At 45.3% G+C, this 144,179-nt stretch overlaps 1 protein-coding gene across 1 annotated transcript; it reads left to right on the forward strand.

The window, feature by feature from the left end:
- Positions 1 to 23,865: 23,865 nt before the first annotated feature.
- Positions 23,866 to 79,479, forward strand: LOC8034019. Its single transcript, XM_042293972.1, has 11 exons — positions 23,866 to 23,917; positions 34,121 to 34,159; positions 34,932 to 35,041; positions 35,506 to 35,577; positions 51,503 to 51,624; positions 55,751 to 55,782; positions 60,176 to 60,284; positions 67,891 to 68,028; positions 70,109 to 70,262; positions 73,729 to 73,854; positions 79,268 to 79,479. Exons 1-11 carry the CDS (start codon positions 23,872 to 23,874, stop codon positions 79,301 to 79,303), a joined length of 984 nt encoding a protein of 327 aa, XP_042149906.1. The 5' UTR covers positions 23,866 to 23,871; the 3' UTR covers positions 79,304 to 79,479.
- Positions 79,480 to 144,179: the final 64,700 nt, after the last annotated feature.

The following is a 144,179-nucleotide window of genomic DNA, read 5'->3' on the forward strand; positions in this document are numbered from 1 at the left end:
AGGTATAGTAGAAAGTACGCCTTTAGCAATGTCAACAGGCTGTATTCACGAGCATGAGTCGTCACAAACAAATATTGACTCCCAACGTTTCAAACATACTGGTGCTGATAATTATGACGAGGAAAGGGATGTTTACTTTGGATTGGGCAGGCTCAAACAGTCTTCATGCGAAAGCCTGGAGACGTTTAAGTTCTCAATTCTTCCTAAGTCGGACGCTCCCCCACATTTCTTCCAGTCATCTTTTTGTGGCCACTACTGTAGGCCTGTGAGAGCCGCTGGAGGTCGTCTGAATGCTCGTGACTTGGTTGGTTATTGTTTTGCACCCAAGCTTGGCTCATTGGTTGGGGGTCCTTCCTTGCAATAGTCAAGCCCAAAACCTCGGCCTAGAGCCATTGTTTTGTGTGCGAGGCAATGGTACTCTTGTACATTCCGGTACAATTGGCACGGCTGTTTCGTAGTAGTCTTCACACGCTTGGGACACACTCGTAGTCAATGTCGCATTTAACCTTTACGCTGTCTCAGCTATTTTCAGCAAACCGACGAAAATAGTTATTTTAGCTGAACTACTGCAAGAATTGTTATATTCCTCGTAATCTTTAAATACCGAACAAATACAGGTATATTGTTTACAGGTATGAACACAAGGAACATAGATATGTTTTCAAGAACATTCGGTTTTACAAAAATATTGATTTCCTATCCTCCACCGCTCCCGAGGATGCTAATAGCGCTGCAGTCCTCAGATGTATCCAAAGTAAATATGTTTTATTTTCTGAAATACTTCTTATTCCTCGTAAACTTTCCTTATTCATTTCAGTGTTAGCCTCTGTAAAAGTACCGCTTCTTTGACACCAACGTATTGCGGCCGGAACCTTTTTACAAATGCTGATGTTGACAGGAGCGTTGGTATAATAACTTTACAAGTTTATTTTATCAAGGAAGCTTAACACATTTATATGCCTTACATTATCATTAAAATGTTATAAATTTCTTTTGTATCAGGTATTTATAAAGAAAAGTAACCGTGCGAGCCCCTGTCATAGGCTGTTTCTTTGTATATTCTATCCAGCAGGAAATTTGGTCAGCAGTCAAAACTAACATCAGAATATTAAAGATTTTACCTAAAAAAAAAATATTCACCCTATTAACCCTAATGTTAACACACGCAAAAAAAAGTTTTTGTGCACCCGTTTGCACGAAGCAATCGCAACAAAAATTTGTCTATAAAATCTGAAAATAAAATCTGTGACAATAGGCCCTCATACTACCTCAAGTCAAAGAGACCTTTGACCCCATCAACATAGACGACGACTTGGACAAGGACGGCGATATGACGACGTGACGACGTGAGGGCGTTTTAAACGAAGAAGACATCTCGGATGTCAACGACGGCGCATCCGAGGCCGTCTTTCCGTACACTGACGACGACCACGGACGTCCGTCCATATATAATATAATAAGGGTGCAGGCGAGCTGGGGAATTTTAATTATGTTGAATGAACGCGAGACTAGGGCAGAAATGAACATACAAGTTGAAGGAACAAAAACGGACAGGGTGACCTAACGACGCCCGTCCATGGCCGTTGGACGACGTTAACTCTACGCCTGACGTCGCCGACGATGTCGGACGATGTCGAAAATGTCTCGGACGTTAAAGATGCCGACGTCGACGCGGACGATATCTTAGGTTGCTGAATCTGGTATCCTTGAAGTACAGACGAAAAATTTAAGAAAGCATAATCAGGCTGACCAAAACTGGGAAGCACCTAATGTATTTAGTTTACTCTGAAAAAGAGAGAGATAGTGAGACAGACAGAGAGAGAGAAGGGGTCAGTAAAAAAGGGACAGAAAGGTTAACCTAGGTCAACAATCCTGGTTCGCTACTCCGTTTGGGGGAGGGGGTTAGGAGGAGTGAAAGGGGCAAGCAAAGGATAGGAGAAGGAAACAAAACATTAAACACGTATAAAAAAAAACGGGCGCACGAAGTATAAAACACGTGACAAATGTAGTTGAGGCGCGTTCCCTTTAAGGAACCGAACATCGGACAAGGTTTGTGTAAAAACTAGGTATCGCTCAGAAATAGGAGTGCTAGTGAATCAATGACTGTCACAGGTAAAAAAGCATTGCTTTTTAAATTCGTTAGGTTGATAATTAGCTTTCTTGAATGATATTTTAATTTTTAAATGTAACGAGTAGTTTCAACAAGAAGGTTGCTGGACATAATCGAACACCACAAAATCATTCGACATCAGAGAGATTTGAAGCATGCACTTGGTTTTACTGATCCCCGAAAAAGTATCTAGCCCCGCCGGTTTGCCGTTTCTTATCGTCCTCATTTTCTCTCCACCAGCGTTGTGACTGTCTCAGAGCAGCCAATTTGGCACACCATTATGCTTCCCACGTGTCCTACGTCTAACTAAATTTGGATATGTTTTTGTATTTCCAACCATGCTCTGCAAATGTCTAATAGAACCGTATGCTTATCTTCATTATTCCAGAACTTCATTACGCAAGTCTAATTATCAACCTAGTCGTTTCAAACATTGCATGCCTCTCTCAATAGGCCCTTTGACAGTGATTAATCAGGTGGCAATATTATTTATTTGCGATGATTCGTTTCTGCACAAAACCTTCGCCGGTGTTTGGTGAAACACCCTACATCGACCCTTCTGGCAGCTATCTCCCAGGCGGAAGATGCCCAGTCAGCGATCTGCAAACGCAAGGACATGCACTGTGGACGATATCTCGCAGGGGTTGGGGAGGGGGGGGGGGGGGGGACTATCACGCATATCCAGATGAAGTTCCACAATCCGGTAAGGAAAGTCGGCAGCGCATGCATAGACGGCTTTTATTGCCATCGCGTATATATCCCGTTCCGCGAAAGCAGCAGACACGAGGCAGGCTTTGAAATAAGCTCCCTTAAGCTAAAACGATAAGTTTCAAAATTATGAGCGGAACATTGGGCCACGATGCATCGCTATCTAAAAGTTAATTTATGATCATAAATGTGTGCTAGGGACATAACGGCGGCTGTTAATTATTTTCCGCCACTTCCCTCTTCTACGGCTAACTATTGTTTAGTCAATGCTGATATTGCCGCGCGCAGGGTCACGGAAACCTAGAACTTTCTCGTTTATTCTTGCTCCGGACATAACTTGTATCGTTTATCCCTGCTTATTTTGTTCTAGAAAGTGCGTGTTCATTCTCGCCCCGAGCGCGCTACGCTTGAACCTTCTCCGCCGAATCTTCGAGATAGTGACTCCCTCTAGATAAGACGCCACTCGCAAACTTGTCGAGTCAGTTTCACCCCAGCGTTCAACTCTGCTGCTACGCCGACTTCGACGCCCGCGACGCTCTGTTATTATCTTTTGCACCCTTTTATTTTTGGCACAAGTTTGCCACATTAAACGTTTATTTAATCCTGTTTATTTCTTGTTTATTGGTCACCACCCGTGACATTTTGGTTGAGGCGCGGGGCGTAGCGCATGCCCATGCAGCGTTCCCCTCCCAGGGCCCGCAGTGCAAGCCCGATTCCGAGCCCGGTGAGAAGACCACCCGACGCGGAACCTGAAACTCGGACCAGTCGCCGCACCCAAGGTCTACACCCGGAATACGGACTTCAGCCACCCAGGACCAAGCAGCCAACGAAGCCGGCGATGGACGGCCAGCAGTCACAGACCCCGGCCGCTCCTGCCTTCATCTACCTGCCAGTCGCACCCCGGACTCCGACGCCATTCCACGGGGACACCCACGAAGACGTCGAGGACTGGCTTCAACAGTACGAGCGGGTGGCCCAGCACAACCGATGGACGGACGACCAGCGCCTGCAGAACCTTTATTTCGCGCTCGAAGGAACGGCCAGGCACTGGTTCGAGAATCGGGAGACATCATTGATCTCGTGGACCGCCTGCAAGAATGAGTTGAGGCGAACTTTCACTAACCAGTATCGACGGGAGAGGGCCGAGGACCTTCTTCGAATGAGAACCCAGGGCGCAAACGAGACCATCACCAAATTCGTCGAGGATGTCCTGCGCCTGTTAACTCGCGCCGACCCTCAAGCCACCGACGAAAAGAAGTTGAGGATCCTGATGCGAGGCGTACGAGATGACATCTTCGGAGGCCTCGTCCGCAACCCGCCGACCACCGTCGAAACGTTTGTAACAGAGGCGACCAACATTGAACGGGCCCTGCAAGCACGAGCCGCTCACTTCCATCGAGCTCCTGCCGTCGCTGCACCCACGCCGTCAAGCTGCGCCCTCAGCCCCAATATTCCGGGGATCCGAGAAATAGTCCGGGACATCGTGCGTGAAGAACTGAAGAAGCTGATACCTGTTGCCGAACGTCCAGCTTCACTCTCGATCGCCGAGATTGTTCGAGAAGAGGTCCAGCAAGCGCTCCAGCCAGACGTTCTCGCCGACGCCGCACCGGAACCACCAGCTGTGACCTATGCCGCCGTTGTTCGTCGTCCGCAGCCTCCTATTGCTCGACAGTACCCAGCTGCACCCCGACGAGAAGTCTCTTCGCCGCAGTACGCGCCGCGCCAAGAGCTGCATGGACTTAGAAAGACCGACGTGTGGCGCACGGATGACGGACGCCCGGTGTGCTTCCGCTGCGGGGAGGCTGACCACGTTTACCGGAGGTGCCCCTACCGCCAGCTCGGCCTGCGAGGATTCGCTCCAAACGACCGTCGACCTCGTTTTGGAGAACGACCAAGGGACATCGAGGAATACCTCCGTCGCCCTCCGTCACCAGCGCCCACCGCACCACGAGGTTCCCGTTCTCCATCCCCCTGACGTTCCGCGTCGCCTTTCCGTCGGTCGCGCCGTGACAGCCTGTCTCCCCTATCTCGTCGGGAAAACTAAGTGCGGCAACGCCTGGAGGTGCCGTTGCCGAAGACGACCCGAGTAAAGAGCCTCCAAGAACGCCGGAGCGCTCCCACTCTCCCGACGCCACGCATCGCTACGACGCCTCTGCAACGGTGTCCAACAACCTAAACGTCGTCATCGACGGCCACGACGCATCGGCACTCGTGGACACCGGAGCAGACTACTCAGTCTTGAGTGGGAGGCTCTCCCGCCGCCTTCGAAAAGTCATGACGCCGTGGGAAGGACCCCAAATACGAACCGCCGGAGGACATCTCATCACACCAGTCGGGAGATGCACTGCTCGCGTCGAGATCCACGGTGAAACGTGCCCTGTCAAGTTCGTCGTTCTGCAAGACTGTTCGAGGGACCTTATCCTCGGAATGGACTTTCTCTGCGAGTATGGCGCCGTCATCGACCTCGGAACAAACCAGCTGACGCTACGAAAACCTGCTCCACCAGCGGAGGAACCCCAAACGACATCACCCACGGTCCGAGTCCTCGCAAACCACGTAAACCTACCACCGCGGTCGAGTGTTTTCGTAGTTGTCGGGATCGATGAACCTTCCTGTGGCGAAATTCTTCTCGAGGGAAGCATCCAATTGCTCCTGGGAAGAGGCCTAGGCGTCGCAAGGGGAGTAGCTGAACTTCAGGATGGGCGGGCTGTGGCCCTCGTGACGAACTTCCGAAACGAAACGCAACACCTCACGAAAGGTGCAGCCGTGGGCTACGTCGAGGAACTCCGAAACCCCGCCGAAATCGCCGCCATTACTGACGCAGGACAGTACGTCTGCAGCGCAGCTCGACATCGACCCTAAGCTTCCGGACCCTAAACGACGTCAGCTGGTTAACCTCCTCGCCGAATACCGCGACTGCTTTTCGACGTCGTCGAAGGTGCGCCAGACCGCCGTTGCCAAGCACCGCATCGTTACCGAGGACGACGCGCGCCCTGTGCATCGATCGCCATACAGGGTCTCCGCTAAGGAAAGGGAGGTGATCCAGCAACAAGTTCAAGAGATGCTGAACGACGACATAATCCAACCTTCAAGCAGTCCATGGGCCTCTCCAGTAGTGCTGGTTAAGAAGAAGGACGGAACTCTTCGGTTCTGCGTGGACTACCGGCAGCTCAACATGGTTACGAAAAAAGACGTCTACCCACTCCCCCGCATCGACGACACTCTAGACCGGCTGCGCCACTCTCGATACTTTTCATCGATGGACCTGAAGAGCGGCTACTGGCAAATCGAGGTCGACGAGCGGGACCGAGAGAAGACAGCCTTCGTCACGCCGGATGGACTGTACGATTTCAAGGTGATGCCCTTCGGACTATGCACGGTGCCAGCAACACCGTACTGGCAGGGCTAAAGTGGCAGAGCTGTCTCGTCTACCTTGACGACGTCGTAGTCTTTTCAGCTGATTTCGACGAGCACTTGCGACGACTCCGCGCGGTTCTCCATGCCATACAGACCGCCGGTCTCACTCTCAAGCCGTCAAAGTACCGGTTCGCCTATGACGAACTGAAGTTCCTAGGCCACGTTTTTAGTAACGAAGGCGTCCGCCCAGACTCCGAGAAGACTCGCGCCGTCGCGGCATTTCCAGCGCCGAGAGACAAGAAGGCCGTGCGAAGATTCCTCGGACTGTGTGCCTACTATCGACGCTTCGTTCGGGATTTCGCAAGGATTTCCGCACCGCTCACAAACCTCACGAAGGACGCCGAGAAGTTCGAATGGGCCGAGGAACAGCAGCAGGCATTCGACGAGCTGAAGCGAAGACTCCAGACTCCTCCTGTTTTAAGACACTTTGATCAGGATGCGGAAACCAAGGTTCTCACGGACGCTAGTAATGCAGGACTTGGAGCTGTACTGGTTCAAGTGCAAGAAGGCGCCGAACGAGTCATCGCCTACGCAAGTCGGACGCTGTCCAAATCGGAGAGAAATTACTCCACGACTGAAAAGGAGTGTCTTGCGGTCGTCTGGGCAATCACGAAGTTCCGCCCGTACTTGTACGGGAGCCCGTTCCGTGTAGTCACGGACCACCACTCGCTCTGCTTGCTTGCTAACCTGAAGGACCCGTCAGGACGCCTCGCTCGATGGAGCCTCCGATTACAAGAGTTCAACATGACAGTGGTCTACAAGTCCGGCCGCAAGCACAGCGACGCCGACTGCTTGTTCAGAGCCCCCGTCGAAACCCCTTCCGGCTGCAGTGACGACAATGACGACGACAGCTTCCTAGGAGCAGTAAACGCCGCCGACATGGCACGACGTCAACGGAACGATCCTGAGCTGCGCGCATTAATCGAGCACCTGGAAGGGGGGGGGGGGGGTACCGTGCCACGTGTCTTCTCACGAGTACTGCCGACCTTCGCCATTCGACAAGGTGTACTCTACAAAGAGAACTTCGGCGACAACAGCACACCGTGGTTGCTAGTAATCCCGACCGACCTTCGGGAGGAGATCCTTCAAGCATGCCACGACGACCCGACGTCGGGACACCTCGGTTACAGCCGAACACTGGCCCGTATTCGTGAAAAGTATTACTGGCCAAAGCTCCCCAAAGCCGTCCACCTTTACACCCGATCGTGCCACGAGTGCCAGCGACGTAAGAAACCGCCAACGAAGCCGGCAGGTCTCCTGCAGCCGATTGCTCCTCCGACCGCACCGTTCCAGCAGATCGGAATGGACCTACTTGGCCCCTTTCCGCCGTCAACGTCGGGAAACCGCGTGAGATAATCGTCGCCACAGATTATCTCACGCGGTACGCCGAAACGAAAGCCCTCCCTTCAGGGACTGCTGTGGAAGTCGCCAAGTTTTTCATCGAGTCCATCGTCCTCCGGCAGGGCGCTCCCAAAGTTCTGATTACAGATCGCGGATCATCGTTCATGGCACAGCTGACCCAAGAAATCCTGCGTCTCAGCCACACCAGCCATCGTCGCACCACGACGTACCACCCGCAGACCAACGGGCTCACGGAAAGACTCAACAAGACCATCGCCGACATGATTTCCATGTACGTCGACGTGGAGCACAAGACATGGGACGAGGTGCTGCCGTACGTCACCTTTGCCTACAACACGGCCGTACAAGAGACCACCGGAGTGACACCCTTTCAACTGGTGCATGGGCGCAAGGTAACGACAATGCTGGACGCTATGTTGCCCCACGAACCGGCTGTCGACGTAAGCGACGACGCCCAGGTGGTTGCCCAAAGGGCAGAAGGATTTCGTCAGCTCGCCAGACTCCGTATTAAAGCCCAACAACGCGTCGACACTGGCCGCTACAACCTTCGCCGTCGGGACGTCCACTTCCAGCCGGGAGACAGGGTTTGGGTCTGGACTCCCATTCGTCGCCGTGGTCTCAGCGAGAAACTTCTCAAACGCTACTTCGGACCGTACAAACTCATCCGACGCCTCGGCGATCTGAACTACGAAGTTCTACCCGACGGAACGCGCCCATCTGCAAGACGCCCGCCACGACCCGAGGTGGTGCACGTCGTCCGGCTGAAGCCGTATTACGAACGATAGAACTTTCTACTCGCGACTCTGCTGTCGTTTTGTTTTGTTTTTCTTTTTGTTTTTCGTTTTGTGCTGCATCGGGACGATGCGCTTTTAAAGGGGGGGATATTGCCGCGCGCAGGGTCACGGAAACCTAGAACTTTCTCGTTTATTCTTGCTCCGGACATAACTTCTATCGTTTATCCCTGCTTATTTTGTTCTAAAAAGTGCGTGTTCATTCTCGCCCCGAGCACGCTACGCTCGAACCTTCTCCGCCGAATCTTCGAGATAGTGACTCACTCTAGATAAGACGCCGCTCGCAAACTTGTCGAGTCAGTTTCGCCCCAGCGTTCGACTCTGCTGCTACGCCGACTTCGACGCCCGCGATGCTCTGTTATTATCTTTTGTACCCTTTTATTTTTGGCACAAGTTCGCCACATTAAACGTTTATTTAATCCTGTTTATTTCTTGTTTATTGGTCACCACCCATGACAATATCGGTGGTGAGTTTGTATCACCCTTGCGGCGTTCAACTAGGAAAGGTTGACACGATAGCGGCTAATAAAATTGAGTGAATTAGAGAGTCTTAAATATTTGGGCATTCGGTGATAGGGTCCTGGCAAAATAAAGAGAATCCAGCATCTGTGTCTGTTTTTATCATGCACGATTTTCGTCATGGCATGTCCCTATGAGCCATGTAGAAAGAGTTTCAATTCGCGGCCACAGAACTAGGAGCTTTACTGTTTGTATTGATGTTTACGCTGACAATTGAGTTTTTTACACGACGAAAAGTATAAACGGCGAGTTTAATTAAAGATATCAACGGAACACGAAAATGAATACCTGTTGTAAATCAATTTCGTCATACGGACCATAACTAGTGGTTCAACTTCCACTTACATCAGTGCCTCCGCCATTTGACTTAGTAGCTGGTGGCCTCTGACGACAAGAAATAAAGCAGACTCCGAAATCGTGTCCTGACAACCATAAACAAAACGCTTAACCGTCCCACCGTCCAATCCCGCCGTTTCTCATCCAGCGCTATTCTGCATATGACAGTTTGACCACAAGATAAATATACGGAGAGCATGTCGTCTGCTTCTTGCGCAGCAGTTACGGTAACGGCAGAGTGATGCCGAGCTCTTATTGGCTGATAGAAAAAATAGGTGGGTAGACCTCAAAGCATCTAGCATTGAGATCTTCCCACTGTTTTTTCTTAGTCGGCCATTAAGAGCTCGGCGTCATTCTGACGCCACAGCAAATCCTGCGTAAGAAGCGGACGACTTGCTCTCCGCACAGGGCTGAAAGTTTTATTAGACAATTTGGGGTATTGTATTGAATAGAAAATTTTGCAATCCTTTTCGCGCGTCCATACTGGACACTGATTTGTGGGTGTCTCTTGGTGCATCAAGGAGTATGAGATCATGTAGAGTACTCAACTGGGCAACACTGCTGGTTGTGGTAAGGAAAAAAGGCGGGACATTACGCCTGTGTGGCGGCTACCGTAGCACCGTAAACCGAGCTGTTAAAAACATCTGGCATCCTTTGCCCACTACAGCGGAAACGCTCGCAGCATTGGGTTCAAGCAAGGTATTTTCCAAGTTCGACCTCGCTCAAGCTTATTGACAGCTTACACTAGACGACGAATCGGCCGACGTGGTAACAATCAACACGATAAAGGGGCTGTTTAAGGTCAGGCAGCTGCCGCTTGGAATTTCAGTGGCGTCGTGGGTATTTCAACGAGTCATCGACACGTTGTTGGCAGGTATTCCTCGCGCTAAAGCTTATCTTGATGATGTCCTGATTTTGGATGCATTGCGGAAGAGCACACGGAAAGACTACAGACCGTGCTGTCGCGTCTGCAAAACACACAGTTAAGAGTACAAAAGTACAAGTGCGAATTCAACCAGACGACCATTGAATTCTTGGGTCACAGGATTGATTCTGCAGGAATACATCCGAGCCGAAGCAAGACGGACGCTATCCAGCAACCGCCTGCACCCGCAAACACGAAAGAGCTCCAAGACATCTTATAGGGTTATTGCATTTCTACAACAGTTTCCTCAAGTGCAAGACTGAAGCAACGGAACTTCTGCATCGACTGGTGGACCTCAACCAGGAATGGAAGTGGACAGATAAACACCACTGAGCGTTTGAGATGCTGAAGAAGCTACTTAGCTCCGACGTTGTACTTGTTCCCCATGACCCAGAGCGTCCTTTGATTCTGTGCTGCGACGCACCTTCTTTAGGAGCGGGGGCAGTACTGACCTATATTGTAGTTGACGGAAAGGAGCAACCCATAGCGTTTGCTTCACGTACTCTCGGCGCAAGTGAACGTAACTACGCCCAGATTGGCAAAGAGGGTTTGGTGGTTGTCTTTGGCGTAAAAAGGTTTCACCAGTATCTCAATGGGCGAGAGTTCACGGTGATAACTGACCACAAGCCGCTACGGGGTCTGTTTAACACTGACAAGCGAGTGCCTGAAGTTCTGTCACCCAGAATGCTTCGCTGGATTTTGTTGGTTGCTTATGACTGCTGCATTCAGTACAGGCGAGGCCAAGACAGCGCCAACGCGGACGCATTCAGTCATCTGCCGGCTCCAGGAGACGAGGACGAGCCACAGCCACCTGGGAACGTGCTCCTGCTGGAAGCGGTTGAGTGCGCACCACTGCAAGCGACAGACATCACTGCGATGAAAAAGAGGGACAACGTCTTGTCCAAGGTAAAGAAAGGACTGGATCCCTAGTGGCTGGCCGTCGGCGCAACTGGACAGTACGTTAGCGCCTTACGGGGTGAGGCAGTCCGAGTTGTCGTTGCATCAAGACTGCATACTGTGGGGGAATCGCGTTGTCATTCCTAAAGCCAAGAGAGAAAGAATACTACAACTTCTTGGGAGAAGAGTGTGTTGGTTTGAGTCATATATGAAGAAAGAATAAAACAATTAAAACAGGGACAACACAACCACATCTTTTATTATGAAAGATGTGGTTGTGTTGTCCCTGTTTTAATTGTTTTGTTCTTTCTTCATCCATGACTGCAACTTCTGCATGGAACTCATCCGGAGATCTGTGCAATGAGTCTCAGCTAGAGGGCTTATATGGTGGCCAAAGATGGACCACGAGATTGAAGAGTTTGTGCTGTACTGGCAGTAATGTCACAGTAACCAGCAAAGCGACACGAGTGGTCCAGTCTATTTTGGATCAAGCCAAATAAACCGGGGAGCAGAATACACATTGATTTAGCTGTTCCAGATAAAGGAAAAGTATTCCTAATCGTTGTGGACCCGTAAAAGTAACTGGGCAGAGGTCGAAGTCATGTCATCCATGAAGGCGACCGCTGTGATCACAAGCTTAAGAAAGGTGTTTTCGGCACAAGGCGTACCAGATGTCATCGTTTCGGATGACGGCACAGCCTTCTCAATCGCAGAGTTACACTTTTTTTAAAGTATAACCGTGTTCGTGCTGTTTTCACTGCACCTTACCATCTTGCCAGTAATAAGATGGTAAGAGAGGTTAAAAAAGCATTGAAATGGACGGATGGTAAGAGAGGTTAAAAAAGCATTGAAAAAGCAACAGGAAGGCACAACACAGTTCAAGATTTCGCGGTTCCTGTTTAAACAGCACAACGCCACATTCTGTAACAGGGAAATCACCGGCAGAATTGATGATGGGGCGAAGGCTGAGGAAAGCTTTGGACAGACTTCATCCGGACCGTCAGCATGCGCCTGAGCTGCACCGACCGAAGAAAGAAAGGTACCGTGTCGGCGACGCTGTCAACACTAACAGCTTCTTTCCAAGCCCAAGGTGGAAGGCGGTCAGAGTGGTGGCAGTAAGAGGCCCGGTGTTGTACACTGTCCAGCTGGTCAATGGAGGGCGTCATCACAGACACCGAAGCCAGTTAAGGAGCGCCTGGACGAGGCCCGAAACAGACAGAGTCAGAAGTGTCGACTACCACGTCAAGCTTCCTTCTTCGTCAAGACGGCCACAGCAGCTGCAGACAAGCCCACAAGCAACTTTAGGGCCAAGTTCGGACCAAAACGACCAAGATCCCCGCGAAGATCAACACTCGATCGACGACCAGTTATACGTTATATCATCAGTCACAATGCAAACATCGTTTTTGTTTGAGTAACTAATCTTAGGAGAAAGGAATGTTGTATATTGACGCTGCATTTTCAGCTCCTACCGCCTATCAACCACGCAAGACGCAGTGGCGCGTATACGTGTTCGTCATATGATAAAAGGACAATCCGTCGCTAAACATTTGTTCATTTTCATCCTAGCATCCGACTGATACACGACAGGTTGTAATTTACGCACCAATACTAGAAAAATGCGTGCAAAACGACAGCGCTGTAGCTGCCTTCTGAGTAACGTAAGAAACTAAAACACACCAAGAATAAACATGGCGGCCGTGGGACCGCCGCCTTAAAAGGCCTGGTTCACGCTTACGGCGAATCCGCTGCCCCCGAAGCTTTATCGGCCGCGGCGATGAACACATGGCCGCGACCGCGTGTGTACATTGCCATGATAACTGCCTGATTACCGCAGTTGGCATATAGATGAAGTGGATTAAGCGTGGTTGTAAATAAAATTTCTTTCTCCTTTATCTCGCTGAAGGCGATTGTTCGAAAGATCTATACTCTGCGTTACTCTGCAAAGGCTCCTCAACTCTGCAGATTGGCGCTGCTGCTGGAATCGCCAGCATGCTTAGCGATGGTTGCCATGCCGTCATCTCTCAATGCATGATCCCACAGGCCCTTGCATTTTGACTTTTTAGCGTTCTGAAAGCTACCCTATAGCCTTGTCAGTGCGACACTGGAAAGCTTCGGTCCTCTTGCTGAGTTCTTCTATGTTTATAAAGCCCTTGTAAAACGCATGGGGGATCAGACTACCCTATTGGCTATTGTGCTCGCAAAACGAACTTTTACGAACGCAAGATTAATTAGTTATAGGACGTAACAAAGCGGAATGTTATTCCCTTGAGGATTATGTACTGAGTCACTCATAGAACACCGGCTAGCGACGGTATCCCTCGCCCCGTACTTCAGCACATCCTCACTAGACTCAGCTTGGGTACTCTGGTTTGGGTGTAATCGAGATATATGTGAAAGGTGCCACTAAATTCGATGCCTTTCTATGCTTGTGGCTCCTACACTTTCAACCTTGCAAATAGCGCCTTGGTCGGGATATGAGCGTTTAGTTCGAGCCCTCGTAGGTTAATTTAACGAGTCTATAACTCGAAGCACGCAAAAAAAATCGTGCAAGTCTTTTCCTATACTGTTCATGAAGTTTACAATACTATAATCTGCAATGGGCACTGTTCGGGTGTTACAAAATGATGATCACGCTTTTACTACTATATTTCCAACTTAGCACCCAATCAGAAACGAGGTTCGCGCATTTTTGTTGTGCCTGATCGGAAACTGAAGAACTATTCGCGACGAGAAAATGTTTCTTTTATGATTGAATGTCGGTGACAGGTGATCCAGCATTCGATCTCAGAAAGCTATAGCCACACGCAAACGGTGAAAGGGTGGGAGGCCGGAGAGATGCGCAGGAGAGGAGGTTTAGATAGCGGTCGCGCGCTTCGAGTTCTCCGTTTATCTTGCTCAAGGTTGATACGCCACGTCCTGTGAGAATCCGGAACTAAAATTGCGTGTCCGAGAAAGCTAGCCATAGACACCCCCCCTTTGGGAAACGCTGAAAGTGACCCATCCACTGTTTTCTTTTGGCTTTCTTTTTTGTTTCCTCTTTCTTTTTTCTTTTTTGCTGCCTCTTTTTGGCCTTGTTAGGGGATCAGCCTTAGCGTGTACTAAAGGGGGACGAGTGCTGCGTTTTCTAAGGGTCATTCTAACGGATTTTCTAAGAATCCCCCAATGAATTTTCCTGTAATTTTTAAACCCTTTTTTGTACTCTCTGCCTACCAGATCACATCGAATCCCTTGTATACGGTCATGCATATTATTTGAAAAAAAACAAAAAAAAAAAAACAACACATATCCATACCACTCATGAAAGGAACGGCAACCATATCCCTCGTGCAGGGTAGCGCATCCATTACTTTAACTACACACAGCTACTACGGAAACCCAAAGCGAAGAACAACCGGCGACGGCAGAGTGGCAATGGTGCACGCGCGCACAGTGGAGTCACAAAAGCGGGGCGGGAGGAGGGGGGGCAGGCTGCCCCGTGTGCGTGTTGACGTTCGCGCTTCGAATCAATGGGAGCGTCTTAGGCCCTCTCTCCTTCCTTCTCCCTCTCTCCCCATAGCTGGCAAACGGAAGGCGCCGCCTGGGTTTCGTAAAAACGAGCGTTCTAAGGCTGACGCATTAAAAACAAAGAAGCAGACGATCACTTGTAACACGCACAAAAATAAATTGTCAATCACCGAAAACTACCTAAAAGCGCTCTCTGTCTCAGTTTTTGAAGGCTAATAACTTTTTTGTTTATGCACAAGCATAGCATACCTGCAAAAATAAATATATTTTCTATAAAACATCTTAACTCTCGCTTAAATATTTTATTTATAGCGGCTGTTTCTTTAATTAGGTTTGTAGCGGTCTCGTGCACCGCTTGTCCCGACCCTTTCTAAGGTAAAGAAAAAGAGGTATGAGATCGGTGCCGCCACGGCACTGCGATTAGTGAGGCCGACATAAACGCCGTTTTAATATTTACGATCCTCAGCCTAGCCTGCGATCTCCTCAGCCCAGCACAGTCATGTTCGTCGTTACGATTGCGGCTCTTGTGTTGGTACAGGTGGTTCAAATGATCCCAAAGGTAACAAGTGCAGAAGGGGAGGTGAGCCGCCTACTCTGACTCACAATAAAAAGTCACAATACAGTAGCACTCTAGGTATTCAATTTCAATTTGATTGTATCACCATTGTACAAAAAAAATCAAGTCAATGAGGCCAGCTCGAGCATACACAACCGAATAATAGTGAGAACCGGCACACAATTAGTGCGTGAATAATGATAAAGAAAGATATATTCTTAACGTACCAGTGAGCACATTTCAACACTGTCATACCTCGAACCACTTTGGAGTTTAGAACTCCAATGTCCCCGCGTCGGAATAAGCTTATGAGATATGAGATCATTGTAACAAGTGGACGTAATTCACTGTTAATTTTTATGAGAATGAGTGGATGAAATTTTTATTGAAGGCTAAAGGCTCGCGTTCGGTCGTCTGCGTCCCTGGCCTTTCCATAAGTATACAATGATTACTGAAGCCGTGCAAAGCCTTGAGGCTTGCTTCAGACAAATACTTCACGGCGTATAGTCAATTTATAGAGGATACATTTTAAAGTTTAAGCCACCAATTAGACTACTGTTGAGGGCACAAAATCTCCGCATGACACTGATCCCATCGATCTGTACTTTGTCACCCTTTTACGTAAGTGGCCCAAGGTATTCCCACACTCGTCGGTGAACGAGCAAGTGCGTGGCCGAGAGTCATTTCACTTCTGGCTTTCAACGAGTGCGGACGTGGGATAGCAGGTTTCGCCGGAGCAGCGATAGCGGTCCAGTCGGGCCGCGGTGACAGGAATGACTCTGCGTCTTCGGAGGATCAGATAATTTTGCCGCCTTTGCCAACTGGACCAACGGTGCTCAACACCGTGTTTCTTCACGCCGATGTCCGGGGACGCCCGTACCGTGTGGAGGACTTCCGCGACACCCTGGGTCGTCTGACATTGCTCCCCGAGGGTCTTACCTTAGGGGCATACCAGATGAACTACGTCGGTGCTGTGACCTTCAGGTCACCCGAGGGTAAGCGGAAAGTCATCGCTGCTGGCGACCTCGTCTTCAAGGGACGGCTATACGACGTCGTGTACCCGGCGAACAGCGACGTCTGAGTCAAGATTCATTGGCTGCTTTATTACGTTCCCCACGACGAGGTGAACGTGGCACTTGCACCGTATGACCAGATGATTGACGCAGGAACTGAGAAGTGGCGGGTTGAAGGTGTCATGGGCTGCGGGTCAATGGCACGCACGGCTGTTATCCGGCTCAAGCCAGGGATAGGGTTGGAAGACCTGCCCCACCAGCTGCGTATAGCCGGAGGACCCACCCTCGTCGTGGCGCCGGGCAGACGCCCGCTTTGCTTGCGCTGTCAGCGGACCGGGCACATCCACCGGGACTGCCGTGTGCCCAAGTGCGCAACCTGCCATCGGTTCGGCCATGACGCGGATCACTGCAACAAGACCTACACAATGGCCACATGTTCGGGTGGACAGGACGCCAACGCCGAGCATGTCATGGATGAAGAGGACGCGAGTCGCCGGAAAGCACAGGCGCGGAGGTCGACCGGGCCGCGTCTGAGCACCCGCTGAAGGTGGTCACTGCTTCATCGGTCGACGCATCCACGTGAAACCTGGAAGAGGCGCGGTCCAATAAAGACAAGACGGTGACAGGAAATGAACCGCCGACGTTGACGAATGAAGGGCCTCAGTTAAACACTGCGGTTCCACCGGTTAACGAGGTTCACATGGTCGACGCCAGCGGGCTGGCTACGAAACGCCCGCATCCTGAAAACTCGGACTCTAAGCAAGTTGACGGCAGACCGACCTTGGCGGAGGCACCGGTAGAGTCGGCACCGCCTAAAAGGAAGCCGCTTCTACCCTCTCCAAAACCTGCGCCCGAACCCAGGGAACTGGAAAAACAGGCCGGCTGAAGCGTCCCCGGGCAAGCTCCTGGTGAGGATACGGCTCCCTAGCAAGTCACTGACGCGCGGGGACGTCTAGCCTTATCGACAATCTGAAAGTAGCGACGTTAAATGTCCGCGGGTTTGCCTCGCGTCGCAAACAGTACCAGGTTAGAAGGCAGCTAATCGATAAAGACATAGACGTCCTCGGAATTCAGGAGACAAAGGTTGAAAGCGATGAGGCAGCCGCTTCCCTGCTGGCCCCTTTTTTGTATTAGTTCGAGGTTTGCGTCTCTCGTGCCAACGGACTGTCTGGAGGATGTTTGTTGTTTTTAAAGAAGTCTTTAAACTCGCGCGAACTCTCCCTCACTGTTGATAGGGAGGGCAGATTTGTTATTTGTGATTGCAGCTTGAGCAATGTTGAATACAGAATAACAAGTTTGTACGCGCCAAACGAGTTTAATTCTAGGAAAATGTTTTTTGGAATGATTTATGCTTATCTAGACTGCCAAAAGAAAACCATTAAGATGGGAGATTTTAATTGCGTTTGTGACTTGAGAGATCGCTCTTCTAAAACACGACAACGTGATATTAGCTCGGGTATTTTAAATGAAATGGTTACCGAATTCACTTTATATGATGTTGCAAATTACCAAAGAAGTGACCTGGCGTTGCGGTACACGCATTTTCAAGGCACAAGTCATGCCCGTCTCGACAGAGCGTACGTGTCGATTGAACTTTTAACTGGTTTTGATGACTACAGTGTGTCACCCGTTTATTTTTCCGACCAAGTGTTGGTTTCTTTCTTTGTCGGGGGAAAACAGAAAAACACCGGCTTTCAATGGGGATTGTGGAAACTTAATAAAAGCCTGCTTAAGGATGACGTGTTTAATGAGTCTATGGATGCATTATTAGTTAGGATTCACAACGGTAGAGAGAGCTCCAGTACGAAGTTGAAATGGTTTAAACGGGAAATTAAGCTAACTGCCATAGGACGTGCTAGTACGCTCGCGTACTGGAAGAAAGCAGAAGAAAAGCTGCTGCTAGATGATCTACACCGCCTTTCTAAACTAGAACGTGAAAACCCTGGACAAATAACGGATCAGCTGAGTTATGTGAAACAAAAAATAGCTGAATTTGAAACAGAAAAATATAAAGGAGCACTCATAAGAGCTCGGGCGGAGAAATACACTCTGGGTGAGCAGCCAACCAAAGGGGCACTAAGCGCGGAAACCAAATATGAAAAAATTAAATATATCACAGCGATAGAATACGATAACGTGTCGACTAGACGCCCTGCAGTTATTGAAAAGTATTTCATCGAATATTTTAGCGGTCTGTTTCGGTGACGGGAGCATGGCAGTGACTCGCAGCTCAAAGGTTATCTGGCGGCGGTGCCCGTCAGTGATGAGATAAAGGAATGGCTGGAAGCTCCGATAAGTGTGGAAGAAATCGCTTGTGCAATCGATGACCTTCCGTCAAAAAAGTCTCCGCGGCCTGGCGGTCTGACGGCGGCTTTTTATAAAAAGTACAAAGACGTAATTTCAGGCCATCTTCATGCTGTAATGGTTGAGGCATGTGACACAAATACGATACCACCGTTTTTCTTAAACACACACAGTTCTCATGCCCAAACTGGGCGATGAACAAAAATTAAAACAATATAAAAAATTACAGGCCAATAGCACTTGGTAATGTTGATTACAAGGTTCCAATGAAAGTTTTAGCCCGGCGGTTGCAGAACGTTATTTTTAGGATTGTGGGTGAGTGGGTGTGGGAGTTTAAGACTTGTGGCATGAAAGGTCGTTCAATTCTGACAAATGTTCACATTGCGCGAAGTATATTAGAGGTATGTGACGATTAACTTGATAAAGTCGCCATGATTCAGATCGACCTAGAGAAGGCCTTTGATCGTGTACAGCACATAAAATATTGCATCACGTTAGAGTACACAAAATATTACATTTTGTTCGCTTGGCATATACAGGATGTACTACCCAACTCATAATTAACGGGAAGCTTACAACGCGTATTAGTGTACAGTCATCCGTCAGGCAAGGTTGCCCACTGTCCCCGTTGCTATTCAGTATATTTCTAAAGCCCTTTTGTGGAAACATAGCTAAGACTAGACTTATAAATGGAATTTTTCTCCAAGATATAGAAGTAAAACTTCTGACTTATGCCGATGATGTTGCTATATTTTTTTTTTTTCAAAGAGAAGTACAGAAGTATTGTCGAAGCGGTGCGTGAAGTAAAGTCCTATTGCGAGCTAATCGGCGCCGCCGTTGCTTGGCAGAAATGCTGTGGCCTCTGGCATGGGACATGGTCCGTGAAGCCCGAAGTCTTTGAAGATATGTGTTATGCCAACGCCAATTGATTATCTTGGTGTTCCACTGCAACATTATAAACGACCAAATCAATATTGGTCGACGGTAATTCAAGAGACGCGAGAGAAAGCGGGTAAATAGGGTGGGTGGGATATGTCAATTTTTACGCGTGCCACTGTCTGCAACATTTCTTTAATTGCAAAGTTTTGGTATGTGCTTCAAGTTTTGGCTTGCGCTAGAGTAAATGTACAAAAATTACACCGTGTTTTTGTTGTATTTATTTGGAGGTCTGGGTGGAAAAGAGGATGTCGCGATAATCTGTTTCGCTGCGTCAATAAAGGCGGGCTTTTCCTATCACATATGTTTGTTAAGCAAGTTGTATTGCGGTTTTTGTTTTTTAGAGAGCAAACTAATCCTTTTCTTCGTGCTGTCATTCAGACTCGACTTGCGGAGGAAATTTCTTCGTTCGTTGTTTCTATTTGTTACAAAAAGCAAAGGCGAATTGGTAGTTTTCTTCGGGAGGTGATTGACGCTTGCCGGTTTTTGACTGCACGGTTCTCTTTTGAATACTTCTCGGGTGTCACCCGGAAACGCCTTACGCGAGATATTATAAATGCTGTCTTTCCTGTACCTGTCTACCGTTCTATGTTTTATGCTGGTCCAGGGCAGGACCTGTTATCTAGAGCCAAGAAAATGGCAATCCCGCCTTCTGTTAAAACCTTCTTCTTTAAGTTACACACAAATACTCTCCCAGTAAAAACTTCGCTTCATGAGAGAAAACTGTTTGTCCCTTGGGGCATTGACTGTTTGCTGTGCAAAAAGCCCGAAACTACGGAACATGTATTTTTAGACTGCTGGGACGCCTTTCTTTTTTAGGATGTTCTCCAGAAAACTATTACAAAAGATTTTACTTTTACACCGCATGGTATCAGGTTCCTTCATGTTCACAAAGACTGCGAAATTCCGGTTGACCTTTTCATGCTTCTGGGCCTGCATGCAATATCGTGCAGTAGAATGGCTGTAAGGCATGCTGCTGTGAACGCGTGGCCCGTTCGATTGTGTTTTGCGGAATGGTGTTCGCCCGACTGGGTGCCAATTTTGGACGCTCTAGAGAACTTGAGAAAATTTTAACATTCATGCTCGAACCCTATGTGTTGTGCACAAGTTTTTAATATTGTAATTGTCATTGATTGCTGAGTTTGTGTTCATTGTTAAAATCGGCAATAAAAAAAATAGTGCGTGACCGAGAGGTTACCGCCCTTGACTGTCGCGCGGAGGGTGTTGGTTCGATTCCAGTCAGCGGACTGTCCTTTTATTTATTCTTGTAACTTGGCATTCTCGGAAGTTCGAGAACATTCTAGTCTGATCGAGATCCAAATTTTCTACGCGCCGAAAGTTCTACGCCGAATGTTCCAGAAACCCACGAGGGTACAGGTCCCCTCAAAGTAAAACGGAGCGCCGGAGCGGAGACCGAACTGCATCGCCGCGCTATCTAGCAGTGCCGGCTGGAACTGATAGGCTACATCTGCGCATGCGAACGTGCCTTCCGCTGGGGCCTCCGTTTTTTTCTTCCAACCCACACGTTATCGGTGGTTCGAGCGGCGCAACGATCTTCCTAAAATCGGCGCCTGATAACACAAAGGGCGGTGCTCATCGGCAACACTGGCCCTTTCCCACTTGCCCTCAGCGTTATCTCCGCTTGTGAGCCGAACACCTAGCGGTGTTTATCGGAACAGCGCTTGGCAGCTTGAGGCGCCGATAATGCGAGGATCAAACAAGAAAGACGGAGGCCCCAGCGGAAGGCACGTTAGAATGCGCAGGTGTAGCCTATCAGTTCCAGCCGGCGCTGCTAGATAGCGCGGCGACGCAGTTCGGTCACCGCCCCGGCGCTCCTTTTACTTTGAGGGGACCTGTATGTAAGGAACTCCGCATGGCGACCGGAGTCAGTTTCGCCTCAGCGTTCGACTCTGCTGTTACGCCGACTTCGACGGTCGCGACACTCTGCTGTTATCTTCTGTTTCCTTTTTATTTTTGGGCACAAGTTCGCTTCATTAAACCTTTCAGTATCCCCCAGTTATTATGTGTTTCCTCGCCTGTTCCTTCGTGACAGTATTTTTGACCTTCGATCGACCTGAATCAAATATATAGTGACTTGAGGTCTAACGACTCCATTTTAAAAAGACGGTCTTAAATTTTTGGTTTTGCAGTTGTCATTCAGTCGCCGCACCTGTCAGAGATTAAATGTTTTATTTTCAATCATTTAAATATGACGTAATCCCGTTATATAAAAATTACTTAATGGTATAACTTTTCCAGGCTATTTAAAACATAGAAGCAACTTAATAACACCGAATAACAAATGGTACCGCAAATTCAACTCAAGAAAGAAAGGTGATGTCTACTATTGACTAAGTCCCTAAGCACTTAGCCATTATCGCTATGTGGCCAGGCGTGGGCTTTTAGTTCAGTCAGGCGGGGAAACGTCATGCAGTTGTTTTTTGCTTTTTTCTAAGTTCGCGGCAGATTTGTTCTAATAGGGATTCCAAAGGACCATGCACTCACTCTAAGAGTGTGATGTCGTAAAACTCAAGAGACTGATAGTCATGTCAAATTGAAGTGGCCACCTAGTTTTGTTGTTATAGTTGTGGGAGCCGAGGGTGAAACACGAGGCAGAGGGCACGTCACAGGCGGTTGGCGGAGAAGTCACGAGCTGGCGCGCGACAGTGCGCGCTGAGCGAGGCTGGAGCTGGGCAAGAACGCCGGAGCCGGGCTGCCTGGCCTGGCCCATGGCGAACCCCGGAGCAATCAACCAGCGAGGTTCGAAGTCCGGACCGGTGGAAACGGCGAGCCCTGGCCCTTATGACCTGAGCTATGACGATCTCGGGGTGGTTCCGCAGCGAGACTCGGGCAGTGATAGCCCGGGACAGCAAGGCTACGCCGCGCTCTCGTGGGAAGGACGATCCGCAGGCCTGGGCGCGGACTCCGACTGTGAGCTCTGAACGACGGGCGACAACAACGGTCTGCGGGCCCGGACTGCCGGCTCTCGATGACGGGCAACCGGGAAGTACAGTAAACCTATTCGTTGTGTTTTCGTTGTGTTATGTCACTCCTTTGGTGACGAGCGGGGCGCATACCGATCGGGCGGAAGATTATTAGTAGAGGGAGCTCCGTAAAGAACCCCTACATAGTACAATATTTATCACCCGTTTCATTGTTGAAAAAACTCGATATATCACCACATTTGGTTGTCGAGCGCGAATGGCAACTGCGCTTCTAGCTAATGGCCTTACCACCGTGAAGTTGTTTTTGTGGAGAAAGCATAATGGAAAAGAATAAAAGGATAAAGAGGAAAAAAAAAAAAAAAACTACTCAGAGACACGTCGCATTGCGCCGTGACACTGTAATTTCTCACAATATTTATCAGAAAACGTTTGCCACTATACGCATTTAAGGAGTCCCCCCGAACGTCATACACGTGCCGAATCTTCCGCGAAGCCTGGCCACCAACGGATGCTGCCGTACAAAGGCACGCTATAAAAATGTCTTTACGTTCTTATCGGATCAGGCGGATTATGAAAATATAGACGAAAAAACAAACTTATTTCTATAAATATAGCTTGTTAACTGTATAGTTTTATATCTTATTGAACACGGCTGCCTTCATGGCCGTGGCCTACGCTTGAGCTAAATGATCCGTCTTAGGAACTAACATCGTTCATGCATTATGCGACACGGCTAGCATCAAAACGACATCGTCGTGTTTTTGTATCTTTCCTAGTGAGGGAGCGTCGAATGTCAACACTTACCCCCTATGTTTATGGTGAATATAGCCTGATTCCGCCACACTACTAGTTATCTTTAAACACCTTTCTGTTAGGGAAAGAAATATAAGTACCTTGTTCGCACTAACAGTGGCGCGCTCTATAAATCTATGAAATGATTGATTGTGTTGTTTTAAGTGACTACTAAATTTGTGAAAACAAAACGAGGGCAGGCTTTCCAGAAGCAACGTCCTATGGGGAATTCGCCAAGTAGATTTGGAGTGGTCAAGAAGCGCTTTTTTGTTTGTTTCTTTCTTGCACGTACAAGCACGCGCTACCATTTTCCCCTCTAAAAGGTCGAGCATGGAGCGCTTTTGGATATGGTGAAAGCAATTTTCCCGGCAAATGTATGGCGAAACTTACATTGCTTAGGTCACGTGGTGGTCGGGTCCCCTCTAAGGTTAGCGGGGAAACTCATAGTGCATGGGTCACGTTACGTCAACATCCGCTTTAAATGTAGCAAGCAAACTTAATTAATGTAAAGGTCGCGAAATAACGTTGGCCGTGATGTTAGAGCCCTAGGATTGGATTTACGTCGTTAAAAACAGGAAGTAAGTTAAAGGGCAGATTCAAGAGCGGACAATGAAGTGAAGTCGCGGAAGTTGATTCTTACTATAAGAGAACTTGAGTTCGTTCCTCTCCAATAGACAACGTCACTGCGACACTTGCCTTTAAAATAGCCACACAGCAGCAGAACACCTTGCCGGGTGTAACTTGATAACGAAAATGCATTCAAGCTACTCCACTGTTTTACGATTGCTACTTGTATCAAGTAAGTTACGGTTCTTCTTTTTTAGTGGTCTTGTGTTTTTTCGTCAACAAATTTTTTTTTTATATGTATACGAAAGTCACGTTAATTTTTTTTATTTCTTTGTACAACTGTAAGACTTTCAGTGGGGCTAAGGTGAATTAGCGCACAATTTAGTGGTGCCTTGGCCTCCAGGAAGGGAATCGATCAACTCTAGGCATTGCTTAACAGCTATTGTTGTAGGTTCAAAAAGGTGAACGATAATTCGGTGCTTGACAACTGTACTATGAATGTACTACTTCTTTTTTTCTTTTTTTGTAACGGACAAGACATTGGCGATAGTCCTTGAACAGCGCATTGTAGCTGAATTGGATCGGTCACACGTGACGCTGCTTTTGCACAGAGGCATTTTGCAGCTCGCAAATGCTACGCTTAAATGAGTTTAGCCGTACACACACACAAGAAAAAGAGCTAATTATGACGCTGAAGCATTACACGCGACAATATATTTGTAAGTTTTGACTGTGAACAAAACTTAAATCTAAGGAGCAACTGTTCACGGTTACGGCTCTTGTCATTTGAGAATTCTGTAAAGTAAAAAGTTGATTATAGACTTGAGGGTGTTGGTAATCTACATTGACTTAAAACAAAAGAAACACACAAGAGCTGTGTCGTCTGTTTCGTCCTCTTGTGTGTTTCTTTCGTTTTAAGTTAAAAAGTTGATTTGCTTTATTACGTAAACATTTGTGAAACTTGGTGAATATATAGTAGCCCATAAAAATTTCATGCCAGAAATACTCGTACCTTTCGGTTTTCTCGTCACCGCGTCCTTAAAGCCTCACGGAGAACCAGTAATCAAGTACCCTCGGTCTACCTTTTCGGCCCCAAAGATGGAGAAAGCTTCCCTCCTTTCTGTAGAAGCTTGTTCCACCAGGACATTCTACATAATAACGCAAAGCCGTAGTACTGAATTTCTAGGTCCCCTACCCTAGGCCTTAGGCTAGTGCGTGGAACAGATTGAACAAGAGCGCTGCGTCAGTTTTCGGCTGACGCTCTTGCTCGATCGGCCAAGACATGAGATCCGGTTAAATTCTGACGCAGCACTCGTCCCAAATTTCTACCCCTTGCCGGCTTTAGGTGGAGTTGGTTCCACATTCAATGTGTTTGGGTGTAGATAAATGGAGAATAAGAGAAATAAATAATTAACGTGCACTTGAGTAAGATTTTCATCAAGGGTGTAAACAAAGAGTGTTTTGATCGCACGATCCTCGTAATTTCATCAGGCCCTAGTAAGTATTTTATTCGGCAGCATACGTAACCAGTTAGCATAGATCGTGCGGTCTTACGAATGCTATTTACCCTCGCGTCTATGATGATGAAAAACCTTGTGCACATGAATGTATAGAGATGTCAGCGAGAGCTTCGAAGTAGAACTTTGTCTTTGACGCTCCATATAACAGACGCACGTAAGCATTCGAAATCCGTAAGCTAGAAGACAGAGAGGTATAGGACAACATTATCTTTAGAGAAGCACGCCATATAAAAAGGTTATTGTGAATATATCGTATTAAAAGGGCACTAAAGTGCGTTATGAGATCATAGTTTTATGGTCATATAGCTCAATAAACGAGCTCTAAGCATCCTAAAAGGAACCGAAATTATATTCATGGGGGCCCATTGGCATATTAAAAAAGTGATCAAAGATTGCTACACATGCTAATGTCGGATAACGACAGATGGCGCTACCTAACTGAAGACAAGGGGGTTTTATAGCCTCACTTTCTTTTCAGAGCGGAGTTAATATAGTTTTCAGATATAAATATTCTAAGCTTAAATGGTAAAACAAAATTGCTAGGTGGCGTAAGCTATCGCCCGATCCAAAGGGCTCAGCCGGATTTATCCATCCATCCATCCAAGTATGGTCGAACAATGGACGGCGCTTGTCAACCACTCTCAAGCAATGGGTTCCCACGCGGAAGAGCGGCCGACCAGTCCCGCTCGTCCACGTGGACACCCATCGCTCGCGAGTGGCTGACAAGCGCCGTCCGTCGTCGCGACCGTAATCATGAAGGTTCGTTCGCGTCATCTGTTGTTCTGTCCTAATGGTAAGTGTAGGGAGCTTTGATCATTGTTTTTAATATGCAAATTGGCCGTGCATGAATGTAATTTCCTTTTTTTTTTCAAGGATGCTTAGATCTTGTAGAATGAGTTATGACAAGAAGACAAGTTTCTAAAAAAGCACTTTATTGTCGCTTTAAAATTTTGAAAATTACAGCCGTCACTAACTTCCAAATACCAACGCGCGCATAGGTGTGCATGCACTGAATAATACGTTATCTGAATAGACAGCGGAAACCCAGGCAAGCCGGTGAACACTCCGCATTACCAAATTTTCGGTCTCAGAGTTACGTAAACTTTAGTGCTCTCAGGCTTTGCTTTAATTTTTAATGAAGCTGGTCTTTTGAACGGTATGATTATTCCACATTGTCGTGCCATTCTGATCCGCATTTTGAGCACAATTGCACGCACAGAAGTTACTGCATCCTCCCGCGAAAGGGTTTTTATTTTTATTTTATTGCACTTTATCCTGCGCTGTTGAATCGTCGCTTGAAGCCTGAAGGTAATTCCAGCGACGAAGCCAAGATACGAAAATGTATTTTCGGGCCTTTGCCAGAATCAAAAGTTGGGGCAGTTATGCGTGGAGGTTGGATCACAGGTCAGTGTCCTCAAACGACAGCAGGCATAAGCCAGTCACTTGACATTGCGCCTCACACTGGGCACCAGCTGTCGTTTGCGACGCACACGTGAAAACACGTCTCGGTCAAGGGTCCCGATTGAGGCCCCAAATGTGGAACTTGTTCAACCGTTTTGAAAACGGCCTTCGGCGAAGCTCCTAACCTGATAAGCTTTCTCCGATGCTAATGCCAGTTGACTGACACGTCAGAAAATGTTCGCCGTAAGGTTGGTAGGCCAGTGGAAGCTGCGTGCTGGCCGGGTAAATCAATCGTTCATCTTTCTACACACCGACATGAACCAACTGGCGCAGCTATCCAAGCTATGAACTCCGCTTGCCTTTCATCGCCTGACCATATACACTCTTAACACCTTTTTGATAAAGGAGACGTAGTGCTTAATTTTGGGAGTCACCGAAAGCTGGCACCACGGAACATAGATTGAACACGAGTGCTGCCTCAGCGTTCGGTTGGAACTCGTGTTCTGGGGTCCTAATCTACACGGCGGGACCAAGCGGGACCGGTACATTGCCGCCTGCTGCGATTGACCAGCGGTGAAGAGATTTTCATTACCAGCTTACGGCGATGTCCAAGTTCCTTGTCACCGAAACGGACACTGCGATGACAGCGATGTTCATGTCCGCTCGCCTTCTTCCGTCGACTCTTATATTTATTAAGAACCTAAGAAACACAGACAGTGGCCTATTGAAGCGCTATTAAAGCCGTAGATTTATGGGACCAACCAACCACCGGAGCCGCGTAAACACGAAATGTGTAGGTCGGTCAATCCACAACCGCCAAACAATCTTAAAAAAGTAAAAGAATACCGGCAATTGGTGCTCGATAATGAACCCGGTCAGCCAGCCTGGAAGCTGAGTGCTCTGCTGACTGAGCTACGGACCCAGCATGCAGGAACTGGAGGATCGCAAGCAGGAAGTGTGAGAAAGCGCGCGGAGCTTAGAGGGGTGGAAAGGGCAAGAAAGACAGGAGCAGAAACAGATGCCGTACAACGAGCGCGCGGAACGAGGAGGGGGGAAAATGGCAGGACAGCGCATTCTTTTCTCTTGGTGACCCAGAAAATTGTGAGCTAAGGTTTTGTATCCGGGTGGTGCTGAATGGAAGCGCGCGCAAAGTCACAAAGAGATGATTCCGTGTGACGTGGTCTCTTTCCATACAGAGTCCTGACCTACGTCCCACCCGCCTAGCGCCTACTAGACAGCTTTCAAGCCTGCGTGTCACGTGGCATGACATCACGTCCCGGAGGCCTACACGGGCGCTGATTGGATTCGAGTGCCGCGTTAGCCTTCGCGTGGGACTATGATAGGAAACGAGTCCCACGCGAACGCTGACGCGGCACTCGCATACAATCAGCACCCGTGCAGGCCTCCGGGACGTGACGTCATGCGACGTGACGCGCAGGCTTTGGAAACTGTCTAGGAGGTGTTGACCCGCCCAGGGCACTTGAAGACTTAGGGTCATCCTGCCCTAGGCACTTTCCAAACTAAGAGAGCCACACCCTATTAAGCTACCGCGTTTAAACGCTTTTGGCAGAATGACCAAACATGCAGACAGTCTTTATGTTCGAGCTGCTTGCTTCTTGATTTATTGCTCGACTCCCTAATAGGGAAATACCACAGTCCCATCGGCTGCGGAGAGATAACGACATGCTCGGAACTTACCAAGCGCTGCTTTTCGCGAACTTTCGATTACTATACACATTTCCAAGAAACACTCGACCCCAGGGGCAATAAACCGCTTTCGAACCTAGTCAATGGGTTTGAGGCTAGGCTCTCACCGGCGTACCTGCTAACCCTAACCGAGTGGACTGTGATTTCGATAGGCGCAGCCTGCGTAGGCGCAGTTTCGAACACTACTGGTGGCTGAATTCTCGTCTTTTCCCAATGTATTTTATGTTTCATGTAGTATGTATTTTCCCAAGGAAAGTGAGACGACACATTTAAAAAAAAAGGGAAAAAAAACTGTAAGCTATTTTTGTTGGGTACACGCGCGACAAAACGAATGCGGTCGACTGGAACGTTAGTTGTCTTTTTTTTTTCTAACGCTAACTTTTGACGGCGCCGAACGATTAGCCGCGTGTCAAACGACAAAGCGGTTAGCTTTCGAAAATAATTTATACAAGAAGATAGCTGAAAACTATACATTCTTCACGCTCACAAAAAACGTGTTTACCGATGGACCGGACACGGACCTACCAAGTTTTAACATTCGAGCAATACACTGTACGTACCACACGATGTAGCGTTATCTGAAAATAATTTGAGAAAGATCTCCAATATCAGTCACGGTCGACGACAATCACACCTTGAGGATCGGCCGGAATCGAAGATGACTTCGCTATGGGGCACGTTTTAGAGAGACTTTCCTTTTTTCACACCAGCACTAAGGCAAAGGAACGGGAGAGACTGGCTCCAACCCCGACAACTATTTTTGGCTATGACTATACGCTCCGTGCGGGAACTATAGCGGCCCTTTAAAAAACGCGCGTAGCGCCGCTAGCGGAGGAGCTGGCGTTCGACAGTGAGGCGCGGTCAGCAGCCTGCGGCGCCTTTTCGCATGCGAAGCTGTGGCGGCAAAAGCGCGCACGGACGAAACTTTTGCTTTTTGAGCCGACACGTTGAGGGTGACGTTCCACGAGTGCTGTGGCAGACCTAAGAAGGGCATCTAGCTGTTCTCCACTTCTTATATATTGAGTTTGAGCCGTTATTAGGGGTAATTTGTCTAGTTGCCACCTAAAAAGGGGTTGGAGCAATTTTCCGAAAAGCAAGACGGCCGCCACCATAAATGCTCTGAGTGGGAAATTTGTTTCGCTCGTCGCTGTAAACGGGACTGCTGAAACGGTGATATTTAGAGGCGAGAGAGATGTTCACTAAGTTTGTGCACGAAGTGTGCCAAGTTTCATTAAGACAGCAGGTGTGAAAGTTATGTATCTAGCGAATAAAGAAATAAAGAAATCCAATATGGGACCCAAAATGTTGTGCTCTAACCGGACTGTGCGAAGTGCAGATTTGGGCACACAGGTGCTTGGACTTGACAGTAACATGATACAGCACTTATTATACCAAAAAGAGGTGGCATAGAGAAACCAGGTGGAAATTTGGTTTGGGCGGCGTAACTCACTGGTAACCGGTTTTGACCATGAAAGGGCTGTCAAGAAAATACCACTCGACGTGGGAGGTGGAGACTTTACAGGTAGGAAGGGACTAGTGGATTCTACTCCCAATTAAAACAACGTTACGAAAAGTGGTTCTAAAGCCGAGAAAACAAAGTTGTCGGCCAACACACGGTTTGGCCGTCAAAGGCTTTTGCGGTCAGCTGTTGTGTAATAACCTGTTGCGCGAGGTGCTGATTTTCGGCACACAGGTACTTTGACATGACCGTAACTTGACACAGCACTTATTATACCAAAACGAGGTGGCATAGCGAAACCAAGTGGAAATTTAGTTTGGGCGGCGCAACTAAATGGGAACCAGTTTTGACCGTTAAAGGCTGTCAAGGTAATACCACTCATCGTGGGAGGTGCACACTTTACAGGTAGGACGAGACCAGTGGACGGTACTTCCAGTTCAAACAACTTTGTGATAGGTGGATCTAAAGCCGAGAAAACAAATTGTTGTCTACAGAACTCGGGGTGTCAGCGTTTCTACATCCAAAAGGAGGCTGATCAAAAAAGAAAGGACACCACATAAACTTCCTTACTCAATCGTTCATATTCATATTTGATTCATATTTGTCACTTTTTTTTTTTTTTATCGTTCGAAGTTTTCTTTGTGAAGTACAGATTGTGTGCCATACTTGTCCGGAAATATCATCGACACGTACGATGGGGACGAAACTTCTTTGAGGGCATTTTTCCAACGAAATTGGCACTGTATACCCGCGAGTGTGGGATGGTATTTCAGTTCGTCCCATCGGCGCTAACACATGTAAGCGTCACTGGTACGAAAACAAACGCAGAGCGCAAAGCGGCAGTGTAGAATGCCAGCCGTGCCGACACAGTGAAAGATAAGATCGGGAAACTAATTTCTCGCGTAGTAGGGCACGGGTCCATCTGTGTCGCTGTCCCACAAAACATCGGCGAGGTGAAAAACTGTGAAACTTTGTCCCCACGAGATACGACGCACAACTATTGAAGCACTTAACGACGCAGCACCGGTAGCACTTCATGCTGTGAACCCAGCGCAACCGCACCGCTCCGACTTCAATGCGTACCAACGTACGTGGCGTGGTTTCGGTTTCGTTTTCTCTGGGGTTCTCACTGCCTACCTTCGGCAACGGCCGCGCGGCGGCGCGCCAGTCGCGTCGCACGGAGTGTATAGAAGGACTCTACGCGGATTATCTCTGGGAGGGGGGAGAACAGTTGTCATTGCTCGCACAATCGCGTCGAGTGCCGTTCGACGTCCCTACCCTCCTTCGTTTCCTTTGAATGTCGAGCCGAGCAGGAACGCTTGAATGGCAGGCACTTACCAACCTTATTTCTCACAGTGGAAGATAATACAGCAAGGGTACGTACCATGCATCAGAAAAATTAAGTGGAAACTTTCAAGGGGGGGGGGGGGGGGGGGAGTCAGAAAACCTCGAATGAAAGACCACTAAACTTAGGTTGAGAATCGCGCTGAGTAGGTTTCCACAGTCCAAGAGAGTGGCAGAAAATTTCTGGCTGATAGGGGGCGCAAGAGTCGCACCAGCTGCCATCAGCATCAGCAACATGGCGGCGGCTTAGGAGCGTTCTTTTAAAGATTTTTTTGGAAAGGATAATAGGAGCCAGCAGCTGTGTTTGGAGATATTTGTTTGCCCTTTGGCCCTCTTGCTCCTCTTCTCCAGGGATTATTTTTGTCATTTTTGTCCAGCTGACATGCACCTTTGAAATTAATAGAATTATAATCATAACCTTAAAATGCAAGCCTTTCAATCTTGTTGGTGTTAGACTGGTGGCAGCTGATAAACCTGTTTGCTCTACTGACGTGTAACCCCTGAGTAGCTTAGTTGGTAGAGCGCTCCATTGGAAAAATGAAGAGGTCCCGGGTTCGATACCCGGACCAGGCGGATTTTTTTTTTTTTCGGTCGCGCACCAGTCGCTTTGCTGTGTTTGGATTTTTTTTTTCTCTTCGTTCCTCTTGTTACCCTTCTCCAGAGATTATTTTCGATATCTTAGCATATCTGGGTAGATGAGGAGGGCGCGCGCACAGCTTTAATCCGCGCTCAAAATGGGAGAGGGCACGCGTGCCCGCACCTTCGACTGCATAGCCAAGAAAAGTCGTCCCCGCGAGTATATAGACCTTTGCGAAAATCGCCTTCTGCGCGCTGCCATCTTTGTCTGCTGGGCTGTGGAACGCCTTCTGAGCATGCGCTGTAGCCCTGCTGTGCGGTATATCAGACGCTGCGCATGCGTCCGCAGCTCAGTGACTCAACATTTTTCGCCCCGGTGATAAGCGATGCAAAGGTCTATTGGCGACTCCAGCGAAATCGACGCCGCATAGCGGGAACGCTGAAAAGCTCAAGAGAAGAGGTCGTCTCGACTCTGTCGTTTGCTATCGCTGTTTGGTTCTCGTAGGCCGCATAGAAACAAATATCGTATCCAGTAATTATTTGTATGCTTCCTGCAAGCCATTCCTACGCACTGACTAGAAGAAGGATTCTAGCGCCGAAAAATCGCTTTGCTTTTATATATAACACCAATTTTGCGTTGCAGTGCAAGAACTTTATGGTGGTCCGCGTGTTGAACGACGAAAACGAGCTCCTTTCGTCCGCCATTTTGCCTGACCAGCGCGTCCCCTATAGTTCGCTGGAGTCGCGAATACTGGAAATTGTTTCCAGATACCATGTTCGCAACCAAAATAATATCTGACGTTAGAACCAGACATACACGTTACTGAAACAGATTCATTAAGTACCGTTACTGGTAACTCACTCAAAAAAGAATTAAGTAAGCCACTTATTAGTGCGATTCGAAACAAACGTATTAAATCATCTTGAGAGCCGCGCGTTATTTACTCATTACTCTGAATGCGTCGTTGTTATGATGCAGTATCAGCGCTTCCATTTTTTGTCGTCCTGAACAATTCCTTGATTTTTAATGGGTTAATCCGGGAATAAATTTGGCTGTACTGACACACGTTGTACACATCTTTCATTGTTTTTCGAGCGTTTTCTCCTCGTACAAATTACAGGCGCGAGCTGGAGTGTGAACTATGCGTCGTTTCAGTTTATGTCCAGACGCCGCCAACGCAACCAGATAACTGAACTAATCAAGCAGCGTCAAAAGCCGCAAGTCACTGGGCCTCTTCCGCTTATGATTGGTTTAGCGTCACAGAACACGTACAGAAGTTTAACAAACATTATGATAATTCGCTTTTGACGCTCTCTGATTGGTTCCCATCAGCTCGTAGCGCCGGATACGTCTGGACTTAAAGTGAAACGAAGTGTAGGTTGGGTACTTCTGTTCTACACGTCCCCCCCTCCAGAAGTAACTTCATACAGGTTCTCCTTACTTCATCCAAAATAACGGAAATACGTTACTGCTTCCTTTTCTTAGAAATTAACTAGGTGGCTACTTTGTTAAGGAATGAAGCAATTACCAACTTGGTGCAAGCAACGCGTTACTTGTAACACGCTACGCACCAGTCTGATTAAATCGTAGAAAAATATAAAGCTTGTCTGAGTCATTTTAAGGTGTTTGGCGAGGAGAGCGGCAGAACAACGCTGCGTGGGCAGCTTTCGAGTATCTGCATTTCTGTTGCGTGAACCGCCGGATCCATCTTTCAGTTTTCTAAGAAAAGTGCTGCTAAGTTTTCAGAAAAATAACTTGAAACTCTTTATTTTTGTAAAGTACCGGGTCTTTGAGAGAATATCAAAGCATGTATTGCTCGCCGTAAAAATAAACTACGCATCTGGTCCCAACTGCTAGCGCAACAATCGAGCCTAAAACTTCAGGCTTGGAACATATATGGCACAAGTGCTTGAAAACGGATGCAAAAATGTCAGAGGTTCTCATTGTTTGAATTAAAAGTTATCAGCCATTACTGGAAATTTCTATTGCGAACGTAATATTTTAAGGATACCCAAACATGCACAGGGATGAATGCGTTCGCTAGCAGAAACTGGTGCTATTTTCTGAATGAAAATTAAAAAACAAATCGGAGACAGTTTTATGAGATAACAGTAAGTTTTGACACTTTTGCATCTGATCCCAAATACTAGCGCTATATATGGACCAATATTAATGGTTTGGCGATGTCTAGTTTAATTTTGTGGCGAGAATAACACGGTTTACTTTTCTATCAAACTCGCGGTATTCCGTTGAATCTATCGCAAGCGGCCTTGAACACTAAATACAAATTTCGTGAAACTTTGGAGCGATGCAATGATGGTTATGTTTTTTGTTTAGAGCAAACACGGTACTCAGGAATAAAATGCTGTTCACTTATACTTACGTAATGGTTCTTAATTATGTTCTTCGCTTTCCCATATGTTGCAGCTCTTACTACTTTTGGAAATGGACTTTCATCGCGCAGACGTAAGTAGAGAAAGTTTGTACTATGGCTTATATTATATCATATGAGGGAATCGCATAGTTTTTTTTTTTGGTTTGGTACTTCCAGTACTGCGATAATATCCGTACAGCTATACTACTTTTATGATTCTGAATGCCAATAATTACTTATCAGAAGTAGGAAGATAATAGCAAATTGATTACGCTGTGTATTCTTGCTTGAATGCGATATTTATTTGAAAATGATATTCTTCATGCAGCGGTGCTTCTGCTTCTGCAGAGGAAATAATATACTTCACAATATCGTAACTAAGTACAAATAAATTAAAAACATACCAATTTAGTATAAACTTTTTTGGCAATGAAACTGATTGATTGTTTGTTTGAGTAAAAAACAAAACAGCATGTGACGAAGAAACACAATCAAGCCGTTCAGCATACCATAGCTGAATGCAAAAGCGTAATATCGGCTTTACTATAACTCTATACTTGTAAAATTTGAGGCTGAATTGCTTTAATAAAATCTTACCCCCCCAAACAAATTTCTGCCATGTTTATTTTACTTAAACAAGGCCATAACTACGGATCATAAAGGAGACAATACTTCCAATTCGGGACATGCCTAAAAATCTTGTGTAAATTGTTTCATTACTATGCACGTACGTTGAGAAGTTTCAAACAAACAATTGAGGCAAAGCAAAAGTAAAAGTTTGTGCTCTTGAGCGCCGACCATTAGAAAATGACTCGTTTCATGACAATGGCTTTTCTAATTTTTTTTTTGTCTGTTTCGTTGTAGCCAATGTAATGCAGATTGGTGTTCACTTCACCTACAACCACGAAGTTCAGACGAAGTTTAATAAAACAAACCGTGATCCAAATTATTATTTCACCGTTCTTCTTAATGCCGTAAGTAATATAGAACAACTCAACTCACTGACGTCACGTGACTGCGGTGGCACTGTTGTCGGTACTGCGCATAAGCAAACCTTCGGAATATGGTTTCTGCGCACGAGCAATGCCCAGACCTGGTGTGGGCAAAGCGGGCTTTGTTTGTAAACACTGTGTTGGTGTATAGATAACTTGCATTATTTACAGGAGAATATTCAAAAATTAGTCTAGTTACCGAAAAGATTTTCCCGAGAAAGTTAATATTTCGGGACACGTTTGTTTATGTGAGCTCAAGACTATACACGATAGGCCACTGATATCTAGTGAAATTCTGCATGAAGGGCTTGAAATCATTGGTGCTTAACAGCGCTTTCTGCATAAATTGCATGGTGCAATATTTATATTCTATAAGCTTTATTATAGGTTATTGTGTGTGTAACTCGACAGCACCTTGAATGTCTTACAAGGCTTTTGTATTTAAGGTGGAAACTCGATTGGCGACTCTTCCATACCCTTCAATTGAACTCACGTTGGTTGGGACCAACGCTATCAACGTAAGTTTGAAGTCAAGTTTGGTGTTCGTTAAAAAATAAACTTACAATAAGAACTGCATCTTTAATGAAGTACCTGATAAAATTATTAACAAAATATTTACGTAAGAAATAAAGACAAAAATGCTGGTTTCTTACCGGGACCTGCCATGGAATTGAGGCTTTACCGTGGCGTTACACATCTGTTACATACGGACACAAACAATCCTTCTACATCACTCAAAATTTTGAAACTATGCAGAGGTGTATATTGACACCTGACGTTACCTGCCGACAATAATGGCATTTTGACAAACCATCTTATGATTGGAGCTCAATTGTGAATAGCACATATAGCACGTTTGTTTGAAAACAAAGTCGGCGAAAGATTGACAATAATCAAACTTCTGCCCTTTTTGACTGAAACGTTTAAAAGCTTTGTGCAAGAAATGTTTTCAATGAAAACGTTTTGGCCCCGAAGGAATGAAGGAGTCATTGAAGAAAGCCTAGATTAAATATTTCGTGTTAAAAAAGAAAAGTGAAAAAACTAGAATACAGCAGGTGCTAAGGGTCAGTTTTATCTCACTGCTCAACTATGCACATACAACAACAGGAACCAATGGCGCACAATGACGAGAAAAGAGCTGGGAAACTCACAGAAGAGGCTATAACAACAGCGCCCTTTTTAATGTGGCTTCTTGCTGTATCCTTGTTCTTTTTCGCTGTCGCTTCCTAGTATGAATCACCTACTCACCCAAGCTAAAAATACCGAGGAAATACAATTGGAAACGTAAAGCGTTTGATACAAAGGCACTAAACATTTGCGGCAATACTTAGACCAGAACTGGCATACGCGTCATACGTAGAATACGTGTCTCAATTGTTATATCTCAGCGCAAGTGTCGATGTACCGACAGTGTTGCCAGATGGCGAAGCTCGGTACCAGATTTAGGAAATCTGGTGATATTGGGGAGCCCTCGGTTTCCTGTTCGTGTGCCACTACACCGGACAAAATTTGGCAAAATCTGGGGAAAATACCTTGTGACTTCTGTGGACTGAAATCACTACATTAAGTAGTGAGGGTTTTTGGCTCAAACCGGTCAGTGCCACGTATTAAAAAGGCAAAAGAAAAATCAGCCTACAGAAAAGCAGTCTGCCAGCAGACGGGCGCGTTCCGAGCGAACAGATGGCCGCAATATCTTGGTGTGTTTTCTTAAAATTAAGTACTTTCATATTTTACAAAACGAATCTTGTAAGACGTATTTTCGTGAATGTGTTATATGCCCTTTTTTTTATGGTGACATTGCTGCGTGCACAATCACATTCCTGCTCTGCTGGTCTTTTCTGCTTCACCGTACCCTCGCGCCGTTGGGCTGTGTGCATGCATACCTTAAACTGATGTGATTGATTCGTCATTATAAACTGAGTAATTTGAATTCGATTGTCTGATTCCTCCTAAACGTCTTTAACGTTAATTTTTATTGTCTGGTGAAATCTGGTGAAATTCCGAAGTGAGTCTAGTTCCGTGACCACTCTCCTATCTGGCAACGCTGTGTACCTGGTGATAGTTATGGGGAGAAAATTGGCTTAAAAAACCGGGAGGTATCATATTCTCGTAAAAATGAGCGTGCTGGTTAAGTTACGGTGTTAGAAAAGAATAACATAAAAAACGGGAACCGGACGACACGTGTCGTCCGGGTCTCGTCCTTTATGTTATTCTCCTCTAACACCAGGTCCAGGTCAGGTAAACTTTATTGAGCCTTTATCGTACAAGGGGGTCGGACGCTTTAGGGTCCGAGTCTGGTACAATATTTAAGCTTGGCCCGGGGGGAAGGGGGATAAAGGAGGATTGTTTAGAAATCTCTGCTGGAGTTGTTCTTTAAGATGCTCGAAGAGTTCTTCGGCCCTTTCTATAAGGAGAAGTTGTATTTGCTTGTCTTCTTCTATTTGTAATAAAAAGGTCCAGTGCGGGATCATCGTGGTTGCGTTTTCTACTATTACGGATTTTAAAATTTACGGAATGGCAAAGTTGGGGAACTCCCAGAACATGTGTTCGAGGGAGCCGGGCCGGGGTGTGTCTTCAGGGCCTGTACATCTTGTGCAGGTAATATTGAAGAGGTGTGGGTAGATCTTGAGATATCTCCGTGGAGTTGGTATGGCGAAAGCTTGTAATCTTCGCCAAGTGCGTGCTTGTTGGTGGTTGAGCTCCCTGTGTGCAGGTGAGAGTGTTCCTCTTTGGTCCTTGTAGGCTCTGTTGGCTCCACTGAAGGATGTGTTGATATCCCCTGAGAGAGGGGCAGCGTAGTTGTGTTCTCCGGAAACTTTCCATCCGGCTGCGACGTCGTCTCGGTTTGAGAGCGCTTGAGACGCCATCGAATGGGCTGCTTCTTTTCTAGAGAGATTCGAGTGCGCTGGGACCCATATAACCTTGAACTTGCTGTCCCCTGTTAGTCGTCTGAAGCTACTTAGAATTTTCCTAGCCGGGGTGCCTGACCTACCTCGCAGGTAGTTCACAATGGCAGTTCTTGAGTCTGTAGTTATGGTACTGTCTTTGGCGGTTTTGACTGCAGCTAGCATGGATAGTGATACCGCGGCTTCCTCCGCTTCGTCAATGTTGTCAGCTGCAACAGAGGCAACATGACTGTGTTCAAGGTTGAAAGCTGTGATCACATACCTCTTTGGTTGCCCAGGGTATGGGCTGGTGTCCGCATGATAGATGGTGGAGTCCCCGTTATGAATCTTATTGAGGGCTTGTGCTCGGGCTTCCCTTCTTCCGTTGTTGTGTCTTGGATCCATGTTTCTCGGAGGCGGTTTAATGATGATTCTTTTGCGCCATAACTTTGAGACGTCCCATTTGGGTGGTAGTACCTGTCCGTACTATAGCTTGACCATCTGGAGGGTTCTAAGCCCTGTAGGCGTTTGTGATAATCGATGATGTTGCGCCTTACTTTGAGCTTCACGGAGCTCCTGGAATAAATTATGCAGTCCCATCTGTTCTAGTCTGTCAGTAGACGTAGCCTGTGATAACCTTAAGGCTGTCTTGTACGTTTCTATGATTATTGCATCGATTCCTCTTATGGCAGTTTGGGAGACAGTCATGTATTGTGTCGCATATATAATTCTGCTTAAGACGTGCGCTTGTATTAGTCTGCAGGTATCCTTTTCTCCTAGACCATAATGTCTGTGAGACATTCTTTTGATAAGGCAAGCAACACTTCGCATCCTGCTTACGCAAAATGCGAAGTGTCTCCATGTTCCCTTCGTTTGCATGTAGCGTCATAACAATTATCTCAGTAGACTCCACCCTTGGTATGGGTTGCCCCTGTATTTGCACTTGAAAGTTTACCAGGGCTTTGCCCTTCTTGAGTGGACTCCTTGCAAGTAGTGCTGACTTCTCGGAGGCGCATTCTAGTCCCATACGTGCTGTTTCCTCCGCCACTATGTCTGTACCTTGTTGTAGTGCGTTTTCCATCCACGGCGGTGGGGCATTAGTCCATAGGGTTATATCGTCCGCATACATTGCCTGCTTGAGATATGAGACTTGCTCGAGTAGTTGAGATATGGGTATCCTAGCTTGGTGAAAGAGGAGAGGGGAAAGGACCGCTTCCTGTAGTGTGCCTCTTCCTTGATACATGGCAAAGGGGTCCGACACGTGATCTTCCAGCTTGATTTGTGCAGTTTTATCCACCAGAAAGGACTTCACGTAGTTGTATGCTTTTTCGCCTAGATTTAGACGTGACATCTGTTCTAGGATGACCAAATGTGCTACCCTCTCAAGAGCTTTGCGCAAGTCCATCGCTGCTACTGCTTGCCAGCGGGCTTCTCTGGAGTGATAGTCTTTGTGAAGTTGTAGAAAGATGTCCTGTGTCGATAGATGGCTTCGCAAACCATACAAGTGGTGTGGGAATGGTCCTTGCTGTTCCATGTGTTCCTGAAGGCGTCGCTTTATCACTCGTTCCACGAGTTTTCCACCACATGATGTCAAAGATATAGGCCTCAGGTTCGTGAGTGCCAGTTGTTTACCCGGTTTAGGAATAAAGGATACTATCAATTGCGTGCCTCCAACTAGGAGGGACCTCTCCCGTGTCCCATATCCCATTGAATTATTCTTTGTTGGCCGTGACAGATTCATCGTCCAGATTCCGAAGAGCTTTGTTGCTGACCTTGTCTACCCCGAATGCCGAGTTAGGCCTAAGGTTTTGCATTGCAGCTCTTACTTCACTTTCTTCAATTGGAAAGTCGATGTCTGGTTTGTCATCTCCTGAGTAGGGTCGGCTGTGTGCTTTATCTCCTACAATTCTTGATGTTTGGAGGTATGCCTCTTTGAGTGTTTCACAGATTGTGTCTTCGTCGTCGGGTATGTCCCTGAGTATCTTTGTTATGGCTTTACATTTTTTCGTTTTCTGGTTTTCTGGGTCTAGCAAATGCCGGTACAAAGCCCAAGGTCTTTTGCTATGAAGTTGACCCTTGAGTCCATCGCATGTTTGCTTCCAGTATTGTCCATTCAGGTATTTTGCATGTTCCATTATATCTCGAAATAGTCTCACCGCTCTTTTTTGCAGTTTCTTATAAATTTTGCCAGTATCTTTCCACCTTCGGTACAATGAGTAGTGTGCTTGAACCCTGTTTTGGAACCTGGTGTCTATTGTTCTCGCTTGCATTGGGTTGGGCGTGTCCCTCGTAGCTTCCCTTTGGTCTTCGGTAACTTGCTATTCCCACTGTTCTCTCGATGTTATGGGTTCCCTAGTAAAAAAAATCATTTGTATGAGAAATGTCTTGTGTCCAATAAACACATATGAATCATACAAGATATATAAGAACATATAATAATTATATGAGAACTATATAAGAATTATATAAGATATATTAGAACCCCATAAGAAACTTATAGGAAACTTCCCACTAGTTTCTTATATGGTGCTTGCATGTTCTCATATATCTTATATAGTTCTTATATGGTTCTTATATGTTCTTATATATCTTGTATGATTCATATGTGTTTATTGGACACAGAAATTTCTCATACAAATGAGAATTTTCAATAGGGTTCTCGACTTCTTTGCATTTCTCGAAAGGCGTCCCATTCCGTAACAGATCATGTTGGAGATTTTACTTGTTCTTCTATTTGAGGTCCCAACGTAATTTCCAGTATGCCTAAATTTTCTCCAGTGTTTCGCAGTTTGCCTCTGCGATGTTAGCCTTGAAGGCTCGCTCAGGGTTGGTATCTCTGTTTACACACTTACCCATCCTCGTTGGGTTCTTCGTCGTTTAGGGGTACCATGTCTTTTAACGTGACTTGCCTGTTTATTGCCTTGCCCTTCTTGGAGTCTGTCCTGTATCCCCAGGTTGTGCTGTAAGCGTTGAAGTCTCCTAAGAAGGTCGTTGGATTGCTAATGGCGATTTGCGCTACCTCCGTGAATACTTTCGAGTCTGTCCGTATAGTCCTTGGGTGGAGAGTATGTGTTGCACACGAAGAGGCTTTTATGTTTTTTTCCTTCTTGGTAGGAGTTCAACAAATATTGCACCGCTTTGTCCTTGTATTTGAATCTCGTGTTGCCTGACTGGTATGTTTCTTTAAAGGAAGAATAAATGGGTCTGCTGGTCGAGGGTGTCTTCTATCCGAATCTGATGCACCCTGGGATTGTACAGTTCTCGTTAGATTCTTGTATAGCTATGATTTCGGGTGGATGTTCAGGGGTGAGGAGGTGCATTACAGGGCGTTGATTTTGTATCCCAGTCCCCCACTGTTTCATTGCCATATATTGAGCACCATAGCGCTGTCCTTTTCCATTGGGGATGCCACTGCTGGTCTACTTGTTGGCGTGGGTGGACACGTCAGAAACTGTTTTACTCTCCTGATGCGTTCATCCGATTTCGCACCTTGTTCTTCCAGTCTTTGGATGCGCGCATCCATTTTCTGAAAACGTACACCCACTTGGTGCCTGAAGTCGGTCAGCTTTTCTGCCATATCCGATAAGGCCTTGAGCATTTTTTCTTTTGTCGTGGGTTCGATACGTCACATCTTGCGGCGTCTTTTTTCTTCCTCGGTGTCCGCTGCAGGTTCTGCTGTTTCTACTTGTTGGCTGCAGGTGGACCCTTCCACTACCATAGGCCTTTCATCCCTTTCGCCGTTGGTTCCTCCCTTGCTTGGGACTTAAACCACTTGCAGTGCTTGCGTGAAGTGTTGCTGCGATTCTGACAATTGTCGCTGTGATTCCACTAATTGTCGATGTGCTTTCGCTAATTGCAGCCGTGTTTCTTTCAGCTGCTTCTCGAGCGTCAAGACTCTTGCCATCAGTCTGGGGTCTGACGGAGCGGTCATGGCTTCCGGCTTCCTCAGCGCAGAGTGCATCTCTGTTTTGTTGGTTTTAGATTCTTTGTTTCTGTTCACTGGCGCGGCGTAGACTTCGGTATTTCCTTCTTTATCGTGCATGCTTGGTTCGTCATGTCGTCCAACTGGTGGGAAGGATTCCGACCGTGCCCGGTATCCTACACTTCATGATCTGTTTCTTACTTCGTTTCTTGGGCTTTGCTTCCGAACGTATCTATTTCTGCGTTCCTTGCTCCCTCTATAGTGGGATCCTTCACAGATCACGCATTTCGAGGTGCAGGAGTATTTTCAGAATTCCCCTTAGGCGACCTGCTCCAGTTCGTGCCCTTCTCTGCAGTTACGGCATAGCTTGCTCGGCCGTTTAGGGCATGCATCTGCCCTATGTTTGACATGGCGACATGCCATGCATGCTTGCTTTCTTTATTGTAGATGTAGGACTTCGTAATCATTGATCCTTACACAAAATAGTCTAGTGGTCTTTTGGTGACGAGAGTGAGGAGGATGGCTTGAGACCTCCCCATGCGCCTTGCGTTGACGATGCGTAGGTTAGGGTTGCCGATTCTGACCATCTTTATGATGTCCTGGTTGGTAGTCCTTGAATGCGCAGCCAGGATATTGGGCACCAGGAAGCGTGTTGTTCCTTCGAATTCCGCCATGTAGCAATAGACTTCAATCTGGGAGGCGTTCACTGTTATCTGTTGTAGGTTGGCGTAGGCTAAAGCTCTATTCGTGCTGTTCGTAAGTACTGTGACTGTATTGCTTATCTCGTTGACTCAAAATAAATCCGTGCCAGAAACTTCCTTCGGTGATTGCTTGGCTGCCGTGACCACCGCTGCGATGACTTCTTCCCTGGGTGTGCGCTGCAGATCGAGTGCTCGAGGACGAATAGTGATCTTTATTAGCCTTTCGGTGTCTTCAATAGCAGTCCTGAACTTCCTTGCCGCTCTTGTTCGTTATCTACTCCTGCTCCTACCTCTGCACGGCTTCATACCTCCGTTGGAGGTAGACTGCATTGGCTTCTCTGTCTCCCCATTGTTCGCGGATAGCTTAGTAGCTTTTTGCTCAGTGATATAGGGCAAGATATTCACTTGGGCGTAAATGTACTCTTCGCATCGCTTCGGCAGGCTCTCCCCGTCGATGTCCATTCCATCTATTGCCTCTTTAGGCCGAGGAATGTTGGGCCTGATGTAGGCTACACTCTTATGTTGTCGCTTCTTGGATTCAGAAATCTGGAGTCCTTGACGTTTAAATAGCTCCAAGTAACGTTCCGGCGTAATAATAGTGAAGAGAGTTCGACTCACATTCAATTAAACCGAGTGTGTGCCTTCCGCGGAAGCCAAAAGCGAGCGCGCGGCGAAAATACGTCCGCATTCCTCCAAGGTCGACAGGCTTTTTTTTTCTCCTCTAACACCGCAGGAATAATATGTTTGTCTCTTTAGACTTCGGCTAGGTGGTGCTAGCTATTACCCGTTGCAAGGGGTATAGCTATTAACATCTATCCATCCAACGACAATCGCTGATTTGGACGCGTGTTTTTCGATGGGCGTGCGAGATGCACTACTTTTTTGGCCCCAAATTTGCCATATGTGTCGTTTTTCATCAAGGTTTTTGTTTCCGTCTTTTCCTACATAGCCAACGTAATGTATGTTAACAATTATCACAATTTTGTAGAGTACAGTCATACTTATGATTGAAACGAGCCATAAGCCTCGCCATAAAATGTGCGTTTTGCTATTGGCTCTGTTGCGGAACATAATTTTCTCCTAGCTCCAAGTAACTTGCATTCTGTTGTGATGTTCCATGGCATCCCTGCTAATATATATTTTGTTCACATATATATTAGCCCTAAGGTGTAAACGCTTTATTTTTTAAGCATTAAAATTCAATACGAGGTTTTAGTTAGGCGCGGCGGCAACTATACATTGTGTTATATTGCGGCGAGCGCAGCTGACCAAGCAGGCAGCGCGCTCGTGGCTTAATGGTTATCGCGCTTGCCTTCCACGCAAGAAGTCAAAGTTCAGTGCCTGAAAGAATTGGGAACAGCACGCAAAAAAGACGAGGACAACGAGAGTAGAGCACAGGACAAGCGCCGAATATCAACTGATGTTTTACTAGAAACGGCTTAAACAAAAAAACACCACAACGCCAACCAACGCCGAAACAACCAAAGGCGTGTCGCTTACCAGGAATCTATAAAATCTTTATCTTTTTTGTGAAGATAAACCGAAGGCTGGCTGACGCAGTCCCCCGAGCCAACATTTTCGATTGCATGCGCCTCCAGCACCTCTCTTTGCACTTTTGTGCGCCCCCTGCCATTGAATATAGTATCTTTGAAGACAGGGTGACACAAGCAGTCTCTGCAGTGTACGTATAATTGACCTCCTGTCATTGACCGCAGGGAAAGGGCAGGTTCACGCATTCTCTCATTGACGCAGCGTCCCGATTGTCCTATATAAACTCGGTTTCCCTGCGGAAATAGACAGGAGGTCACTTATAGGTGCATTGCAGAGACTGCTTGTGTCACTCTGTTTTCAAAGATACCATAATCATTGGCAAGGGTGAACAAAAGCGCAGAGAGGTTTTGGAGGCGCATGCAATCGAAAAGGCTGGATCGGGCACTGCGTCAGCCAGCCTTCGGTTTATCTTCACAAAAGAGAGAGATATTTTATAGATGCCTGGTGAGCGACACGCCATGGGTTGTTTCGGCGTTGGTTTGCTTTGTGGTGTTTTCTTGTTTGAGTCGTTTTTAATAACTTCAGTTGATAGACTGCGCTTTCCTGTGCTGTACTCTCGTTGTCCTCGTCTTTTTTGTGCGCTGTTCCCAATTTCTTAAGTCACGAACCAACTTGCCTGCATCCTTACTTCAATGCCTTGCCGCGGGTACACATTTTAGTTGACTCTGTAATGTGCTGTTCTCGAGAATTCGAGAACCGCGTTGCTAATTCGAGGTCCCAATGTTCTACAAGCCGAATATTCTACGCCGATTGTTCCAGAAGCCCACGCGTTTCCATAAGAGGCTCCGCGTGGCGAGCCGCAGTTAGTCTCGCCTCAGCGTTCGATCCTGCTGTTACGCCGACTTCGACGACCGCAACGCTCTGTTGCTATCTTCTGTTTCCTTTTTGGTTCTGGGTACAAGCTCGCCCCATTAAACGTTTCAGTTTCCTCAGTCATTCTTTGTTTCGTCACCTCATCATTCGTGACATTTTCGGTGGAGGTGCGGGGTAACGCATGTCCCTGCAGCGTACCCCTCCGAGGGCCCCCAGTGCAAGTCCGACGCCAAGCCCACGAAGATCCAACGAAGGCACTATCGAGACCCGGTTAAGTCGACGCACCCAAGGCCAACAACCGGAATTCGGACTTTTGCCACCCACGACTGAGCAGCCAACGGGGCCGACGATGGACAACCAGTCGTCCCAGGCATCGCCCGCCGCCGGCGTCGTACACCTGCCCGTCGCATTCCGGAATCCGACGCCATTCCAAGGAGAGATTCACAGGGATATTGAGCATTTGCTACAACACTATGAACGTATGCCCGTCACAATGGATGGACAACTGGGCAGTGCATTCACAACCTCTACTTCTCGCTTGAAGGTACTCCGAGGCATTGGTTTGAAAACCATGAAGCCTCCTTCACTACGTGGGAGTCCTGTGTCACCGAACTGAAGAGGACGTTCATCAAACACCACAGTCGACAGCGAGCACAAGACCTTCAAACAAGGATGCAGGGCACCTATGAAAGCGTGAACAGCTTTGTAGAAGATGTCCTGCATCTAAGTGGCCAAGCTAATCCCGAGGCCACCGAGGAGAAGAAACTTCGCGTCCTCATGCGTGGCGCGAAGGGTGAAATTTTCGGAAGCCTCATTCGCAATTCCCCGACGACCGTCGACGCTTTTGTGAGTGAAGCCATCAACATCGAGCGCGCACTCACGGCCCGAGCAAGCCACCACCACCGACTCGCCGTCGTGTCTACTGCTCCAACCGTCGCAGCTTCCGGACTTGAATACCAGCAGTGTCGAAAGCATTCGAGAGATCGTCTGCAATATCGTCCGCGATGAGCTCCGCAAGATTCTACCTGCTGCAGATCGCCCATCCTCTCTCACTCGCCGAGGTCGTCCAAGAGGAGGTTCACCGATCCTTCCAGCCCGAGTCTTCCGCCACCGTAGCAGCAGAGGAGGAGCCCGCTATAAGCTACTCCGCATTGGTCCGACGGGCACCACCAGCCTCGCGTCCGTACATGGCGCCTCCCCGACGTGAACCTCCAGCGCTGCAGTACCGCCGACGCCAGGAAGATCGAGCGCACGTTCGCCCAGAACAAACTGCGGCAAAGAAGATCGACGTTTGGCGGGCGGCCGACAGGCGACCACTGTGCTATTACTGCGGTGAAGCTGACCACATCTACTGGATGTGCCCATACTGCATAATGGGCCTACGAGGGTTTGCGCCGAACGACCCTCGCCCAAGGTATGGCGAACGCCCTCGTGACATCGAGGAATACCTCCGTCGCCTTCCGCCACCAGCGCCGACAGCACCACAAAGTTCCCGTTCTGCATCCCCTCGGCGTTCCGCAACGCCTTTCCGTCGGTCGCGCCGCGACAGCCTGTCTCCCGTTTCCCGCCGGGAAGACTCAGCCCGGCAACTCCCGCAGGTGAAGTTGCCGTGGACGGACGACGTAAAGAGCCTCCAAGAACGAAGGAACGCTCCCACTCTCCCGACGCTAGGCATCAGAGCAACGCCCCTCCATCGGTGTCCAACAACCTAAACGTAATTATCAACGGCCACGACGTATCGGCGCTCGTGGACACCGGAGCAGACTGCTCAGTCTTGAGTGGGAGGTTCTCTCACCGCCTTCGGAAAGTAACGACGCCGTGGAAGGGATCTCAAATACGAACTGCGGAGGACGCCTGATTTTACCAGTCGGCAGATGCACTGCTCGCATGGAGATCCACGGTGAGACGTGCCCTGTGAATTTCGTCGTTCTGCAAGACTGTGCGAGAGACGTTTTCCTCGGAATGAACCTTCTCTGCGAGTATGGCGCCGTCATCGACCTCGGAGCAAACCAGTTGACGCTGCGAAAGCCGCTCCTGCCGCCGGTGGAGACCAACATGACGTCAACCGCGACCCGAGTTATCGCCGACCATATGAGCCTGCCGCCGCGGTCGAGTGTTTTCCTCGCCGTCATAACCGACGCAGCCATGCATGGTGAAGCTGCGCTGGAAGGCAGCGTTCTACTGCTCCTAGAAAAAGGAATTGGCGTCGCACGAGGCGTAACAGATCTCCTAGTAGGACGTACAACTGTTTTCGTGAAAAACTTCAGAGAGGAGTTGAAGCACCTAACGAAGGGTACCACCGTGGGCCACGTCGAGGAGCTTCAGGCGCCAGCTCTGGTCACCGCAATCTCTGGGGAAACCTCGTCGTCACAGCAGGCGACGTGCTTTGACGTCACAGCGAGCTGCGGCGTCAAAGCACGTCGCCGCCGCAGCTCGACATCGACCCCGAGCTCCCAGCTCCTTAGCGCCGGCGACTGGCTTATCTCCTCGCCCAATACAGTGACTGTTTAGCCACATCGTCGAAAGTTTCCCAAACACCAATGGCGAAACATCGCACTATTACCGACGACGATGCACTTCCTGTCCACCAGTCGCGGTATCGAGTCTCCTTAAAGGAAAGGACGGTGATTCAAGATCAAGTCCAGGAAATGCTCGACGATGACATCATTCAACCCTCAAGAAGTCCGTGGGCGTCCCCAGTCGTCCTTTTAAAGAACAAGGACGGAACCCAGGGATTCTGCGTGGACTATCGTCGAGTGAACGCTGTGACGAAGAAGTACGTCTATTTGCTTCCTTGCATCGACGTAAAGTCAGACCGACTGCGCCACTCCCGATATTTTTCGTCGATGGACCTGAAGAGTGGTTACTGGCAGATTAAAGTTGAGGAACGCGACCGCGAGAAAACTGCCTCCGTCACCCCCGACGGACTGTCCTAATTCAAAGTGATGACGTTCGGACTTCGTACAGTACCAGCCGACTTCCAGCGTGTCACAGACATTGTGTTGGCAGGTCTGAAATGGCAGAGCTGCCTCGTCTACCTTGGCGATGTCGTGGTATTTTCACGGAATTTTGACGAACACCTGAGACGACTTCGAGCCGTGCTTCAAGCCATCAAGACCGCCGGCCTCTCACTCTAGCCGGCAAAGTGTCAGTTCACCTATGGTGAACTAAAGTTCCTTGCCACGTCGTGAACAACAAATGTGCTCTCCCTGACGCGAGAAGACCCCCGCCGTAGCTGCATTTACGCCGCCGTCTGACAAGAAGGGCGTGAGAAGATTCCTTGGACTCTGTGCCTACTACAGGCGCTTTGTTGGGTCTTCGCCATGCTGTCTGCACCGCTGACGCACCTCACGAAGGACGCCGTGAAGTTTGAATGGACGGAAAAACACCAGGCGGTCATTCGATGAGCTCAAACGAAGACTCCAGACGCCCCCGATTCTTGACCGTTTCGACCAGTTCGCTGAAACAGAGATCCACACGGATGCCAGATACAACGAACGTGGCGCGGTACTAGTCCAAATGCAAGACGGGGCGGAGCGAGTCATCGCATACGCGAGTAGGACGCCTTCTAAGGCGGAGAGGAACTATTCAACTACCGAAAAGGAGTGCTTTGTGGTCGTCTGGGCAATAACAATGTTCTGCCCATATTTGTATGGAAGTCCTTTTCGCGTGGTCATGGACCATTACTCCCTCTGCTGGCTCGCAAATCTGAAGGATCCCTCCGGACGCCTCGCCCGGTGGAGCCTACGACTGCAGGAGTTTGACATGACCGTGGTGTACAAGTCCGGCCGGAAGCACAATGACGCCGACTGTCAAAGTGGGGCCCTTGACTGCCTAGCTGTCAAGGGCCCCAGTCGCGGCCGGTCCTGCCTGCATCGATGACGAGGACGATGAGTGTTTCCTCGGCGCTCTGGATGTCAGCGGCATGGCAGCACTTTAACGAGATGACACTGAACTGCAGGCGCTCATCGAGCATCTAGGGAGACAAGCGAGTGCGGTTCCCCGCGCTTTCCTACGAATCCTGCCTACCTTCTGCTGTGCAAAAAGACATTCGTTAACAACGACAGAGTATGGCTGTTGGTTATTCCTTACAGTCTCCTAGAAGAAATCTTCCAAGGATGTCATGACGACCCAATGGCTGGACACCTTGGCTTCAGCAGGGCGCTCGCCAGGATTCGAGAAAAGTACTACAGTCATGTCTCGTTAATATGAACCCCGTTAATATGGATACTCCACTATATGGACACCACTTTCGGGGTCTTGTTAATATGAAGAACTCAGATTATGGAAACCTTTTTTATGGAAACGGAGGTGTCCATTGTAACGAGACATCACTGTACTAGCCGAGGCTACTGAAGACCGTTCACCTCTACACTCAATCATGCCACGAGTGTCAGCGACACAAGAAACCGCCGACGAAGCCGCCAGGACTTTTGCATCCGATTTTTCCCCCGTCCTCGCCGTTCCAGCACATCGGAATGGATTTACTTGGCCCTTTCCAACCGTCAACGTCGGGAAACCGCTGGGTAATCTTCGCCTAAGATTATCTCATACGGTACGCCGAGACGAAAGCCCTTCCATCAAGTACGGCTGTTGTAGTCGCCAGGTTTTTCATCGAGACCATTGTCCCCCTGCACGGCGCCCCCGAAGTCCCTATTACAGCCTGTGGATCATCTTTCATGGCGCTGCTGACGCAAGAGATCCTTCGTCCCTTTGCAACCGGCCACCTTCGAACCACTGCGTACCATCCGCAGACAAATGTACTAACAGAACTGCTAAGCAAAACTATCACCAACATGATATGTATGTCGACAACGAGCACAAGACTTGGGACGATGTGTGACCCTACGTCACGTTTACTTACAACACGGCGGTGCAAGATACCACAGGAGTAACCCCGTTTCAGCTGGTGCATGGCAGAAAAATAACGACCATGCTCGACGCAATGGTACCCCATGAGCCAGCTGGCGATGGGATCCCCGAGGCCCAGGTCGTTGCTAAACGAGCCGAAGAAGTTCGCCAGCTCGCCCGACTCCGAATTCAAGACCAACAACGTGTCGACGCTACCCGGTACAGCCTTCGTCGGATCGAAGTTCGCTTGAAGCCCGGAGACAGTGTGTGGGTTTGAACCCCGATACGCCGCCGTGGCCTCAGCGAGAAACTCCTGAAACGGTATTTCGAACCCCACAAGGTACTTCGTCGACTTGGAGATCTGAACTACGTGGTGATGCCCAACGAAACAAGAACATCATCACGCCGCCCACCGAGCCCTGAAGTCGTCCACGTCGTGCACCTGAAGCCGTACTACGCTCAATAGGACTGCAGACTTTACGTGCTCCTGATGACTTTTTTGTTTGTCGTTCTTTTGATTTGCTTTGTTTTGTCTTGTGTGGCATCGGGTTGATGCACTTTTCAAAGGGGGGAGTAATGCCGCCAGCGCAGCTGACCGAGCAGGCAGCTCGCTCGTGACCTAACGGTTAGTGCACTTACCTTCGACGAAAAAAGTTAAGGTTGAAATCCTGGCCGCGGGTGCACATTTTTGTTGACTCTGTAATGTGTTGTTCTGGTAAATCCGAGAACCGTGTTGCTAATTCAAGGTCCGAATGTTCTACACGCCGAACCATCTACGCCGATTGTTCCAGAAGTCCTTGCGTGTACATAAGAAAGAGGCTCCGCGTGGCGAGCCGTAGTCAGTCTTGCCCCAGCGTTCGATCCCGCTGTTACGCCGACTTCGACGCCCGCGACATTCTGTTGTTATCTTCTGTTTCCTTTTAGGTTTTGGGCACAAGTTCGCCCCATTAAACGTTTCAGTTTCCTCAGTCATTCTTTGCTTCGTCACCTCATGATTCGCGACAACATTTCCCGGTGGATGTGTTTTGGTGTTTTCTCCGCGATGGCAATTAACGGCACGTTTGCGACGGAGAAAGACTATATAGTGAATATCAATTTAGATTTCCAGTTTTTATCTTCAATTTCATGTACAATTACGTTTGCTAGGCAAATAGATAAATATTTTGCAGTTCGTTAGCACAACACACGATGACTCTGTGTTGGCTTATTTTCAAAATTACATGTTTATAAAGCCATATTCGTTAGAAAATTAGAATGTTATAACTCTGGAAGCAAAGTGTTGTGTAAGAATAACTAAAAAAAAAAACTTACAGCTTAGAGGCTGTAACATAATGTTTTATCTTGGCTGCCGTAGGAAAGGTCAATTATAGGAATATGTTCGATAGACGTGTAAGAACATATGAAGGGGTATCAGAACGTACATAGCTTTACTCAAGACTTGTGTAATATTTATAAATTATGGTATGTTTACATGACAGACCGCACAGTTAAATATTATTTGTGCGATAGGAATTTTACTTGTGTTCCCATATTTTTATTGTAGATTTGAAAGCGCCTATTTCTCATCAAGTATGATCCAAAGTCGTTTTTGTTTTATCTTTGACAGAAAACAGTACAATTAGGAAAGCATATTCCAGAAGATATTCGTCCAAGTTAAAAACCTGCGCAATTTTACGGTAAAAGTTAAGGTCAATTAAAAAATTCACTACATGTGTTTCAGGAATCCAGCGCAATCGAAAGCATTCCCATGGATGAAGCAGACATTTACGACAGCTATAAGAAGTATTACACAAAAAAGAGACATCATCTGGGCTGTCCGGACGCCGCATTCTATGTCACAATGTAATTATGTTTTATTATATCATGTTCCTGTTCATGTTCGTTCATCAATTATTAATAAAACAATAATATTTCTTCTTTTTGTTTATGCTGCCATCTACATCTAAGCAAAGTTGACAATCATAAAAAGCTGCGCTTTCTTTTGAGCCCCATATTGTATTGGCAGGAATTAGACTCTTTATTCTTTTTGTGCTACCTCACTTGTCGCTAACCAGAGCTTACAGACAGATATCTGTACTGTAATTATAAAAATGGCCACCTACAATATCAACGTCTAGTTAACGATTGATGCACATCACATTATATCTCTGGCGATATTGTATTAAAGGGACCATGAAACGATTTTCAAATGGAATTTTGTCCACCGCACGTCGTAAGGGGTGTGAAAAGAAAACCAAAAAACAAACATAGAGAGTCAGAAAATCTTTTCGCTACCAGACTTTTAAAAGAAAAACGGGCTCTTTTCTAACTTTTATCCCTCGAAAGCTCTCTCCCTTTTCAATGCGATGCCTCCGCGGTTCCACTGCACGTAAGGCAAATCCATATCGCCTATTGGATCAGAGCCTACCTCACCAGCACCTCGATCATATAGCCGGCGAACGTTCCTTAATGCTTTTGTTAAATTATATTATAATCCACATGTTGTTGAATAATTAGCGACGTGACGGAAATTATCGAATTTTGTATTGCTCGGAGCAGGGATGGGCAAAATACACGCAAATATGTATCGAAATACAAATACAAGTTACTTCGTCAAAAATGTATTTAATTACAAATCTAATTACATTTCCAAAAAAGCATTTAAGTACAAGATACGAATGCAACCAAATGTATTTGGTTTCCTCCACATACTTTTCCAAATACATTCCTCAAAACTTGTGTCAGCGACTTCAGGGCACCTGCAACGGGTTTCTGGGTATCTCATTTTATTTTTGCATCGCACACTCGGGAGTTAGTTTGCGAGGCTGTAGTAACTTAATAAAATATAATCACAAAAAAATGTAATCAGCTTGGACGTAACAGGTGAAAAAAGTACAGAGCTTCAAGCAGCTTTTTTTGTCGATTACATTTTGGTATAGTCCAACAAAGAGCCGAGACGATCAAGACGCGCAGCACTAGCTAGTGAATTTTTTTATTGTTGCAACTCACACCAGTTAAGAAAATCTGGACGACCCGCGCATTTAGAATGTTCCAGGCAAAAATATGGATGGAAATCAGGCTGGAAAGCATCACAACTTGTCACGGGCACTTATTTACCCACTCTGCCTGTGAACGTCGATTTCGTCACTATTCTTGCCCTGGACTAGCACCGTAATCACAAAGTCACGAAACGCTTGTGCTTGATTGAGAAACACTGCATTCAATGCAGAACGTAGTTTTCTTCCTGCTCTAGACAGTGACAATAAATTTGAGGGATGTATTTTCCCCCACAAAATTGTATTTAATTACAATTGTATTTGAAATGCCCATGTTTTACTATATAAAGTCACACATCAGACACATTACCCAATTTTTAATTAAATACAAATGCAAAATACGCAAAGTATTTGAAATACATATTTCAAATACTTGTATTTGAAATACTGCCCATCCCTGGCTAGGAGCTATGTGCCATCTATCGTGTGGTAAACGAAGCAAGAGACAGCGCCTATGCATAGCGGCCTGTCTGCTGAAAAGCGTGCCGTAGGTGGCGATGATCGACGTAGTCGGCGTGGTAGAAGCTCATCGTTTCGCGCAGTGCGCTATCCTTGACTGAATTCTCGTCGCGTGTCGCAATGCTAACCGAACACGTCCTAGAAGAGAAGATTCGTCTACTCGTGTGGTGATGTTGTGGCGGCACCTTCAAGACAGCAGAATCGCTCGTGCCGTCGTCTTTGTTTACTTCGACTACACTAGTGCTATCTTAGCATTTGTCTGTTCGAACATCGCCCCGATTTATTATTCTGCGCATTCCATGCGTGTGATCAAGTTCAAGATATTACTGGTGCGTACTGTATTTAGGGACGTGTATGAAGGCTGCGAATTTTGACGCGTTTTCATCACCCGAGAAAAGTTTTGGTGTTAGCATTCTTTCAATAATTGCAACGTCTATGTGATCACGAAATCATATTTCTACGTTGCTGCTAAAATTACAATTTTTTTTTTGCAATCGCAGAAAAGGCGTGTGGCGATATTCGTTCGATCAGTAAGGTCGTGTTTTAAGGTCGTGTTTGTCCAAACGACGTACTGCATATTTTTCTTTTCTTTTTTCGTGCACTTTGCCCTGCGAGCCTATCCTGACAAAATAAAAGTTAATAAAACTTGAGCCCCTTGAAAACTATGTGTATTTTTTGCTACGCCAGTAAGTGACTGCGCGTCTCCTTCTTTTGAGAGATACCGCGGAAACTGCTGTCGTGCTGACGACCTGCTGCGCGTTGTACCAGTGTATGGGACCAGTCTCATGCTATCGCTGTAGCGCAACATATCGATTTAAATTTCGCTCAGCTGCGATATGTCCATGGCTATCGCGGTGATGAGAGGCGCCAATTCAGAAAATATGTCGGTGGCATTGGCACCATCAGAGCAGTAAAACTATGGTGCCTTGAACGCGTCTCCGATTGGTGTGTTTACCGCCTCCAAAAAAGTGGTCCGTCGATTTCCACCCGATGACGTCATAAAAGTATCATGCTGTCGCCGGTCGCGATCCTGGCAGCGTCCCAACAGCTGTGGTATATGCGGCAGGTGCCTGTTCCGCTGCATGTCGCTCTCCAGTGTGGCAGTCCACGGAAGCTTCCGCAGCCTAAAGTTGGGACGCCGTGACGACAGCGAAACTCGCGTTCGGTTGTGTTACTCGCAGCCTTCTCGTTAGCATTTTTACGACTAACCGCCAGGTTCGCGACATGCAACAGCAGGACACGTAGGCTTCTGTGACGTCATTTGTTGCCACTCCGGGACCCCTTGTGATGTATGGTCAGTACAGGACGCTAAACACACCAGTCGAAGACGCGTTCTGGGCACCGTAGTAAAACCCTGTGGTAAAACCTACCGGCACACTGCCGGCTCGCCGCTAACGCTCCTATTCTCCTGCTGCTGAGAGAACTTCCGCTTCCGGTCAGAGCGCACGTAACGACCGTCAAAATTACGCTGCGGCTTGTTTTGCGGTGAGTTGGAGAGAAAGAAAAACTCGATATTTAAATAATTTTTCGTGTAAAAGTTAATAAACCGAAACGAAAACAGTGAACATTAAAGGTTCAATGTAAAAGTTATTTGGCAACAGTAAAAAGGTCATTTCATGGTCCTAAGATGTACGCTTCTATTTCTTTTTACTCCTAAAACGGGTCGAAAGTGTTTTTGCCACACGCGAACCTAAGGCAGGGTGGCTGGGCTTGTGTAAACCACTGCTCGAAATGCGGTTTGTTTAATATGCACTGCAAAAGCCTTGTGGTGCTTTTTTAACTGGTATTGGCGTGATCTGTTGCTTGTTATTGTAATAACAAAAAAAAAAGTAATTTCATGGTCCCTTTAATTTTGAGCGTGCCTATGTTCTGTGTGTTGGTTTTCTCTTCCGCTCTCAGCCACTTCGCGGAATACGTGGCGAGGCGGCGGCCTAGAAATCCCCAGGTGGCTTGTTCGAATCCCGGCCGAGGTTTCCCAATCTGACTGAGGATTTTTGCGGAAAAGTAGAAGTACTTGTTGTTGAACTATTTGGTGATGAACATTTTGAACCATGGTTAACAACGCTAAAAAGACGAATACAAGAGAGAATACAAACACGGGAAACGTTAGCATGTGTCAGATATGATGCGTGGGTTTGGCACGTAGGACACCCAAATTTGGCTTTGATCTCTTTTGGCCAGAACAGCAGTGGAGAGAGGGGGAGGGGAAAGGGGGGGGGCGGATTTGTGTTGTCGGCATTTTACTTTTGTTTCTAGTTGGAAAATTGTTAATTAGGGCTGGGGGAATAGCGGTTCGAATGGAATAGCGCAGCGTCATTCCCAGCCTCAACATGGTAACCAGAGTCCCTATGTAGTCGGTTTCACCAGCACTGCGAAGTTTATGGATGAGGCAGAGTTCTTCGATTCGAATTGCTATTCGCCAACCCCTATAGTGTTCACTGCTAAATACGATTAACGTGCGTGTTTTATTTCAGGAATTATTTCATGGAAGATGTTGTGGACGAATGTACGTGGTTTGGTGAGATGTGGAAATGTTGATGATTTGGCACTAATGACACTGGAACAGGGAATGTGTCCTCGCGTAAACATTATTTGCACATCAAAAAAGTGAAAGCCGTTTACAACTCCCTGTAACGCCGAATCGGAGCGCAGCTCTTGAGGAGGAGGAGGGAAGGGTACTGAGGGGAGGGTAGACTCCTCCTCCTTTTCCTCCTTCTCCTCCTCCTCCCCTCATTCTTGAATATGCTCCGTGGGGGTCACCTGACCTCGGGGGGACGGGGTCACGTGACCTCGGGGGAGGGTCACGTGACTTGGGGAGTCACGTGACCTTGGGTGTCACGTGACCTTGGGGGTCAAGTGACCCTGAAAGAGGGGTCACGTGACCTTGGGGGGTCACGTGACCTCGCGGTTACGTCGACGGCGACGTCGACGCCGCTCAAGCCGGAAACAGGCGCCTAAAAGCTGCGCTCTAAAAGGAAAAGACCCACACCTCCTAGAAAACAATACCTACTATTTTACAAGCAACAATATATTTCATTCGGCTGCTTTGAATTAGACAGCGCATGTGCCTACAGAGCCAACTCTTCCACGAGTGGTATGGACACATCGCGTCCTACCGAACGCACACGCATCGCGCTGTCCTCACCGCCGCGCAGTCGCACGTGTCCGAAGGAGAAGACTGCCTATGGCGCACTGAGATACTAGGTTCACCAACATAGCAGTGACGGCTTCCTCCAGTGCCGCTGGAGTATTTACGACGATAAATGGCAGCAGTCACCGCTCCCAATCGATAAGGAAAACTCTAGGGCCCGTTTGCTCGAAGCCGGTTAACTTATTCGCGGTTAAAAGTTAACCGCCCTTCCCTGCTAGGTACGTACAGGTCCCGTCAAGTAAAACGGAGCGCCGGATCGGTGACCGAACTGCATCGCCGCGCTATCTAGCAGCGCCGGCTGGAACTGATAGGCTACATCTGCGCATGCGGACGTGCCTTCCGCTGGGGCCTCCGTTTTCTTCTTCCCACCCACGCGTAATCGGTGGTTCGAGCGGCGCAACGCTCTTCCTAAAATCGACGCCTGGTAGCACAAGGGGCGGTGCTCGTCGACAACACTCGCCCATCTCTCACACGTGCCTTCGGTGTTATCTCCCCGTGCGAGCCCGAGCCGAACACCTAGCGGTGTTTATCGGAACACTGTTTGGCAGCTCGAGACGGCATTAATGCGAGGATCAAAAAAGAAAGACGGAGGACACCGCGAACGGCACGCGCGCATGCGCAGGCGGCATCTATCAGTTGCAGCCGGCGCTGCTAGATAGCGCGGCGATGCAGTTCGGTCGCCGCTCCGGCGCTCCGTTTTACTTTGACGGCACCTGTACAAGTACCTAGCCAAGTTTGACGAGGGCTGTATGAGCGATAGCTCTGTGTTTTATTATGGAATGGTAGCTGGTGTCACCTACTGGTTTGTTGCGAATGTAAGTGTCTTCCGTGGAAAAAATTCCCGAAAAGGAGGGACCCAAAAACGCGCGCTACCGGGTTTTCGCGACGCTGCGCGGCATACATTTGAGCAGACGCATTTTTTGTGGCTCGTGGTACAGATATTGGGTAAGGTAAAACTATGTTCACCCTTCTTTGGAAAATTTCGAAATGCTTGGCTGTCTGGATTGGAGACAAGCCTCGTTGAAATTTCCTTCCAAGTTCGAAAGAGGACGACGAAGTTCAGTCCTATAGAAACGATAAGAAGTGAGCAGTGAAAGCCGGGCGGTACACCGGCAGCATGGTTGTCCAGCATGTAAGGACTGTAAATAACACCATCATAGATTGAAAAACCTGTGATTAGGCTCCAGTGAAAATATACCCATTTGTAAATTACTCAAGCATCGAGGAGAACGCTGGAAGTGTAATCAAACCCCTAGTAAAATATTTGGTGTAATTCTACGGTCCGCGCGCGCTGGCCTTCCCCTCATAAAAGAATCGAAGTAAATAATCATAACAAAGCTTTGACGAACGCGCGTGCAAGGCAAAATTTCTTTCCGGCTTTTTGCTTTAGAACAGTTACTACTGCAGACGTCAGCACGTGCAGCGCGTGTAACTACGCTCGTAGCATGCACAACCTCGGTGCTTGGGAAATTTAGCAAAAGTTCTATTGGGACGCTGTCTGCTTTTGTGTGCTATCAATACCCGGCCGATTGAGTCAAGGCAATCCACTCTCCAAAGACGTTGCCATGCCGACTATTATCGCGTTCATTTAGGCTTAGGAATGGCCAGAAGCGAAAGACTATCTAAAACATGTGGCGCTGTCATTGCTCGTGCTTTACGATTAAGTGAGGTAAGGCAAAGCGAAAGCCCCTTGCACCATTCATTGCTGACTAACGCGCCCGATATTGCAGCTACAACAACATATTAGTTCCAGAGCGAGCGGCGCTCACTCACCGAGGCGCCGGCATGTTTTCCCGCCGTCCTTTCTCTGGCGGTCACGTGACCTAAAATTGTCCCTCGTAGGGAAATGCGGTTAACTTCTAACCGCGGTCAGGGTTAACCAGCTTCGAGCAAACGGGCCCAGAGATTGCGGCATGTGCAGCGATTCCAACCACGCAAAGCCTGTTCACTCTAAAACAAAAAAGGGAATATTCCTCCACCCCTTGTCACATATTCGACACCCCAAGACTTCAGTTGGATGTACAGCGAACTGACGTGGTACTGACGCTACCAAATTTTACGAGCGGCTTGATAGCCGAGTTTTACAACTTATTAAAATAGCTGATAAAAGTGTGTCTGATTGCAAAAAAAGTTATCGGGGTTTTCTTGGCTCAACTGCGAAACCTCTTTGTTTTTTTGTTTTTTTTTTGTATACTTTTATGAGTACTTTAGCTGTTTAATGTGTTATATCGCACTGTCATCAACCTTCTCGCAAAAGTTGGAGCAGTCAGTTCGACGTCAGCGCGCTGCACGTCCAACTGAAATTTCGGGTGTCGGATATGTGAAAAGGTTGTAAGAGTATAACCACTTTTTTAGGGTATTCGCGCCAATGCCATTAGATATTTGCGGTGTAAATTATGTTCCCTAGTTAGTCATTTGACAGCGCTTACGTCACTTAAGTTTGTTGACTTATCTACTTGAAAATTCTTGGTCTACGCGCCAGAAGGCGGAGCGACGTCTCAATTTCAATAGGCATTATGGCGTCGCTCCACAACTAAGATCTCCAAAACATGCGACAAATCGGGGCTAAAACACAGACTTTCAAATCTCGCAGTGTAATAATTTTGACAACTTCTTTAAAGGAGCTGTGCAATGATTTTAACGTTGAAAGGTTTTGCATCCTATACTTTTGACATTGTTTATCTTGTCACAAAGGACAGAAAACACATCTCCTTCCTTCGAAATGTTGTGATTCCGCCGCGTAATCGCGAGGAAAAAATGAGAATATTCCCCGACCTGCAGCCACGAGCGGCGGCCATGAGAAACACGCGACGTGACGTCGATGGGGGTCTTGTAGAAAGATAGCAAGTTGTGCGAATACCTGCATGATAAAAGGTAACTTTTCTATAAATCTTGTCGTTCCAACATAAATATAAATGAGTCAAAAACCTGGTGCCAGCGACAAAAATTTTATTATACAGAGTTTTAGTGGCGCCATCTATCCTAGGTCCACAAAACCGTCAGCTCTATCTGCTACCGTGAACAGCCGCCAGAAGCCGGACGGGCATGGCAGGACCCGGATGAGACTCTCCTCCTTTCACCATATTTCGCGCTGCGCCAAACCGGCACGTGGTCACGCGGTCGCGAGCGAATGAGTTCTCGCTGCTCACGGATGGCTCTAGAGAGAGACCTTCACCGGAACCCCGCGCGACCCTCCTTGACGTCACAGCGCACGTGACTCGGAAGATGGTGAAGTAGTTGAGAGGTGCCGGAAACCTCAATCTTTGTCCATTTTTAAAAGAAAAACTAGGACATGCAAGCAAAAGCGATTTTTTGTTCTTTACTTCAGAAGGTCGAGACACCAACTCCCAAATTATATAAGAAAAGCACTGAAACTGTCGCACAGCTCCTTTAAAGTCCCTAGAAATATCTTTTCTTCAAGTTCAGTACCAACTAAAACTTTTGCCTCCAAGAACAAAAAAAAAAAAAGGTTTTTCTAATTTTTATATAACTTTAATAAGAAAGAAAACAGTCGTTCGACTTATTGAACATTTCTGCAAATCGGAAGTATAAAGAGACACGCATAGATGGCATATTCTCCAAAATGAATTCAAAATATAAATATTGCATCGTAGTGCCCTGCATTATATTAGTTGGAAAACAAATCAGATTGCCTTCGTGCGATTAATGCGTCATCGGTTTTAGACTAGAGCACAATGCTTCCGATCAGCCTGCTCGAACAAATATTAACCGTCTGATTTCATTCTAGCTACGACGGAGGTCGGAGGCCTGTGTGGGAACGCCAGCATGGGAATTTTCTACGATGACGGAGTTTCCTTTCTGGGAGTTCATGCACTGAGTCGTGAGCTGGCTTTCCTGTACGTTTTCTCTCGCAAAGTGGGCTGCATTGCATCCATCTTTTATTTGTTCTTGACGGCCCCTTACTCATTCAGTGTTTTGTTCGAGGCTTAAACAAATGGTTTCTAAGCTATAGCCATGGACATTTTAAGCACCTATGAAGTTGCGAGTCGGGAGCGTCTTATCATTACGGTACAAGTCGATAAAAAGCGCAGACGAACAAATTGTGACACAAAAAGCGTGAACTTAATGACTCCCACCCTGCACAATGGCCCGAGACCACCAAGGCACCTGATCACGCCTGTCGGGGGGTGCACTGCTAGCGTCAAAATGCAATCTTGACTGCGTTTTTTTAAGTTGTCGGTAACTGTAGACCTTTCATGCCTACATCGGTCCCCAGAAATGCAGTTCCCATATCCGAAATGCGAGACAAAAAAACAAAATATTACAATCTGGCACAATGGACATTTTGCTGAATTACCTGAGCATAAACAGGAATGCCGGGAATGTAGGTACACGCGCTGGGCGTGCTGGCGTCTTGAATTGAATTGGTTTTATATAGACACTAGGTCAAGGGTAACAGGACAAAAGGCAGATTATCTGTGCCTGACGTGGTCCTATCACCCGTTTACAATGCTCAGCAGGCGAAAACAAGAACAAGAAAAGAAACAGCAAGAAAACAAGAACTTCAGCTTTAACTGTTCGAAAACCAAAATCTAAAACAACTAGCACATCGCACACGCACCACCGACCCCTGATTTCGGTTATATACCTCGAATATTTTCTATAGGGAAGGCAAGCACGTGCAGCGCTACGTACCTACATTCCCAACATTCTCTTTGATGCTTGGGTAATTTAGCGAAAGGTAACATGAATGAGCAAAATTCGCAAATAAAACGTGAGTACTTTCCAATAAAGTGACGTTAGAAGAACGATGTTTTCCCGCGCATATTGAAACTGCTCCGATTCAAGGTAGCGACACTAACGTACAGAAAGGTTTATAGACATTTTCACTGTGTATGTACACCAGTCGTGTTGATCCCCCCCCCCCCCCCCCCCCCCCCCCGCCCCCCCCCCCCAAGAGACTTTGGGTCGCACCGTTTCGGCATGCTTTCCGAGCCTGGTGATGGAAAAAAAAACATTTTTGACGATGAAGTTCTACACAACTCATGAACTTTGGGATCTAGAAAAGTCCTTCTGCTGTGCTATGCGCCGAGAAACGGAGGGGAAAGGAGGAGACGAGAGCGCAAGGGGGACGTTAGAACGCCGAACTCTGGTTGATATCAACGAGATAACCCAGGAACTCTAAATGTTTTGTCTAAGGGGCCGCAATCTCAAAAGCGATATGCCGCAATCTCAAAAGCCCAAAAAAAAAAAAAAAGAGGAATTGTAATTTAAGATTAACAAAGTAAATAAATCTTGATATTTATTTAAACACATACATTAATGTTAGAGCATGTATTAAAAAGAAAAAAAAAAACCTAAGGTGGATGAATACGTATGCATCAAATTAAAATTTAATATTTAGGTAATGATGGCATTACACAACACGTATGACCAAGACAACTCGCCCGGCATAAATCAAAGAGCATGGGCACCTTGCCGCATTCGTGCAGTGCAAACGACTAATGAGAATTATAAAACTAACTCTACAACATCAAATAGTTGCGACAGAGGACACTAAGCGCAATGTACACGATAACGCAATGGAATTTTTACATAGACAGACATGAAGCAGGGGACTAAGAATGGAAATGCTAGTGATGACAATTTTGAATTAATTATATGGCGAGAAGACCCGTGTTACGATGCAGTTTCAATAGTTCTTTTTGGTATCTTCGTTTGCGCAATTGGAGCGTGTCGAAAGAAGGCGACGAAGGGTTTCCACGCCGAAGCGCCATTTTACCTCTTTTTACTCTTTTGCTAAATAATAGCGTGCAATCGATCCCTCCGCTACTGCAGTCAGGGTTCATCAACCTCGACCCCGGCGTGGCATCTGTAGACGGGGGCACATCGCCCCCACAACTCCAGACCGCAACCAACGGACGGACCCATTCAGTGGAGGTGTAGTCATTACAAATGCTATATATATTCTTATTTACATATTTACATTGAAAGTTAAATACGGGTCAGTCTGAGGGAACGAAGATCCATGGCTGGTTGCTGCATCTCGACCGGCGTTCTTTCGTGCCTGCGATGGTGTCGGGCTGCGCGTGTCTCGAGCCTTGCTCCTGCTTGGCTCGTTGCCAGATGCGCGCGCTTGTGCGCGGTACTCTGGCTTGTTCAATGTTGGTCTATAGGTCTATAGCGCAAACAGTGATTGAAGACGATTTTGGCGCGCTTTTTACTAGTCGTCTCTCCGGGAGACAAAAACGAACGGGTCACCAATTTGTATTCATTAAAATGTTATATACATTATTATTTACATATTTACATTGAATAATGATAATAATTGGGGTGTGGGGGTGCTTATACAGCGTGTAGTTGGTCAGCCATTAAATTTGCGACGAGTCACACGCTGTAGATGAGCAATTTAGCCAGTGCAGTACAACCGCTAGCCTGGGGTCTTTAACGTGCACCACGCAGTAGTGATACACGACCGCACGCCGGTACGATGCTCATGCAGATCGAAACGGGCAGGGGTGGGGCTCGAAACCAGGATCCCTGGGTTCTGCATGGCGAGCTTTCGCCCCACGTGCGTCGAGCTGGGTGTGCGCTTCAGCCCACTCGGCCACCGATCCCCCCATTTACATTGAAAGTTAAATTCGGGCCAGTCCGAGGGAACCAAGATCCAAGGTCGGTTGCTGCATCTCGACCGGCGTTCTTTCGTGCCTGCGATAGTGTAGGGCAGCTCGTGTCTCGAGTCTTGCTCCTGTTTGGCTCGTGGCCAGATGCGTGCGCTTGTGCGCGGTACTCTGGCTTGTTCAATGTTGGTCGCGACAGAGGCATTCTAAAGACTACCCGAACGACATGCTCTGCCGAACGGCGAGTGAACGAACGCGGACGAATCTTTGACGTTTGAAACGAAAATGTGCATCGACTCCCTGACCGCTGGGCAGCATTTTCCCAGCTTTATGGACACTGACAATCCGACTTCAACAGACGACGGAGGCTACACTACAAAACTATAAAAAAGCAAAAAAAAAAAGAAAAGAAACAACGACAAAAAAAACGTGTCGTCAAGCCAAGGGTGTGTTTTCGAACCGTACAATGTTATCCGTTGAGGCCCGACCTGGGACTCTGACTGCAATCTTCAAACCAGTAGATAAGATTAAACTGATTACCAAATTACACCAACTAAAACTGACAGAGCTACTTGAGTCAAAAGTACCCGCGTCCATTCTTTAAATCCGCCCGACCTACAAACTCAGCCTGATCTTTGCCGATGCAGAAATTCTGAAGGGCTTTCATCTCTTCTGTAAGTGACATCTCTGCTGGGAATCGCTGTCAAATCTATCATCCCCGTTCCCGAGCCCAACCGAGGTCATCAGAGTTCGCGCCAACATCGACACTTCCGAGGTACATGAAGAGTTAAAGATCGACACCGACACATCCATTGCATCTGTTCGTCGGTTTGGTACGTCTACCACAGTAGCCAAAACTATCTCTTCATTAAGACTTACTGGGTACGTTTTACTCGGTTTTGTACCCATTCATTGAAACGCCAATCTAATTCCATATTGATGAGCACCACATTTTGTTCAATGTGGTGCTCATCAGTGTCGCCCGGGCATTATGGAGCACGGTGCACATATCCATCAAGGACGGCGATATTTTTATTTGGGCGACCGGTGTCACACGTCAACATTTCGGGCAAGACTCCAGAGCGCTCCTAAGAATATTGATAAATATTTAACGGAACGTGGACTTTAGATATCAACTTTCAAGTAAGCTGCCATTCCATTTTCTCGCAAGTGCATGGACCGATACCCCATTACCATAATGGCGAAAAATGCCGGACGTCTGAAAGCATAAATTTCTTGGAGTAGCCCTGGACCGTTGCTTAACGTGGAACCCTCATGCATCACGACTGAAATGTAAGCCGATGTTCATAGTGCATTTCCTACGTTTCATTAGCGACCCACCGTGGGGCGAAACTGTAGGGTGCCTACAGTGACTGTTCGAGGAGTTCTTTTTTGATCTTCTCAGATAAAGCCTACCAGTTCTCAACAGTACCCACATCACCAATCTTAGAGTCCTCCAAAGCATAGAGGCACAAGAACTACGAGTATATCTGGGGTTACCCCGATCAGCTTCGACATCCGGAAAAATCACGGTTGCTCGCAGGCCCCCATTTGTAGCATGCATTGTACAAGAAACGTTTCGATTACTTTTAAGACACCTGACAAGACAGCCCAGACACCACTTGGCTACGTTTAATTTGTGTAGACCGACATAAAGTTTTTCTAAAGTCATAACTAAGTGCAATTCTTTTAGATGATTTCGTTCCTTTCTCAAAGAAGGATCTACCACCATGGTCTTTCTTGGCTCCACAAGTGGCACTGCACATCAAAGACGTATCTCGGAAGGCATCGACTCCATCCCCTGTCCTGAAATAAATTTACATTGAGGGTTATCAATAAAACTTATGGTTGGACAACGCAGGTGTATACCGACGCGTCCTCATCTAAGGGATTCTCTAAAGTTGGAATTGTGGTTCCTTCCCGCAGCCATTCCATCAGTCTCAAGCTCGGACGCGAAACGACATAAGCAGCTCATCCAAATTAACGGTCATACCAGAGGCTATACAATACATCATGTCCCAAAGACCACAACGCTGCACAATATTGGGTTACTCAAGGCCGGATCTACAAATATTATTCATTTATAAAGCACAGCGAGTATGAACTGCTGGCATACCAGATCTGTTGTATTTTCCACGGTTACGAAGCACACTAAAAGGGTCATCAAATACTTCACTGGATAGCAGGTCACTGTGGTGTCGCTGAAAATAAGGCATCAGATAGTGCCGCGAAATCAGCTAACCGTGCAGCAATACAATATACTCTAAACGACTTCATTTTCGCGAGGACCTAATTTTCGCAAATTTCGCGAATCACCTACATTTCGCGAAAAATAGGTCCCGCGAACAATTCGGGTAAAATGTATATACATTGAAGTCTATATTGAGATCACACCGCGTCGCGAAAATAAAAACCCGCGAAATTTTCCAAAACTTCAGCTTTTACCTCAATCTCGAAATATTGAGCCCGCGAAAAATAAGTCGTTTACAGTATACACATTACTCCCGCCGTGACACCAGCGCTCTGGTTTAAAACATGGAAAAGGCACTCTCACTGGAATACTGGACGAATGCGAGCTACCACCCCTCCAGGGTATACTGTCTGGACCCTCAACTTAAATTCCGCATTCCATCTAGACGTCCGAGACAACTGGGGACGGTTCTGTACCGCCTGCGCCTTGGCGTGGAATTCACTCCGAAGTTTGTTTGCCAAATCGGAGGGAGAGACTCCGCGGACTGCACCAATTGCGATGTCCGAAAGTATGATTGAACACACCTTATGTCAATGCCGTCAGTTCAACAAGGAACGTCAAGTGCTACGACAAAGTTTAATGGCGATGGAGGCGAGGCCTTTGAGCATGTTGAAAGTTTTAGCGGCCTGGGACACAGTGGACCAGTTCACATGGGCCACGAAGGCCTTAGTAACTTTCCTTACGAGCACGACTTTGTCGCATACTGTGTAAATGCTTGGAGATATGTGTGTGAACAGTGAACTACCATCATTGACCCCTTCATCCTTCCTTCTCCTCTCTATGCCTTCTCTTGCCCCTTCCCCTAACCCCCCGTACAGAGCAGCAAACTAGAACCTACATTCAGATTAACCTCTATGTTTTTTCTTCACAAACCTATCAATAAAAATTGGAGCACGTCGCGGCGACGTCTTTTTACTCGCACTTCCTTTTGAGCCGCTAGCAGCGAGCCTGCTGTATGCAAGCCGCAGGCCGGGCTCCAGTGGAAAGACCGCGGCCAGCAGCGGGCCGGTCGGAAAACTTCTGCGGACCAGATTTGACAAGCGGGCCGTAGTTTGGAGACCCCTCAGATAACCTGACCAGTAAACCCGAGAAACTGAGGTCGGTACACGGAATAACATGTGGCCCTGCATACGCGCGCGTGGGTTGTCGGATGGCGGATAGGCGGGCGTCGTTCGCACGGCGTGCCCCGATGCTAGGTGGTTGCTAAGAGGTGGTTAAGTGGTTGCTAGACGGGACATAACTCATGTGAGAGGAGTCAAGATGCAGCAAGAGGTCATTGAGGACAATAGATGGCCAAACTCTTCCCCTACCTGTGACTGTGCTCCCTCCGGACAGCGTACACCATCTGCCGGTGGCAGCTTTCACTACACGTGTATTGTCCGCAAAGCGGCGGCGTACATTGCCAAGAACACGATTCTACATATATATATATTCTTTTTAACAAGGTAGGCTCATTCTTTGATTTTATTCGCCGTAAACTTCCACGAGCTGCTTGCACCTCTGTAGTAAATCGCAGCGCGTTGCGTTCAGAAATCGAGTTTTACGGGCCGTCTAAAGTGCCTTGAAAGCGTTAGTTTACATCCTGTAATGTGTCCGTTTTGTATGCATTCCAGCCTTTCACTACGCTGTAATCTATGGCGAAACAAACTATAGTAATCAAAACCATATCTCAGTCATTGTTCTACGTGACAATATGGTTTTCTTTATAGTTTTATCTTTTCTCGCATATTACCGGATAACTTTCCAGCTAAACAGCGAAATTTTAGTGTCACGTGACACCACGGTGTCTCGCGACCATACCATGTCACGTGACAATACCATAGGTGACGTTATGATATCACCTAACATCGCAGTGTCACATCAGAACCATCTGCTATATTTGGCAAGACGTAAGACCTCAAAATTTAAACACGGCAATGTAACGGTGCGCGTCAGCGTGTGGAGGGTGCAGCGTCTTGTCTGTGGCCACAGTTCACTTAAAGGACACGACGATGAAGTGCCAAGTATTTGTAGTTTATTCACATTCTGCATGGAAGACATTTTCCCACCTCGTATATAATTCTTCATCACAATTATCCGTAACGAGCTCGCGTTCCTCATGCAAAAACTAACTTTCCAAACGCTCCTCCCTTATGTTCGGAATCAGTCACGAGCATCACTGGGCATCCGAAATGAACTTGACCACGAACCACAAATGTTTACTGCTTTAAAAAGAAGAGAAAAAAAAAAGAAGAAAAGGCTGGCAATATATTTCGCTTCGCCTCAAGCTCGAGCGCAGCCGATTTGTGCCAATGGGTCCAATCAAGCGGCTCTAAAATCGCAAGACCGCGACGTTTCTAATATTTCTGCTCATGTGCTATCATCGATGAGGCCGGCCAAAGGTATTGAAGGCGCTGTGACTTTAGGCTTTCAGGAGATCTGTTTGTTTATGCGTGGGCTCTCGCCCCTCACGGACTTATAAATGAAACGTTGTATAGACCGCCTTTTACCCTTAAAAGAGTTTGTTACTTTTTGCTAATAGTTCCATAATTCTTTAGTAACAGACGGAGAGCCACGCTTGGAAGCAGGCGCAAAAAAGGTCACTGCGGTATTCCACCAACCCTTCTTGCATCTCTTGACCCTTCCGCGCAGAATCGGGGCTACCAGAGATAACAGAAGCCACAAGGGATGCGCACTGAAGGACAATTATTTGACAGGCCCGTTTGACGACAAAACAAGGTTTTACCTTTCTCCGTGCGCTGAGACAGCTGTTGAAACATTTTTTCTCAGGTAAGTTATTCTTTACTTCTGTAGACCCGTGAACAACGAAAGCGGCGGTATAATTGTTATTTTTATATTAAAAGAAAGAAGAGGTCACTTTCCGTTAGTGTTTTTTTTTTTTATCAAGAGAAGTGAGTAGGAGATTTGAAATTTGAACATTGAACTTTATTTCAGCAAATTTGTGCCGAGGACACCGGGTCGAAAGCTCCGAATAGGAAGCACGACTGAGTCCGGTGTCATCTGCATGCAAGCTCATATAGAGTAGGTCGTACGATATGCAGTCTGCTGTAGTCACTGAGAGCTTAAAAAATGTAAGGCATGGCGAGCACTGCGCATCTTACTTTTGCCCAACAGTCAATAGTTTTGCGATAAGAACGCCGGAACACGAATCACAAAGCAAGAGGCGGAACCATAATGAGCCATGTCCGGCGTACCTTAAGCTGTGCATCACTACATCCATCTTGGACTGAAGATTGCGAAGGTCATTTGATGCTCGATTCTTATTTCAGGGCATACGTAAGTTCGGTAAAACGTTATTTAGTTGTTTTTTGTTTGTTTTGTTTATGACTGCGCATTGCTTGTTTTCTGGCTACATATACTAAATGGACTGAAATGAGGAAGAATCCAGTCTATGAGGAGCTTGACAAGGTTCGGGCCCTCAAGTTCGTAAAAAAATGCAAAAAATCCGAAAAAAACTGTAAAAATAAGAACAATAAAAACGAAGCAGCAATATGAGGGAAAGTTATTTAATATACAAAATTGTGACAACGGGTCACCTTCAATTACACTATTCACAGTTTATCCAAAAATGTATTAACAAAAAAAAAAATATCCGACGTACAAAAAGTTGAGAGGATGGGTAGATAAGTGTTGGAGCAAATATATTATCCTCGATTAACTTGTGTAGAAAAGGATGACGGTGATTTAGCATTTTGTACTACATAGGTGTCTTGGCTGTGAGTATTTTTTAAAATTTCCCTCGACATTGAAATAGACTGTCTGTGAAGGCCGGAAACAAATTCGCCTCTCCCGTGGACACTCTAATAAATAAATCAATATACCGGGTGTTTCCGCGAAGTCTTTCAAATATCTCTAAAAATGGGTGTTTGAGAAAAAAAAAATATTTTCAGGAACAAACTGCCGGCCACGCTGGACGTCGAGGATTGCAAACAACGCACTAATAAGCTAATTACTTAACTAAAATTTCCACGCTACCGTTTTAATTAGTCAAACAGCAACAAAAACTTTTTGTGTATTTTTGAAAACCTTTAAACCAACTCAATTTGAAAATATTTAGATATGTACAGCAATTGACGGCGTTTTTTTAGAAAAAAAAATCCTACATTTGGGCGCGTTTTTAGGTTTAGGTTTCTTATCGGAGCGCATCTTTGCGCGATCAGTCTTGTTCCCGCATGGCGCCAAGATGCGCCTCGCCTCCTTCTGTATGATGGAAGAAAGTATGGCGCACGTGCGTTGCGCGTCTCTGCCACCGGGGTCCAGAACTAATGGCGCAAAGCTGCGCTCCGACATGAAACCGAAACCTAGAAACACGTCTAAATTAAGCGTTTTTTTTTTTTTCGGATCGCCGTAAAATACTTTTTTGCTCTATAGTTTTATAAAATGAGGATTGCAAAGAGAAAAAGTATGCAGGCGAGCACTGCATTGTTAGGAAACATTATAATCGAAACATCGAGACAAGGAAAAATAAAATAGGGATGTCCCCTATTTTATTTTTCCTTGTCTCTAGGTTTAAATTATGATGGCTCTGAAATGAGTTGATTTTGTGGTTTTCGACGTTGCTCAACAGGATTCTGCATGAAACCCTATGTTTATCCTCAGGAAGTAAAGCGTTGATGGGTACATTTTCGCTCATTATTGAGCTGATTGGTATATTTTCCTCCACTTCGTGATATCCCCATAGCTGGCAGTGTGTTTCCGGAAAGAGTTTCGTTTTTCTAGACCACCCTATTCCTAGGGATTTTTGAAAGCCTTCGCTGAAACATCCGATATGAGATAACATTACCCAGGATAGAACAATGGCTTAGACGTTATTGACGATTTTATATTTCTGTGATGTACTTTATTTCAGCAAGTACAACCATAATTGCTGGAGCGATAAGCCAACACCAATAATACACAATAACTGGACACTCCCTAGCAAGTACCTTGAAGACTCTCTTACCAATGGGGAAGTCGATTTATGTAGTGCTCATCGATTTTATCTCGAGCTTAAATCGTGCAAGGTAAGTTTCAGTCGTATTCTTTTTTATTGTCAGATGCTACGACGCCCTTGCTATTTTAATTTCAAGTATGAGTGTTATGCGGGAAAATAATTTGGGTTGCATTTTTCGACAGATTTGGGGTAGAGTGTGCACGTTGACACTATTGTAGGCTAAGCTCTTGGTAAACTTTGATATTTGAATTTTCAGTCTTAAGGTGCACTTCTTTATTGGCATAAAAATTAACGCTTACAAAACCTTGGTTAGACTTGTGCTTGAAAATATCGCTCAGGTGGAGGATCCTTATTCAGCTGTACGCATGGAAAAATCAGAGAACGCAGAAATATACCTTGCAGTTCATAACACACGCAATAAAAACGATTATGTTACTCCACTGTCATGAGTTCCTATCAAGAAATTGTTATACAGCGAGGCTAAACCTTTTGTACACATTACCAAACAGCGATTTTAACCTTGGTCCTTCAAGGTATCTAACGACACGACAGCTCCGAGCTGTACGATGTTATGACATTAGGACGCTGTTTCCGTATATTTTCCGCACTGACACTTAATTCTCTTCCCGAAAGAATTGAAGAAAGAAATAATGTTTCTGAATTCCATGTCAACTAGTACTCAGTCTACTTAATCTTGAAAGCTCTGGAGGGTTGTCCGTGAAAAGTTGACGACGTGCAGCTCGTTGTATCATTGTTGTTCTTGCATATTCATATTACTACTACGTATTTGCCACATTTTATTTACTTATTTTTGTCTATCTTCTTGTGCAGTAAACTCTTCTAAACCCTACCTACACAGGAGCCGTTTAGACGTAAGAAAGCAATGACAAGATGTGTTATAGTGTGAATTTTGGTTCCGAAAAGAAGTTATCAGTACTATGCATTCATTAAGAAATTAAATAATTAACTACCAACAATTTCATAAGATAACATCGCGGCCTATGTGAATATATGACACGCCGGGGACCTCATTTAGTTATAAATACTTTACAAGAAATTGCCAATCAAATAGCGTAAACATAAGAAAAAAAAAACCAAGAAGGCTTTTGCGAAGTCCTGTACGCTCATCCTTGTCCCGTGTGCCAGTAAGCCAATGTCACGTGAGAAACATTATAATCCAAGTTGCACGGCCCTCTGAATCGGGGTGGGACATTTACTTCCAGCCTTCTTGTGGGTCTCAGAGTCATCAAGAAGAGCTTTGCTTTTTTAGCTTACAAACTTAAACATTGAGGCAAAGTAATCAGGGAGGGCTACTTTTTACCTTCTACAAGGTTTATTAACGCATCCTGAAATGCAAAAAGGTTCAATGTGAAGACAATGTATCTGTGTGCTTCGAAGAGTGTTAAAGGTTTCGAGAGTGACTTTTACTGAACCATTTAGCATATTACACCAAAACTTCAATGAAGTTTCACTTGCAGTTATTAAAATTTGAACGTAAACATTTCTGACGTAAATCTATCGGGTTAGAAAAATAGACTGACTGAAATTTGAAACTCTACCCAAAGTTTAATAAAGACAAAATTCCTCGACGTTTCGGGACCAGCTCGGTTCCTTGTTCACGGGTGACTGTGGGTTGGATGGAGGGGGAGGCCGCCTATGTAGGCTGATCGCGATTTCTGTGTCCGGGGTTTTCCACGAAGCGACGAATCCCTGGCACATAGACGCTTGGTACAGTGCCCGACGACCTGTTGATGTTACCTTTTGTTGTGTGGATGTACCAGGATGCTAGGTGCAAACGTTTATTACGGCAGTGTCGTTCCGTGCCCAAGATCTCGCTTTTGTCAAAGGACACGCTGTGACCCAGTCTGCGTGTTCAGCGAGAGCGCTAGCTTGAACGTCGTTCTTCTTCGCGTCGTATTTGTGGCGGCGGAAGCGTTCCGGGAAGTTCTCCATGTAGGCGGCAGGGCTATCCGCGCACGGGATACGATAGATGAGGCCTTGGGACTTCTCCTTTCCCGGTCTGTCCTTGGGGAGGTACTTTTCTATTCACTTCGTCAAAATTTTTATAAACTATAAATCTTGAAGTATTAACACACTGCCTTGGGCCGTGATTAACGTCGAGTTGGGTGCGACCTAGAAGACACTGACTTGATCGAACGACGTTTTAGCGAACGAAGCCCCACCCATGATGTTTCACCGAAAGGCACTTTAGCGAATGGCGATGTTCTTTTGAGCGAACGGTGGATTAGCGATGCCGCTCTAGCGTCACCAATTTATCGAATCGCTTCGGAACTCCGTTTAGGGAACATAGTGACCTGCTTTCTTTATCTCACACCAAAATCAATATCATTGCGGTTGAAGCGCCTCTACCAGTTTTACAAGGGAGGAGATAACTTGAAAGATGTGCGCAGTTTTTGTTGCTTGTATCTTCTCCTTGTGGCTCTCTTCTGCCATGAATACAATATCAAATACAATTAAAAATAAATTATAATTACAATCGTAAAGCCATGTAACATCGCGTATATAATACAGTTTCCACTCAATAAATCAGACTCAAATTTTGCAGTTATCAGGACTGAAAATGTTCGGAAAGAAAAAAGCTTATTTTTCTATGGACTAACGAAAAAATACATGGAAGTTCGAAGCTCTTTGCTCGTCGTCGCAAAGGTTAGGTGCATATGCGCTTGACTCATGCGTTTCTTCATGCGGCCGATTTCTTCTGGGCCCTTCGACGTCAGCACCGACTCTGAGGGCAAGAACGTCAACAAGCGAGTTTCGGCGGTTTCGGCGTGACATGGTAAACAGTGAAAGCCGTGAACCAATTGGAGCGTGAGGATAAGACATGTGAAGACTTAACTCCAATGTTGACATCGCGTTGACACCAACAAAGCATTTATCGAACTTGTTTTTGTGTGTATACTTAGTATAAAAAGCTTTACTTCTAGTACAGAATGAGAAATTTGGGGAAAATAAATAAAGAAAGTATCTTTGAAGTAACTGTACCTTCACCTAGGAACATTTTTAAGCGAGTTCCTAGGTAGGTTCCTATGTACCTTTTCATATAAGTAACTAACTCTATCTTAGGTAGATTTTTGAAGTAACTTTTACAACCCTGTCGCCCTACATAAGCAGCTTCCCCCTTCGCCCAACCCAAGTCACCCGTGACCAAGGGACCGAGGAGGTCCCAAAACGTCGGCGAATTGAGTTTTTATTAAACTTTGGTTAGTGTTTTGAACTTCTGTCAGTCAGTTATTAAAATGTTATTGTCGAATCAAACTTTTTTAGTACCTGGTTCAGTAACAAATTAAATCGACTTAAGTACTCTCCAATAATGTACATTTTCTTTTACGATCTGATCTTGTCATTTCAAATTCTGAAGCTTGAAGGAACGAAGAGCAAGAAGGCGTTTTTTTGTGGTACATTTTTATGCATTCCTAAAAACGACGCAGCCCCACTGCTTGCAAGTTAACTGTTACTTGCCACGCATCGAACATGAGCGCATAGCGTGCGATAATTCTTGCCATCTGTTTTTACAGAATTATAGTTCTCACCGAAAGTCCCACTCCTGTAGGGTATCCTGCTGCTATCAAGACTCTAAAGAATTGGTTGATACCATATTTGAACCGGACGGAAGAGCTTGTGGCTTTCTTCGTGGAAACAAGGCAGGTATATTCTTATCCGTTGCTTGACGCAATCGATTACGCTAAAGCTCGTTCTCCCGCTAGTTCCCACCAGTGTATTTCAACAGCCGACGCACACATCACTCTTTTCACATTCCGTCGCCTCTCACTTTTCGGTTTCCTTTCCTTCTTGCTCTCAGTTTGGAGAGGAGAGTGGCGAAGGAGAGCGCCAGAGAGCACGGAGCGGAGGGCTTTAATAGGGAGTTTTCGTAGATGGTTTACGCCGTCCCGCAACCGCTCTCCCCAACCCGCAACGATAACCGGAACTCTACAGTTAAGGCCATCGGCGCACAGGCGGAGTAGCAAATTCTTCGTTGCAGAGGGCTTAGCGGAGGGAGAAACACGGTCTACGAAAACTCCCTAATAAAAAACGCAGTGGTAAGGGGGTAGACTGTAGAGGAAGAAAAAAAATCGTGTCTTGCCGTATATATAAAAAGAAAACCGGAAAAATTTAGGAAAGGTTGTTTTTCAAGTTCTTTATACTAGAAGCTTGGACTGTCTCAGAGAGAGAAAAAATTTATTGGCGCTTTACGTCAAAAAGTGACTGAGGCTTTGTGATATGCTCGAGAGATTCCTCAGAAAGGGACCATCTATGATTGGGGAACCTACTCTTCGCGGTTCGCCAGCTGAAACGAAACCTTAGGAATATTTTCAGCGTCAGTGACTGGGACGAGAAGCAAGCGTGCACACGATATCTGAAACGATCTTTACTCATTTATTTTAGAACCACTCATTTTAAATGCTGCCTTGATGAACCCCCTTGAAACGTACCCAATAATCAAAATGACGAGCGGTTTTAAAATAAGAGAGTGGGCCGTGTCTTGGGAACTGCATTTTTGTTGAAACTTTCTCATACCACATCTTTTAAAACGCACTTTATATTTTATTACGAAGAATAGCGTTCTTTACAGGTGGTGACATTTCTTCTTACAAACGTCTGTCATGCTTTAGGCATCTTCATTGACTTTCGTGAAGGCTTCTATCTCCAACAACGGCTGAAATGTTCTGTTGTTTTTCAGGCAGCTAGGTCGCTTTCTAAATTTGAGTTTAGTAAAAAGCATGATCGTAAGATTAAAACGATGAACGTAGAAATGGCGCTAACGATGGTTTCTCTCTACATAAGGCTAGATTAAAAAAATATTCACTTAGGGTGCATAATAAACGAGGACACGCGAAGGCAGATAGTTTTGACTGAACGAGTTAAATAACACTTTACCCACTTCCAAACTAACACTGACGTATAGTGGGTGATAGGTTAAGCATCCAGGACAAGCTCCTCCCACCTATTTCAACTTTGGCGGAGCGAACGCTGGAGAGGAGGCGACCTCCTCTGAGGCGTTCCTCTGCTTAAGTGGACAGAGAGTGGAGAAGCTTCCCCTGAACTCTCAACCTGTCGCCGACTAACTTTCAACCACGAGCGTTTAAAATGACCCGTTAATCGAAAGCCGGTTTGACACAACGTTTTAGGCAAGAAGAACTGGAAAATCATTTTCGGGCCTTTTTAAAACGATGCCTCGTGTGTCGCCTGTTGACTGCTAGACACGATGTCTTCAAGTAGCCGACATGGAAAGCGACGGGAAAGAAAAAAAGACTTGCAAAATAGGAAACATTAAAGATGGAATTCATTGCCACAGGGATGGGGGGAACAGCGCGTAGAAAAAGTAAGAATGGAGAGGCTTTGTCACCGTCTTCTCTGCAGCAGCGGATGGGAACGATCAAATACACTGCAGCAGAGAACCAATCGAAGAAGCAGGTATCCCACTGTATGTGAACAATACCACCTATAATATAAGGCCTGCGCGTGACGTCATCGCTTGTGGATCTCCGACTCGTCCCAGGCGGCAGACGCGCCGGAGCTCGACGTCAGACGCAGTAAAGCGGCAGACGCTTTCGCCTTGGCGTCGCCGCGTGCTCGTGTTGTGCTGCAAGACGCCTCAAGACGCACTGGCAGTGATGCATGGGAAGGTCCGATGCGTGGATACACTTTTGACGTCGTTTAAGATTGAATTGCGCAGTCCTTGTCCTCTAGTTAATATGCAAAGCGCAAATTCGTCTGCTTTATTTGTCTTTCTTTTTTGTTAGGGGGGGGGGGGGGGTGGGTTCGTGGTGATATCAGAAGGCCAAGCTCCGATTGACTCTGATTGAAGGATAGTGGGTAGACCTATAGCCTCCTCTATACTCTGAAAGCCTGGCCATTCGACGACGGAGCCATTGAGTGCCCGGTTGCATATTTCAAGCGCGAGGGTCTAGTAGCACAGAACAGCAAAGAGCAATTTCTCGGGGAACCTGGACGTCAGCGCACAGCTTTTGCAGCGGCGAAGATCCGAAACACACTTGTTCGCTTGATAGAAGTTTGTTTCGGCGTCTCGCCGCAGCGGGACGCTAGTCACGTGGCTGTCCTCACACGACTAGCGTCTCGCCGCAGCGGGACGCTAGTCACGTGAAAGTTAAGGCCACAGAAAGAGATTGGTGGCTAGAGGGAATGCAGACAAAGACGGCTCTGGAAAGCTATAGATTAAACAAAAGAGTTATTGCCAAAGAAAGCATTTATGACAATTCTAGGGGAAGCTCATTGCTGTTTGAGGCAAGAACGGGTGTTCTGCGAACCAGAACATACAGAGTGAAGTACCAGGAAATTGATACAGTGTGCACTGCTTGTGGAGAGGAGGACGAGACGGCTGAGCACTTGATACTCTACTGTAAAGGGCTTCACCCTATGCCTACCGAAGACAACATAGATTTAATAAAGTCATTGGGTTTTAGAGACAGCGATGGGAGAGTGGATTTCAAGACTGTAGAGATTACCAAGCAAAGATTAAGTGAATGGTGGCAGAAATCGAGAGAAAACTAGGTATTTTCTTATCCACTGATGGCAAGGGGGTTTCATAGCCTCACTTTCTTTGCACTGCGGAGTGAATATAGATTTCACATTTAAATATTCTAAGCTTAAATGGTAAAACAAAATGGCTAGGTGGCGTAAGCTACCGCCCGATCCAAAGGGCTCAGCCGTATTCATCCATCCATCCATTCATCCATCCATCATCCATCCTAAAGCCCCTTGATGTGTTTGCGTTTGTCTTGCAAGTAGCGTGAAATGCGTCAGTGCGGGAGGACCATGTCTCAAGCGACCCTTGGAAGCAAATGGCGGCGTAGCAGAGAAATAAGCTGCGCTTGGAAGCGAATGGCGGTGGGGTACCCGCTCGTAGCCCGCGTCTTGAGCGTTTCCACAACAATGGTTGGAGGTACTTGTAAAAAACACCTTAATCAAGGGGCCCCTCATCCGCAGAGCCGTTTGTTGGGAGAGTTTAGCCATTCATTGGTTCGAATAGGCGAGAATCTGGTGGCACACCACAGACCGCGAAACAACCCCTAGTGGTGGTGGTGAGCTTTAAAAATGTGGCTCAACTACTTTAAGCCGTTTTAGCGACGCTCGAGTAAAAAGGTGTAACTCTTCGTGAATAAAAAGTTGGCGCGTTTGAGGTTTTTGTCAAATCCCTATTCAACGTTACAATAAACGAACGCGTGTTCCGAACCAGAGCAAACTGCGTAGTTGCGATCATTGCTAATGTAATGTAACGCATGTAATGTCTTTATTCTTCTCCGGAGAGCCGCGGTACCGCGGAAAGACAACAGCCCGTAAAATGGAGTCCCGCGGTGCCACGTCTAATGAACTTAATAATGCGATGAGTATACACATTGAAGATGATGACGAAATTGATTGTTGCTATTGCGGAGGATGTCAGTTCGATTGGAAGATGTCCACATTTCTTTGAGGCGGGTCAGCAGCGGGCCAAGGGGATCTGCAGTCTGCCGTTCGATCGGTGGACGGTTGCACAAAGGAGCCCCAGGAGCATGATGGTGCTGTCGCTCACTCGAGTCGAAGCATCAGGCTCCAAGGGGGTAGCCCAGTCAAAACAGAAAGCTGCCACCTCCGAGGTACCGAAGCCCAGGGATTAGATTGAGGTACCGCCGCGGACGCTCGGTGTGGCATCCTCTCAACGTCGTCGTCGCAACGAGCTTGAGTAAACTTAGAGCGGTAAACCAGCGGCCAAAAATGGCACCCCCCCGGTTGCCGCCATCTTGCCGGTTTGCCACATTAGTGATCACGTGACGTTAAGATGGCTGCGCCCAGAGGGGGGCTAGATCAGATTGGCCAGATTACGGTCAGCAGATGGCCACTCTGGGGCTGCGCTCCAATCTTACTCGAATGGGTCCGCTGTTCCGGCGGATAAAGTCACGTGACGAGACAGATACAGCAATGCTGGACGCGGGTAGGTTTTCGAACGCAACGGGTACGAGACATTCACCCAAAAGTCAGATAGAAGCTGCGTTCGATTTACCTGCACCTCCTGCACCGGTGTAGAAAAGTGTAGGGCGGTGTATTTCCGGTCGCATCTCAATACACACACCCGGATGTAGACTGCCCTACACTTTTCTGCTTTTCTGCACCGGTAAAGGAGGTGCAAGTAAATCGAACGCAACTTTATCTCACTCCTGGGTAAAGGTCGCATACCCGTTGCATTCGAAAACGTACCCGCGCCCAGCATTGCTGCATCTGTCTTGCCACGCGACTTGATCCGCCAGAAAAACTCGGATCCATTCGAGTACGAATGGAACGCAGCCCCAGAGTGCCCGTCTGCTGACCGTGATCTGGCCAATCTGATCTGGCCCACCTCTGGGCGCAGCCATCGTAAAATTACGTGATCACTAATGTGGCAAACGGGCAAGATGGCGGCAACCGCGGGGGTGCCATTTCCGCTGCGGGCAGTGGGTTCCGGTTTACCGCTCTAAGGTAAGACTCAAGCTCGTTGCGTCGTCGTCGTCGTCGTGCTGCTGCGAGATTGAACGCTTCTATTTCTCGCTGTAAATGTCATTACCAATATTGTGACGTCACGGCTTGCCGATTGGTCGACGCGTTGTCGCAGATTTAATTTACGCTCTAACTGCGGGAAGAACATTCGGCGCTGGCGGCGGCGTTTGCTCCGCCTATTGGACACACTCTCCCAATGTACGGCTCTGCTCACCCGTTGTTTGCCGCTCCACCTTTTCCATTTCGGCGGCCGCTTCTCGTGGCAATCTATCAGGCTTTGTCAGTATATAGGAGGCTATGGTAGAGCTTAAAGACAGCTGCCTTGAGATCTGCTTACTATATCCTTCAATCAAAACCAATCCGAGCTCCGCGTTAGGACGTCACCGCAATTCCCGCAAAAGAAGAAGACGAACTAGCGCTCCGCATAGATTCGAAGCGTCCAGCGCTGTCACCAAGCGCACCAGTTACAAGGTAACCTCTCGACCCGCAGTCAGTCAATAGGTAATGTGTGGTACAAGGAAGGAGAGATAAGTTTGAAATAAAAGAATATAAATGTGACCAAGTAATATGTGCCTCCTCTTTCAGATGTGTATTCACGGAGAATGCGTAACGTTCTCCTAGTCCTAGCCTGTGCTGAAGCGATCTTAATGAAAAAGAAAAGAAAAAGGAGACGACAAAAGCATTGATGACCTTAACGCAAACTGGGACTAACATAACTAGTGACTTCTGTACTTGAATTTTTTTGGCACTTGATATATACATTTATTATGTCTTGCATTAAAGGTTTCTAGATTAAATTTGCGTCGAAATGTTTGTGCGTTTACTTCAACTGAATGAACTTAAAACTAAATCCTTCATATCGTCTTGTGCTTGTGCAGGATATATTTACTGTGCAGAGTAAAAAAAGAAAAAGAAGAAGTTGGCAACGACTTTTTTAATGCGCAAAATAATAAATTGTCAATCACCAAGAACTCTCCCTGAAAGGGCTTGTTACCAGTTTCTGTGGACTAATTACTTTTTAGTTTGTACACAAGCGTAGCATTCATGCAAAAATAAAACATATTTTACATGAAATAATCTAATTCTCGCATATATATTTTATTTCTTGTAGCTGTGTCTTTAACGAAGTCCATAAAAAACGTCAGTTACACTTCTCGAGCTATGCGATTTGACTTCTCAGATATTTTATGCGCAATATCTGCAGGCTGGTTAAGTTACAGAAAGTTGAAACGTAAACATAAATGCAACCTATAAAAAAAATAATCCGTCCATGACAATAATAATTCCTGGGAAGGGGAACAAAAGGGACAAAGGACATAATGAAATCTCCAAACACAGCTAGGTGACTGGTGCGCGACGAGAAAAAATCCGCCTGGTTCTGATATCGAACCAGGCACCTCTCTATTGCCAGTGGAGCGCTGTACCAACTGAGCTAACCAGCGGTTCGACGTCAGTAGAGCAAACGGGTTTTATCAGCTGCCACCAGTCTAACACCGACAAGGGTGAACTGCCTGCATTTTAAGCTTATGATTAATATGCAATTAATGGAAAGGTGCAAGCGAGCTGGACAAGAATGACAAAAATAATCGCTGGAGAATGGGAACAGGCGGGACGAAGGACAAACACAAATCTCCAAACACAGCTAGGTGACTGGTGCGCGACCGAAAAAATCCGCCTGGTCCTGGAATCGAACCAGGGATCTCTCCGATTCTAGGGGAGCGCTCTACCAACTGAGCTAACCAGGGGTTAGACGTGAGTAGAGCAAACTGGTTTTATTAGCTGCCACCACCTATCTGTGTTTGGAGATTTATATTTGCCCTTTGTCGCCCTTGTTCCTCTTCTCCAGGGATTATTACTGTCACTCTTGTTCAGCTAACTTGCACATTTGCATTGATTGCATCATAATCATTACCTTAAAATGCAGGTCGTTCACCCTTTTTGCTGTTAGACATGGTGGCACCTGATGAAACCCATTTGCTCTACTGACGTCTAACCCCTAGTAGCTCAGTTGGTAGAGCGCTCAGCTAGAAATGGAGAGGTCCCTGGTTAGACTCCAATACCAGGCCGATTGTTTCGGTCGCGCACCAGTCACCTAGCTGTGTTTGGAGATTTATATTTGTCCTTTGCCCCCCTGTTCCCCTTCTCTAGGGATTATTATCGGCATTCTTGTCCAGCTCGCTTGCACCTTTTCATTAATTGCATTATAATCCGTCCATGTCGTTTGTGCTTTCTTAGTCCCTGTCACCTGCCCGCATATTAACACACGAAAATCTGCTCACTTTAGTCTGAACCGGATCGCAGAGACATTGCCGTTTCTTTAGTGCTATTAATAAAGTTTTGGTGTGAAATTTTACAGAAGTTAGTGGGACACTTTCCGGGTTTCGAGCCTTTGACCGCGCTGCATATCGACGAGGGTTATTGCCGGCACTCCGCCAAAAGATTTCACATTGACGTCACGCCGCTCGACTTGGCTCTGACGTCACGCCGCGCAACACGTCACCTGCTACCTGGCGTCAACTGACACCATGACGTGGCATTGTCATGTTAAGTCACCTTGCACTGTGACGACACGCGATATATTGTCGTCGGGTGGCACCGTGAATCACGTGATGTCATGACGGCACGAAATAACAAACATGAGACTGCTGATAACGGAAACAATAAAAACAAAGCGCTTTCGCTAATTATGGCAGAAAAGTTCTCGGGCGATAGAATGAATATAAAGCTAGGTAAGTGTTAAGCCAATGAAACCACGGACGTGAAATTACGTGGAGCAACGTGCTTGAAACTTGAGTGCTCTATTTTGGAGGCGTTCTCCAGTGACCACTAGGCGGTGTTAGTTTGGACGTAAACTTGCATTTTACGTTCAGGCAGGCACACCAACGACAGGGAACGGTTCATGCATACACGTGCAGTCTCGTCGTTCCCTTAATTTCGACCTTGGGCGCGCGATTTCGGAAGAGTTCTTCAATTACCACAAGGCAGTGCTCGTTTGTGTCCAATAAAATTGTTTAACGGGTTCATTGAGTGCTTTTTACATACTACACCACCATTGGCTTCAAAACGCTATGAAATATTTGTCTAGTGCGTTACTCCGTTTAATACAAAACGCGTATGTGGACACAACGGTGCGAGCTCGCACCTTTACCGTTCATTCAGTCCATCTGCTTTGAAATGACACCTTAGCGGCTCCGCCGTTACACCTAAGCTCTCGCAGCATTTCATTTTACGTTTAGCGTAAGTATTTACTAAGTTTGTTCTTATCGCCAGTCAATTTATTTAAAATATATGTTTACTCCAATGCTAACAATTTAATTTAAATAAAAAGCTTAGGTTTCTGGCGTCTGCCATGAAAAAGTTATCACGGAGACGCCAACTCTTCGAATCTTTTCCCTTTTCTTCTATAGTTACCGAAAAAATGAGAACGGCAGAGCGTCTCTTTCCAATGCCCGGCCTCCAGTGTGCGTTCTTTGCCTTACATGGTGCTTTTGCTGAGCGTGCATGTTCAAGGCCCAGGAGTTGTTAAACGCGTTATCGAAGGTAGGGAGCTCGCACTATAGAGGCAGAACAACAGCAGGACCTTCCGTCCGTTCTCACCCTGTTAGGAACTAAAGCCAGTGGCAAGATAAGAACGACCGAAAGGTCGTTCAGTTGTCCAACCTCTATAAGGCGAGCATCTCACTTTCGATAACACAACGGTCTTTCGTGTGCTTCGAATGTGCATGCCCCAGCAGCAAATCACGGCGAAAAGGAAAGGAGCATGGAATGGAAGCCGAGTCATTCCACGCCAAACGATCCAGACACTAAATCGGCCATCATGTATTTGGCTTAAAAAAATTGTAGGCACTAAGGGTGACGTGAAAGTGCCCTTCCCAATATATTTTTGCAGTAAAAAACTATATTTTGCTCTTTTGGCGACCCTTGATTACCACGAGCAACTGGCCTTAAGGGCTATATACAGCATTTTATTTCGTGACAGTTATTAATCTAGGTTGTAAAATAGCACTGCTTGTAGTAACTAAATAGGTTCCTCTAAGTACCCAAATAGTTACTTGCGTGTAATTTAAATTTTTGCTTGCAATTCTGTGGCACTGAAATCGCCTAAAATGCCGATGTTCACTTTTTTTCTTTTCAGGAAACGGCAAAACTATTAGGCATACATTTTATTTGCATTAATAGCACTTGGATTGAAATCAATTATAAAAATATTATCGGTATAATATTTGTTGCAATATTTCGAGGACGAAATCGCCGATCTTGAAAATAGCGCAAAAAGAGCAACTTTTACTTAACAATAACGGTGTGAGGTGGTCGGCATAAAACAATATTATCAACGGCAATATAAAATTTAGAACCGAGGCTTTAAATAAGAAATGTAAGAAAGAAGTGTCCTTCCTTAAACGCGAAAACTTAATTTTTGAAGTTCGGGCCAACCCAGCTCCTCTGCCTCTAGGCGGCCACTCAAGCCGATGAAGGGTAAAAAGTCTCGGCACACTTTCTCTCTATAACCTTCTCCAACGAGATCAATTTCAAAACGTGACGCAGTCCTGACGTTTACTGTTCTTGAAAGATATGTAAAACCGTCATTAACCTCGGTCAGTAAGGTTGGCTCGAAGTAACGGACTCCTCTAGACCCGCGGATAGGTAGAGCGACACTGAACCGGGATTATAACATCTCTCGTCGCACCTGAACATAACTTTCCGGAATCCAGAACGCTGGAATTCGTGTCAGGTTGTCGCATGCCCAGTTGAAGAGATTCAGTGGTGTTCAAATTTGTCCACTGAATGGTTTTTGTAGGCTTGACTTAGTAGCTCTCTATACAGTCCCCTCATTCCATCGCAGCCACTTTTTCCGTGCAAAGTAACAAGAACGTTCCACGTTGCACTGAGGTTGTAGTCTTCCATGTGATGATAGAGGTTTCCAAAGTTCTTTTTGTTTTTTTATTAAGATGCCGCACCGTCCGAGAAGTAATGAATCTGTTATACGTGAGGTAGTTGGGCTTTCAAGTCATCCAGGAACATTTCCTGGAAAGTTGACACCGTTGCAGTGGTATGATCCAGACAGTCAGATATAATCGCGCATGATATGACGTGGAGCTCGTCAGGACGATCTGGTGGACGATAATAGACGACGACGGGATGAACTGTAGATTGAATATTGCCCCAAACGATGTGATTGTATGGTGTCCTGACCAAGAAAGCTGTAGTTTGCAGCAAAATCTAGCAGCACTATTGCTTCTGTTGGCGTAAGACGCATTTTCATGTCGCGTAGATGATGTGCCTAAACCTTGCTCACAAAGTGGTGCGTCTTTACTTCTTTCAACATCTCTAGCAACCGCTCGGACAATTCTTCTGGTGTGAGAACCATTGTCTCGAGTTTGCACCCTGCTCCACTGACCCATTGACAGACGGTAACGTTGATCACTTAGTTGAAGGGCTTGCGGAGTTCGTAAGCAAGAATGCGACGTGTGTAATGCCCAGGCATTGCTTACACGTGCCAAGCACGCAGTCTTCATTGCTTAGGTCGCACACTGTCATCGTAAGCAAAGAATCAATTTTGTGTTCCAGACCCGATGAGTGAAAATGTAGCTTCAGGTTTTGCTGATAAAAACAAACGCAAACTGGGTGCGTTCCTGAACCTCCAGCAAGCAGACAATGCAGACAATGCTTGGCAGTGAACCTTGAAAATATGCATTTCACTCTGTTGTTGCTCTTCTTTCATTCTTCATATGCATCCTTCAGGTTCGACAAAAGCAATAGTTTCTGGCTCCCACGAACGACGTCTTTTCTGCCTGGAAGGTAGATGGAAGCAAGCTCGTCTTCGTAAAAATTTCTGACAGAGCTTTTAGTAGACTCGTCTAGTGGTCTGTTCAACCTTTGCGTTGAGCAACTCACTATGCCTTTTTCTTGTTTTTCACTAAAAAATACTGCGTGATCCGTTTTTGCAACCACGAGCTCCGGGCCAGGGTCAAAAGATAAATCTTTCTTGATCAGTCTTTTTCTTCGCCAAAACGCTTCTTGACATCTTCCATGAGCCGTCTGTAGTCGTCTCTCAGGAACTCATAACTGGGTGTTGGTCTAGATGTCGACGGGACGTGACGTCCGCAGTGTTGGTCAGGTTACTGACATTCCGGCCTTGACTGTACAGCGTCGTTTGCATATCCGTATTTGTTTGTCCGTACTTCTGCCCCATGGACAGAGGTATTTGCCCATTTTCAGCAGTTAACTGCTGAAATTGTGGAACTCAACGATGAGGGGAATGCTTCTTCCTGGTCGCTGATTTCAGAGGACGCTATCTATTCACTAAGCGTGTAAGTAGCCTGGTTGGGCCTTGCGTCCATTTGGAAGCAGCGAAGTTTGTACCCGAAGCACAGCATTTTTCCAGGAACTAGCTTCAATTGACGGCAGAGCTATTGCAAGCTCTAATGATATAACTGATGTCCCACGCCGGCTGCTGGTGTGTTGAAGGGAGGGGTCCATACAGAACTTGGAAGCCACAAGTGTGTTATACTTCCTCAGGTATGTCTAATATTGATGAGCGCATATTTTGTTGAGCGCGTCTTCATTTGCGCGGAGAACCAAAATGCGTTGTTCTCTTTTTGTCACAATTGAAACTAACAAGAAATTTACTGTTGACTTGCGTCGTTTTATGGCACCCTTTTGGCTCCAATGAACACGGCACAAGATGATCTTCTGAAAAAGGATGTATTGTTAGCTCAGTGCACTCAAAGAACCGAATTTCATCTGCGTTTCTGGAATTATTCGAACAAATACGATGCTAAAATCTCGCTCCTAGAAAGTTTAAAACCATAACTAGAAAAATATTATCTAAAGCCTACCTTGAGGCTCCCTGGCATGATCCGTGGAAGCCAGATTACCTGCGCTATTCGGTTCTATTGGGAAAAGTTTGTTCTTTTTCCACCCATAGCATGTGAACTCACGCAACTGTGCGTTGAGCAAACGATATCACAACCACTTTTTTAGTTTCTGCCGTCTGCTTTGCAAACCTGTTTAGTGAACCCGTCTGCTTTTCGCGCTTGCGTAAGGAACCCGTCTGCTTTGCGCGCTTGCGTAGCGAACCTGTCTGCTTTGTTGCCCCGCGGCGTCGCCGCTGCAATACGCCGCTGTTCCACGCCTGGAGACATGTACGCGAGAGTGCAGCGACTGAAGTTCAAAAATTAATTTTTTTTTTGCGTTTAAGAAATACCTTTTATTTTTTTCATACATTGTCTATTTGATGTCTGGGCTCTAAATTACGTATTACCGTTGACAACATATTTTTAGACCGACCATCTTACACCGTTATTCTTAAGTGAAAGTTGCTCTTTTTGCTCTATTAAAAGATTAGCGATTTTTTCCTCGAAACATAGCCAGAAAAGTAAACAGCAATATTTTTATAATAAACTTTCATCCAAGGGCTCTCAATACAAATAAATGTATTCTTGATCATTTTGCCGTTTCCCAAGAAACAAACCGGTGATTATCGGCATTTTTGTCGATTTTTAGTGGTACAGAATTGCAAGAAAAGGTTGAAATTACATGCAAGTAACTTTTTGGGAATTTAGTGGGACCTATTTAGTTACTTAAAACAGTATTATTCTACAAACCTAGTTTCAAAACTTCAAGAAAAAAAATGCCGTCTATAGCCCTTGAAGTTAGTTGTTCGTGGTAAAGAATGGGTCATCAAAAGAGCAAACCAATTTTTACTGCAAAAATATATTGAGAGTATATTGAGAATTACGTCGCTTTAAGTGAGCGAAAATGTTTCAAAACCAAACCCGCTTCCAGGAGCCTTTGGAAACCTGCCCACATCTCTTGCGTTATTTTTTCTTTTGTTAAGATAATTTTTTTTATTACTGTCGTCTTTTTTTCATATCAGCCACTCCTGGTCACGGGGTCCAGACAAATTGCCGCTCCCGTTGGGCGGAAGGGCGATTGTAGCACGATTGAATAGCCGTCGGCCCTAATTCAATTGAGCGTCTTCCTGTCTCAAGTGCTGCTTAAACTAATTGAGGTAGCGATGAGTAACGGCGTCTTTCGGTAATACAAAATACAGCTGCAGTACATTTTCCTTCTGTAAGCAAGACACACGCAAAAAAGGGGACAATATTTGTTGACTGATCTCATAACAGCTATAGTCCTTAAAACACCACTCTTACTAAGTGGGCTGAAGTTTTTCAACGTTGTGATAAGAACGAATACCAAGGCACAATGTGTGAGCGAACATAATTAAATTACAATTTTTCTTTTGAGGTTAGGTAACGTATTGATCCTGGGTTTCATTTTTTTTAATATTTCCAATTATATATGTTGATTTGGTTTTATGGTGATGCTTTTTGTTTCTTTTTTCCATTCTGCTCTTTTCTTCTTTTTTTTTGTGAATTGCTGTAGAGCCTTCCCTTCCCCCCCTTTCCCGGAATCTCTCTTTCACTTCCTCTCTCTCACACACACGGACATGCACATACACAGCCACGCGCGCGCACAAGCGCACGCGTTTGAATGTAAATATTATTACAGTTGGCGTTATTAGATTAGGTTAACGTTTCGTTGACGTCTTCATACGTCGGCCAGTTTCGCAGAAACATTTGTATACTGTCTAAGATGTTTGTGAGCTCACATCGTCTTAGGCACGTCTTTGTTACTCTGAGACGAGAAATTCATGACTGACCTATATTGTTTCGAAAGGAAACAGTTGAACATGCCGGTAAAAGAAAGAAATGAGGAAACAAGTTTAAAGGGGCACTGACAGCCCAAAGGTCGTATTTTTTTTATTGTCTAAAACGATGCAAATTGCAGTCATAGACGCGCAAAAAAAAAAAAAAAAAAACGCACCGCGAAAAAAAGTTTCCAGCGCGCGCGCGCGCCTTTTTATTTTTAGCGTTTGATACTCCCGCCTCTCGCCCCCTCGCTTCTTTTGATTCGTGACGTCAAGAATCATGAAATTTAGAAGCTTTGTAGGCGATATCTCTATAACATTTAATAACGGCAATTGTAAAACATGTTTTTTTAACGGAATTGCGCACGCACTACGGCCCTTCTTTTTGAAATACCAAAAATCGGAATCCGTTGTGGTGCCGTCTCCTGGATTTGTATCCTCCCACGGAAAACAGGCGACACCGCTCAAAACCAGTCCGCCGGCGCTCGGTCCTTTCCTCCTCGCTTTAGGTCGCGATGGCAACAGCTGGAATCGTGAAAGAAAGTGGACTTTCAGGACTCCGCAATATTTGACGTCAACGCACCGCGCGGATAGCGCGGGAACTTCGAATTCGGAATTTGAAAATTGTTTTTTTACTTCACAAATACTGAATTCCCAAATTTCGAATTTTGAGGGTAATGTCCCGGCATCGTTTTCAATTGTTTCGGATAATAAAAAAAAAAAATATGATTTAGATGTTTCCGTGCCGCTTTAATAAATATGACTTGATTTGCACGAAGACACGTGCGACAGGCCGATTTATAGCGAATACAAATAAGTAGAAACATCTACAGAGAGGAAAAAATGGGACCTGTCTATAGTTTTGTTTTTGGCACCTGCAGAATACTCTGCTCCTTCGTGTAATTTTCCAGACTTTACAATTATACAAACGTTAAACCGTGTAGTGTATGATTACTTGTGGTGCGTCATAGCCAAGGTATAAGATGTGTAAGCACATAAAATAAACAACAAAATAAATATATTTATCTTTATTTCCTCTCAAGCCCTTCTTTTTTCTCTCCAAAGGTATAAAGAGAGAAACATACAGTCAAGTAGGTTCTTTGTACCCTGAGTTGCACATGCAGAGTGCACCCTTACTGAAGATACTAGAACTCAACCCTACTAAATATTTAGTTTTAATTTACTTTCTTTTGTAACTGTTCTAAATTATTTTAAACAATTATTTTAAATGACTCTATTGATGTAACAAATATATACGCTTGCTATTCGTAAACTATAATTGTCTCCTGAAGCACCCCTGCCACGTACAGATGGAAACGGCTCAACCACTCTATAGAGTTCTTGATGTATTCGAGACAATATAACGTCATGTGCGGCGATTTCACCATTGCTGCCATCGATTGCTTGTTATAATCTATATTAAACTGTATTTAAGCGTTGAGCGAATCATAAGTACTCAAGATACACTAACCGCAAACATTTTACCCCCACACTGTGCGAATAAGCACGAAGTAAAACGCAGAAATTAAACAACCTGTTGTTTCCAGGCGTCTGGAGTTGGATTTTATAGATGAGGGCCCAATGCCCGCATCCATTAAAACAAGATCGAGGGGATTTTATGTATTATTATTATGGGACAACCTGAAAACGTAATTACGCGAAAAGAATATTACTTAGGGGATAGTCCGGGCATCCTCAGATTTCTCGATTATAATCGCAGAACCTTTTATCGTTGCAGTATATTTTGTCTTAATTAAAGCTTAATTTGTCAGAGCCGTGCACCTCGCGTTAGAGCCCATTAAGCGTACGTGTCGTTCATTATAGTTTGTTTCACTTTAACGTGTATGTTCATTTAAGAGCCTTCTATCAGCAAAAATACTTCCGGGTTTGAAAAAAAAAAAGAAGAGACCCGAACTGCATTTCTAGTTAGTTTAGTTTTTTGTTTAATTTGGCGATGCTTTCTTTCAAACGCCGTTTACGATGCAGATACGGGCACGGGTTCAGGGGGCGCAACGAATAAGCGGATGCCGATTTTTCTTTTTTTTCTTCTCAACTTGAAAATTTTACCGATATTTCTAGCGTGTTGGAATATACTCCTTCAAAGTACCAACTTAATGGGTAATATTCTATGTTTTCCAGTAGTCTGTCTGAGCGAAAGGGGGAATAATGTCTATGCAGTGTTGGTATTTCTTGAGTCGCACTGTGATGTGGCACCTACTCACCAAATATGTGTTTGCCATATTCAACATACTGAATACACCTATTAATAACATTAGGATTTTTACAAAACAAAACTAAGTTGAGTAACTGGTCTCCATGCCCACCGTTCAAATAAAAAGAAAAAAAAAGAAACATATTTATAATTACTTCTAGTTTGATATGGGTTTAATATAAAAGAAACGTAATATAATTGAGCAACAGGTGACACGGTAAGGTTAAAGCTTGTACGGGTGGCGCCTCAAGACGGAGGTTATACTCTTTGTTTCCGGGCGAATCGTAAACCTTAATATTGCCCCGTAAACGCCCTAAAACATATTTTTTGTTCTTGTTTTAAGGGTGGCAACCATTAAAAAATTCGGGAGCAATAGCGTATCCAAAAACGTTGCGCGCACGAAAGAAATATTGTCTCCACCGCGCACACGCCAAACCCAAACCACGTTCTGGGTTGTGGTACCCAAACTCACCCCAAAGCCTCTGCGTTGATCTCCCGAGGCGCGAGAAGTTCGCAGAGGGTCTAAAGACAAGAGGATCCGACTTTCAAAATATCCGCTCCCATGACCGCGGCCGTCGTGAGCGCGACGTCGGTAGCGTCCTTGCGACCACGTCGATTCTCTCTACAAGACATTGCAGTTCCGCGGGACTTCTCCCTATTTGTCTCGTTCGTGCCCCGCTTTCGCCTCCGTTGAAAATCCAGCACTACGGTCTCCATATCTGGGAGGTGCGGGCGTGCCCGACTTGGCTCCGTTTTTGTCCTCCCCATGCGGGTCGTGCGTTGCGTCGCGTGTGCGTCATTGGACGAAGGGTGTCGTGGTACGGAGTTGTCCCAGCGGATAGGAACCTGTCGCAGTTGGCTCCGGTCTAAGATAAAAGTTAAACGCTCACAAAGCCTCGCGAGCGAAAAACACCGACTGAAGAGGACTTCACTGACAGAAGCGGGGAAGCACCGAGGTTCAGCTTGATCGAAATAAATAGCGTCTGGGTTTCTAACGAGGCATGACTTATGTTGTTGAAACGATATCGGGTTGGTCTGTCTATGACCTTGCAGAGGCGTACTTGTCCTAGTCTGGCCCAACTATAGACACTTTACACACGCGCCAGATTGAGCGCGCCATAGCCGCCCTTCTCTTGTCTTACCGAAATCCCGAGCCACTGAAGCGGGCGTTGAGGGGTCTTCACAAGGGCCTATGCTGGGCACAAGAACACTGTAGCATCTAAAATGGCAATAACCTGTCCTGCTGTGGTAATGATGAAGTGAAGCGAACGGAATAAGAGGGAACAAAAACTGAAGGTCAGTTATGGCGGCGCCCATGCACAGCTGCTGTAAAGCGTCTATACACGCACAGGCCGTCACTGATTCAAAAGCTTCTTTGTCGCCGTGAAATTGCGAGGATAAAAAGGGGCTACTTTTTCAGTCTTGAGTTCGCAAAGCTTGATGATGTAGTTGGGGGATCAAAACCACCCACCTGACGACAGTCGAGGTGGGCTCGTGTATTGCACTCAAAAACTGCGTGAGAACTCGACTTCGGCTAGTAACAATCAATGCCTCGGCGGACACTGGGGTATAGTGGCTCGAGTCCAACCACTGCGGTAATGAGAATAGCCGAAGTATAACAATTTGTGGAGCTCAGCACGCGTTTTCTGCTTTGGAAACCCCAGCGTGTGGCTATGGATTAACGCTGGCATCATAGGATAAAGGCACCAGGCCACATGGCTGATTGTTTTGGCTCCGAGTTAAGGGGATGAACGATGCTCATAATTCTCGAATTTTATTGTTGACTGCCATTGCATAGAAAGAAAAACAGAGGCAATGTTTTTTTTTTGTTTTTTTTTTAGTTATGAACGTCACGGGGCTATTCTAAGTAGTATTTAGCGAAAGTAGAGAAATCATTTTATGGCTCCTTTAAGGAGAAAGAAAGGAGTATTTCATTTAAATGAAAATGTGCGGGCATTCGATGCTTAGTTACACGCTACGTAGCGAAGTTCCCGAACTTATTCGAATGTCGTAATCACCCCGCTAATTTTAGCGGGAAATTGAATTGGTATTGAGGTCACGTGACGTTGATTTTCCAGCTAAATGTAGCGGAGAAACTGAATTTGTTCATGAATGACGTGAGACAAAGTCATGTGGCGTCATTTACGCCGCTAAATTTAGCGGTGACACTGCATTGGAGTTAAGGTCGTGTGACGTTAATTTTCCTCTCTAAATATAGCGGGGAAACTTAGCCCGTTAAATTAAGCGGGGAAATTGACGTCACGTGATCTCAACACCAATCCAGTTCCTTCGCTAAATTTAGCGGAGAAAATGACGTTACATGAGTTCCTGTCACGTCACTTATAAACAAGTTCAGCGGGAGGAGGAGAGAAGGAGGAAAGAGGAGTAGGAGGGGAAGAAGGAGGAGGGAGGAGAAGATGAGGAGGAGGGCAACATACAGGGGAGGAAGAGGGGCAGACTCTCCCCTCCCTACCATCGCCTCCTCCTCCTCAAGAACTGCGCTCTAGTTTCGCATTTAAGAGATTCGTAAACGCCACATCTATTTTTAGACTCACCGTGTCGCTAGTGCCATCTAGCTTTAATTTGACCTTGAAACCATAAAACACGTCACGACAATTATTTAAACAAACACAGCCCTGTCAACACGTCCATATTTTAAGGCACCAGTAATAGTGCATTGGTACATGTGCTGACCTTGGTCTGGTTTGGAGCACGGATATTTAGAGCTCGCAACGTCGCCACAGGATGGCGCCACAAACTCAATGGCTGTGGAAACTGGCTAGGAAGTACCCGCTGCAAGCGCCGACAGATGTCGGCGGGGTGCGCATTCCAGGAGGCTAGGTGATAGGACGCGCAGCAACGGAGGTCGCACTGGATTGGCTTGTTATAAAAAGTGTCGCCCTGACGTACGAGACCTCTCCTGAAGTAATCCATTACAAGTAACGAATTACTTATAATCCATTACTTTTTCCAGTATTTTTGTAAATATTTTGTTATTTTTTTGTGGCAGCAATTTGTAATGTAATTTCGTTACAATTATTAGTAACGAATTACTTCAATTACCGGTTACTTTTTTTTAAATATGAACATAATACAGAAAGTGGAGCAGGCAATTCAGCAGCTCAGAACCTAGCAAGCTAAAAACAACAACAACAACAAAAATAATATCATGAAGAGAGGAATAACAGAAAATAAAACACGATTTTTTTGTCTGGGCGGCCACTAGAACCACTCGAAAAACGCGCCTGGCCTACTCAAATATGCGGAAAACAAAAATCAAGAAGACAACACCGAGAGGCTCTACCTCTTTCCATCGCCTTCCACCACCTCTTTTTCTTCTCCCGAGTATGAGAAATGAAAAGTAGTGTTGCACAACATTTTTTTTTAATCATCAATATTGCTTCTATTGTTTTCTAGATGCGTGTGCGGGAAAATTAAGGTGAAAGTAATTTGTAACGTAACAAGTAAAGTAATCCGTTACCCTTCGTTGAAAGTAATTTGTAACGGTAATCCTTTACATTTCGGGGTCGGTAATTTGTAATTGTAATCCATTACATTTTTCAAGTAACGGGCACAAGTCTTCGTAACAACTAGTATGCGCGCAGTGAGGGACGGCAGGTGTCCACTGGGGCGCATGTCAACTCCCCCCTGCCCGCCGTTCACGCCGCGTCGCGGCGACAGTCTACGGATAGCTGATTACAAAATTTTAGGGAGTTTTGGAAGAAGGCACGCAATTTAGCGCTTGCGTTAGCGCGCGCTACGCAAGAGAGTTTTAGAATAGCGCTTCTCCGCCGCGACGCAGAAACATCTCTCACTTGCAACGCCACTAAGATACAGTCCCAATTCTTATTGCGTACGCGCGCCATTTCCGAAACATTGCGTACGCTAAAATAGCACACGCAAAGCGCGAAACGTGGATAGCAGTGATGTGATTGCTGCGCCATTTGCTCCAAACTGCGCCAAAATGCCTACCCTGCTACATCCTGCTACATTTTACCAAAATGTGAGAAATTTGCGCCCACGTTGCGCCAAATGTAGTTTTGGCGCAACGTTGCACTTTAATAATACTGAAAATATTATAGCTCAGTCCTCGCTGCTCGGCCGGGCCGTTTCGATATGCTTATGCGAATTCTCAGACCTTTTGGCTATTGTCTGAAATAAAGTACTATTCGATCGCATTTCGTATGAATGACTGGCAGTACTCCGGAAGTTTCGCAATAATTCTCATATTCGTTGTCTGTTCTGCTGGAGGATTAGTTAGTCTAGTCGAGTGCGCTTCTCCGCGCGCACTGGTGTACTGCAGAAAAGCGAAAACCGCAAACATTGCGATTTTGCGTGTCTTGATTCGCCGCAGCGCACCACCGTGCTAAGGGGAAAGCATTCCTCCAGAGCGAGATGCGACACAATTCCTAAACACAACTTTGGCTCGTATGTATGATAGACGACGATATCCTGGCGGTCCCTTTTCCATATCGAGATTTAGCGAGGATACTCCGGTAGTGCAAGAACATTTATATGCGCTCTTTCGTATGTTTATTTATTTATTTATGCCGACTGATTTGTTTAGCTATCACTTTTATATAAATGTCATTAAGTTAGAACTAAGTTGACAGGAACAGTGTATGGAAGCTCGGGAACAACCTTAATGAGTTAGGCGAGATTGTTTTTAAGTTTTGTTCACATGCCGTTTTTGTTATGATGTTCTACACACACAAAAAAACAATGTAATTGACGGTCATAATGAAAGAGCAAGTGCTTTGTTTTTTGTCTGAATTTAAAATTGCCGTTTTGTTACAACCCTAAGAACTCGAAGGAACCATTAATTTATGGGCTCTATATTATTGTATTATTTCAGTGAGATTCGGTATTTAAAATAACCATTCACAGCAGTTTGTGCTGTCCTTCTTCACTCACCTTCTCACCCTGTCTGGTGCTTCTCCACGCAGCTAAACGCCAGTTTTGTGTTTGAGGGACTCACTCCAGGCTGCGCAATTGATGCGAACTAAGGGTTGCATAGAATGGAGAAGGCAACGTAGACATTACCTTTTAGTTGGACGCGCCGACACATTAATCTTCACGATGTTTGCGTTGGTATGAATAAGAATTATGCTCCAAAAGTTCTTTTTGCTGCTCCAAAATTGACTTTTGGTTGCTCCAAGAGCTGCTCCAAAATGACTCGGACCAACCACATCACTGGGATAGCGCTCGGCGCATGCGCAATGGCGACGACGCTATTCTCTACGTACGCGAAGCTTTAGCGTGCGCTATTCTAAAACACCCCATTAGGGAGTTTTCATAGACCGCGTTTCCCCCTCCGCTAAACCTTCCGCAAAGAAGAGGCCGCTACTGCGCCTGCGCGCCGATGGCCTTGGCAGTAGAGTTCCGGGTATTGTAGCGGGTTGGCGGAAAGCATTGAGGGACATCATAACGATCTTCGAAAACTCTCTATTAACCCGCCTTGGGCCAGCCTTGGGCCACCCGTACACGCCGCCTAAGGACGCCCGGCCGGCGGCCCAAATATGCGCCCTAACCCCGCTGCCCTCCACCGCACTTCGGTTGCAAGGTGTTGCGGATCACGCGGCCGGCGTGCGGGGGCGCGCAATGTGGACTAGAGCACTGCACGGGCCGGAATTTCTAGGCCCGGCCCGACCCGGCCCGGTAGAGACACGGCCCGGGCCCGGCCCGAGCCCGACAGAATTTTTAATTTCTAGGCCCGGCCCGACCCGACCCGGAAGAGACACGGCCCGGGCCCGGCCCGAGCCCGACATAATTGTTAATTTCTAGGCCCCGCCCGACCCGGCCCGATGGCTGTAGCCCGAAACAACCCATTCCCGTTTGAACCCGTCCTGTTTCGACCCGTTCCCGAAACGAGCTCCCCATTTGGACCCGTCCTGTTTCGACCCATTCTTTAAACACCCTTCACATATGAACCCGTCCCGTTTCGACCAGTTCCCTAAACGCCCTTCTCGTTTGAATTTGTCCTGTTTCGACCCATTCCCTAAACGCCCTTATTTGAACCAGTTTCCGAAACACCCTTTGCGTTTGAACGCGTCCCGTTTCAACCTATTTTTATAAGGCCCTGCACATCGCAACCTCTTCGCAAGAAGTCTCCATCGTTCTAAGCCTGGTCTGCGCACCTTTTCTGTTTAAGAATATGTTCTGAAGTAGCTTTACATGTCAACGCGTTCTTAAAATATACAGCCCTTTCAGGCAAGCTTAAGTTTAATATATTCCTACTTAACCACTTAAAACGTTTTTTTCAAGGTGGTTTTCAAAACGTGCAAGCGCGGAACGGACTATGTACACTGCGCGACACTGATACCGCGAACACGACGTTGGCTCTTTTTTCGAATTTTACTTCGAAATGGTGTTAGTAGGCACCAAAGTATACCACTTAGGTCTGTGGCCCAGATGAGCACTTCAAAAGACACTAATAGTTTTGAAAACAGCGTTTTGATTCTATGAGATAAACATAAAAACACGACGATCGCTGGTTCGCGCTAATATAGTGTCGCGCTCTGTGCAATAAGGGAGTGTTAGAATAACGTACTCAAGCACTTTGGGCAAGCTAAAATTAGCATCGCCATAGGTTTTACATCGCAACGCTATTTTTACGGTACCCAAAGCGCTTGCGTACGTTTTTCTAAATCTTCCTAATAGTGAACTAGATATTTTTGAAAGCGATGAATCAGACAGGTTTACAAGCATATGACTGGGACTTTATTTTGTTTACAATTTATAACACTGAAACCTCGCTCACACGGAAAAAGCTTGAAGGATTTCTAGCTTCAAGACGTCTTTTAGTTATTATTTTTAACGACGCTGTAGAGAATTTGCACTTCGCTTTTTTTTTTGTATTCAATGAACCTAAAAGATCAATGAGCAAACTTCTTGCTATCAACAACAATTTATGATTTACGGCACAAGATTGCCCAGGCACGGCCCGGGCCGGCCCGGGCCGGCGCGGCCCGAGAACTTTTTTGTTCAAGCACGAGCCCGGCCCGGGCCCGAGAAAATACGTGCTACCTGGCCCGAGCCCGGCCCGCGGGCCGGGCCGGGCTCGGGCTTTCGGGCTGGCCCGGGCCCGTGCAGTGCTCTAATGTGGACGCCCTCGGAAGCGCCTGCCACCGGCGGCTTTGGAGACCTGAGGACGCACACGGGCTGCGGTCCCGCCTCCCACGCCGTTCTTGACGCGCAGTCGTCTTGTCATGTCACCGGGCAGTAAGTGAACGGTGTCGGCGCCCCTGTATGCACAACATGTATACACAACAACGGAAATGGCTCTTTTGTTTTTCGCGTATCGCGCGCACGCCCTTGATGGAAATGCTACGTGACCTGATCTGCTTGCAATAGGGAGAAAATAAGTTTCGGGAATGTTCACCCCGCGGAAAAGTTCTGAGAGGCTGCGTTCACCATACTTTGTTATATATAACCGCTGCGCGAAATGCTACCGCATATTTTTGAGAATCAGCGTAGCGGCGGCCGCGATTTCGGCCCATTTCTTTTTCGGGTGGTTATCATTTGAGCCCTTTCTCGTTTCGACCTTCTGAATTGACCCTTCTCAAAACAACCATTCTCAAAACGATCTTCTCTCTTGGGCCTGTCGCATTTGGTCCTTTCCCGTTTCGTCTTTCGCATTCCAACCCTCCTCATTTGGGCCCGTTCTCATTTCGCCCATTTAACCTGGCCCTTTTCAAAACAGTCATTCTAAAAAATATCTCGCTTTGACCCCGTCGCACTTGACTCTTTCTATACCAAAATCGTTTTTTTTTTGTGGGGGGGGGGGGGGGGGGTAGTATTAATACATTGATATAATTTGTGTGTGTGTGTGTCACACTACAGGCATACTCTTTCTGCTAAGGAATTTAGCAGTGCGTCGAGGTCGTCGTGTAAACCTACTAGCTGACTATAGAACAGGCGAACTATTTATCGCAGCCCGATCGTTTTCCGAAATGTCACGTTGTTTGAGGTCTCTCGACTTGGGACAATGCCACCACTTCTATAATGCAGTGGTTCTCAAAAGGGGGTCTGCGAAGACATCCTAGGGGTCCGCGAAGCCCTGTCACATCAGTCAGGCACGGCAATATTAGTTGTCTTTCTTCACGTTGAGAAGAAACGTTCCGATTTTCGGAAGAGTACTCTCGTGTGCATGTCAATGAGATAAATCTACTTTACACTTGCAATTAGTTATATCTATCTAATAAATCATTATCATGATAACCTCTACTTTTTTATTCCCCTCACCCCGAACGGGGTCCTCCATCATCTCCGCCTTTCTACAAGGCGTCCGCGAAACATCAATGGTTGAGAACCACTGCTATTATGTATGCTATTTCTGTTCAAACAAAGTTTCCAAATTAAATGTTCATCGCTTTTTTTTTCTGGTTTGCTTAGAGGAAGCGAAGCGGGCGTCATTGTACGATTCTCAGTGCGTACCTCTACACATAATATATACCCGATGGTATGTTGGGGGCCCAAGCAAGGTAAGGCTCATCAACAAAGCTGCGAAGGCATAACGACGTTAGAAGCGTGCCGAACTAGTGCCACTCGGTCTTAGCGAGAACGGGAGAAATGAGAATGGATCAAGTTGCGAAAAACACGATTTGGACTTTATGAGAAGGTTCAAACGAGAAGGACTAAATGAGAATGGGTCGAAATGTGCAAGGTTCAAATGCGAATGGGACGTTTTGAGATACACCTTTTTTTTTCCTCAGTAGAACAAGAGAAAAAAACACCTTGTCGCTGTACTTTCGCTCAGTTTTCCTGAAGAGTAATCAAGCTAAGCATAATTAAAACTAAAAAAAAAATAAAAAAAAAACATATTACCGTTTTTGCTTTTCTGGGCAATGTTTATAGCAGCATTTTAGGAATGCGCGTGTATTATTTATGGTGTTTACAAGAAACAATCTTAAAATCGAAAAACAAACAAAAAACAAAAACAGGATAGTTCTAATATGTGACCACGTTATAAAAGAACTACGCTTCGAGGAAGAATGTATGGATGGCGTGAGATCAATGGCTCATGTAACGCTCGAGACTGTTTGCAGATGGGTGATACCATTAGGCCGCGTTCCGAAGAGTCGGGAGTTGCGTGTTTGGGACCCCTGCTATGTAGGTTTACTCTCAATTTAATAAGCGAGATATGGTCTTCGTAATAGAAAAAAAGAATGCTACCGCATTTTAATGTTGTCCGAAGCACCACACAAACACAACACCGCTTTTTTTACGATATAATATTTTGTACGTGGAAAAAAACTGTAACAGTATCTTGGTGGCGTTGGAAGCGTGAGATATACCTTGGTTTTGGGGTTGCGCGAGAGAAATGAGATATTTTCTAACTTTCTTGAGTAACGTGGGCTAAAGATAGTGCTACCGTTAGCGATGACGAGAGCCCGAAAATAGGTACTTCATTCTAAAACTATATTTTTTTTTACATATATATAAAACCATGTAATATTTTATTCGTGCAAAAAAAGAAAGAAAGGAATATTTATAACTCGTCTGTTCCCAGACCGCCGTTCGTTGGTAATGTGACTCTTCTGTGTCGCGATGCCGAAAATGGGTTGGCCGTGGAAGGGTATCTCATCACCTGTACGGATAGAAACGCAGACGGCTGTCGATTATTCGGCACTTACTTTGTTTGGGAACAAATTCAGTGGCGCCATCTATCCGGTGGCCCTCGCACACTTTGGTTCCGGGCGTATATTCATAATTTTTACGCGTCGTTCTTTCACCCCACGAAGAGTGAGTTATGTGTGAGAGCGGCATAAGCAACCATATAAAAAAAAAAAAAAAAAACGAAAACGAGAAAAAAGAAAACGCAGATTTAATTTTGGTAATACTGCGAAACCCGCCATCAAGTTGGGTACCTAGTGTTCGTAGCCTAATGGCGCCCGTTCGAAGGCTAATGATGCGAGATCATAATGGCGCCCCATTAAGGTCTTGCGCTTTAGATTGGTCCCTGATTGGTTTAGCCGGTGATTTAGTAAACGCTCAAAGACGACGAGCGCCATGGCGATGTATACTTTTTAGCGCTGCTTGTGTGACTCCACCGATCGTAGCGTCAGCTGCGGTCAGACTTAGTGGGAAACGGAGTATACGTAGGCAAACTCTACGGCATGTACACTAAACCGTTTCCATCCCACTTTCGGGCGGTTCGCTAAATTTGGTGCCCCAACGTATCGCGCTCAGATTTACTCTACAGAAGTGAGGCTTGGTGGTGCACGCGTGAAGTTAAAATATCGACGGACAAGCTTCCCTCGCTCAACAACAAAAAAAAATAAATAAAAAAGAAAAAAACTGTGTCAGGCTATCTGCCGCGGCATTCGCATACATACATTTAAATCTGACACCGACAGATGTCGGAAGCGTCGACCTCGCCGGCAGAGACGCGCGTCGCCATAGCGAAACATTTCCGAAGATTGTCTGGTAAGAGCGCTGCCGGCGCGCCCGACGCTTCCGACATCTGTCGGTGGCAGGTTGAACTATAGGCGAGCACGGTCATGACGTCGTCTGCGAATGCCGCAACAAAAATTCAAAACAAGATTTTTTTTTTTAAGGAGGTAAGCTCTTTTGTTAATATTTTAACTTTATGCGTTTACCACTTAGCTACTAAACGTCTGTAGTAATTCCCAGCGCGGCACGATGAGAAACCGAGTTTTGCGGACTGTCCAAAATTGAATCGAATCGCTAGTGTGTACATGCTTGATAGATATATGCAACGACGCTACGAGCTGATGGGACCAATCGAACAGCGTCAAAAGCGTACCTTCATGGCGTTTGTCATCTCAGTCCGTACGTGCTTTACGATCCCTCAACCAATCACCAACAGAAAAGGCATAGTGACTTGCACTTTCCACGCTGTTTGATTTCCCCTGTTACCTCGTAGCGTCGGCTGGGTCTGAACATAAGCTGAAGCGAAGCATGAAAACATTTCTCTACGAAAACTGGCTCCGGTCAAGCCACTGGATGAGGCGTGCGACGCCGGTGTTATGGTTGACTCGGCGTTACTAAAACATTCAGTCGGGAAACTCACCCTTGAAACCTGAACCGCTGGCGTCCACCGAGGCTGATCTCAATACGATAACAGCACCACCCTTTAGCGACGAGTCGAAACATTAAAGTTACTTTATATGGGTACTACTAGGGTCACTTTATGTTCCCAGAGTACGGAAACTCGAAGGTTCTAGGTGGCAAGATGGAGGCTCAATCTTTTGTTCTTTACTATTGTCACCATGTGCTTCTGGAAGGCGTTTTTTGCGTAAAAACAAACAGAAACGCTGTTGTTCAAGAACTTTTACTGGAAATTAGTACAAAACGACAGGAGCGAGAATGTTTGCATAAAAGTTATAGGGCCTTGCGGCACAAGTATTATTATTTTTATACAGCCCTGTCTTACCAGTGACTTCAGGTAGGGCGTTCCGGCCTGAGTTGCGTCCTAACGTAGGTGATTAATCGCGGCGCGTCCGCTTGGGAGACGGGGGTCGGCATCCCTGAAGCCCCTTTCAATATACGTTTCGGTGCCAAAGTGGCCGATCAGAGTGAGAATTAAAGAGTAAGAGCAGACGCTATCGGATTCGATACCTTGGCTACTGCGAGATGGCGCCTCCAGCACATGCGCTACTTGACATGAACGAATACTTACAGCCGTGCAGTTCCCGGAGTGGCCAGCGCGAGAGAAATGGCGACGTTGCGATCGCGTTTAGTTCGGTTTTCGAGTACTAATTGGAGTCACTTTTGTAATGCACGATCCTATAACAGTTTTCCGACTGAGTTCAGAGTGTTTTAGCAACGTTAAAATTGACCCGATGTAAAAAAAAAAAAAAGTTTTGATGCGCGGTGAGTTGGGCAGTCTATTTCGCAACCAAGACGTTGAACGAAAAAACTAACAAACAATATTTGCATGAAAAGATGTTTGCAAATCTGTTTGCGTTTCTTTCTCTTTTTAATTCGTCGTGGCGAACCGACCATGTGGGGAGAAAGGCCAGTAGAAACCCAATCGCAGACCTCTACACTCTGTTTGGCATTACGACGAACCGCGGCAGACGGTACGAGCCAATCCGAGCCAATCCAGCACTGTGAACGTATCACGTGACTGCGGGGCCCGCGCGTCGCTGCGTTATTCTTCGAAGATCACGTGACACTCACATGGGATTAGATTGGCTTAGATGGGTCGTAGTGTCCTCCGCTGCTCATAGTAACCTGAAATAAAACAAGGCGTACTTCGGATAACATAGGACGCTCTTGCGTTGAATTTGTTTTCCTCGTTGCTTTGGAAAAATAAAAAGCTGATGAGTTTTTTTTTTTTTTTTTTTTTTTTTTTTTATCCAGCCGTTGTTTATTTGAGGAAAAGGAAAAAAAGAAAATGGGATGACTAAGGGATATGTATTTGTTGTAAACGAGAGCACACCGCAAAAGCGCAGCGCACACGAATAAAGGGAAAATACTGATAAAAAGTAAACATTTTTTAACCTCCTACGAGGAAGGAAAAAGTCGAGCAGTATGAGCCTTCATAAGGAAAATCCGAGCGGAATGTGGACTTTAATTGGTGGGTGTTTCGAATCACCATGCTAAAAGGGATTCTTTTAAAGCGTAATCAAAAATTTAAAAGGACTTATGGTGGGCGTAATGCTTCCTCTTTTCGGGCGACTGAACCACGAAGTGGATACTTTAAAGGTATTTCATATATTTATTATAATATATTTAACCATTATTTTAATATCTAGTTTCGTTGTTCATATAAATTAAAGAAGATAGAATATTTGGGAATTATATGAAGGACAACCTCTTTCAATACGGGATAGTGCCAATTTTATCAAACGTAAAAAAAGTCATAATAATTTTTTTTCTGTCAAACACAGGGCACCCCTTTTCCACTCCCCCGTTCTCTGGTTCTTCAATAGTGAAAATAAAATTTTCGATTTAGTGATATTGTATTAGATTGGTGTCAAGTTTTTTTTTTTTAGTTTTGTTTGTCATAAACCGCTTTCGCAAGAAGCTTTTTTTATTTTATCGGATATTTTTAGTTGTGCTCAAATTTATACCGATATTTACAATCTGCATAAATTGCACCAAAAGGTTTTGTCGGGAACGAGTATATAATTTGTAGCGCTTACAATCACTCAGCTCGCATTTCCTTTTTAATATGGCACTTTAATGATTTATTAAGGGTTTGACTTTACTACCCAGAAAAAATCCTAAGTTCGACGGGATGAAATATATATAAAGAGCAAATAATGATGGTCGTGATTATTTAAATATATGTTCCATTTGTGGACTTGGCTATCTGCCCTAGATTGCTCCTGGGGAACGTTCGAGCCCTCATGAATTCTTATAACAAGTAATACTCTCTCGTCGAGATTCGAGCACAGGATGCAAAGACATACTCACTACGCTTCTCGGTGGAAGCTTGTCATGTCGTTTATCACCCGAGATTGTGGCGCAGAAACGAAAAATATTTTAGTCGAAAGGAAAGAGACAGAAGGGAACGGGAAGTTTAGGGTGAACGCATCATTAGTGAGCTTTTTGCAACAACAAGCATACGAACGAAAAGGCCAGAATTAAAACAGAGGGAAGGATGTGTATGTTGTGAATTTAAGCGTGGTGTGAGCTCTACCTTGGAAAGAGCAAAGGTTGCAGAGTGCTACAGCCCACTGGAGAAATGTAAAAAAAACAAAAACAACTATCTTAATTTATGAAAAATGCGGTGATGGCGCCAGTTGAGAGCCTTCATATCTCAGAAACGATGCAAAAAGAAATAGCTATAATATCGAGTTGTTATCCAGGCACTCATGTCATATATGCTCATAGTTGAAACAGTTGTGATTTGTATAGTCAATTTATAACTATATTTAAATGTTTATATCCACTGATGTCACTCCGAAGTCCTAGTGCTCATTTGGGGTTTGTATTTGTTTTTTGACGTCAATTATCAAAGTACACTTTGTACGTTGCCATTATTTGTCTGATCACCGTCTATAAAAAAAGAAAAAGTTTTAATTTCAAAATGAGCGAAATCAGGAAAACGAAACTAAGCCGAGTTCGATTGAAACCAAAAAGTTTATATATTTTTCTTATGTTTTTAATAGTTACCAAATCAGAATGGGTCAGTTTACGTGGAAGAAACGACTAAAAAAAGCCCATGTTAAGTCAGAAATGAGTCAAACTTTCAGTTGCTATTTTCAAAATGAGCCAAATCCTGTTTAGCAATAAACTAGCACCCAGGGGATGACGTGATCAAAACAACATAATAGCCTTCAGACGCTTTGGCGCCTGAGCTACGTGACTCATTCTAGAATTTTTGAGTTCACCAAACACGTCTTTATTATGAAAAGGAATGGACATGAAGAGACTGCTGAAAGTTCCGTGCCAAAAGAAAAATCGATACCATGCTGCTTCATGCAAGTACAACGAGGAAAACCGTACCGCTGCCGAGGTGTCAACACAAGAAGAGAGCTCTCAACTGCAGACTTGTGTCGGAAACATCTGTCAAGAGCCGCAGAGAAAATTTCAACGATCTTTTCAAATCCCAGCGACGATCGGTTATTTTGAAGTTCTACACACCAAGTGCCACTAAACGTCGATGGTGAACGGTCGACGCGGGCTTCCGTCGGAGTTTAGCGAAGACGTATAAGTTATGGCTCGAAAGTAGGAGGGTCGTTTCGGTTTGTCGGGACATGTTTTGTGCAATGCTTGCTGTTGGTCATAGCACGGTTACACGACTGCTGAAACACAGGCACGAGAAGAGTGAGGCAAAACTGGATACTCGCGATGGAGACCAATAGTGTAAAATCTACGGCCAAAAGCGTGCTGCCATTATGGGGATTATTAAGAAACTTGGAGCGCAGGAATCGTACTACTACAGGCAGAAGATGAAGAATCTGTATCTTCCAACGAAGCTTAAGAGCATTCGAAATGCCTGGCGAATCTACAACGCTGGAGCTATAACGTGCGCGTTAAGGACGGCTTCTTTAATCGCATCTTTCGCACTCAGTTCAATCTATCCTCCGGGACATCACATTCTGGTGTCTGCTCTTTATGCCGCAGAAATGCAAACTACATCAAGACCAAAGAAAGCCTTTCGCATCCCCAGAAATTTATGCTATCGTATGCTTGCGCCATCTAGCGGGTTATGACAGCTCTCGCCTAGAAGTCCATGTATTTAATATACGAATATGCCCACAAGACCAAAACGTGACGCTTTGAACAATTTGGCATGATACTACTCCGTTCTATCATATACCGCTATTCTTGTGCCAACATTTCAAAATGATGACCCCTTTAAAGGTGAAACGAAGTATACTCGATATTGCCGCGTGCACGACAGAGTTGGAAACGCATCCGGCTGTCACACAGAGGAATGAGGTTCGAATCCCGCTCGGTCCGGATCCTTATTTTTTCTAAGAAATCCCAAGCCGTTCTAGGCTTGTGATTTCTTAGGCACGTCCTGTACGAAATCAACCGCCACTAATAATAGTAAGTGTTTTATGCCCTATACTCATTCACAACGCAGTTATGTCTGAAGATACCTAACTATATCGCACTCAGGTCAACTATACGAACTATAGAAATACGTGCTATGACTTCTGCGAAATCGATTAGAAGGACGATCACGTGGCTTCGATGTTCTTCCTTAGACTCAACATCGCCTGGAAATGGTAACGGAGAATGGTAAAGATATCAGTATGTTGCAATCGCAAGGCATTCATTATCTCATCGTTTTTTTTATCGTTCAAGTTACTGTTTTTTGTTTGTTTTTTCACTCCGCAAACACTCCGTTTTGGCGGGAATTCGCACACGGCGTAAGTGTTAAAGTTTAATAATTAATATTAAATGGGTACAGGCAAGTGAATTTGAAGCGCTTGTCGCAAATTTGCGGCCCTGAAGAATCCACTGATAGTAAAGAAACAGCGCGTATACAAGTTGAAATACAAAGCATTGTACACACTCTTGCGAAAAAAAAGATAACGACATCAAAACGTTTTTTTTTTTACTGTCAGCAGAATCAAGCTGCGCCGAGAGTTCCTGACAGCAAGCAGGCTTATATAGCCGGCAACTCTATCAATACAACCTCTGCGCTGTAGAAACCCGGACGGACGACTCAGTGCCCAGGCATGCTGTCCATTGCAATACGTGCAGTGAATATGAGTGCCGAAGGAAGCAACCAAGTGTCGAGTGCGATGTACAACACCCTGCCAAAGGCCAACTACGAGGGAGTTGAAGAGGTCCCTTTGGTGGCCGACGTTTGTGGTGGGCGAAAAAATAACTCTATCTTGCTACGTATGCATCTATGGTGGCTACAAAAGGAGGCTTACCCATGGCCTAGAAGCTTTCTGTCGTGCTTCCGGTCATTGGTCACAGTTCTCTGCCACCTGACAGAGTATTTGACAGGATCGAGGAAGACATCCAAAGAAACAAAGAAAATACAATCCAGCTGCCTAAAAACAATAGTTTTTCAGCGCGCAGCTCTTAGGCGTTTTTTTCCCGCCTGAGCGTCGTCGGCGTCGTCGTCAGCGTCGCCGTCGGCGTAATCGCGCATCGAATTATGGGAAGTTTCCTCTAATGACGTCACATATAGCGTCACGTGTGACGTCACGAGTGACGTCACAAGGCTTACGAGGAAGGAAGAGGAGGAGATGTTTCCTCTCAATTTAGCAGAAAAAATTCTGCTAGATTTGGCAAAAAATTTCCCCACTAAATTAAATAAAAAATATTGACCGTTAAATTTAACGGGATAAACTTTCGTGCTAAATTGAGCGGAAAAATTTCCCGCTACGTTTAGCGGAAAAATTCCCCGTTAAATTTAGCGTTAAAACTTCCCCGCTAAATTTAGCGGAAAAATTTCCCCGGATAAATTGAGCGGAAACATTTCCCCGGCTAAATTTAGCGGAAAATTTTCCCCGGCTAAATTTAGCGGAAAAATTTCTCTGCTTCATTTAACGAATAAAAGTTAACCGCTAAATTTAGCGAAAAAATTTCCCTGCGAAATTTAGCGAAGAAATTTTCAGCTAGATTTCGCGTAGAAAGTTCCCCGCTGAATTTAGCGTAAAAAGTTCCCTGCGAAATTTAGCTGAAAAAATTCTTTGCTAAATTTAGCGGAAAAACTTTCCCGCTATATTTAGCGAAAAAAATTCCCCTCAAGAGCTCCGTTCTAATTGGGCGTTACAGAGAGTTGTAAACGTCTTTAATTTTTTTACAACAGAGCTCAATCCTAGATGTGGCGAAGCTCTAGGACGTTTAGGACTATATGCTGCACATGCTGCGAATGCTGCCAAGAAGAGACGCCCTCCGTTCATATTTAGTTGCCGTCCCTGCAATCGAGTAGAAGAGCGCGCTGGACGATAAAACTATATTTTTTTAATAATTTATTGCACTATATTCTTAAGCAATAGCTCTGTTCAAGTTACTTTTTTTATTCTGAAGCTCGCAGAGACAGCTCTCATTCAAATATTCCGATGAAAATAAGTCACTTGCTGTCTGTCATATCTCATTCAGCGCTGCGCACTGAATGAGAGCAGTCGCATGCTCACGCGCTCCCTTGCTGGCAACGTGCCCTACTCAAAGGACGTGTGCTCGGTGTGCTCTGAAGCGTTCATCGGCCGGATGCAATTCCTGCGATGTTCGGGGCCTTGCGGTACCCGCTTTCATTGTAAGTGCATCGATGTTTTGGGATATGACTATGATTACTTCATGCAGAGTGGTATCAGCACTTACAAGTGTAAATCCTGCGTGAGGCGCAATGGCTCCGATGAAGTTAGTGGTACCACGGAACAACGCCTTCCTGATGATTGCGACGTGGCATCGGTGAGTACCGTTGTTGGAATCTGTAGCGCATGTGGCTGTGTGAAATATTTGTTGGCGGAACTATACATGACAAGGTTGATTCCCTCGTCAAAAAAGTTGTCTCGGTCAAGGCGGAAAACGCGTCGCTGCTTTTGCATCTGCCAAAAAACACGAAAATGCTGCGTCGTTTTACTGCCCAAAACATTGAGCCACGGCCGACTACAATGCTGTCTGCGCAACCCGGTCCCGAGTCCGCAAGCTTTGCGGAGGTTCTTGGGAAGATTCAGCAGGCCGGTCCGCTGCATCAACCACTCTGGAGTTGTCCGGAAGCAGTTTTACTTCAGCCCATCTGCGTAGTACATCTGCTGTGGCTGCAGGCCCTCTGTACTGCCGTCCGCGGTGACCGTGCCGAAGGCGTCTACAGATGCCGATGGCTTCACGCTCATCTAACGGAAAAAGAGAGTCAAGCCACAATCAGGTTCCTGCGAAATCAGTAAGCTGTCGTCAACCCCCAGAGCACCAAGGTTCAAGTCGCTTTTTGTTTCACGTCTCAATCCTGACACTATTTTGTAGTGATGTTGGGGACGGGCTAACTGCAGTTTTGGAAGGAAAATCTTTTACATGCACCAAGTTAAAGACTAGACACGAAAGCTACTCTTCATTTTGAATTGCTGTGAACGAGGATGACTTCGACAAAGTGAAAACTTCAGACGTTTGCCCAATGGGCTCACTTTTTTGGCCATTTTTCGACGTTGCGCGGCACAATGATGATCGTGACACAGCTACGCCCGACTAGCTTGTCAAATGAACTGTTCAGTGTTTTATCAAAACGTCCGCGGCCTGCATACGAAGGCTAATACTTTTTTTAATAATGTTGTTCTAGGTGATTTTGTTAAGTGAAACTTGGTTAAATAGCTTACTTATAGCTTACTTATAGGTACTTTTTATTTTCCTCCTAATGTCAACGGATCTAAGTTTTCTGACAAATTAGGTATAATAATCCCCTAGCCAATTAGGCTAGGGGATAAACTGGATGTGGATTAGCATCGTATACTCATACTTGGTGATTTCAATATTCCTGAAATAAACTGGAATTCGGAACCTCCTGCACTGTCTGCTCATATACTGCCTCATTTAAAGCGAATGCCTTTTTTTAATTTCTTAAACTTATCGGATTTACCCAAATGAACGGTCTTCATAACTCAGCAGGACATGTGCTGGATCTGGCCTTGGCCAACTTTTCCATCGACAGCCGGATGTCTGTTTCCAATTCGCTTGTTTTACCGGATGTCTGGCACTTTTTCTTTCTGTTTCCTTTATGATTTCTGTGTTTAAAGTAAAGCAAAAAAACCGTGAGTAGGTTTCTTTATTAAGAGGCGAGTACTTTGGCCTTTATCCATTTAGATAAATGCAGATTGGGCTTCCATTTATAGCATGACCGATGCAATTGAAAGGTTCGTTCCCAAAAAGCGTCCTTACAAAAGTCGTTTTCCGCACTGGTACTCCAAGAAGCTTAGATCAGTTTTAAGAAAAAATTGCATTGTCATAGAAAATATAATGTCGAACATTCCGCTTCTCGGTACCTAACGTTTTCTGAGTCGCGTACGCTAGCTAAGACATTGCTGAAGCGCTATAAAATATTACACCGTGAGTCAGTAGAGCACAGCTTAAATCGTGGCCCAGTGCGTTTCTGGCGATATGTAAAGGATCGCACAACTACAACTTCGTCATCAATAAACATAGCTGACCCATCTGGTAATATGCTGTCTGGGCCCGAAGATCCATCAAATGCATTTTTTCAGTTTATTCTTGCGGCCAAACTGGACTGCATCTGCCAGGCGTCAGTGATAATGCTAGTGATCACCTGTCAATTTTATCTTTTGAAATTATTGATATAGAACTTGCTATCATGAAACTGAAGCCAATGTTATCAGTTGCGTATGACGGTATCCTGAGCTTTATTGTTAAAGGATGCTCCTCTATTTTTGCACCCGTCTTAACGCATATTTCTAACTTGTCGTTTCAGAGCCTTACTTGTCCTTCCCTATGGAAGAACTCTATTACTCTGCAAGTACATAAGAATGGCAGAACGGATGATGCAAAAAATTACAGACCTGTGTCGCTGCTATCTCCCTTCGCTAAGATCTATGAAATTGTTTTATTTGAGCGCATTTCAAACTTTTTTAAGCCTAAGATAAGCCCTTCTCAACATGGCGTTGTGCGTGGAAGGTCTGTTGAGACAAATATGGTGTCTTTTTTTAAATTTTGTTTCGCCTGCTATCTGTCAACGTGGGCAAGTAGACGTTATATATTTTGATCTTTCTAAGGCTTTTGATCTGGCAGACCATTCTCTCTTTACAAACAAACTAGAATCCTATGGTGTGAGTACCTCCTTGTGTTCCCTGTTTCAAGATTATTTCTTGAATAGACACAATTTTGTTCGTGTTCTTGGCCATCACTCCTGGCCTTATGCTTCTCCTACGAATATGCCGCAGGGCTCCATACTTGGGATGATATTTTTTTATGTTTTTTTATTAATGATTTAAGCTCAATCGTTCGCAATTCTGTCATCTTGCGATATGCAGATGATGTCAAGTTTAGGCAGATCATATCCTTGGAAGGCTGTGAAAGACGTACAGAGGATGTTAGGCGTTCTGCAATCGGTGTCGTCAGAACATGCTAACGTTCAATCCTTCTAAAACCGTTATTATGTCTTTGTCTAGAAAGGTAGAAAAAATAAACCTTTGTTAACAGATTGACAATTATACACTGCGAATAGTTAAGTGCACGTGTGATGTTGGTGTATACATAGACTCCTCGTTATACTTTACTGTACATGTTAACAACCTTATGACTCTCTTCGTAAGCTGGGAGTAATTTTTAGAATCACGCGTGAGTTCTTCACATCAACCTGTATTCTACGGTTATATTTCTCACTAATCCAAGCCAAGTTGGAGTTTTCCTCTATAGTTTGGAATTGTATTAATTTTACCAACCAAGAGATGACTCAAAATGTTCAAAAGCGTTTTTTTCTAATTGTCTACGATCGTTACAATGGTCGTACTGTTTATTATTCTTATGTGACACTGTTGAAAAGATGCAAATGCCCTACTTTGAGTTGCAGAGGGCGTGAGCGCGATCTTGTTTTCCTGTATAAATGTATTCAGGGATCAATTGATTGCTCAGATTTCACATCTGCTAATAATATTCACGTTCCGGGTCGAGTTTCGCGGGTTTCTCCGACTTTCCATGTAGATCACACCATTCCAACCAGTACCATGAGACGTATTCAACAATTCCACTATAGCCCCAGTGGAGCAGATATTGATGCTTCTAACCCGAATTTCGTAGCTTTTAAGACTTTTGTAACTAATCTGTGAACATTTTGCCGTGCATCATATGAAGGCGTCAAGCTGTTCATGAGCACAGAAAAAAAAAATGAATGAAGAAGCAACGAAAGTGCCAGATCGAAAATATTCAATCTAATTACGAGTAAACTATTACTTCATGTTTTATGTTTGAATACTGATATAGTTTTTTTAATGACCTCTCTAACCCGTTAGCGAATATTTTGTACAGACTCGATCGACATGTGACTAGGAAACATTTGCGTTTTAACTTTACTCCGTCTTCTTTAAAATAAACTTGCCTCATAAAAAAAAAACCTTAATTGTAAAACATTGTTGCAGAGGTGTTTTATTATACGATTCCAGACGAGGTAACAATTTGCGTTCGGTAGTGTACATTGGTTTCCCCGGAATGGAAATCCTTTATCTGGTAACGGTGGAGAAACGATTGATATTATTTCAATATATAATACTCATGTGGGTTTTGTCGTGTGCATTCCGAATGTGCGACAGTAATGGATGCCATAATATAACAAATCCCCAAGTTTTTTTATACACTCAAACCGACACGATCGTGGCATCCTTAGTTTAATTTATTTGTCCGGAAAACCAGCGATAATACAAAACATCTTACAACTCGCGATGCACAGGGAATGCATTGTGCAATCCTGTGTATAATACAATATGTACAAAATGAGCGAAGAAGTGATAACCACGTTGAATGAGCCTGAGACTGGGGCATAAATAAACACATAAGTCTCATGCTTATTCAACATGGTTAACATTCACCAGCTCGCCTGCACCCTTACTATATTATCTCTGAAAACGTGATGTTCCATTTTTTGCATTCACGCAGGAATAAAGTTGAAAAAATGTTTGATTGCAAGTAAGCACTTTAAAGTGATAGCGCCTGGTGCCATTTCGCGTTAAACCCAACCTTTGGACAAACCGCAAACGAATAGACTGAAAGGTTATATGTAATCATTCGACTTCACCACGTGCTTTACTTTAGAAACGTCCACTCTTTGGTAACGCGTCTTTTCTGCCTAACAAGCTATCACCCCTAATACACTGCCCACTAAAACCGCATTTTCTATGGCTGAAACAAAACCGCTAAAACATGGGGTGAGTAGAAAACAGTCACAATCTACCGATGTTCTGGGTGACGTTGTTAAGGAATGAATCACTAACTGAACGATGGGTCTACGCTCTAGAGGTAGTCCGCTCAAAAAAGAGATGCAGAGACGTACGACAATTATGAAGTAGGTTATTTATTTCTCTTTTGGACAGAAATCCAATTATGCCGCAGGCACTCTGAACAAATCAAACCGAGAATCTTAGTATGTGAAATAAAAAAACGAAGGCTTACATATTTAATTTCGCGGGTGCTCAATCACTGCTAAAGTTACAGAAGCTAACAGGATCCGAATGCTAGTTCAAAAAGTAACGGGTACGTGCGATGAGTCTCCTCAGGCGTGTCGGTGGTTAACGACGTGCAACTGCGGGGTCCGTGCCGGGTGCAGTAGTTCTGGCACTTGCCCTACCTCACTATGGTCGGGGTACCTTGGCCTCGCACTGACTTCTTGAGATTGCACACGCAATCACCATAGAACTTCGCCCCGTACTTGGAGTGGGGCCGTCGACAGCGGTCTCGTCTTGCCGCTTGATGACGCGATCTGTTCCTTTACCTCCTTGTCTCTTGTTGCACTGCGCTTTTTCCAGAACAAGCGTGGAAACTGTCCTTTCCGTTCGGGTAAATGCCCTGTGGGTCTGCCCTTTGGCCGCCGAGACAAGGGCGTTTCAAATACACAAGACCTTTCGGGGCACTCAGAACACAAGCAACGACACCAACTTGTAAACGCGTTGTCTGCTCGTTTTTTAAATATCGAGAAGAGGCAAAGTGCCCCCATCTACTCCATCCCTTAAAGAGCCATTTGTGTTTATAAGCGAGCCGCCCGACATATGACCGCTTCGACCAAACGCGTCTTCCCCATGTAACCTGACACGCGCCAGGCCGCGACTTCGCGCGACGAAGGCGGCAGTTTGCGTCGTTAAACCTTTGTTCTCGGACTTGCGCAGACGACCCTCGCCGCTGTGTGCTAACATGTTGCTGCAACGTTTCAGCTTACTGCATTGTTAACGCAGTGCTTTTGTAGCGTTATTTCCTCATCTGCTTTAAATAGAGGCGCCCCTTTCCCGCGTTGCTGAAATCCTAGACATAAGCCTCGTGGATGGTTTTTCTCATCCGGAAAATTCGCGCAGCCCTAAAGCTTTTACGAGCAATTTAATTTCTTAGCCAGCGTCTCGGCGCTTACAATGTAACGAAGCAGAATGGTCTCAGCTTCCTATGCCGGGGCTAATCACTACGGCTCACTTTAGGAGTTGAGCGTTTCAGTAGCTAGGGGGCGAGTAATTCTTACGGACGAAGTCGTTCTTTACTTTGTAGAAGTTTAAACTAGCCTTAATGTTAGGCTTTGCCCGAGACTCTTTTGTTTTGGATCTTGTTTGTTTTGGGGTTTTTTCCATGAATCATTCCGCTACACTTAACTTAAAACGCTTACCTCTCGTTCAAGCTTTTTGTTTTAGCGTTTTGCTGCTAACGGATTTCGCATTTCCGCAGCGAATTACTGACAAAATAAACGAGTTGAACAGTGAGCCATCTATTTTTCAGTCGTGCCATAGACACAGGTCTGGCCACGCGAAAACCCGGATTGTAAGATACATCCGGATTTTCGCACAGCCATCCTAGTGTGTGCTGTCCGAGTGGAAACTTTAGCGCACTCCCGCGTTTCACACGTGCTTTAAGGTTATCTAAAATTGACGGGTTTATGTTTTTTCGATGACAATCAGCAAGTTCCTAATTGAAATCATATGTTTGTTATCACTAATTAAATATTAATTAGTATATTTTAGTAATTATGTAGCTAATTAATATTTTTTTTGCAATCCACCACGTTTGCTATGGCTGGCAGATTGTTCTCGAAAGGAGTTTAGTAATTTTTTTCTGAACCACCTCACTGGCAGGAATGATTGTTGTACTTCACGGAAACACCCGGAATATTTACGGCGCTTTTGCATAGCACAGCCAACAATATCCAGCAGACGGTATTTCGTAGAATAAATGTGTCCAACATTATTAACATCTCTAAGAGAATTCTTGCAAAGAGATAATATTGATGATCCACACTTCCAGCCGAAGTGCGCATTGCGAAGAGATTTAGCTTCTTCAGGGATGATCCCCGAAGAAGCTAAAGTGTGAAACTTGTTAGATAATGTTTAGCGTTTTGGCGACAAAAGTCTACTGGTTTTGTGGTTCGTCTGTAGTTAAAAAATGTATGTAAGATAAACATAAACTCAGGAACTTAAACTGTAATCTTTCCTAATGCGCGTAAGCTGGCTAAAGGGGTTTAAAGAAAGCTGTGCCATATTTGAGAACGCATTTTTTTTCTCGGCCATATAATACAACAGATACAAAAAAAGCTTCGTTTGTATAGCTTCCACCAAAGCCGTATATTGGGAGCTGTTGGCCAATGGGCGGAGCAAGGTCCGCCGCCAGCGCCGAATATTCGCCCCGCGGCTAGGGCGCAAACTAAAAGTGCGACACAGTGATACAGCGACACAGCGAAAGTGCGACACAGCGACATCATAATATTGAACCAGGGATTTAAAGCGTTGAAATCAAAGCTTTCAATATCGGCGTCTCGGTGACAATGGCGTCAAAAGCAAATGAGCAGCAATGATCGCAACTGCGCAGTTTGCTCTTGTTTGACGTTCACGTTCGTTTATTGTACCGTTGAATATGGACGTGACGAAAACCTCACATTCGCCAAGTTTTCAGCCACCGAGAGTTATAACTTTTTACTCTAGCTACGGTAAAACGGCTTAAATTAGTCGAGTAGCATTTTTAGAGCTCACAATTACCGCTAGGGGCTGTTTCGCGGCCTGCATATGGCCACGAGATGCTCGCCTATTCGAACCAATGAATGCCCAATCTCTCCCAAAACACGGCTCTGGCAGCCACTACGCAGCTCAACAATTGTTAGAAATGCGATGTTGTGGCATGAATGCGATGTTGTAGTAGAAAGCGCACACTTATTTCTTTTTCCTCACTTTTGCCTTTAAGAAATGGACAATAAGGCAAAGATTGTTTTACGTAGAATCGTTACAAATGCCAATAAAGGTATTTCGCACAACTTTAATGTGCCTAGGATGAGCTCTAAGCGCACCGACCGCCGCGTGTATTGATATATCTAGCGGAATATTTAGATATAAATCGCCTAAATCATTTGGGCTCTTTCCCTCAACGTGTTATTATTCAGAAATAACCCTTGAAAGTTAATTATAATTCACCCAAAGACAATGACGTCCCTAAGAGAAGAACGCAAGCTGACAGGGTTTCATCAAGTGTCTAGGGACGTCTCTCGGAAAACAACCACAAACAAGATGAATACATATTTACAAAGGAAGGACGGATTTGAATAGTACAGTACACACAGTCATGTCTCGTGAATATAGACCCGGTTAATATGGACCCTGCATTATGGAAGAAATTTTCGGCGATCGATCCTTTCGTCATGGAATTTCGACCCTTTTAGTATGAAAAATCGCAGTCCAGACCATAAAAATCTCATGGTCCGGAGTGCGGACCATGAGACCGTGACTGCGGACTGTCGAAAAAAAATTCGTAACAGGTCAATTAGTTGCAGGGCAATTCGTCACATAGGGCAATTTGTCGTAGGGCGATCCGTCGCTGTGACAGTTCGTCAAACTATTGAAATAACTTTGTTTTACGGTGACATTCGTCTAGCGCCGAGCATATTGCTCCCAAATGAACATCATTGGGCGAGGCCCTATATTGACACAAATGTTTGGAGTCTTGAACCGCTGCTACTTCTGCAATAGACGCTGTCTCATTTCCCGGGACTCGAACGCAATGTGGGGTACTAGTCGTCCTTGTTAACTACTCGGAAGACAGTGCCACAAATACAAGTTCGTCAAAACATGGATACGTAATGTTTTTAAGAGGCCTCCTGCGTTGGCCAGGGGATGCTGCGAAAAGGTACTCGTTAAGACTTGTTTTGGATAGTTGAACCTCGAGCGTCCGAAACTGCCACACATGTAGAAGCTTGCCTGCTCTGGTGCGGAACGGGAGATCACGAGGAAAATACCAAGAAACAACACAAATTCGAATGCCATCGAAGCACAGGAGCCAGAAGACGCCGTTTCGCGCGTTCGAAAATTAAAAGGAGAAGTAAAAAACGAACGCGTCGAGACATAATATGTTTTCACGTCACCACGCAGAGATAAGGGACGCGTACCCTAGTGATGGTGCAATCAATCTGGCACTTTTGACTGCCTTGCGGCGTCAAATCTAGCGAATTTCCGACGCCGAAAGATGCTTGTTCGTTCTTCAGCGCTACACAGAAAGATGCCCCGCTAAGGTGCCGTAGGTAGTGTGAAGCCCAGTCAGGTGAGCTTCGACTTCCCAAAATGGGGACGCTACAGTTTGTTCAGAGCTTCGGTGCCGGAGGCCTTAATTATTTTGACGTCGGTTGTGCATAACGGACTATCTGGATGTTCTCGCCCAAGAAAGTACAGCCAGTGGCCGAAATGAAGTTAAGCCAAGCCGCAAGTGTCTCAATAAGGGTGTCGAGGAATCAAGAAGCACGGGACAAAGCGCCTTCAAACAGTTCTTCGATGCTACGACGGAACCAATAGCACACACGTCCTCGAGTAGTGCGCCGAAAGTTTTCACTATGAGTAGATATATCTATAGGGTAGAGTGACCATTCATAAATAAAATAGGTTTGGCAAACTTAGATATCTGCCCTGTCTTCCGATTAGTAACCGACTCATAACAAGATTGTTTTGAATTGCCGGGAAATCATACAGCGTCTATCGCGAAAGGGACAGCGATTCAATCAGCTAATATAGGAGACTCCAACGTTTGTGTTGCACACACGTTGGAGTCTCTTTGTGTCGCACAAACGATGGAGTCTGCTCAACACTACAAAAATGGCACGGAAAAAAAGTTTTTACAATGGTCTGACGAGCTGTCACCGCGACGAATCGCCGTAGGACGAAATGACCTGAAAAAGCAGCTAGGTCACCTCACTCTAGACCTCGTAAGTGTCTGGGAAACGGCGGGAGAGAATCTCACTCGGCGATCGGATAAGGCTACGGTGGGCCAAACGACGCCTGGTACACACAACGGAGGGTGCGGATAGGAGTTCCCTGTTCCCCTCTTCTCCAGATGCTTCGGTTACGCGAAAGCCACTACGCTCTAGCCCTCGTATTTTTAAATAAGTCTGTCACGTGCCTCGCCGCCATCAATCTGATTGGCTCGAGAGGGCCATAGCGTTCGCTCTTTACCGAGTCACGGTGGAACGGAGTATAGATAAGGCTATGACGGGGTAGGGGAAATTTCTGTCTTTGAAGTGGTTCAGAGCGAAAGCTCCTGTGCTACGCTTGTTAAGGCGAGGAATTCGACCCTCATTTGCTATTACCAGACATGTACACGTTACCCCCAAAAATTAAATAAACACCGGTACTCGCTACCCGCTAAAAAAAAAAAAAAAAAGAACGCTCGAGTTACACTTGAGCATTTCTTATGAGTTGTGAATGCGAAAGCATGCGTGCCGTTCTCCCGCTCCCGTGTTTCGTTTGCGGCGTATTTGTGTCGGCCGTGCACGTGCTCTCCCAGCTCTCCTCGCAGCTCTGACCTGGGACGCCTGGTGTTACAGGCGCGCACGCGGCGCGGACACGCAGCGCCACGGGGCGGAGGTCGTTGAAACTGACGCGCACAGCGGCCAATGGGAGCCTCGTCGACGTGCGCCAGCCAATGGGACCGAGTCGAAATCCATCAGCTTTGCTCCGCTTCTTTGGGAACGGGGAAACTAGGTGCCGTTGTCTAGGCTTTTCGGGTGGTTTCATAGCTGGGAGCTGGCTTCATTTGAACAAAGGATTAAAGGTGCCGTTTGGCACGGTTTCAAAGCTGATGACGTCGGCTAGCTCGATGGAACAGTTAATGCTTTCGCATTAATAACTAAATACGTTACTCGTTACCGATTCTCAAAAGGAACGCGTTACTTGATCTCGAATGTTATGATATACTTTTTTCGTTACATTGACGACCAAATGCACAGCTGCTTTTGTTTCATGGCTCATTGCTTTCTTTTCAGCAGGCGTTAATTGCACTTAAGCAGTAGCTGCCTTTGAAAATTTTCACCACTTAGGTTTCCCCGCGTACTTGAGAGTGCGTGTCCGGCGACGGTGAGATGTCGTTCTAGGGACGCACTCGATGGTATGGCGTGTGTTGTGCTTCAGAAGCAGCTGGTGAATCTGGGATTGCTTTCTCTCTTTTGCTCTCTCTGTTTCTAAAGTTTCAAGATGACAATGGGTTCTGTGCTTTCCCGCGTTGACAACCTCAGGGTATACATTGGATCTTTTACAAGATTGTAGAAGGTTCAAGCAACGAATCTTATTGCGCTCGCTGGGTGAAGGGCATTCCCAACTGCAGAGATTGACTGACGTTTTCGGTAATAAGCGTTGCTATACTGTCATACCATTTAGTCGTTTCTTGAGTTGTCCATCTACCTAAGTCGCAACAGACGCATACTCAGGTTAGGATTAAAACGACGCTGTTTAAATGGTGTTGTACACGTTAAAATTAAGAAAGTAACGGGGTACTGTTACTCGGTATTTGGCCTTAAACGTAACTAAGTACGTTACTCGTTCTTTTTCTAGAAAAGTAACTTAAAATGTTACTCGTTACCGAAAAAGGTAACCAGCAAGAAGTAACTCGTTCCGTGCATGTCTGGTCATTACAGAAGATTCCCACTATGGGCAATTTTTCTGAAGAACGGAGGCGTACTACAAAAGCGCAACGATCACAGCAAAACTATTTTCCGGTAAATGATGTATTGCAAGGCAGGTCTTGTAAGGTGCCACCGAATCCATGGCAGTTAAATGGACATTTTTCCAGTAGCGGGCGCCGTCTGTAAATTTGTCTAAGAAGTTCGAACTGCAAATGAAGGGCAGCTAGACTCGCCTCCGCCCTTCAGAACACATTGGCGTCGCGCTGTTGTACTGATCTCTGTTGCTTTTTATGCCCCACACTAGCGTACACTCAAACAAGAATGGCCAAAAACGACGAAATACGCGCAAAGATAGCTGCTGAATGTGTGGGTCGACCGGAACTTTGCTTTGCGAAAATGGCGACAGCAGGAAGCAAAGCCAGGAGAGGTGGTGTACGCATGCGGAGAAGCTTACTGGAAAAAAGTTAATTCGGTCACAATAAGAAGACGATGTTTCACAGACTTGTGACTGCTTACGACTGGGAAGTTCCAAAAGCCGTTTTAAAGAATATCTCCGCTCAATTCTGACGATTTTGGGATGATGAGTGATTTCGCATTAAAAGCCCTAGGAAAAGACAATGCGCCGTTTGCTTCGCGAAAAATGGTATGTATATACCGGGTGGTTTTGCGAAGACTTTCAAAAATCCCAAAAATTAGGGCGATTGAAAAAAGAAGGAAAACTTTTCGGGAACAAACTACCAGCCACGGCGGATGTCAGGAATTGCCAAAAACCTACTAATTAGCCAGATAATTAATTAAAACTTGTTAATTAACTTTTTTAATTAGGGGAAATAGACATATGGTTCTAATTAGAAAGTTGCTGAGGGTTATCGAAAACCACTAAATGAGTCATTTTCAGAAAGACTTTGAGCGCGTGAGAAGCATATTAGTGCACTAAAGTTACCACTCGTGGAGCAGGTACAAGGCTGGGGCTAGATAGGAGGCGGAAAAATCGCGCGGGCGCCTTACCGCAACCGCTAGCCTTGTACCTGCTCCACGAGTGGTAACTTTAGTGCGCTACTACTCGTCTCACCCGCTCAAAGTCTTTCTGAAAATGACTGATTTAGTGGTTTTCGATAACGCTCAGCAACTTTCTGATTGAAACCATATGTCTATTTCCCCTAACTAAAAAGTTAATTAACAAGTTTTAATTAATTATCTGGATAATTAGTAGGTTTTTGAAAATTCCTGACGTCCGCCGTGGCTGGTAGTTTGTTCCCGAAGAGAGTTTCTTCGTTTTTCAATCGCCCTAATTTTTAGGATTTTTGGAAGTCTTCGCAAAAACACCCGGTATATTTTTTATTCTGATTTTAAACGCGAGCGGAAATCGAAACCGAAACTTCGGCTCCGTCCGGCAAGATTGGCCTCGGGCCGCCTAGACCATGGCAATCACGCGGTATGAGATATCACGTGGTCCTCTACGCAACGACGGGCGGGTTTGGGGCGGGCGTGTGCTAGGGGCAAGTGTCATCTGCACCGCACTCTTGACCACGTTTTGGTGTCTACGACATTTCACGATATCTGCACAACTGCGTCACAAGTCTGCGCACGTAGTGTCTGTAGTGTGGACGAAACTCCGAGAGACAAGAATCCCACTCGGTGAAACTACGACGACAGTTGTGACGTGGGAGACGGCGGTGTAATGACGGCGGGGCGGCCGGACAGCTCCCAAGAAGCACGTCGCGCAGGCGCGTTACACCAATCACGTGGACACCGCTGAGCGCCGAGAGGAAACGGTGCTGACGTCATCCATTAAGCTTTCCCAGAGAATAAAAACAAGCAAAAGGGGGAAATGGCGATGACGTTTAGCTCAATGTTTCCTACGCTGTTCGTTGCGCCTCAAATCGCCGTCTCGAGTCAGCCGATTTCGGTAACTTGGCGAAGTGCAAAGTTGGTCGGATCGTTTAGGAAACATTTAGACAGAACTACGTCGTACTATTTGACGTGTTGTCTTTCTAGGTGATACTGAAAAGGACTGCATTGTTTTTTTTTAAAAATAAAAATGAAGCGGAGTTGACTTTTAAGTCTGTTTTGATTGCTTACTTGCGCAACCGTAAGTAAGCCTTCACATAAGGTTTTGAAACAGATCGTAGCATAATCAATCGTAGACGAACGCAGTTGTGTGAAAAAGCCCCAAGAGTTGCACGACAGTCCCATTAACCACTGAACCATTACTAAGAGTAAACTTAAACAAACTATAGTGGCATAACCTGAAATGTTTTCTTGATTTTCGAGGGCGCCGGAGAAAGGCTGATCGGAGATAAACTCATCGTAGAAATCCCACCGGAGAAAAGCTCACCGCAAAGCTGTTCGATGCGGAGAAAATCTCAACCACAAACCCAAGAATCAACCGCTCACTTACGTGAAATACGTTCACTCAACTGAAGTATTTTGGGATGCCTTAAGCGCACGCGGTCACTCTGCACTTCACTAGCAGTATTCTTTTTTTTTAAATATCTACATAAGAATGTCATGTAACACCTCAGGAGTTGCCCGACGAAAATTGAATGATTTCAAGAGAACGCTAATAAAAATAACGGGGGAAAATATAACCAGTGTAAAGAACTCCGCAGCTTGAGCAGTTTCTGGATAGGTATTTATGAAATTACATTTTGTGTAGTATACTTATACCGGATTGACAAACCTTCACAATTCACCATTAGTTTCAGAAGCAGTGGTTTCAATTCTTACCTCATTCAAACAGAAAATAAAAAAATAGAATTTCCTCTATCCCTGCTAAGTTAGAATTAAATATCGTAACACTCAGGCGGAATTGGTTGACATAAGAGCGGAACAAGGGCTGCAGCCGGGGTGGAGAGTAAAAATCCCGAAGATTTGAGTTGTGATTTAAATCATGGTTTTAACTGTGACTTAAATCCAACCGGTTTACTAGGATGATTTAAATCAAACTTTTCACACAAAAATAATTCCGAACATATAACTTTATTTACCGCTTCTTTATCATTTGACGCATTTCCATGCGGATATCCTCTGTACCTAAATTTAAAGAAAATCATCACACAATAAATATTTTTATCAGGCTGAACAGGAGCGACAAACAGTGGTCTTTGGAGCAAATCGTCGGTGTCTTGATTATGCGATAAAACTTTAACTCGGTCAAACACCTTATCCGAGTAAAATGCGACAACCCCTACGAAAATGTCAGATATGACCCTGCTATATTTTATATATGGTTGATATATGATAAAATAAGGAGTCAAATATGGCCATATTCCGCCAAATATGAGAGCAAATACGGCCGCATATTGCCATATAAGTGGGCAAATACTACTATTATGGCCATAGAAGTGGTAAATAGGGTCATATATCGACGTATACGCGTGCAAATAGGGCCATTTATCGCTGTATAAAGGTTCAAATACTGCCAGATATAGCCCGTTCATAAAATATAACGGTAAAAATATATCACCTGATAATGATGTATAGGTCCGTTTCGGTCGTTCAAGAAAAAAGTCATATGTACTTGCCAAGACACTAGTTCATTGATCTATATTGAATGAGTCTCATGTAATTGGTTAACTATTGTTAACATTCTTAAAGTAAAGTTATTCCAGATATTTGAACTAATTATTCAATTGCGCATTTTGAAGATTGTAAGACAAACGAAATTTGGTTGTTTGTTTGACATGTGAATTGAAATTGTGCATAAGATCGGAAATCGAGTTAATCAAATAATGGATTTTAGATCGCAGCTCTTAGGCGCCCGTTTCCGCGTTAAGCGGTGTCGGCGTCGCCATCAGTGTAACCGCTTCGGTAAATTTAGCGAGAAATCGAATTGGTACTTATGTCACGTTAGGTAAATGTTCCCGCTAAATCTAGCAGTGAAACTAATTTTGTTCATGTTTCCCCGCTAAATTGAGCGGGGAAACACGAACCGTTAGCTCACTGAAGATGCAAGACGCTATACTTCGTCCTCGCGAATCCTTTTCCCTTCGAATTGCTGCGAACCCGTTGCGCCCGGACTACCAAACGCAGCATCTTTCAAAAACCGTTCAAGCAGCATTGCAACCTTCCGTTTGCGAGCGTCTGCGATTCATCGTGTGTTGAAAGTCGGAAGATGTGCTGTCCGTGGCGTCTTTCATGTGTAACTCTCGTAAAAGCGTCTAAAATTTAAAAACGCGAACCTAACAGTGTACACATAAATTTAAATTTATTGGTAATATATATATATATATATATATATATATATATATATTTATTTATTTATTTATTTATCTATTTATTTGTGGACATCATGCGCAAAAAATAGTCGCGCTTATTGTTTCATTTAAAATTATAATAGGGGTTCTACGGCGTAAAACATAGTATCTTCAAACTCGCATCGTTTTGGGTCACTTTCGAGCTGGACAGCTTCTTTGGAAGTTCAAAAGCTGGAGTTAATAGAGCTGTAGTTTACTTGGTATTGGCAGCAGGGTAGACGCTATGCATGTTTTAGGCCAATTGTGTCTCCGGTTAGGGTCACGTGACTAGAGTTTAGGAGCTGGTGATACGACAAAACACGGCATCTGCCTGGAGCCCATGGCCACACACAGCATTCACCGCATTATCAACCTTGGTACAACTGACAACTCCGCTCCTTGTGGTCGTTGATGCCCTAGAAGATAAGCCGTTTGTGTTTGCACTCCCGTTTCGGCCTTTCTTTTTCTTCTTTTCTCGCTTCCTAAGCAGAAAGCGTGGTAGAAGGCGAGTGGTCGCGTGGTTTGACCGATGACGCATTAGCCGTTGGAAATCTCGGAATGCGTTCTGCCGGACCTAGTTTGGCGGGTATTGCGCCCTGCATGGCTGCTGCCGGATTTCGGCTTCTGCAGTAAATTCGAAAATTCCTACCCGTATATTGGCAACAAGAGATTTCTTCAAAAAAGCCCAAGGATTTTTTTGTGATGCGTTTAGTATTCGGTTCTACAAATGACAGCTTGTGCTACTTCATGTTGAATCTTCATGGACACCTTCCATCTCGTTTTTGTGTTTGAGTTTTGCTTCTCCCTTGGCCGTGTCGACATATATCTCGAATTACACCTTTCAAGTTCTGTCTCGTCAACGTAAGCGTGCTGCAACCTACTTCGCGACAATTGATCGTTTTCCTAAAGGTACTCTTCCATTTACCTCTAGAATTACGCCGTGTCTATCTTCTGGCAGCCGGGAGAATAATTTCTCCAAAATTCGAAAATCATGACACAACTACAGGTAGAATACAGATTTTTTATTCTCCCTGCCATTCGTGATAACACGTTCCACGGTCACCATCTCGTAGATACACGTTTCATAAACACACGTTTAGTCAACATTAATGTTTCATCGACATTTGTTAAGCGAATGTCGATAATCTTGCTTTTCCTGGGAATTAAGCTGATTGAAATCAGGAGTGGCATAAAGCACAGTTCATGTAAAAATAATAAAAGTCAGTAAATTCTCAATATCCAATCGTTATTTTTTATACAGGTGAGAAGTCACTTTTGGTAGTTATTTGTAGAAACCAACATTATATATATATATATATATATATATATATATAAAGGTTGCCTTATTTGATTGGGACATATCTGGCATTTTATGGGTGACAAATATACCCCTATTTGGCAGATAAGGTATGGATATATAAAAAACTGGGCATATTTGGCTAGATATGCCTTGTATAAACTAGTGTTTTTGATATTATTTATATTAGTCCAGATATGCCATTTTCGAAATGGAAGCCGTACGAAAATGCCGGATATGGCCCGATATAGTTTATATACGGCCATATGGGATAATATAAGGAGTGAAATATGGCAATATACCGCTAAATATGGGAGCAAATACGGCCAGATATCGCCATATAAATGGGCCAATACTTCCAGATTTGGCCATATAAGTGCGTATATACGGCCATCTATCGCCATATACGCGTGCAAATATAGCCCCTGATAATGCTATATATGGGCCCGTTTCGGTCGTGCAAGCAATAAATCATATGTACTCGCCAAAACACTAATTGATTGATCTATATTGCATGAGCCTCATGTAATTGGTTAACTATTGTTAATATCCTTAAAGTGAAGTTTTCCAGGTGTTGGGACCAATTAATCAATTGCGAATTTTGAAGATTGAAAGACAAAATAAATTTGGTTTTATGTTCGACGTGTGACAATATGACGAAGTGCATAAGATCGGAAAGCGAGTTAATTCAATAATGGATTTTCGATCGCAGCTCTTAGGCGCCCGTTTCCGCGTTAAGCGGTGACGGCGTCGCCGTCGGTGTAACCGCCCCGCTAAATTTAGCGAGAACTTGAATTGGTGCTTATGTCACGTGACGTCGATTTTCCTGGTAAATCTAGCAATGAAACTAATTTTGTTCATGTTTCCCCGCTAATTTGAGCGGGGAAACACGAACCATTAGCTTACTGAAGATGCAAAACGCTACTTCGTTGACCCGAATTCTTTTCCCTTCGAACGGCTGCGAAACCGTTGCGCCCTGAGTACCCTACGCAGCATCTTTCAAAAACCGTTCCCGCAACATGGCATCCTTCCGTTTGCGAGCGTCTGCGATTCGTCGTGTGTTGAAAGTCGGAAGATGTGCTGTCCGTGGTGTCTTTTATTTGTAACTCTTTCGTAAAAAATTTTGAAATTTAAAAACGCGAATCTAACAGTATACACATAATTTTAAATTTGTTGGTAAAAAAATATGTACATATTTATTTGTATATTTATTTGTGGACATCGTGCGCAAAAAAAATAGTCGCGCTTATTTTTACATGGACAATTATAATGTGGGTTATACGGCGTAAAACGTAGTATTTTCAAACTTGCATTGGTTTGGGTCACTTTCGAGCTGGACAGCTTTTCTGGAAGTTAAAAAGCTAGAATTCATAGAGCTCCAGTTCACCCGGTATTGACAGCAGGGCAGACGCTATGCATGTTTTAGGCCAATCGTGTCTCCGGTTAGGGTCACGGGGCTAAAGTCTAAAAGCTGGCGATAAAGCAGAACACGGCACCTGCCTGGAGCCTAAGGCCCCTACACATAGCATCCACTGCACTATCAACCTTGGGTACAAGTTACAAATCCGCTCGTTGTGGTCGTTCATGCCTCATTAGGTAAGCCTTTCGTGTGTGTTCACTCCCGTTTTGGCCTTTCCTTCTCTCCTTTTCTCTCTCTCCCTAAGCTGAAAGTGTGGTTCGACGGATGACGGATTAGCCTTGGGCAATCTAGGATTGCGTTCAGCCGGACCTACTTTGGCACGTGTTGCGCCCTGCGTGGCTGCTGCGGATTTCTGCTTCTGCAAGCGATTCTCTTAATTAAAAAAGCCCAAGAATTTTTTCTGATGCGTTTAGGGTTTCGGTTCTACAAATGACAGCTTGTGCTACATCGTGTTGAATCTTCACGGACACCTTCCTTTTCGTTTTTGTGTTTGAGTGGTGGGTCTGAGGTGGCCGTGTCGACATGTATCTCGGGATTACACCTTTCAAGTCCCGTATTGTCAACGTAAGTGCGCTGCAACCTACTTCGCGACAATTGATCGTTTTCCTAAAGGTACTCTTCCAGATCTCTAGAATTAGGCCATGTCTATCTTCTGGTAGCCGGGAGAATAATTTCTTCGAAATTCTAAAATTATGTCACAACTGCAGGTAGGATACCGATTGTTTTATTCTCTGCGTTTCGTAATAACACGTTCCACGGTCACCTTCTCGTAAAAAGACGTTTCCTGGACATACGTTTCGTCGACATTAATGTTTCATCGACATTCGCTACGCGAATGTCGATAATCCTGCTTTCTCTGGGAATTAAGTTGAGCGAAATCAGGAGTGGCGTTAAGCGCAGCTCATGTAAAAATTATTAAAAGTTGGTACATGCTCAATATCCAATTGTTATTTTTGTTATACAGATGAGAAGTCACTTTTGGTAGTTATTTGTAGAAAACAACAATATACTGGGTGTGTTTTTTTTTCTTGCAGATTTGTTTTAAAAAAAGCTGTGAAAGCTACACTTACGCGGTTTGTGCGAGTGAGTTATACACCCAAGGGGACATTATGTGGGCGGTTAATCTATGCTATAAGTCGGCTAGTTAATTAAAATTAACTTTTAATTAGTGAAAATAGACATATGGTTTTAATCAGAAACTTGCTGAGCGTCGTCCAAAACCCCTAAATCAGTCATTTTTAGAAAGACTTTGAGCGCGTGTGAACCGTAGTAGTGCGCTGAAGCGATCACTCGTGGAGCAGGTACAGTCGTGCGCGATATGAAGGTGAACGCCGGGCCGTCGAACGCTCCGCGCTATCAGCGCCATGACGCAAATGCCGTGGCATCCAGGTCATGGCGCTGATAGCACGGAGCGGTGGACGGTACGGCGTTCACCTTCATATTGCCGACGGGTGCACAAGGCTGAGGCTACACAAGAGACGGAAAAATTGCGCGGGAGCCTTACCGAAACCGCTAGCCTTGTACCTGCTCCACGAGTGGTAACTTTAGTGCACTACTACGCTTCTCACGCGCTCAAAGTTTTTCTGAAAATGACTGATTTAGGGGTTTTGGACTACGCTCTGCAAGTTTCTAATTGGAACCATTTGTCTATTTTCACATATTGAAAAGTTAAGTAGTGAATTTAAATTAATTAGCCGAGTTATTGCAAAGATTAGCCACCCGCATAATGTCCCCCTGGGAGTATAACTCACTCGCACAAACCACATAACTGTAGCTTTCCTTGCTTTTTTTAAACAAATATGCAAGAATAACAAAAAACACCCTGCATATAGAGGTTGCCTTATTTGATTGGGACATATCTGGCCTGATATGGAAGGCAGATATACCCTTATTTGGTAAAACCAGATATGGATATAAAAAAATGGGCATATCTGGCTAGATAAGCCTTATATAAACGGATGTGCTTGATATGGCTAGGTATGTCCAATTTTTTATATAACCATATTTTTTTCTATTTGTCCAGATATGACATTTTCGTAAGGGAAACCACTTCGCATTTACTGTGTTCCGCCTGCGCGAAAGGCGCCTAAAACCTTGGTAGCACTATTACTATTAAGTGATAATGACCACTTTCAGTGAAAGTTTAATTTGATGTGAGCTTTACTTTGGACCCGCGAAAAAGTGGGTGAGTTTTTTCCTGTAAGATTTCCTGGGGAATTAAATTTTTTTTGCGTGATTATAATTTCTTTGCACTTATACTACATCTTATCAACGCAATTATTCTTGGGCGAAATGGTTTGGAGCAAATGATATATTCTACCTCGATCCTCTGAAACCCACTGAGCAACAGTTTTCCTGTTTGAGGAATGATAATTGGGCACTGACAAGATTCAAACATTAACGGAAGTGCACAGAACAAGGGAAGAAAAACCGGGAGCGATTTTTGTTATTAGGTAATATTTTCACCTCTAATGGTGAACCCCTGCAGCCTTCTCAAGCAATATACAAATTTATTTTATTTCCCCTCCAAATTACTGCGCACCGCTTGCAGGGCTCATTAACAGCTCCACGAATAAATTGGAGTTTATTTTATATTTTTCCCTTTCGTGATTTGTTTAGTTTATAAAATTAGCGTTGTACAAGAACTGATCGAAGACCGCTTCATAGGAGACACGAACTGTCCTTTTATGGAAATAAAGAAATTTCAAAAACGGAAAAAAAAATCCTCGTGAAAAACTAAAGGTTAGGACGGATATTACAATGCAAAGTGTTTGAAAGAAACTTCAATAAGAATAAAACAAAAACAAATAAAAGTTCTCGCACTTTTTTGGTGAGATTTAGCGTATGGAAGTGTCTAGAACGAACAAAAGAGCATTAGTTTCCTAAGTAAAATCCATTATCGTTCGGTTTGATGGTCCCTCTGCTTCCATTTAAGTTTTCGCTTCAAGATTTTGTATAAAAATAAGATTGACACATTCTTTCTAACGTAATAATATAGAAACCGCCAGTCTCTGAAGTGATGCCTTTAATGCTTTTGGAAAATACACCTTTATATTTTGCAAACGATGTATTCAATGATGGCCCCTTTGTTCATGCTGAAGTAATTTATGTCTTGGTACGCTTGAGTAAAAGATAGGGATAATCGCAGACTTGTGAGTAACTTGGCCGCTTAAATTTCGATGGAGAGAAAAAGTAACGATCAGCACCAAGGCGTGACGCGTTCCATTTCGAGGACTGTCAAGCAATCGGAAACACGGTATTTTGTTGTTTTTTTTCTTGACACTTTTTGTTTGCGTTTTTAAACTAATAAAGGATTGTTCTTTGAGTGATCGTGGCGAGTTTAGAATATGTAAATGCCTACAAAGCTTTTAGATGTATTGTGATCGCCATATTGATTTGGCCATACATTCGTTTTTTCAACTTGTGTTTCAACGTATGTACAGAGCGCGACACTGTTGGCGCGAACAAGCGATCGCCGGTCTTTCCAGTTTTCCCCTTTGAAACCAAGGCATGTCATCCAAGTTATTATTGCTACGGAAAGAGCTCATTTAGTCCTATAGTGTAAGCGATAAAAATTCGTGCTCGGTAATACTGTTTAGAAGTAAACTGCGAAAATGCGCCGATGTCGTGTTCGCGCTAACAGTGTCGCGATGTGTACACCCAAGAGCGATATGAAGGTGAACAGCCCTCTTCTAGTTTTTGACGGTCCTGCAAATTTTGGAACAAGCTCTCTCTTTTCGAGAAGAGAGCTAGAACGCAAAATGTGTACTCCCAAGCCACGTACCATTTGAAACGTTGAGAGTTAATATAGCTTTAGGGAGCCGTAAAACAGGCATGCAACCAGGCAAGGTGTCCACCTTCATTTTGCCGGCGGGTGTACAATGGATTTATAAATTGGTATCCTCAAATTCACTTGGTATGACAGAAACAAATAAATTTAAAAACATCAATTGGGGGGGGGGGGGGGGGGGGGCGTCTATCGCGAACCAGTATAATATTAGGCCGAAATAAAAGAATTCGGGCTTTAATCATAAAAAAAAAAAAAAAAAAACAACTTGCGGTGGTTTTAGACGTAACAGAAAGCAGAAACATTCCGACAAGCATCGGTGCGCCTCTGCACGAGAGAACGAACACTGGACTTGAACACGCGCGTCCTGAGGCTAGCGCTCTGGCTAACCGCCATTCCCATTCCAACTGACCTCGGCGCTCGGTCAGCCAGCTAGCTCCGAATTGGAAGTGATGTGTAAATATGTTTTTATTTAAGTAGCATGGACGTCTACGGGGGCTGTCTGCTATACATTGGTGACCCGGACGCGGACCTCTAGCTTCTCATCAACCGCGCCACATCTCTTCAACAAAAATGAAGGAGTCTGGACTGACCACTGGTTCCTCCGCCGGTGATCCTATCTTGCCGGCTGCACACATTGCCACAGCAATTTTCAAGCTGCCCGCCTTTTGGGATGGCGACGCGGAACTCTGTTTTTTGCACTTCGAGGCCCTGTTCCGTTCTAATCAGATTTCCTACCAAAGGTCCCGCTTTGACTTTTTAGTAGCCGCGCTATCCCAGACTACAGACGCGATTGTCATTGACATCCTTCCTGCACCACGAGACAATTCATTTTATCACCTTAAAGATGAACTTATTCGCCGCACCACGGCGTCAGAACAACGCCGACTTCAACAGCTCTTGACAACTGAAGAGTTGGGTGATCGAAAACCAACCGACCTTCTGCGACGTATCCATCAGCTACTCGGCGACAGACCAGACAGAGTCGAGGAACCAATTTTCCGAGGACTATTTTTTCAGAGGCTCCCAAACAACGTCCGCATAATTCTGTCCGCTTCGGAATTAGCATCTATCGACGTCTTGGCGGCTTGCATGGCTGGTAGGATCATGGAGGTGAATACACCTGCCATCGCAAGTCTCTCTTCAACGACACCTCCTTCGATTTAATGGCTGACCGTTTAGAGAGACTCAACGACGTCGTCCTACAGCTCTCGAGAAAGATGGACCAACTCTCTTCTGAGGTGTCATCTCTCCGTGTCACGGAGTCATCTTTCTCGAGTAACCGTCGGGTATTATCGAGGTTCCGTCCTAGAGCAAGCAGATCTCCTTCCTTCGAAGCAAGCGGATCACGTTGGTACCACCAACGATTTGGAGACATGGCCCGCCGCTGCATTCGGCCGAGAAATGTTCGGTATCTACCTCTCTGTGGCTACCTCCCGCATTACTTGGAGAACGTCAGTTTTCTATCCATTACGTAAGGACAAATTCGTGAATACAAATTTCTCCTGACGTTTTGTCGTACGAAAAGTTTTGGCGTAAGATCGTTTCTTGAATCTGGCCTCTGGATCTGTGGAAATATACGAGTGAAAAGCGGTTCAACTGTACGAATGGAGGCACAAGGCTGCCAAGTAGGAAGCTGTTCTTTATTTTGAAATTCTTTCCTTCTTTCCCGGGGAAAGACGGAAAGGGGGGTGGTGGGGGGTATTTTCGGGGAGGGATACGCGAGCCGCACTTGGACCAGGAAAGACCCACATGCGACTCGCGAGCTGCGGTTTGGACACCTCTGGTCTATTGTCACATACAACGTGAGACACGCGGGGCATGGCGCATGGCTTTTGCTTCGTGATGCCTCCTAAGGATTTCTTTGTGGCTGAAGTCAGAATCTGATTGGCTGTGGAGCCACAACAAGATGCTCGGGGATGACCATGCCCTGCGCTTTTTAAGTAACTGACTCCCTATTGAAAATTTTCATTTCTATGAGAAATTTCTGAGTCCAGTAAACACATATGAATCCTACAAGATGTATAGGAACATATCAAAACCATATAAGACCTATGTAAGCACTATATAAGATATATAAGAACGTGCAAGCACCATATATTAAACTTATGAGGTGTTTCTTATAAGTTTCTTATATGGTTCCTGTATACGTATCTTATACAGCTCTTATACGGTTCTTATATGATTCTTATATGTTCATATCTTGTATGATTCATATGTATTTATCGGACACATGAGATTTCTCATACAAATGACATTTTTCACTAGGGCTACGGTGAAAACAAATACGTGAATATATGCACCGAGCATACCAGAACGTATAATGCCATGTAACAACTTACGTACGCCTGATATTTACGATTTGCGTAAGTTCCAATTTGCTTGGTGGACAAATCTCGTACGAAATTTTTTAGTTTGAACATGCAAGAAAAGCTTGTGAACCCATCGCATGTCTAAAGAAGGACGGCGGCTTTTCAAAACCAAATGTCTACATAACGGCACATGGCGCGTCTGAGAGACGGACAAGAAGTGTAGAAAGATAAGGCAAAAGAGACAAGCAACAAAAAGAAAACAGACGAAAAATAAATAAATGAACAAGACAATGATGGTCCGGATTACGGCACCCTTAGTTTTTTTCAATGAGCGATCGTTTCGTTTGCCCCTTTTCACCGGAAATCCTACCATCTGCTATCTTTCTTTATGTTGTAGTTCTTCTGTCATTTTATAATAGTTACTATTGCAAGAATATTTCGTCATTCGGTAACTAATGCAAATGCCACTGTCTGTCGGCACGCGCCGTAAAGTTTCCAATTATTGCTCAACAAGAACAACAGCAAAAATGACGCATTTTTTCTAACTTTTACGGTGATTGCAACGGGTTACGAACGCTCAAGCCGATGACGGGGACTCCGAAAGCTGTTAAAGCGCTTTACTTGCAGCCACAGCCAAACACCGCAGCTGACGCCTTTTTGGCGCTGCCAGGCTGTACTAATTTCTCGTGTGCAGATATTATTGCAGCAGTTATTTCGAGATAATCTCTAAATTGAGAAATACTGGCTTCAAATAAACGAAGCGCGATGTAATGGGATAGGGCATTGGAATGTGCTTATTCTGGGCAACGAACCTAGGCCGCCTAATTGGGAGTTCGTTGATGGCCATGGCTATTGGAATGCGGTTCTATACTTCGTTTCACCCTAAGTTTAGACGTAACCGACGCTAGGTGCTGATTGGACAAATCAGAAACCGTCTAAAGCACTCGTTCCTGTGCTAGGAAGAGAGAGATGGCATAGTTTTTAACTATACACTGTTTGATGAACATTCTAGCATACGGGAAGAATTTCACGAGCCCGATCAATGTGTTTTGTAGATTCCGGTTTGAACTTTTGCCTTCATGTTTCTCGGATCGTTGGTCAGGGACTGGGCTATCTGAATGTAATTTTGCGAACGACAAGAGATTTTCGTCACGTCGAGTGTTTGTGAAGCCTGTATACACCTTTCCAAAAAACACTCGACCCCAGGGGCAACAAACCGTTTTCGAGCCCAGTCACTGAGTTTGAGGCTAGACTCTCACCGGCGTCCCTCCTAACCCTAACGGAGGGGACTGTGATTTCAATAGGCGCAGCCTGCGTAGGCGCAATTTCAAAAGCTGCTGGCGGCTAAATTCTCGTCTTTTCCCGCTATATTTTGTGTTTCACGGTACATGTATCTTCCCGAGGACATTAAAAAACCATTGAAAAAAAAAAAAAAACAAAAAAAACAAACTGTAAACTACTTTTGCTGGGTACGCGCGCGACAGAACAAATGCAACTGGAATGTTTTTTTTTTTTTTTTTTTTTTCTTACGATAAGCTTTGACGGCGCTGCGGGATTCGCGGCACGTGAAACGACAACGCACTTTGCTGTCAAAATTAAATTGCAACAGAAGAGGGCCGAAAGGCATGCATTTTTCACGCTCACAAATAACGTGTTTACCGATGGACAGGACACGGACATACAATTGAGGAAGTGTTAACATTCGAATAATATATCGTACGTACCACACGGTGCAGCGATATCCCAAAAGAATTTATTTGAGAAAGATCTCAAATAACACATTCACAGATGACGACAGTCACGTCTTGACGATCGGACGGAATCGGAGATGACTTCATTTTGGGGCACGTTTTGGGGAGAGCTTCCTTTTTTCACAACCGCACCAAGGCAAAGAAACAAACGAGACTGACTGACCCGTTTCTCACCCCAACCCGGACAACTATTTTTGGAGATGACTGAAGATTCTACGCGGATTATCTCTGGGAGGGGGGAGAAAAATGTTCGCAAAATCGCGTCGAGGGTCGTTCGACGTCCTTCACCTCCTTCGTTTACCGTGAATGTCGAGCAGAAAAGCTTGAATGGCAGGCACTTCCCAGCCTTACTTATCACAATGGAAGATAACACGAAAAGGGTACGCAGCACGCATAAAAAAAATTAAGTGGAAACTTCCAAGAGGGGCGAGAAAACGTCGAATGCAAAACCGCAAAAACGTTGGTAGAGAACCGCGCTGAGCGGGTCTTCACAGTCCCAGAGTGTGGCAGAAAATTTCTAGCTGATAGAGGGCGCGAGAGTCGCACCAGCCGTATCAGCATCAGCAACGTGGCCTAGGAGCGTTTTTTGGAAAGGTGTATATTGAGCACTTGTAAGGTCGCGTCTTGAGTTCGCGTCTGTGGTATAGAACTCTGTCGCGATGTCGCAGAGCTCACTAATGGAACTATCTAGCGCAAGTTTATTCGTGGCGAGACGTTTGGGTATCGGCACCTGGTGGAATTTTTTTCTATCCCAAAGTGAGGATATTTCAACTCCATCTGCTGGTGCAAAACACGTGCAATGCCACGCTTCTATTCACTATGAGAATTAAAATATAATCCCGTGGGTAGCTCGTCCACTACCCATAGTGAGGAAAACAGAAATGCCCCTAGTGAGCTCTTCACCGCGAATATGTATAATAGGCACATTGGGCGTTGTCGTTTTTTGCAACTATAATACATGGCTTGCATTGACGCCACGTCAGCCGCGATTGCTCCACACCATGCTCCTGTGCCCGTACCTTTTGCAGCAGGCGTTTGGTATCATGGAATCTTTTTTCGGCGAGGCTTGCCAAAGAAAACAAATGAGATCGTGCGAACTATATGATGCGGAAACGGTGGCCACATGAGAATGGTACGGAGCAATAGCAGCTGGTACGGTGCCATATGACGTCACATGCAAGGGATGTATTGTCTTTTTGTTGACGTCAATATGGAGCCAGTGTATGATAGAAGAATTGGAAGAGACATGCATCTTTTGCACCAAGTTGTGCGTGGTTCTGTTGATTGCGCGCAGCTGTTGACGGCGCTGAGGTTTCGTGTTCCATCAGGGCGGACATCCAATTGCCGAGACACTTTTTATCCCGATGTGCACTCCATCTGCTTTACAACGCGGCTGCAGCAAAGATGTAATATCTCTTCTGTTGCTTAGGCATTTTTGTTTGATTTTAGTGTATATATTTGTGACTTTTTGACGGTGTACTGCTGCCCAGGCTACTGGGCTGTTGGCAGGCACTGGATAAAAGTATATATTTATATATCATGGCGTTCGTCATGTTTATGTACGTGTTCTATGACGACGGAATCAATCATCAACATAAAAGGCCCAGTGACTTGGGCTTCTAACACTGCTTGATTGGTCCCATTAGCCTGTAGCGTCGGTTGCATCTGAACTTAAAGGAGCTGTGCAACGATTTTAACGTGGAAAGAATAGGCATCTTATACTTTTGACATTGTTTTTCTTGTCACAAAGGACAGAAAACACATCTCCTTCCTTCTAAATGTTGCGATTCCGCCGCGTAATCGCGAGCCAAAAATTAAAATATTCCTTGACCTGCAGGCGCGAGCGGCGGCCATGAGAACCGCGCGGCATGACGTCAATGGGGGTCTTATAGAAAGATAGCAAGTTGTGCGAATACTTGCTCGATAAAATGTATCTTTTCGATAAATCTTGTCGTTCCAACATAAATATAAATTCGTCAAAAACCTGCTATCATCGACTAAACTTTTATTTTACGGAGTTTTAGTGGCGCCATTTATCCTAGCTCCACAAAAGCGTCAGCTCTTTCTGCTACCGCGAGCAGCCACCAGAAGTCGGAGGGGCACGCGAATGGCCGGACCCGGATGACACTTTCCTCCTTTCACCATATTGTTCACGCTGCACCAGCACGCGGTCACGTGGTCGCGAGCGGGTGAGTTCTCGCTGCTCACTGATGGCTCTAGAGAGAGAGCTTCACCGGAACCCCGCGCGACCCTCATTCACGTCACAGCGCACGTAACTCGGAAGATGGTGAGGGAGTTGAGAGGTGCCGAAAACCTCAATGTTTGTCTAAATTTAAGATATAAACTAGGACATCCAGGCAAATGCGGTTTTTTGTTCTTGACTTCAGAAAGGTCGAGGTAGCAATTCCCAAATTATTTAAGCAAAGCACTGATATTGTTGCACAGCTCCTCTGAGCTGAAACGAAGTATTGTGGCTGTGTCTGGCCTAAGGGAAATGTGAAGAAGGGCTAATGCCGTGTCAGTTCTATATGTGCCGCGTTTAGGTGGTACCAAAGTTGTGTCCTTTTTTTTTAATTTCGGCGTCATGTTGTTCCTAAACTGAGTATATCAGCAAACAAAACGTCGTACTGAACGAGCCGATCGTCAGTGTTGAATAAGAGAAAGAAAATATTTTTCGCCGCAGTCTCTTATCTTTGATCTGTAAGTGACTCGTCTCATTCTTATTTGAAATTCAGTTTATAGTCTCCATTCTGTAGCGGAGTAGAATGTTGCTGCATCTGAGAGGCATACTTGTACCAAAGTATTCAAAAGTGCAAACTAGACCCACAGTATATACAAAACGAACGTGGTGGATCTTATTATTATAAAGAAGACACCAAGCGGCGAAAGATCGAACAACGGTATAGCGTCAGAAAGGGGGGTTGCACTACCTGTCCTTCGCCTCCTCTGTGATTCAGGTGATTGCCGGTGGAGGCAGGAGAGGTAGCGCAACTCCCCTTTCGGCAACCAACCCTAGTTCGAGCTTTCGCCGCAGCGCCAGCTGCGCGTGAACAGGCCCTTTACGAGGAGCATTCATTACGTGAATGTTCGGTCGGCTCTCTCTGTCGAGAGTCGCTGTCTATACTTCCTACGGCGTCGCGGCGTTGTGCATCTTTTCTTTTTATTATTTTTTGTTGTGTGTACGTGGATAGAAATCGGAAGCTCGGGAAAGGAGAACATTCCCAATCGAGCGCGCGGCAATATTGACGCCAACGGCGACGCCGACGCGCGTGCGAATGGCCTGTAAAATTTTTAATGCACCATGCAAGTCAGCCAATACCTCGTTGTGTATGTCCCTTTATCACTCAAGCGGGTATTATATAGGCTAATGTTACACGCGTGCAAATCGCGCTTAAAACGCAGCTTCCGGGTTAGCCTACAAAGCATTTTGTATGGCTGGAAAACATCACTTCTTCCATAACGTGCATAACGCGCTAATAGTCTACGGAATGCAAGCATAAAAAAAGGACCACCCGTGGGCATGTTAGTACCTTTTTCCTCCACGATCTTTTAATGAGAACTTGTAGTCGCAAAATGGTGTAAACGGTGTCGACTATTAGCGCAAGGAGGTTTCGGTGGAGCCCTCTTCTCGTTTCCGATTGTGACGTTACGACCAGTCTTTTCCTCGCCGTGACGTCACGAGTTGTAATCATAGACCAGTCACGAACAATGTAAAGGTCGGTTATAACCAAGTCAACGGGAATCAGAAATAACTTCGCTATATCCGATATTTCGTCATAGCCGACTTCTGTTAACGAAGTGCAAAAGAGAATGGGAAATCGTGATTGCTTCGCTGTAGCCCTTATTTCATTATAACCGACGTCGTTATAAGCGGTATCGAAAGTATACAAGCTCGATGGTATGTGTAAAGATAGCGATGAAAGCCAGGAGTGATCGAAGTCTTAAACCAACATCGTCAAAGTTGACACGGACATTGCGCCGATTTCGATCAATCGCTCATGTCGCTAATGGTAACCGACGGTGTAAGAAACCCGGGATCCGACGAGGCCCGAGTATCTAAAGCTATGGTTTCTCAGCCAATCAGATTGCAGCATAGTCGATAAGACCGCCAAAGAACCAATCGCGAAGCGAGAGGAGCGAGCATAATAAGCCACACCCTTCGTTTCTTAAACTCTCGGCGACCCTAAGAGCTCCAACTTCTTTGTTTCTAGGAACGTGCGCATATGCATATTTATACCTGTACCGCTTTATATAATTCCTGAGTAATTTATAAACAGCAAAATGTCCTCAACGTGAAGATATTTTTTTTTTCGTCAACGTTGTGCAACTTTAAGAGTGTTAGTCGTAGTATCACCGTTTGAACGAGGGTCGCGTTGCCCTAAGCGCGGCACAAGCGAACGCGCGCTCCAAACTCCCTATTTCTTGAATAATTTACGCACTATACACCGACGCTTGTTTGCAAATAAGCTCGATGCCGCCCGCTGTCGGCGCACCCCTGCGTGCTTCCGGTTTTCCTCTTCTTTCCCTTTTTCCTCTCACCCTTTTGATATTTGTTCTACGTTCGACAAAGCACGCATGCTCTTACAAACGTATTACATGTACTTCTCCGAAGTAAAATCTTGTTATCTAATCCCTGTGCGTTGCTGAAGGACAAATAAATACACTACCTGAAGTGAACTGGGGCATTAAATATTGTGGCGCCCTCGAGGTACAAACCCCCGCTTAGTGCTGTGAATCTATATACTTTCTAAAAGGTTTGCGTGTCTTCTTTGACGTGTACAATCAATAGGCAGACGGCCAGCGTATGTCGGGTACCTATAAGCGAAATTGTAATGTTTTCGAGGAAACACGCATTCGCGGTCCTGAACACTCGGAGTTGTGAGTGTCGCTGTACTCGTTTTGTGGGGCGCAATCAATAACTTATCGCCGAGCGGAAAGGTTTGGTTAAATTTCAAGGGTTCTATAGACTTTTGCATCCCTTATCTCCAGGGCGAAAAATACTGAGTCACTGAGCTGTGGACGCAGGTGTAGCGTCTGATCTACTGCACAGCAGAGGAACAGCGCATACACAAACGGCGTTTCACAGCCCAGCAGACAAAGATGGCATCGCGCAGAAGGCGATTTTTGCAAAGGTGTATAGCCGACACTAAAGTGCGTCGTCACACCGCTCATGGCCTTCGGGAATTTTCCTATCACCGAAAAAAAATAATTGTGCACTGTAAAAGCGCGGCGGTCCTGCGTTTTCTTTTTTTTGGTGATTGATTGGTCTATCCAATAATAGCACATTCCCAACACACACACACATACATCTATATATATGTGTGTGTGTGGTGATGAAATACCGAGGCTCTGTCTAAGATGGGCCGCAAAACTCGGCGCCTGCAAGTAAGATTTTTACTCTTCGTAAAAGGTGTAGTTTGCAGGTCGGTTTTATCCGGTAAAATTACAAAGCGTAGCTCCCTTTCTGTAAAAAAAAAAAAATAGAGCCAGAAAACTTGTCAGGGTTAATGGCGGACGGCGACGCAGACGACCGAGTCGAGTGGTGCGTGGCGCGTTTGGCGTACGTATTGATAGATGGCGCTACCTCCTTATCGAGAGTGCTCGGGACGATGGTGGTCTATTAAAATGAACAAAATTTCTTACGATTTACCTTTGGTTTAAAAATGAATGAAAACAATAAAAATTCTGAGAACACCTAAGCAGTTCTTATGAGCTGCGAATGAAAAAAAACATCAATGTCGTTCTTCTGCTTCAATTTAGTTGGTCTGCGGTGTACTGGCGTGGACGGCCACGTTTCGCCAGTGCCGAGGTTCTGGCCGACGACGCTATAGACCTTTTCATCCTCCTCCGCATGGGCGCTGCCATCTTGAAATCACGTGACGCGGCAGCCATTAGGTTGCTTCAACTTGCTGCTCCGCTCTCCCCACCGCGCCTTGGCGGATGCGTTGTATTCGTGTTTTTCGACGCGTTTCACCGCGCTTTCCTACGGAAACTGTAGTCCGATACTTCTACTCGACGACTAAAACATCACGAGGATTTAGATGTCTTTATGACAACTGAGGTTTCTTTACTAATAGTGGCGGAACATTCTCAGCAAGAAGCGCTTATATTTATATCGCGCATTTAGGTTCGGAAGGCGTCAAGAATAGTGAGCACAAGGAGGCTATCTGCATTTCGTGGAAGTATCGTTCTTTGTATTCATAATATATTGAAAACAGTTTCTTTTGATCATGTCAGGAAACTTGCGGATGAGATGGACAACGAATGTTGAACTTGTATTTTATCTGAGGCTAGAAGTAATGGTACGTTAAGATCAGGCAATTTGTTTGTTCATAATATCACACCTACATGTGTATGAGGTTCTCAAGCTTTCTTTGCGACGTAAACATTCAGTTGGTCGTTTACTTATGAAGTTTAAGAAATTGTATACCGTGCTCGCTCCCATTTCGACAGTCATTTAAGTCATTTGTTCATTATATTTAGATAACGAGTGGCATCCTTTTAATTTATTTTAACACAAAGGTTGGAACTTCCCGCGTAAGAAACTGCCACAGACACTTAGCAGTTAAGGGTATTAGAGTAACGTGTACAAAGAAATAATGTCGTTTCTATTTGCAAATTCAAAACGCGGTTTGGGTTCGACGCATGCGCAAATATAACGATGCTCTTTTTTTTTCCTTCTTTTTTTTTTCGTACGCTGTTTTAATTTTTGTTAGTTATCTATTGTCCGCAATATCTGACAAAAAAAAAGAGAAAAACAGAGTCGTCTGCATAACAATTATTTGAGTCCAGGATTGTCGGTGGCGAATAGAGGTTCACTTTTTGGTGGCTGGCGACGCCGAAATATACAAAGCAAATATGTTCAAACAAATAAATGTTTGTTCACAGAGGTCCGTGAAGTGATGCCTAGCGCTAGAATTCAGCCAAACTTTCCGAGGTATTTCTCCTCCTGCGCCCTTCAATTTTATTTGGCCAATTTTATGGAAGACAAATGCCAGATTTAATTTGACGGGCCTGTCACTTATATCTTGAGTAAGCAAATGTTCATATAAAAATTATTTACTTGCTAGGGCAAATATCGCGAAATGATGCTTATAAGTACTTTAGCAGGGTTGCTAATTTAAGAAATTTTCTACTCGGCCTGTCAAAACATGCTCGAGTACTGAATTAAAAAAATAATAAAAGAGGCCGAGACGATACTACTTGTTTATATCAATTATCTGCGTCATTACACGATACGTTTTAGTCTGTGAAGCTCACTAAAGGTTGGGTGTCCACGAAAACCAAATAGTAAGTAGTAAATTCGGGAGTTCATCTGTTCTGACCGATTCAGCACATTGCTAATCAAGCTGTCGATAGGCTTCTTTACATTCCCGTGTTAGTCTCTTCATTAGTTTGTTTTTTCGGAAAACTGGTCTCATCGGGTACGGCCGCATACGATGGTAATCTCCCCTGTACATCAGTCAGGCATTTCGCAACCGACCATAATCAGATACATCAAAAGAGTTGGTAAAAAAAAGCCTGCAATTTAGGCTAAAATACACCTCGTGGTCCTTAAAGTGGCTCAATACCACTGTTTCGTTGGTTGTGTGCTACAAGGAAAATAATCGGATCACAAAATTGAGCAAAAACAACGTAAAACAGAAACATAGCCGCGTTCACGTTGAAACCGAAACCAACGAAATTGAAGCAACCTAATGGCGCCGAATGCGTCGGCCCTCTATCCACCGGTGAGGCAACTACTAAAATGAAAGGGTCTATAGATGCCTCAGGTGCCGCCGTGTTCCTCGGCCCCGAGAGGAGCAGAAGCGGCCGCAGTCCCCCACCCCCCTCCACAACGCCTGCTACAAGAGCGGAGGCCGAGCGCGCGCTCTCGTGAATCGGCCGCAGCCCCCTCGTCCGGCAACGCCTGACACGAAAGCGGCGGCCGAGCGCGCAGTCTCGTAAAGTGGCCGCTAGTGGCTATCTAGGAGCTGTTTTTCTCAGCCAATGGGAGAATCGGCATTTCTTTTGCGTTTTTTTGTGGTTACAGACGCGGCCGGCTCCGTTCCATGCGATACTTAATGCTTTCGCACTAAAAACAAACTTTAAAAAAAAAAAAAAAAACGCTGTTGCATGTTGACGGCGCTTTTGCTGCCGGCAGATTTCGTCTGCGTGTCGTCTGCATTCTTTCTCTGGTCGGCTACACCTTCCGTTGCTCCCGACGCCATCTATCAAAACGTCCGCCAAATGTCCCGCCACTGGACTCGGTCGTCGGCCTCGCCATCCGTCGTTGACCCTGGCAAGTTTTTTGGCATTAGTTTTTACCAGACTTGTACGTAGTTCACATCCTCTATTCAAGTTACAGTAATTTAACTACTTTTCTGAGAAGTTTAGGAACTTTGAATCACATTCTTATCTGGGTAATTAGTAGTTTACTTTCATTAATTTTTCGAGACGCTTCTACTCTAATTACACATTACTTTTGAAGTTTACTGCTAGGTCTGCTTATCAACAAACACTGTTCCACCACAAAAAATATAAAAGATGTTGGAATATCAACTGATACAAGGAGGGGGAAGTAATTGGCGTAGACAGGGGGGGGGGGGGGGTGGAGGGAGAGTGATTTGGAGGATCGGAAACCGACTAAACTTTTCACGAACTTCCTACTGCAAGAACCCTGCTACGAGCCGCGGGGAACGGACATACCCGTCGCAGGAGACGCCGAGTACCTGCGGGATTAGCGGCGAAGACTGGCGTTACTTTGTGACCCGAAACTCAAGGAGACTGGACGCATTTGAAGACATTGCTTGTCCCCGCTTCTCCCCAAAGTTGGAACACTGGCCCACTACAGTAGGCGTACACGCTGCATCCTCACTCAAAGGAGGTAACAAAATGCAACACCCGCTCTGGAGCTTATCTGCTGCTCCCGTAGTTTGCGCTGTACTTGAAGAATCGCGTGCTATAGGGCAAAGCAAAGGTGACCGCTTTGCGTAGTCTTTCTTCCCAAAACTCTAAATATGGAAGTATTCCAGGGTTCGAAGATCGTTCCAAAACATCAGCAATTCCCCCAACGTTTGTATACAAAAAAAAAAGAAAAAAATTAAACAAGCAGTGTACGAAAGTACTTTAAGTACATGGTACGTAAAGCACTACTTCAGTTAGGTTTAAAAAGCTTGTAGTACTTTACTTGAAGTACATTTTCTGAGCATGTACTTTTACTTTGCTAATCTTTTTTTTTTTTTTTCTGGTTCTTTCCGGGGAAAGTACAACTTCCGACTTCAAATTACATTCCCCGATTTTGAAAACAAAAAACGGCTTATCGCCATGTGAAAACGCGCTATCGTCTTTCGAGACGTCACCCGGTCATTTCTCTGAATGAAGTGATGTCGGCTATTCCGCCAATAAAATAAGTGCCTTATCAGTTGATTGTGTTAAATAGTTAGTCAGTAAGAGTAAAACAACTACGTACTCTGTGGCGAGTTCACTTAATCCCAATATTTGCTGTCATTTCCAAAAAAAAAAAAAAAGTTATGCACCTCCGATTGCCCCTGGAGCTGTGCCTACCAGTTAAAAAAAAAAAAAAAAGACACTGTATAGGGAATGAATGGTCATCATGACGGATTGTGTTAAAAAAACTACTTGAACTTTACTTGGAAAGTACATTGTATTTATAGTACTCTTCTTCAAGTGCCTTGCACTCGGTGTACTTACTGCTTTAATTGAAGTATATAACCTCCCATTAACTTTGTACTTTACTTCAAGTACTTGTTAGGTGTATTTTACGGAACACCTAAACATTCAAACACTGTTTGCAAAATCAAGCTAATGCAGTTCTAAACCTCAAAGTAGAAATGATACATCCACAGTACAATATTGACAAAAAAATACAAACCAATTAGGCGCACAGAAACTAAAAACGTTTGTGTGAAAACAAAGCCGCTTTATATTTGGCTAGCAGAATTTCAATAACCGACCAAAACCTATGCATAAAACGGAAGATGAGGACAAAAACAAAACATAATTTAGTGGTATATAAAGTATCCTCTTTAACAAGAAACAAATGCAATGGGACAACTTGGTTACAACCAAGAGACTGGGAATTGCTTTTGCCATCTGTTTTTACCGGTAAATTAGATAATAAGCCTGAAAGAATTATTTGTCAAGAATTGCGACATCACAGTGACTTCCAGAAGTGCACTGTTGAGTTTTCTTGAACTGCTTCAGATATCTGGCAAAAAGAGAAATAAAAAAAAAGCAACCATCCCTCACACCTTGTACATAATATAATCAGCTGTACCCACACGCTCATGTTCTGTTTAGGTTTGCCTTTTTACTACGTTTCGGCACGTTAGCATGCGCAAACGTGCTGTAGTCGAGTTAGGCGTATTGAGCGCTTCGAAATTCGAAGGTGAGAAATTCATGACGCGCAATACTGCTCGCCATTTACCAGCCTGTAAAAATACGTTTGAAAATAATTACATAAGCTCTACATGCACGTTAGCATACGGAAACGTGCGTGTAGAGCTTATATAAATATTTACAAATGAATTTTTATGAGCTGGTAAAAGGCAAGGAGTATTGCGCGTCGTAAACTTTTCACTTTTAAATGTCGAAACGTTCTAAATTCTCTGCTACCACTCTTGACAAAATAATCGATTCAATCCCTGTCCGAGGCCCCGGGAAATGAGTTGAACACCCGAAATGGAAGGGTACGCTGTCATGCAAGACAATTTACAGAAACGTTCGTATCATTTATTTTGAAACTTTAGGGTCAGCGGTAATTGTGTGGATATTTAGATAGCATGACATTTGTCAGTCATTCAAGGTGGGGCACGCATCAATGCTGTAGATGAACAATTTAGCGAGTGCAGTACGACTGCTAGACTGAACTATTTAA

This window comes from Ixodes scapularis, unplaced genomic scaffold (genome assembly GCF_016920785.2).
Source record: "Ixodes scapularis isolate PalLabHiFi unplaced genomic scaffold, ASM1692078v2 PGA_scaffold5__190_contigs__length_132052651, whole genome shotgun sequence".
Lineage (NCBI taxonomy): Eukaryota > Metazoa > Arthropoda > Arachnida > Ixodida > Ixodidae > Ixodes > Ixodes scapularis.

Bases quoted from the DNA above. Each gene is read 5' to 3' on its own strand.
- LOC8034019 (XM_042293972.1), top strand. From the start codon at position 23,872: ATGCATTCAAGCTACTCCACTGTTTTACGATTGCTACTTGTATCAA. The intron at 34,160-34,931 runs GTAAGTAGAGAA...GTTTCGTTGTAG, and splicing joins TGGACTTTCATCGCGCAGAC to CCAATGTAATGCAGATTGGT. The intron at 70,263-73,728 runs GTAAGTTTCAGT...CTGTTTTTACAG, and splicing joins TCGAGCTTAAATCGTGCAAG to AATTATAGTTCTCACCGAAA.